The sequence below is a fragment of the Lynx rufus genome, unplaced genomic scaffold (genome assembly GCF_022079265.1).
Source record: "Lynx rufus isolate CCGP_SWC_20201006 ecotype Redwood Valley unplaced genomic scaffold, mLynRuf1.p SCAF_27, whole genome shotgun sequence".
NCBI lineage: Eukaryota > Metazoa > Chordata > Mammalia > Carnivora > Felidae > Lynx > Lynx rufus.
Genome location: NW_025814842.1, coordinates 7,074,277 through 7,203,268, shown reverse-complemented (window position 1 = coordinate 7,203,268; position 128,992 = coordinate 7,074,277). Strand labels below are relative to the sequence as shown.

General features: G+C 46.7%; 8 protein-coding genes and 1 long non-coding RNA gene across 13 annotated transcripts; 4 read left to right on the top strand and 5 right to left on the bottom strand.

Moving 5' to 3' along the window:
* Positions 1–8,615: 8,615 nt before the first annotated feature.
* On the top strand, positions 8,616–60,105 carry LOC124519394 (NXPE family member 3-like). Its single transcript, XM_047089588.1, has 7 exons — positions 8,616–8,653; positions 13,845–14,035; positions 38,561–38,675; positions 51,055–51,779; positions 56,888–56,961; positions 57,068–57,280; positions 59,249–60,105. Exons 3-7 carry the CDS (start codon positions 38,580–38,582, stop codon positions 59,779–59,781), a joined length of 1,641 nt encoding a protein of 546 aa, XP_046945544.1. The 5' UTR covers positions 8,616–8,653; positions 13,845–14,035; positions 38,561–38,579; the 3' UTR covers positions 59,782–60,105.
* Positions 51,380–69,030, bottom strand: LOC124519413 (uncharacterized). The gene is made up of 5 exons (XR_006964094.1): positions 68,692–69,030; positions 57,152–57,312; positions 56,817–56,929; positions 52,307–52,414; positions 51,380–51,521 (listed from the first exon to the last, which is right to left on the bottom strand). It is a non-coding gene; the product is annotated as an uncharacterized LOC124519413 (long non-coding RNA).
* A 6,737-nt stretch (positions 69,031–75,767) lies between these two features.
* LOC124519408 (paired immunoglobulin-like type 2 receptor beta) lies at positions 75,768–88,050 on the top strand. The gene is made up of 4 exons (XM_047089611.1): positions 75,768–76,325; positions 76,648–77,037; positions 83,766–83,927; positions 87,709–88,050. Exons 1-4 carry the CDS (start codon positions 76,271–76,273, stop codon positions 87,711–87,713), a joined length of 612 nt encoding a protein of 203 aa, XP_046945567.1. The 5' UTR covers positions 75,768–76,270; the 3' UTR covers positions 87,714–88,050.
* A 3,985-nt stretch (positions 88,051–92,035) lies between these two features.
* On the bottom strand, positions 92,036–93,164 carry MBLAC1 (metallo-beta-lactamase domain containing 1). Its single transcript, XM_047089609.1, has one exon. The coding sequence runs from the start codon at positions 93,020–93,022 to the stop codon at positions 92,270–92,272; it is 753 nt and encodes a 250-aa protein (XP_046945565.1). The 5' UTR covers positions 93,023–93,164; the 3' UTR covers positions 92,036–92,269.
* A 545-nt stretch (positions 93,165–93,709) lies between these two features.
* Positions 93,710–98,020, bottom strand: CNPY4 (canopy FGF signaling regulator 4). Its single transcript, XM_047089610.1, has 6 exons — positions 97,816–98,020; positions 95,784–95,910; positions 95,589–95,685; positions 95,231–95,353; positions 94,595–94,712; positions 93,710–94,509 (listed from the first exon to the last, which is right to left on the bottom strand). The coding sequence occupies exons 1-6, from the start codon at positions 97,925–97,927 to the stop codon at positions 94,346–94,348; spliced, it is 741 nt and encodes a 246-aa protein (XP_046945566.1). The 5' UTR covers positions 97,928–98,020; the 3' UTR covers positions 93,710–94,345.
* A 186-nt stretch (positions 98,021–98,206) lies between these two features.
* Positions 98,207–107,187, top strand: TAF6 (TATA-box binding protein associated factor 6). 2 transcript variants are annotated; one of them, XM_047089572.1, is made up of 15 exons: positions 98,207–98,368; positions 102,159–102,374; positions 102,477–102,563; positions 102,719–102,872; positions 103,067–103,123; positions 103,233–103,352; positions 103,581–103,726; positions 103,840–103,917; positions 104,028–104,129; positions 104,235–104,417; positions 104,683–104,757; positions 104,884–105,009; positions 105,729–105,902; positions 106,164–106,361; positions 106,632–107,187. In XM_047089572.1, exons 2-15 carry the CDS (start codon positions 102,219–102,221, stop codon positions 107,010–107,012), a joined length of 2,037 nt encoding a protein of 678 aa, XP_046945528.1. In that variant the 5' UTR covers positions 98,207–98,368; positions 102,159–102,218; the 3' UTR covers positions 107,013–107,187. The 2 variants fall into 2 exon arrangements, with proteins under 2 accessions (XP_046945528.1, XP_046945527.1); XM_047089571.1 differs by having other exon boundaries at positions 98,329–98,347.
* AP4M1 (adaptor related protein complex 4 subunit mu 1) lies at positions 107,103–111,069 on the bottom strand. Its single transcript, XM_047089602.1, has 15 exons — positions 110,871–111,069; positions 110,680–110,768; positions 110,221–110,327; positions 110,045–110,141; positions 109,802–109,912; positions 109,642–109,722; positions 109,387–109,449; positions 109,211–109,277; positions 109,053–109,106; positions 108,800–108,906; positions 108,603–108,697; positions 108,287–108,331; positions 108,005–108,055; positions 107,759–107,870; positions 107,103–107,616 (listed from the first exon to the last, which is right to left on the bottom strand). Exons 1-15 carry the CDS (start codon positions 110,926–110,928, stop codon positions 107,392–107,394), a joined length of 1,362 nt encoding a protein of 453 aa, XP_046945558.1. The 5' UTR covers positions 110,929–111,069; the 3' UTR covers positions 107,103–107,391.
* A 194-nt stretch (positions 111,070–111,263) lies between these two features.
* Positions 111,264–118,582, top strand: MCM7 (minichromosome maintenance complex component 7). Of its 4 annotated transcripts, none has more exons than XM_047089292.1 (15): positions 111,264–111,367; positions 112,538–112,617; positions 112,889–113,053; positions 113,221–113,345; positions 113,421–113,601; positions 113,897–114,034; positions 114,343–114,492; positions 114,681–114,795; positions 114,883–115,014; positions 115,257–115,340; positions 115,615–116,008; positions 116,311–116,394; positions 117,006–117,174; positions 117,931–118,040; positions 118,212–118,582. In XM_047089292.1, the coding sequence occupies exons 1-15, from the start codon at positions 111,337–111,339 to the stop codon at positions 118,411–118,413; spliced, it is 2,160 nt and encodes a 719-aa protein (XP_046945248.1). In that variant the 5' UTR covers positions 111,264–111,336; the 3' UTR covers positions 118,414–118,582. The 4 variants fall into 4 exon arrangements, with proteins under 4 accessions (XP_046945248.1, XP_046945250.1, XP_046945251.1 ...); XM_047089294.1 differs by lacking the exon at positions 111,264–111,367 and adding an exon at positions 111,861–111,933; XM_047089295.1 differs by lacking the exon at positions 111,264–111,367 and adding an exon at positions 112,001–112,257.
* A 663-nt stretch (positions 118,583–119,245) lies between these two features.
* COPS6 (COP9 signalosome subunit 6) lies at positions 119,246–121,949 on the bottom strand. Its single transcript, XM_047089296.1, has 10 exons — positions 121,826–121,949; positions 121,471–121,596; positions 121,129–121,260; positions 120,717–120,805; positions 120,559–120,621; positions 120,175–120,222; positions 119,982–120,096; positions 119,797–119,889; positions 119,615–119,715; positions 119,246–119,503 (listed from the first exon to the last, which is right to left on the bottom strand). The coding sequence occupies exons 1-10, from the start codon at positions 121,947–121,949 to the stop codon at positions 119,363–119,365; spliced, it is 1,032 nt and encodes a 343-aa protein (XP_046945252.1). The 3' UTR covers positions 119,246–119,362.
* Positions 121,950–128,992: the final 7,043 nt, after the last annotated feature.

The window sequence follows — 128,992 nt, the reverse complement described above, 5'->3', positions numbered from 1 at the left end:
AGGCCCACCCGCATGGTGGCAGTTAATCTGTTTTGTTCAAAATTAAATATTCATCATATCTTAAAAAATGCTTTCACAGTGTAGGGGAGGCAGATTTTTACCTTTGCCCTCCTAGGGTCTTTGGCTGGGTCTGATGATTAAATTGACATAAGACGGGAGAAAAGTATACACATTTATTTAATGCAAGTTTTACATGATTCGGAAGCCTTCATAAGGAAACAGAGACTGAAAGAAGTGACAAAACCTTTTATACTAGGTTGAACAAAGGAAGACAGTTGTGGAAAACTAAACTGTGTGTGGGTGGTAAAGGAAGGTAAGAAGAATTATTTTAATAATGTCTGTTTTACAGAATTCTCTAGTCACAATTTCCTGTCCTTGATAATTAAGAATGTTACTTGCCCTCTGATACAGGGAGGACATCTAAGGGTCTTACCATCTGTTTCCAAGAAGAAAAGGGGGAGAGTCAGAGTGCCTTTCTTGTACCTGCTGTTTTATGTACCTTTAGCTCATAATAATTTTTATGTCACAGAGACATATTTTGGGGTGACATACTATAATTTCCTTCAACAGCAACATCTAGACTGATGTTTGACCAAACCGATGGGTACCATAGCCTAGGCAAGTTGACACATAAAGTGAACCATCACATCCACAAAAGCCCAAGAGGGTGGGTGCCCCTTTGCTGTGATGGTCTCTGTGGCAGCATTCATACCTGGGACTGCAGTTGTGGGTAATCCTTTCCCACTGGCTTTCCCTTGTCTCCACCCAGGAGTCTTATGGGATAACTGAGCAAAGGGGAAGGAATGTGCTTTGTAAGTACATATCTTGAGGAAGCACTGGTGAGCCAGAAGGGGAGGAGACACTTGAATGTCTGGAGCACTACAGCCTATGAGTGCTGGGAGCCCATATAAAGTTGGAGAGTCCACTTCCTTGGCTTTCTGTGGCCAAGAGACAACAAAGCCCATCTAATAATACACAGGCTCAAGCCACTTCGTTTCTCAAATTTAGTAGTATGTGAAAAAAACAAAAAGAAGCAAAAACAGGGTTCCAAAATTGTGCTATGACTGAAACGGTTGCACTTGACAAATGAATGCTTTTAACACAGAGATATTACAAAGCTTTATGATTTTGACAGTCATGCAATTGCCAGGTTTACAAAGTTAATCTGAGAAGCAGAATGCTATAAGACACCAGTTAAGTTGTAATCTGAAAGTCTCCTTCCTTTCTTGTGGGCATGTCTCTGACTGAATATATAACCAACACCCTTTAGAAGGAATGTTCAAAACCTACATTTGAGGCTTTCATGAATGTGAAGCCCAGGCAAAAAGTCCCTCTCAGCCTGGGCTAGGCTCCCGACAGCTTTAACATGCTTCAATTTCTTGTTATTTTTATGGCCTTAAGGAGGGGGTCCCAGACAGAATTAATAATGTGGTCATGAGTCACATCCTCAGCCCTGGCTTCATACTTTTTTTCCAGTTATAGATTTACCCTCAACTGAATTTATAATTACTTTTAGGACGTAAGTTTTTCCCCTAAGGCTAGAAAGGATTAATTCATTCATTACAGAGCTACTACTAGACATTGTTCTAGAGGTTGTGGGTAGAACAAAGCTGTCTATCGTCATGGAGCTGATACTCTAGTAGATGGAGACAGAAAATAAGCAATACATATAAAAGGAAAATTAAGTAGCGTGTTAGAAGATGATAAGTGGTATAGGAAAAAAATCATCAGGGTAAATGGGATCCAGAGTGTGGAGGTAAGAGGGGACCTGCTGCTCTATTAAATAGGGTGGTCCTGGTAGGTTTCACTGAGGAGACATTGAGAAGACTCCGGCAAAGACTGGAAGGAGGTGAGGGAGTCAGCCTGGAGGAAATGGGAAAGAGTATCCATGGAAGAGGTAACGAATACAAAGGCTCAGTGTGTGTGCATATGAATGCGCTTATCTGATATACTTGAGAATTAGCAAAGAAGCCAATGTGGTTGAAACTAAATGATCAAGTGGAGAGTAGTAGGAGTAGTAGGAGACAAGTTCAGGGAGGAAATAGAGGCCAGAACATGTATAGCTATATAGGAATTTGGTTTTTCTTCTGAGTTGTTGTCAACTTCCCCCCCCCCATTATTATGCCCTATAGGAGACTTTTTAGATTTTTATTTTCCTAATTGCTACCCTCTCATGAAATTTTAATACCATAGATATAGCTTCTACTTATCTATGTACTGTGGCCCTTTGGAGGGCTAGAAACCATTATAATATCCAAGATTTTTTCACCCCCTGCTCCCCCAAAAACAACTTTCATCCCCTTGGAGATGATATTGTTCCTGTTGAGAATGCATGCTGAGTGAAATAGGGACTCACCAGGGAGTTTAAACAGAGGAATGACATGATCTTACTATTAAAAGGATCATTCTGGATGTTCTGTTGAGAAAAGGCTATAGGAAAGTAAGTGCTGAAGCAAGAAGACCAATTAAGTAAGAGATTATGGTGACGTTGACCAGGGTAGTAGTAGTGGAGGTATTGAGAGGTAGTCAGATTATAAATATATCTTGAAGGTGAAACCAATAGGATTTCCTGAAGCATTGAGTGTAGGATGTGAGAAAAAATAAAGCAATAAGAATGATTTTAAGGTGTTTGGCCTGAGCCACTGTAAGGATGGCATTATCAACTTAGTGGGAAAAGATAAGGATAGAGTAGTTAATTTAGAGGGCAGTTGGTGGTGGAATCAGTTCATTTTTGCCCATATCTATCTGGTATGTATCCAAGTGGAGATTTTGAGTAGGCAGATAGAAGAGTCTGGAAATCAGGAAGGAGTTCTGTGCTAGAAATATAAATTTGGGAGCTATTGGTTAATAGATGGCCATGATATTGGATCAGCTAAACAAGGGAGTGAATGTAAATAGAGAAGAGAATCAAAGTCTGATCCCTGGGGCATGCCAACATCAAGAGATTGTGAGAAGAGGAGGAATCAGTGAAGGAGTCTGGGAAGGAACAATTTACCAATTGTTAGGTTAGAGGAAACCAGGAAAGTGAGGTGTCCTGGAAAACAAGTGAAGAGTATATATCAGGGGGGAGTGAGACAGGCTGGTGCAGACACTGCTGATAGGTGCTGAGAACCATCAGTAGGTGATTGATTGTTGGATTATGTGCTATGAAGATCATTGATAATTTCAAGAAGGACAGTTTCAGTGGAATGGTCAGAACAGAGTCTGATATAAGATTAAGAGAATGGGAGTGGAGAAATCAATTGCATTGAGTAAAGTCATATACTTTTAAGAGTTTTACTGCAAAGGAATCAAAGAAAAGGGGCAGTAGCTGGTAGAAGGATTAATCTGTGGATTAATCACTGGATTAATCAGTGATCAGAACAGACCTTGGTGATCAACGGGGTCAAGGGAAGGTTTTGTCAAATTGAGAGAATAAAAGCAGAGTTCTATGCTGTTAGGAATAACTCAGAAGCAGTGGGGGGCGGGGGCGGGTGGTGATGTAGGAGAGAGCAAAGAAAATTTCTGGGGCAATAGCCTTGTGAAATTGAGGGAGGATGGGGTCTAGTGAAGGATGGTCTTTAGATAAGAATATGGACGGTTCATTCATGGCAACTGATGGGCAGGCTGGTTATATGGACACAGATGCTGATAGTAGCTGGATAGAAATGCGGGTGGGGGAGTCTGAAATATTTTCAGAATTGGGGACTACAGCCATTGCCTAGGAGAGAGGGGGAGATGATGTATTTGGAGTTTGAGGACACAGGCCCAGGTGTGAAATGGTCATCCCAGAAAGAGTGACTAAGGAAGGTGGATGACAGCATCGTCGGTGGAGAGCAGCTCACGGAAGTGAAAGGCTGTGGTGTTGAAAGATTCACCCACATGGATTTTGAAATTGCTGAGTGTTAGGACAGGTAGGGAATTGGAGAGAGTGACACTGAGCCAGGAGCTGACATTGTTTAGAAATGAGGGAGGAGGGTTGTTGGCAGATAACAGGAGCAACTTGCGGTAGGATCTGAAAGGCCCTGAGCAGTTATGAGCTTGAGTCCCTTCCAGGTCAAGGCAGTGGAACTGGGAATGTGGCAGGTGAGGGTGGGCAAATGTGGCCTCAGAGGCGTGGCACAGTGAGCTGGAAAGCCAAGGCCCAGGGCCAGCCAGTCAGCAGCAAGTGACCAAGCCGACTGGGAGCTAGAGTAAGGAGGGGCTCTCCTGCCTTCATTAGAGGTGAGTGTGATTGGGGCAAGCATCTGTATTTAAACGATCCTGATAGTAAGATGGAGATGTGTAAATTCCCAGAGCTCCTGGTGCACATGATCCTATAGGGCCTGAATGGATGGGAGTCCAGTTGGCACCACTGTGGACTTGTTAAACAACAATTTCTTGCATTTGTGGAGTTACAGCCCTGTATTACTTGTATTTGAAAATATCAGCTCATCCTCATTCTCTATTCAGTCCCTCAAACCTCAGCTCAGGGCTGTCATTAGAATTTAGCCCCTTGCCTTGCAAACTAAGATTATGTTCATAAACTGGGGCTTTATTTTCTCAAAATTGGGCAAAACAAAATCAAATAAAATTCAGGTCCACAAATCCAGTATCATCTCTTTCCCAATTACCCCTCCCTCTCCATCATCCCCACCTCCCTTACCATAAAACCACCCACGAGAGGTAAGGAAGCCAAATTTGGTGACCCTTTCTTTTCTCTCCTCAAATAAATGACAATGTAGCCACTGCAGAAAGAATAAAGGCCTGGGCAAGTCTTGGCAGATACTCCAAAGAGAGGAAGGGTGGGAGACCAGAAAGGGGCTGAGATGGAGGTGGGATGGTAATATGAACCCAGAGGGGTGTATGCTAGATCATGGGGTTCAACCAAGTTCTGAATCATCTCAGGGACAGAGGGGGTTGGGCCCATCAAGGAGAACTTTCCTGGGTTGGACATGGGAGAGAGTCCTTTCTGATTCTGACTTTTCCCTTGAAAACTCTTCCCAAGTTGATTAGATTCTAATGAAGGTATGAGTTAATATTATTTCATGATTCTTTAACGTTTTCATCACCAATGACCCCCTTTGTTATGGACTAAATGTCTCCCCTCACTCCCTTTTATATGTTGCAATCCTAACCCCAAATGTGATGGTAGTAGGTGGGGCCTTTGGGAGGTGATGAGGTCCTGAGGGTGGAGTCCTGTGAGTGGGATTAAGGCCACAATAAGAAGAGACTGGGGAGAGCTTCCTTCTTGTCTCTTTTCTCTACCACATGAGGATAAAACTAGAAGTCAGCAGTCTCAACTCAAAAGAGGGCTTTCACCAGAACCTGACCATCCTGGCACTCCGATCTTGGACTTCCAGGCTCCAGAACTAAATTTCTGTTGTATCTGAGCCACCCAGGCTATGGTATTTTGGTACAGCAGCCAGGACTGAGACACCCTATTTTTAGTCTCTTTTTACAACATTATAATATGTTGTAACCTTTCCCCCATTTTTGTTTCAAATTTATTAAAATTTTTCATTTCTATTTCCAGTATCATTGGATACCTTCAACATCCATTTCTACTAAGTATTTTATTAAAATTTTTTTAATGTTTATTTTTTGAGAGAGAGAGAGAGAGACGGAGTGCAAAAGGGGAGGGCAGAGAGAGAGGTAGACACAGAATCTGAAGCAGGCTCCAGGCTCCGAGCTGTCAGCACAGAGCCTGATGTGGGGCTCAAACTCACAAACCATGAGATCATGACCTGAGCCAAAATCAGTTGCTTAACCGACTGAGCCACCCAAGTGCCCTTCTACTAAATATTTTAAATACTTCAGATAGTTCACAGACCCCACTGTGGGACCCCGACTGCCTAATTTCCTTTGTGACTGTCATTTACTCTACTGCCTGGGTCGGTTCCTGTGTGTTGTCAGTCCTGTCCATATTACTATTGCTTTTCATCAGAGCTGACTTCATGGGTGCTCAAACTGTACAGTCACACAAGGTCCCGTGCTCAGAAGGGCCTGTGCTGGGTTTAATGCTGTGCTGTCCCCATCTTGAAATTTGTAATAATTTTTGAACAAAGGGCCCCACATTTTCATTTTGTACAGGGCCCCCACATGTTGTAGTTGGTCCTGCCAGTCACGACTAGGAGAGGTCCTGGGGCTGGTTGGGGGCATAGCCCTGAATTACTCTGACAGGCTGCTCAAGACTCTGGCAGGAGGGAGGGAGACTTCCACTTTCTCACAATCCATATCTCAGACCCGCTTTGTTTCCTTGAGTTAAAAAATTATAAACATGAAATCACTGCTTCACTATATACTAACTAATTTGGATGTAAATCTTAAAAAATAAAAAATAAAGTTAAATTATAAAAAAAAAAGTGACACGGAATGGCTTAAGGACAGATTTACATTTACAGATTTGTGGCTATATTTCTAAAAATCATAAAATGTCTAATGTCACTTTATTGTAATAAGGATTTTTTTAAGTAAAAAAAAATTTTTATAAACATGAGGGGTGCCTGCGTGGCTCAGTCAGTTAAGCATCCAACTCTTGATTTCAGCTCAGGTCACGATTGCAGGGTCATGGGATCTAACCCCTGTCAGACCCTGTCAGAACCGGCTTAGGATTCTCTCTCTTTCCCTCTCTCTCTGCCCCTTCCCTGCTCATGCTCAATCTGTCTTTCTCTCTTTCTCTCCCCCTCTCTAAATAAACTTAAAAAAAAATTGTAAACATGGACACAGATTCCCTCTTGCCTCTTTATTTGGAAAACCCTGCCACAAATTCTGTGCCTGTTGCTTTCATTTTTGTTTCCTTGTGCTTTATTTTATTTCCTCCCAACCAAGTGTGTACGTGGTGCAAACAGCCAAGAGTTGTTCTTGGTGGGGACCCCGTTCACCACCTCCCATGCCCCTTTTTGCCCCCACCAGGCAGGCAGCCATGCACTCCTGCACAATTCCTGCTTCTGTCTTTGAACTTCCTGCCTCCACATGCACTGAGGGCCCAGAGTGGTAAAGGGTAGAAGGGAAAGGAGATCGAAGGAGAAGGAATGGAGAGGAGGAGAGCCTGGGGGGGGGGGGGGGTAGGAAATGAAAGGAAGAGAGAAACAAAGGGCGAGTAGCTGAGGGTTGGGAAGTGCTTGGGATGAGACCCCTTTAAACTTATTTTATTTTTTAGAGAGAGAGAAAGAGAACAAGTCAGGGAGAGGGGCAGAGGGAGAGAGAGAATCCAAAGCAGGCTCCACGTATATATACGTGTATATATATATAGAGAGAGAGAGGGAGACAGAGAGAGAGGGAGACAGAGGGAGAGAGAGAGAGATTGTGCATACTATTTGATTTTTTGGCCTACCGATAATTCAACTACGTACATACATACATTCAACTACCCATTTAAAAGAGCTACCTAGGGGGTACCTGGGTGGCTTAGTTGGTTGGCTGTCTGACTCTTGATCTCAGCTCAGGTCTTGATCTCAGGGTCATGAGTTTGGGCTCCATGCTGGGCATGAAGCTTACTAAAATAATAAAATAGAGTAGAATAGAATAGAATAAAAAAATAAAACTACCTAATATTCAGTCATTTAATTTATGTAATTTAATAATTTCCTATTGTACACCTGGTTATTTAAATTGTTTTCAATTTTCATGTTTAAACAGTATGGACTGAAAATTCTTGGCATATCCAGGATATGCACTTTCTAGATAGGATAACTTTCTAGAAGGAGCATTTTAAAGGATGGCAGTCCACAGTGTAGAGTAGTGGCAAAAGCATGTATTAAAAACACTTATATGCTCTGTAATTTAGTTACATCATTTAGTCCCTCTGTAACTCTGTTTTCTGCATCTATAAAATGAAGGTGATAGCATACTGCTTCATGGGCAGCTGTGAGGATTGAAAGAACTAATAACACACTTAGCCTAGTGTCTGGAACATGATAAGAGCTCAATAAATGTGAACTATTATTACTGCCAGACAGCTCTTTCAAAAAGTTGCACAAATTACACAGCACCCTATATTAGGATATACTCTCACTTGAATTAATGTTAGATATTATCCCCCTTTTAAATTAGTGATTCTCAACTTTGACTATACATAGGAATCATGTGGGGAACCTTAAAAAATACTGATACCCTGGTCCCACTCCCAAATATTCTGATTTAATTGGTCTGGGATGTGACCTTCGGCATTGGAATTTTTGAGGCTTCCCAGGTGATTCTGATATACCGATATGTGAGTTATCACTGCTTTATTTTCTCTTTGGTGGAAAAATATATATATTGATGGTGCTAGCAGCTGGGAGGAGGGGGGTGAGGAGTAACTGCTTAATGGGCACTAGCTTTCCTTTTGGGGTGAAGAAAATGTTTTGGAACTAGATGGATGTGGTAGTTACATAACACTGTGAAAGTACTAAATGCCACTGAATTGCTCACTTTAAAATGATTAATTTTGTGTTATGTGAATTTCACTTCAATAAAAAAACAAAAATATTATGTCTTTTTTTAATATCCTTTAAAAATTTTTTAAATGTTTATTTATTTTCAGAGACAGAGATGGAGTAGGGGTAGGAGCATAGAGAGAGAGAGGAGAGAGAATCCCAAGCAGATTCCATGCTGTCACCAAAGAGCCTGATGTGGGCCTCCATCCCATGAACTGTGAGATCGTGACCTGAACCAAAACCAGGAGTTGAACGCTTAACTGATTGAGACTCAGGTGCCCCTATTTTAATTTCTTTTACAATTATGATTGAGGGTTTAATTATATGTTTAGTAACCATTAGGATGATTTTTCTTTTACTCTTTTTCTTAAGCCTGTCTATTGCTCACTTTTCTGCTAAGATGTTCATTTTACTGTTTGTAGGAGCTGTTAGAATGTTAACCTTTGTCTGACTCGGGTTTCAGATGTTTTTTTCAGTTTGCTTTTTGTCTTTTATTCCTGTGGTTTTTTTTAAATTTTTTAAACATTTATTTATTTTTGAGAGACAGAGTGAGACAGAGCATGAGCAGGGAAGGGGCAGAGAGAGAGGGAGACACAGAATCTGAAGCAGGTTCCAGGTTCCAGGCTATCAGCACAGAGCCTGATGTGGGGCTCGAACTCGCAAACCACGAGATCATGACCTGAGCCGAAGTCGGAAGCTTAACCGACTGAGCCACCCAGGCGCCCCAATTCCTGTGTTTTTTGACGTACAAGTTAAGTTTTTTTTCTTGTAATTAAACTTTCAAGTGTTTTATGATTTTGCCCTTCAGTGTCAGGCTTAGAAAGTACCCCCCCAACCACCCCCCACCACACACACTAGAAAAAGAGCAAACTAAACCTAAAGAGAACAGAAGGAAGGATATAATAAACATTAGAGTGGAGATAGAGAATACAAAATAAAGTAGTAGAGAATTCAAAATAATAGGGAAAATCCATTAAACCAAAAGTTGGTTCCTTAAAAAGATCAACAAAATCAACAAATTTTTAGCCCAACTGACTATGAAACAAGACTCAAATAAAATCAGAAATGAGTTTCAGATAACATTACTATTGACCTTACAGGAAAAAGAAAAAGATTGTAAGAATATTCTGAATAGTTGCCAACAAATTAAATAATCTAGATGAAATGGACAAATTCTTAGAAACACACAATGTACCAAAACTGATTCAAGAGGAAATAAAAAATCTGAATAGACCTATAACAAGTTAGGAGATTGAATCAGTAATCAAAGACTTTCACAAAAGGAAAAGTCCAGGACCAGAGGGCTTTACTGGTATTATCCAGTGAAAAATTCTACCAAACATTTAAAGAAGTATGAATACCAGGGCGCCTGGGTGGCTCAGTCGGTTAGGCGGCCGACTTGGGCTCAGATCATGATCTCGCGGTCCGTGAGTTCGAGCCCTGCGTCAGGCTCTGTGCTGACAGCTCGGAGCCCAGAGCCTGTTTCAGATTCTGTGTCTCCCTCTCTCTCTCTGACCCTCCCCTGTTCATGCTCTGTCTCTCTCTGTCTCAAAAATAAATAAACATTAAAAAAATTAAAAAAAAAAAGAAGTATGAATACCAATTCTTCTCAACCTCCTTCAAAAAATAGGAGAGGAAGAAACACTTCCTAATTTATTCTGTTAGTCCAGCATTACCCTTATAACAAAGCTATAAGAATACATTGCAAGGAAAGAAAACTGCAAACCAATATTCTTTATGAACATAGATGCAAAAATCTTCAACAAAGTATTAGTGAACTAAATCCAGCAACATATTGAAAGGATTATATACTGTGATAAAGTGGGATTTAACCCAGGAATGCAAAGATGGTTCAACTTACAAAAATCAATCACTGTAATACACCACAATAGGAGAAAGAAGGAAAAAAAAATTCCCACATGATCATCTCAATTGATGCAAAAAAAGCATTTGACAAAATCCAACACTTTCATGATAACAAGAAAAGGATGCCTGCTTTTACCATGTCTATTCAGCGTTGAATTAGAAGTTCTAGCCAGAGCAACTAGGCAAGAAAAATAAAACACATCTAAATTGTAAATGAAATAAAACTATATTTATTTGCAGATAACATGGTTATATGTGTGTGTGTATATATATTTTTCTCTCTCTCTGTATATATGTGTGTGTGTGTGTGTGTGTGTATGTGTGTGTGTGTGTGTATTTATAAAATCCCAAAGAATCCATGAAAACACTATTAGAGCTAATAAACCAATTCAGCAAAGTTGCAGGACACAAAATCGACACACAAAAATCAGTTGTATTTATATTCATTAGCAATTAATCTAAAAAGGACATTAAATAGCAATACCATTTATAATACATAAAAAGAATAATATACTTAGAAATAAAGTTAACCAAGGAGGTGTGAGACTTGTATAAGGAAAATTACAAAAAAAAATTGCTGAAAGAAATTAAAGAAGATCTAAATAAATGGAAAGACATCCATATTCATGGGTTGTTAAAAGACTAATATGGTTAAGATGGCCATACTGTCTATCATACTGCAAAGTGATCTACAGGTTCAGTGCAATCCTTATAAAAATCCCAATGGCCTTTTTGCAGAAAGGGAAATCACTCCTAAAATCCATAAATCAAGAGAATTGAAAACATATGTCTACCACAGAAAAACGTACACAAATGGTTGTAGCAGTACTATCCACAATAGCTGAAAGGTGGAAACAACTCAAATGTCCATCAACTGATGAATGACAAACAAAAACTAATATATCTATATACAACGGAATATCATTCAGCTGTTAAAAGTGATGAAGTCCTGATTCACGCTGAAACATGAATGAGTTTGGAAATGAAAGAAGCCAAAAACAAAAGGCTACTTATCATGTTTCTATTTATATGAAGTGTGTAGAATGGGCAAATCCATACAGACAGAAAGTTAGTGGTTGCCAGAGGGAAGGAGGGGGGAATGGGGAGTGAATGCTTAATGGATATGGGGTTTTCTTTGGCGTGATTAAAAGATCTGGAAGTAGTGGGAATGGTTGCACAATATTGTGAATGTACTTAATGTCACTGAATTGTACACTTTAAAATGTTAAAATGATGAACTTCATGTTATGTATTTTGTACTACAATAAAAAGTCCTTTCCAATGCAAGATCAAGTAAATTTTTACTTCCAAAAATAATAGGTTTTTTGTTTTACTATCAAAATTTTTACTCTTTAATTAAAATTTTTTACCCAAGTTATCACAATACCATTTATTGAATAATGTCTTTATTCTGCGCTGGTGTGAAATGCTGCCTTTATCATATGGTCTGAGGCCAGGCTTTCTCTCCAGCATGTGGTTGGATTTTGCAGTATTATTAGCCTCTCTAGTCTGTTTTCAGTATAACATGTTTTTTTATCTATTGTAGTTTAGAGCACATTTTAGTTTAGTACACATTTTAATATCAGAGTACCTCATTATTTAAGCATTTTCTTGGTGATTTTTTAACATTTTTCTCCCAGATGAGCCCAATGATTATTTTGTTAGATTAAAACTACCCCTTTGGGGGCACCTGGCTGGCTCAGTTGGTGGAGTGTGCGACTCTTGATCTTGGGGTTGTGAGTTCGAGCCCCATGTTGGGTATAGATATTACTTAAAAATAAAATCTTAAAAAAAATACCCCTTTTGAATTTTAATCATAATTGCATTTAAGTTGAACACATTTACAATACTGTGTATTCCTGTCCAAGAACATATGTCTATTTATTTAACTCTTCTTCCATGTCATTTAGTAAAGTTTTGAAGTTGAATTTATATACATATTATACTTTTATCACTTCATTTCTAGAAAATTAAAAGTTGTTTCTGTTGAAACTTTGGTGACTGATCATTGGTAGTATGCAGGAAAGTATAAGGGAAAGCTATTAGTTTTTGTTTAAATATTTTATAACTAGCCATGTTACTGAGTTATAATTGACTCTAACAATTTTCAGGTGCTTCCTTGGGTTTTTAGGTAATGATATCATACATGAATAACAGAAATTTTGTTTATGCCTTACCGTGTAATCTTGGGCATAGTTCCATCATAGGATTTAACTACCAAATGTAAAATTCTTGCAATATTGGCTGGTACACAGTAAGCATTTTATAATCCTAGTATTATAATAATGATACCATATTCTCTAACAGAAAAATTGGGGGGGGGGGATGGTACCTGGCTGGCTCATCAGTTGATAGAACATGTGACTCTTGATTTTGGGATTGTGAATTCGAGCCCCATGTTGGGTGTAGAGATTACTTAAAAACCTTAAAAAAAAATGTTTGGTGTTTTATCCTTTATCTTTGATATTAGTTGTTGGTTTGAGATAGATTTAAAATATTTTTTCATGATATAGAAGTATTTGCTTCTACTTTTCTAGCGCTTTTGTTTGTTAAGATAAATGTTGTCTGTTTAATTTCACAGAATACTGATTTGCATCTATTTGAATTGTCCTTTCTCCTTTTTATACAATAAACTATATTAATAGATTTTCTAATGTTTAGCTAGTCCTATGCTATAATAAATCCAAATTGGTCGCAGTATCATTAAAATGTTGAATCTGATTTGCTTATTTTTTTTATAATCATTATATCTATACTTTTAAATGAGATTAATGTAAGGTTTTGTATTTTTTTCTATGTTGTGTGTGTTAGCCAGGAGTTGGTGTCCAGGTTTCTGTTAGCTTCATAAAATGACTTGGGAAATACTCCACTTTCCCCAATGTTCTGCAGCAGTTTTTACAGTATAGAAATGATTTATTTCTAGAACATTTGAAAGAATTTACCCTCAAAGCCAATTAGATCTGACATCTTTCTTAGAAGTATATTGTTGTAAACCTTAAAAAAATCTCATTTGTGATTTGTGATAAGTTCAGGATTTTAACTTCTTATATCAATTTTGAAAATTTCCTAGAAAATCACCCATTTCATCAATATTTTAAAATGTTTTAGCCTAGAGTTGTATAAGCAGTCAATTCTGCAATAACACAACATAAGCATTCCTAAAAATTACTAAAATCACACAGTGAAAACCACAGGGTTTAGGGGGAAAATGGGATTAGGGGTATAATCTTCAAAAACTTTGTCAATGACACATTCAAAAAAGATACGAACGTAATAAAACCGTAGCACACTACAATAAACATGGCCTTATATATTGAAAAAGACCTGAAATTTGCTTGTGGAAGTGGGCACTGGAAAAGTTGCAGCTTGAGAATATTTTGAAGTGGCCAAGGAGGAAATCTAAAATTGGTCCAAGGTGTAACACTAGATCTGGGTGGGTGTGGCTCCTAACACATCCAGGTTGCTGAGGTAACTGGCAAATGCTTTAGATGAGTGCTCTGTGGGTTTCCTACAGAGCTGGGTGCAGTTTTTTGCGTTCACGTGGGGTTCCCCCTGAAGGTCTCTCAGTAGCACCCTAAAGTACTGATTTATTTCCAGCAGGTTCCAGAGGGTAGATTTACAGCAAGTTCTGCTGCTGTGACTCCACAGTGACTTCTCTGCCATTCAGTGGGCCGTGACCTGAGTCATCTCCAAAAGATCTGGATCTCAGCCCTAGGAGAAGTAGCTGCCTCTTATCTCTGCTATTCTTATGAATCGTTGTTCTTGGGAAGAATCCACTCTGACTCTCTCAGGTAGATACCCTCTTCCTATAGTGGGAATTTGTCATGCCAAAGTCCTCCCATTATGGAGTCACAATATATCAATAAAACAACTACAGTGAACACCAAATACATTTTGTGAAAATTTACAAATGAATGACAAAATGTAGATTCTCTCACGGATGGTGAGATTGTTTCGGATATGATGAATTATTATCTAAAACCGTGGCGAAAAAGGTAATTCCTCAGATGTGTAAGCCAAGCTTTGTGCAAAGACCCAGAGTGGGAGTGGGGGATTGGTTTTTGGCACACCAGAATGAAATCTGCCTGTTTACAGGAAGTTGTATTGGTTTCAAAGGACAGAAAGTGAGACTCCAGGATTCAGGGGATGGGGGGTGGGAGTGGATGAGGAACTAGGACTTAGAAAGGTAGAAAAGAGAGACACAGGGCTTGGAAGAATTGGCAGTATCAGGCAGAACATGCATATATGCCATATAACAATTTCCATGCCTTCTCTCAGGAAGTTACCAGAGTGAACTCACTCTTTAATGCTGCAAAGGCCTATTAAGCTTTTATTGTTTTATGCTGTACCTGGGTCCATGGTTCATGCTGAGTATTTAAGAGAAACGTCTAGGCTGTCGTGGATCCATTCACGGAGTGTAAGATTCTGACTGTCAGGTTGGTGTTTCTGGCTCCGGGGAGTACCTCCCTTGCCTCCACTGCCTCTCATCACTGGCTCCTGTGTTTTCTTCCTGTGCAACTGAGGGAAGCTCTCCATCTCCTTACCTGTGCCTCCTGTGACTCCAGGGGCAGCCATTACAGGGTGAAACATCATTCTTAGGAGGAGGGTGAATTGTTAGGTGTTAGGGTCTGTTAGGGAATCCAAAACACAAACCCAGAAGAGATCATTTCAGGGAAATTCCTGTGGAGAACAAAAATAAGCAATTCCCCATGGTTCTTAGCTCTCCTCACCCTTCAAAAGTGTTTCCTTTCTTGGGGGCACCTGTGTGGCTCAGTCGGTTAACTGGCTGACTTCTGCCCAGGTCACGATCTTGCAGTTGGTGAGTTTAAGCCTCGTGTCAGGCTTTGTGCTGACAGCTCAGAGACTGGAGCTTGCTTCAGATTCTGTGTCTCCCTCTCCCTCTCTCTGCCCCTTCCCAACTCGTGCTAAGCCTCTCTCTGTCTCTCAAAAAATAACTAAATGTTAAAATTTTTTTCAAAAAAAAGTGTTTACTTTCTATCCCACTGTAAGAGAAAGAGATGGAAATCTATGGTGTTGTCTCTGCTTTTTACGAGAGCGGGGACGGGGGGGGGGGGGGGGGGGGGAAGGCAGGAATTCGGTGGGGGCAGGGGGGGTGGGAATCCCTTTCTGAAAAGAGAGTGGGTAATTGGCTGGAGTGACTTTTGCTGTGTCTTTTGGAAATATGAGTATGGTAAGAAGCTAAGAATATCTCCTAGAGAAGGCATTTCTCTGTTTGCCCGTAAGTCAAAAGTGGAGATCTGGGGCTTAATATAGCTACAGATACATTTTGTTTGGACTGTTTAAACAATGCTGAATGGGTTGTTGATAGTTAAACAGTAGGGGCTTTCAAATGAAAATACGGATTTCTGGTTTCACTTAAGTGGTTGATCTGGCAAGATTGGTCTTTATTCTAAAAGTATGAAAGAGTTTGGCAGGGAAACCCTAATTCCTTAATAATCTGTTCCAAGGAAAGTGTTGATTTCATTTCCAGAGTAACCTTTCACTGTGAGAAAGAGTGAGACTTCTTGGAGCTAAAACTTTCCACCTTTTAAAAAAGCTGAACCGTAACATACATGAAAATATATAAATCATAAGTGCTCAATGAAATAAAAGATAACACACCTGTGGAATCATCACTCAAGTCAAGTAGACATTACTAGTATCCTTAGAAACTTTCTCTCATGCCTTCATTCCCATCACTACCACCCTCTCTTCTTTCCAGGTGTAAACATTATAGTTTATTTTTGCCTGATTTTACATTTTATAGAAGTGTAATCATACACTGTGTACTTTTTTGTGTCTTCTTTTTTTATCATTAAGAAGATGTGTCTTCATTCAATATATTTGGTGAGATTCATCTACATTGTAGCGTAAAGCTATTATTCATGTTCATCTCACGGTACTCCAGTATATGAAAATACAACACTTTCTTTATCATTGCAGTGGTTGATAGACAATTGGGTTGGTTTCAGTTTTTGACTATTTTAAGTATTGCTACTATAAATCTTCTTGTCCGTGTCTCTTAGTGTGCACATGCATGCCTTTCTGTTGGGTATATACCAACAAGCTAAATTGCTTGGTCCCAAGGTATACGTATGTTCAACTTTGGTACTTACTGCCAGTTTTCCAAAGTGGCTTTCCCAATTTATACCCTCACCAAAACAGTATGAGGGATTCAATCGCTTCACATCCTCACGAGCATTGGTATTGTTTCTTAGTTTTAGCCTTTCTTTGAATATGTGGATGTATTGTGGTTTTCATTTTCATTCTTTTCTTACTTATTCTGTTGAGCATCTGTTCATATATTTATTGGTCATTTGAATTTCCTCTACTGCGAAATGCCTGTTAAGGTATCTTCTGTCCATTTCTAATTGGGTCATCTGTCTTTTTCCTATGAATTGGGAGGAATTCTTTATAGGTTTTGGATACAGCCCCTTCATTTGTTGTGTGTGTGTTACAAATATCTTCTCCAGCCCTGTGTTATGACTATCTTTCACACTAATTGTGTCTTTTGATGAAAATGAATAATTTTTTTATTTCAAAATTTTATTGTGATAAGAACCTGCTTAACAATTTTTAAAATATACAACATGGTATTATAGGTAAAATGTTGTACAGCAGATGTTCAGAACTTATTTATCTTGCTTAACTAAAACTTTATGCTCATTGATTAGTAACTCTCCATTTCCCCCATCCCTAGCTCTTAGCAAACACATTTCCATTTTTCAAGTCTGTAAATTTGACTATTTTTGATACTTCATATAAGCAGAATCATGCAATATTTGTCTTTCTGTGACTGGTTTCTCACACCTAGCATAATATCTTCAAGGCTCATCCATGCTGTCTCTTGTTACAGAATTTCCTTCCATTCCATTGTATGTACATACCATGCTTTATCTTTTCGTCTGCCGATGGATGTTTTCACATCTTGGCTATCGTGACTAGTGCTGCAATGATCATGGGAATGTTAACATCTCTTCAAGATCTTGATTTCAATTCTTTCGGATAAATACTCAGAAGTAGGATTGCTAGATCCTGTTTTTAATTTGGAGGGGGGAACATACATTCTGTATTCCACAGCAGCTGCACCATTTTACATTCTCACCAACAGTGTGCAAGGGTTCCAATTGCCCCACATCCTTGACAATTTTGTTGTTGTTATTGTTGTTGTTGTTTGATAATAGTCATCCTGACAAGTGTGAGGTGATACTGTGATTTCCATTCTCCTGATGATTAGTGATGTTGAGCATCTTTTCATATACCTGTTGGCCATTTGTGTGTCTTCTTTGGAGAAAGGTCTGCTCAAGTCCTTAGCCCATTTATAACTGGGTATTAGGTTTTTTTGTTAATGAATTGTTGGACCTATATATTTTGGAGCTTAAGTCCATATCAATTATATGGTTTGCAGACACTCTGTAGGTTGCCTTTTCACTCTGTTGATTGTTTCCTTTGCTGTACAGAAACTTTTTAGTTTGATGCAGTCACACATGTCTATTTGTGTTTTTGCCTGTGCTTTTGGTGTCATATCCAAAAAAATAATTGCCAAGAGCAATGTTAAAAAGTTATTTCCCTAAATTTTCTTCTAGTAGTTTCATGATTTAAGGTCTTACATTTAAGTCTTTTATCCATTTTGTATTACGTTTATATATGTATAGTACCTCAGTGTCCCTTTTGTAATGGAGATAAGAATAGTACTTCATAGATTTTGTAAAAAGTAAATGAAGTGATATATATAAAGCACATAAAAGAGTGCCTGGCATTTTCTAAGTTATAACTGTTAGCCCTGTACTGTGTTTCATTTTCCTTATAGCCCTGTCCCCATAGCCCCCATTCTGCCCTGGGATTCCAGGCCCAAACCCCTCTGGCTTCTACCACTGAGATGTGTGGCAGTCCCTGTCCTGCTCTGGCCACTCCTCCACTGTTGACAGCATCCTGGGTTGCTGGCTGGCCATATCCACATGATGGGGACTCCACACTTCTGCATTGGTGGGAGTACCTGAGAGACAACATGCGCTGTGAGTGTCTATGCGGGGAGAGAGCAGGACACTTGGAGCTTCATGAAGGAAAGGTGAACAAGGAGAGGGCTTTGAGAAACAAGACTCCTGTGTTTTCAGTAGAGAGGTGGGGCAGGATGCTGGGACTTTTCCAAGGGCATGTAAGTGAAAGAGTCAGAGCTACATGAATGTAATTAGTACCATTGAGCTGCCTTTCCAGTTTAGGTAACCAGATGTTATGTAATGAGTCAAATGACAGAATTAAAAAAAAAACCTTTCAAATAATACAGTTTCTGATATACAAAAGCACCCCCCAATTAGTTAATAAATAAAATCCCCATTTATTCTCTTAAGTAAAATTAACTTGTAAATGACATAAAATTCAAACTTTTGTCCCACATTCCACCTCAATTTCTTTTGCTTTCTTTTTCTTTTCTTTTCTTTTCTTTTCTTTTCTTTTCTTTTCTTTTCTTTTTTCTTTTCTTTTCTTTTCTTTTCTTTCCCTTATTGAACAGCGAGTAGGCTGTGGTCCTTTTAGAACCTAAATCCTGAATGACTTCTTGCTCAATGCATGTAGTTTCCTCAGCTCCTCCAAAGTTAAATTAATCCAAACCCCATATCTTCCATGTGTGCCAGTTTCTAATAGTCAAGATTAATGGAAAACAGAAAACTGTCACAGGACCTGTGAGTTACCTTCCATTTAGAAAAGAAAAACATTTTAACATCTCTAGTGGTTATATAGAATAAAAGTATGTCCTAAGAAACAGTGCCTTGTGCAAAGATATTACAAATCTCAAAGACTTCTGGAGAGGAGGAAAGTAGAATAGAAAAGCTAGCCATATGTTCAATGGATCACACTCTCTGTGAACTCAGTTGTAAAGTTAGCAACAAGCTAATTGTAGCTCTTGCGTACCATGTTTTTGAGGAATGTTCATCTAAGCATATCCTCTCTGATCTGAAATGGGAAACTCAGATACATTCCTATCTTGCTGCAAAGTTTAGAAATTTGCTATATCGTCACCCTCAGTTACTAGACTAATTTGAGGTTCCCCTTTATTTTAATTTTAATTTTAAATTTTTTTTTTGAGGGGAGGAAGGGCAGCAGGAAAGGGAGAGAGAATCTTATGTAGGCTCCCAGCACAGAGCTTGACGGAGGGCTAGACTCACAACTGTGAGAGCATGACCTGAAAGAGCTGAAATCAAGAGTCAGACACTTAGCCCACTGAGCCACCAGGTTCCCCGAGGCTCCCCTTTATTTTTAAACAGTGTATTGAGGTGTAATTGACAAACCATAAACACATATTTAAAGTATGCAGTTTCATAAGTTATAACATATATGTACACCTGGAAAACAATCTTCGCAAAGAAGATAATTAACATACTCAACACCCAGGAAAGTTTCCTCATGGCCCTTCCTAATCCTTCTCATGCCCACCTCCCACTCCCTCCCCAGGAAACCACACATCTTCTTTCTGTCTTTTTATCTTAGTTTGCATTTGCTAGAACTTTACACAAATGTGGCCATACAATACGTACTCTTTTTTCTGTGTGGCTTCTTTCACTCAACATAATTATTTTGACATTCATCAACATTTCTGCGTGTGACAATAGCTCATTCCCCATTTACTGCTGTGTAGTTTTCCACTGTATGTATATACCATTACTTGACTATCCATTCATCTGTCAGTGGACGTTTGGGTTCTTTCCAATTTTTAGCTATCACGAATAAAGCTGCTATGGATATTTGCGCACAAGTCTTTGTATGGGGATATGCTTTCATTTCTCTTGAATAAATATCTTAAAGTGCAATGGCTAGATCATATAGTAGGTATATGCTTAACTTTTTTTTTTTTTAATGTTTTATTTATTTTTGAGAGAGAGAGAGAAAGCGGGAGAGAGGCAGATAGAGACAGGGACAGAGGATCTGAAGTGGGCTCCATGTTGACAGGCTGATAACAGCAAACCCGATTTGGGGCTCAGACCCATAAACTGTGAGATTGTGACCTGAACTAAAGTTGGTGCTCAATTGACTGAGCAACTTAACTTTTTAAGAAACTGACAAAATATTCTCCAAACTAGTTGTACCATTTTGTATTCCTACCATCATTGGTTAGGAATTCCAGTTGCTCCATATCCTTGTCAGCACTTGGAAGTGTCAATCTTTTAAATTGTATCTATACTAATGGATATGTAGTGTTCATATGGCCCATTCAAGCATTTTTTATGATGGCTGTTTTAAAAATCCTTATCAGATAATTCCAACATCTGAGTGCTCTTTTTTTTAAGTTTATTTATTTATTTTGAGAGAGAGAAAGAGAGAGAAAGCACAAGTGGGAGAGGGACAGGGAGAGAGAGGGAGAGAGGGAGAGAGAGAGAGAGAGAGAGAGAGAGAGAAAATCTGAAGCAGGCTCCACACTGCCAATGCAGAGCCTGATGCAGGACTCGAACTCACGAACTGACAGATCATGACCTGAGCCAAAGTCAGACCCGTGCACCCCAATATCTGAGTTCTCTTGATATTGGCACCTGATGATGATCTTTTCTCATTCCAGTTGTGATTATCCTGGTTGTTGGTATTGATTAATGATTTTCTATTGTTTACTGGACGCTCTGGGTGTTATGTCATGAGACTGTGCATCTTACTTGACCTTTCTTCTTTTTAGAAGGCAGTCACCTTGTTTAGGTGTAGCAAGCAGGTCCAGATGGGATGTATGTTCAGCTCTCTTGGGAGCCTGCTGATGCCAGCCTGGTGACAATGGAGCACCAACTCTCGTTGTCTCATTTCCACTGGACAAAGGTGGAAGTTCAGGTTCACACTTTGCCTTACTGACACCAGGGGCAGTGGACACAGTGCAGACTAGCATTCTTCATCCCACCTTGTTCTGTCATGTTGCTTCCAGGTGGGAGTGGAAGCTCAGATCCCTCCTGGAAGTCAATTTTATCTTAATCTATGTATATGTTACTTTGAATTCTTTACATACTACAAAGAACCAAGTGGATATCTTACAAATGGAAATATTCTTTAAAAACACTCAGCAGCTGGGGCGCCTGGATGGCTCAGTCAGTTAAGCGTCTGACTTCAGCTCAGGTCATGATCTTGCGGTTCGTGAGTTTGAGCCCCACGTTGGGCTCTGTGCTGACAGCTCAGAGCCTGGGGCCTGCTTCGGATTCTGTGTCTCCCTCTCTCTCTGCCCCTCCTCTGCTCACACTCTGTCTCTCAAAAATAAATAAATGTTAAAATTTTTTTAAGTTTTTTTACTTTCACCTTTTTCTTTTGCAAAATAAAAACAGCCCTGGAATTTCAATGACTTGACACCAAAGTTTATTCTGAACTCCCCTGAAGTCCAGTCAGCGATTGGGAACAGCCTTCATACTGCTGTCCTTTAAGCTCTGACTCCAGAATCAAGGTCCCTTTTATCCTAAGTCCCCAGTGTCCCTCAGGGCCTCCCCAGGGTCACTACTGGATCCTCTGCATCTGGCCCATTGGTTGAGAGATTGAGAGAATAGAGGATTATGTGGGGTGTTTTATGTCCAGGCATGGAAGTGGTATACATCTTAGCTGCCCAGATTCCAACATCCACAACCCACTCGTGGCCCAAACAGGGAATTTGGGAAACAAAGTCTTCGGGAAAGAAAATAGGGTAGTGAGCAACTAGCTAGACTCCCATTTGCCCAGTGGATTGACATTAGTTTTAGATATATCAATGAACTGTGTTTATATTTTTGTAATTAGGTAAGTTTTTCCTTCTTCATATTCAAAACTAATACTATGGCTTAGTGTCTTATGTAGTAATTTGTTTTTCCTTGTCTCGCTCTCCCCCTTCCCTTCCTTTTTCTTTCTTTCTTTCTTTCTTTCTTTCTTTCTTTCTTTCTTTCTTTCTTTCTTTCTTATTTTTCATCAATAAATATTTATTGAGCCGACCTCTGGACCCCTCTGATGTCCAAGCACTCTTCAGGTTCTAGGAACATAGCAGTGAACAAAACAAGAAATCAAGATTACTGTTTTCTTGTGCATAAACTCTAGTGGAAAGGCTCAGAAACAAGGAGCAAAACAAATATAGGTAAAGCTCCAGACAGTGGAAAGTTCTGTGAGAGAAAACAACGTGAAAGTTTTGAGATGGTGAAGAGGAAGAAGATGGTTGGATTAAAAGGTCAGTGATGGTGCTTTTGAGCATTTTCATTTGAGCCGAGTCCAGAATGACAAGAAGGAACCAGCTGTTTGATGATCTTGGTGATAATCTCTGGCTCTGGTACATTCAACCCTCTGCCTCTTTTGCAAGTACACCTGTGCCGCAGAACACATCTGGAGAGGAACGTTCAACAATGCTGACAATTCTCACTTGAAACACTGGCCCGGGGGCGCCTGGGTGGCGCAGTCGGTTAAGCGTCCGACTTCAGCCAGGTCACGATCTCGCGGTCCGTGAGTTCGAGCCCCGCGTCGGGCTCTGGGCTGATGGCTCAGAGCCTGGAGCCTGTTTCCGATTCTGTGTCTCCCTCTCTCTCTGCCCCTCCCCCGTTCATGCTCTGTCTCTCTCTGTCCCAAAAATAAATAAACGTTGAAAAAAAAAAATTTAAAAAAAAAAAAAAAAAAAAAAAAAAGAAACACTGGCCCGCACACCTTAAGGGGGCCCTAATGCTGCACAATAATCACAGTGGCTCTCAAAATGTGGTCCCCAGATGGGCTGACTCACCTGGGGGCTTGTTAGAAATGTAGCTTCTCAGTCCCAGCCCCAGGTCCACCCAGTCATTAACTCTGGGGAGGAGCCCGGTGTTTGTTTCAACAAGCCTTGTAGGTGCTGCTGATGTGCACGAAGCCAAAGAGCCACTGCCCTAGTCCCACTGGGTGCTCCTGGGTGACTGCTTCCCAGCATCTCCTCTCTCCTGAAGCCCTCCTCAACCTCACCCTCGGCGGATGACCTAACATACCTTCTTGAACAAACAAAGCAACCGGAAGTGAAATCGCACAGACTCCCACTACCATATTTCCTCACCTTCTGGCATCTGTACTAGAATTTTCTATCTTCTCACCTGTTTTTGTAAAGGAAACTCCGTGCTCTTATCTATCACTGGTCCTTCTACTCAGCTCTGGTTCTCATCCCCTCTTGCCTATTCAAGGACATTGCAACTTAAATAACAGTGTTATTTCCATTACATTCTGGTGGCATATACCTGTCCCTTTTTACTTTATTTTCATATGCTTTAAGTATTTGAGGCAATTACAGAATCATGACGTTCTACTCCCAAATAATTTGGTATAAAGATTTTAAAAACAATATTTATATAGAAAACCAAAAATATTATTATGAACAAAATGAGTAATAATTCCTTAAATCTAATATCCAGTTCATAATCAGATTTCCTCCATTGTCCTTCAAAAATCCATGCAACTGTTTTCTCAAAGCCAAGATGCATTCCAGGACCTGGTGGTTTCTTCCTTGATTTCTTTAACTCCAGGCTAGCCCTTCCTTTCCCTTATCCTTTTTAATGGAAAAGTCAGGGCTAGTTGTCCTGTCAAATAAATGTCCCACCTTCTGGACATTTCTGATTGCTCCCTGACGGTGACATTTAGTTCGTCCTCTATTTCTTGTATTCCCTATAAAAACAGATTTAGAGTTAAAGACTTGATAGATTTAACTTAAGCATTTGCAGAGGGATGTTGTGATGAGCACTAGGTGATGTAAGGAATTGTTGAGTCACTATATTAAATGTATATGTATTCATGCATATATATAATGGATGTATGTAATTTTACTTAAAATTTTATTATATACCAAAACAGAAAATGCATGAAACAGTTCAACAAATTGTTATAAAATGATCACTCATATAACTCCCACCCTAAATAAGAGAAAAAGACCTTTACTCCAGAAGCCCCTGATACCATGTCCCTCCCAAGTTATATCCCTCCCTTTCTCCTATTATTCTAGATGTACTCATTATTCTAACTTTTATAATATTTTTGCCCTGGTCTTTCTTTATGGTTTTACCAACTTATAAGGCATTCCCAAACAATATATGTGCATTTTACCCGATTTTCAACTTCATATAAATGACAACATACAGTATGAATCTGTTTTGTCTAGCTTCTTTTGCTCAATGAAGTATTTAAGATTCATCCATATTCTTTCATATAATTGCAGTTCATCCTTTTTCACTTATATTTCATTGTATGACTATATTACCCTATATGTTTACATTCTACTGTTGATGGGCTATTATGAAAAATGCTGCTGTGTTCTGGTGCATGTAACTCTACAGCCTGCATAAATAGGCATTTTTGCAGGGTGTCACCTGGTGGTGGTTTTGCTGATCAGAGAGTAGATTATCTTTCAACTTACTGGGTTCTGCCAGTATTTAAAAAGTGGTTTTACCTGTTTACTCTTTCACAAGCATTTCTTGTTCCACATTCTTGCCAGCATTTGATATTATCATTTAAAAATATTTGACAAAACTTGTGGGTGTGTAGTAGTGACTCATGTGGTTTTAATTTGAATTTCTCTGGATTACTTATGAAACAGCATTTTAAAAAAAAGTTTGGGGGGTGCCTGGTGGCTCAGTCGGTTAAGTGTCCCACTTCGGCTCGGGTCATGATTTCATGGTTCATGAGTTCAAGCCCCACATCAGGCTCTGTGCCGACAGCTCAGACCCTGGAGCCTGCTTCAGTTTTTGTGTCTCCCTCTCTTTCTGCCCCTCCCTTGCTCGTACTCTGTCTCTCTCTCTCTCTCTCCCTCAAAAATAAACATAAAAAGAAAAAAAGTTTTGGATGTTTGGATACCTGATTGACCTGACACGTTGACTGAGAAGTCCATCCATCCCCCATAGCTCTGCAGTACATCTTCCATCGCAAATCAGGTGTCAATGTATCGATTTGTTTGGGGCTGTCTATTCTGTACAGTGAGTCGATTTGTCTATATCTGCGCCAGTACCACCCAGTCTTCATTACTAAAGTTCCGTAATAATTCTGCATTTCTGGTAGACAAGACCTACATTTTTGTTCTTTTTTTTTTTTTTTCAACGTTTATTTATTTTTGGGACAGAGAGAGACAGAGCATGAACGGGGAAGGGGCAGAGAGAGAGGGAGACACAGAATCGGAAACAGGCTCCAGGCTCTGAGCCATCAGCCCAGAGCCCGACGCGGGGCTCGAACTCACGGACCGCGAGATCGTGACCTGGCTGAAGTCGGACGCTTAACCGACTGCGCCACCCGGGCGCCCCTATTTTTGTTCTTTAAAAGGGCCTTGGCATGGGGCGGCTGGGTGACTCAGTGAGTTGAGCGTCCAACTTCGGCTTGGGTCATGATCTCGCGGTTTGTGAGTTCGAGCCCCGCGTTGGGCTCTGTGCTGGCAGCTCACAGCCTGGAGCCTGCTTCGGATTCTGTGTCTCCGTCTCTCTCTGCCCCTCCCCCACTCGTGCTCTGTCTCTCTCTGTCTCAGAAATAAAGAAACATTAAAAAAATTTTTTTAAAATAAAAGGGCCTTGGCAGATTTTTTTTTTTTTTTTTTGGCCTTTTGAGCTTCCATAGAAATCTTTCACCAATTTGTGAAATTGAAAACAATTCCTGTTGGAATTTTTATGATTATATTGCATAATTGTGATTATACTGAATAACTGTTGTTATACTGAATTTTTAGTTCAGTGTGATTTCAACTGAGAGATAATAAATATCTTTCCATTAATACTATTTTTGTCATTGATTTCTCTTTTTTTTTTAATGTTTATTTTTTTGAGAACGAGAGAGAGACAGAGCATGAGTGGGAGAGGAGCAGAGAGAGAGGGAGCACAGAATCAGAAACAGGCTCCAAACTCCAAGCTGTCAGCACAGAGCCCCATGCGGAGCTCAGACTCACAAACCACAAGATCATGACCTGGGCTGAAGTCAGATGCTTAACCGACTGAGCCACTTAGGTGCCCCTTTGTCATTGATTTCTAATATAATTGCATTGTGACCAGAAAACATTTCATATGATTTAAATATTTTTAGATTTGATAAGCCTTGCTTTTTAGTCCAGGATACAATCAATTTTGTAAATATTCGCATGCATATTCTACAGTTGATAATTTATTGACTAAATAGGACTGTTTTTTAAAATCACGTTGCTCAGGGGTGCCTGGGTGGCTCAGTTGGTTGAGTGTCCGGCTTTGGCTCAGGTCATGATCTCACAGCTCTTGAGTTCAAGCCCTGTGTTGGTCTCTGTGCTGGCAGCTCAGAGCCTGGAGCCTGCTTTGGATTCTGTGTCTCCCTCTCTCTCTGCCCCGAACCCACTCGCATTCTGTCTCTCTCTCTCAAAAATAAATAAACATTAAAAAAAAATTAAAAAATTAAATCATGTTGTTCAAATCTTTTACATCATTACTAATCTTTTGTATGGTTATTTTACCAATTACTGATAGGTACGTATAAAAATCTCCTTTATTTACTTGATGCCATTTTTTTAAGATTTTATTTTTAAGTAATCTCTACACCCAACATGGGGCCTGAATTCACAACCCCAAGATCAAGAGTCGCACACTGCATCAACTGAGGCAGCCAGGTGCCCTTGATGCCATATTATTAGATGCATAGCTGTTTAGAATTATTATATATTACTGGCAAATTGAGCTTTTTATCATTATGAGAAAACCTTTCCTATTTGTAGAAATGATGTTTGTCTTAATGTCTGTACCAACTTTCTTTGGTTGCTATTTATATGGTGGATCTTTTTCTATTACATTTGTTTGAATCAGGATTCAGACAAGGTACACATACTGCGTTTGGTTATATGCTTACATTTTTCTTAATAGTTATAGCACTATTCAAAGTAACTGTTACATATTAGGTGAGTTTAATAGTTTGTGCTTTTTAGTGAATTGATCCATTTCATCTACAATGTCAAATTTATGTGTGTAAAGTTGTTTGCAGTATTCCCTTATACTTCTGATGTCTGCAGAGTCTTTAGTGATAGTCTTTATTTCATTCTCAGCATTGATCACTTTTTGTCTTCTCTTATTTTTCATTGGATTTTTCTGTATTTTCAGTCAAATGTTATTTAATGTGGATTTTCCAAAAAATTCTTTGACTTTGTTGGGATCTTTGAAACAGTAGATTGATGCCCTTCATTACATCTTTAATTGGGGAAATTCTCAGCCATTGTCTCTTCAAATATTAACTTTTTCCATTCTTTTCTTCTTTCCTCCAGGACTGCAAATTAATTATGTTCTATTTTTCGCACTGTATTCTCCTGGCTTGTTTTGTCTTGCTTCACCATATGTCTTGTGATACTTGATTGTTTCCTGGACATTTTATTTGAAAAGATACTTTTATGTATAATGTAAGACCTTAGGCAATGTTATCATATTCTGAAGAAGACTTTTCATTCCAGCGACATCTGAGAGTGTTTATAGTTCAGGAACAAAGTTTGAAGTTTTGTGAGCCATCTTTATAGTCTCTGAGAATATAGTACACACCAACATCCAGAGTAAAGTTCAGTTTCTAGCCCAGTACAGGGAACATAACACTAGGGCTCTCCCTTTGTAGGTGCTAAGTTCCAACCCCCACTGCTCCACCAAAAATACATCTCCACCTTTCAGGGAACTTTCGTGGATTGGTAAATAATCCCAGGTGTTTTGGGGGTCTCAGCCAAAAGCAAAACATATTTCACTAAAGTCTTCCTCCTTGATTGCCAAAGGACTTGACCTATGTTCACTTGACCTCTTAAGAATGGCAGAAGCAGGGGCGCCTGGGTGGCGCAGTCGGTTAAGCGTCCGACTTCAGCCAGGTCACGATCTCACGGTCCGTGAGTTCGAGCCCCGCGTCAGGCTCTGGGCTGATGGCTCAGAGCCTGAAGCCTGTTTCCGATTCTGTCTCCCTCTCTCTCTGCCCCTCCCCCGTTCATGCTCTGTCTCTCTCTGTCCCAAAAATAAATAAACGTTGAAAAAAAAAATTAAAAAAAAAAAAAAAAAGAATGGCAGAAGCAGAGCTTTGTATGTCTGCTTTCTCTATTCACAAATACCCCTCGTTTAGAACCAGCCTTATTTTATCTCTGAGCTCTAATCCTTTCCCTTTTCTCTCTCCTGATAATTTTTTAAAACTTTCTTTTAATTACTTTTTTTCAGTTGTCTTCATCAGGGTAGTTGGACCAAATCCCACAACACACCATTAGCAAAAGGTAACATATAGCATAGACTATTCTGTACCTTTTTTTCTTACTTAATATATTTGGGATAGATAGTACAATATCACAACTGGGATATTAACATTGATACAATCTACCAGTCTTATTCAGATCTCCCTATTTTTATTATAGTCATTTGCACACATATGTATTTAGTTTTACACAACTTCATCATGTGTATTGGTGATATGTCTAATATTGGTGATAATTTTAATTCTTTAGCATCTGTTTTGTAGCCTTGGAAAGGAAAGACAAGGTCTAAGTGCCCAGTCTAATAGAAGAGCCCTAGACAAACTGTGATCTCAAAGGACTCTACCCTTAGGCTAAGGGTAATATAGAGATATAACTCCAGACCCAAGGAGCACAAGGAAAACTACTTTGGGCACATCTGATGAGTAGAACTGCAGGGGAAAGTGTCCACTAATACTTTATAGCCATAAGCCAGTCCTCATGCTGATTTTCAACCAAAATTGGCATCACTTGGGTGGCTTCAGAAATCTCTAGATCAACATTAATTTAAGTGCTTCTAGATTCATGTTGCCTCCGGGCATCTTACAGAAGAAAATACATATGGTTTCTGGAGAAACCTACATTTATTTCGGATCTCACAGAATTTTCCACAGATAATACTACCAAGGACATACTTCCTTTGAATTGATTCTTAAATTACTCCAGATTTGGCCAGTGAGAACGCCTTCAAGCTGCAGTGCTATTGTTATTGAAAGAGGGGTCTCCCCAACTTCATTTCCTCCCTTTCACATCTCACCCTGCTTTCCCTTCCAGTCAACCAAAACTGCTCTTATTAAGGTAAACCCCTTTTAGGGTATATCCAATGAACACTATCCAGTCCTTACCTTTTGATTTTTTTCTACATCATGGACCACGCCTTCCTTTATGAAACTCTCCTATTCTTGGCTTCCATAATATCACATCCTTCAATTCAGACATGAGTGACCTGAAAAATGAGGTCCACGCAGAATCCATTTTGCTGGTAAGGGTGGTATCAGTGGTGGTAGTTTCAAGGTCAGGCTCCTGGCACAAAAAATGGCATCCTTGGTGTAAACAACAGCAGATATTTCTCCCAGTGATTGTCAGGCAGCAGCACTGGTGGTGGGCGCCTCAGCAGGCATGTTCAGAGCATGGTGTAAGGGTTCCTTAGACCCTTAATTAAGGTCTGAGTGTTTCTTAGACCCTCTAGTTCCTACAAGCTTACTTAGCATTCAAGCTTGCTTTTCCAGTCTCCCAACAGTACAGGGAGTACACGGAATCCTCTTATTAATACCTCTTATTCTTTAATCAGCCAGAATTAGCTTCCATCTCTGGAAAGTAAGAATTCTGATTAATCAGAGTCAGTTATTATGCTGCCCCTGGTAACTGGCAGTTGCAATTTCATACAGTAAGTGTTATAACAGAGGTGAGCTATGGAGAGTAACAGGATAGGCATGTGACCCAGCCTCTGGGGCCTAGGGAAGAATTTCACAAAGGGGAGATACCTGAGCTGAGTTCTGAAAGAGGATTGTGAATTAGCCAGACACAGAGCATTCTAGGACATTGTAGACAGAAGGACATTCCAGGCTGGGAAACAGAGATGCCCAGGAAGGATATAAATCACATGGCAACATTTTTTGAGATGGGAACAGGGTGAGGGAAGAGGTGAGGTAGCAGAATTAAGCGAGAAGATCTCTGAGGATTTGTATATCATACCCAAAGTGGTTTCCTGGACTAGTAGCAGGGCTTGAGCCCTTGCCTTGCAATGTATATCCCAGGGAAAAGGTAAATGCTTGACACTTCCTGGATATGGTTTTAGGTGATTACTTGTTTTGTATTCAGCTCTCAGCCTTGCCTGAAAACTCAGGAAACAGCTAGTTGAAAGTGACAGTAGCCCATGATGGAAATTCTGACCCAGAAAGAAACCAGCATGCTGGACCCTCACATTGCAAACCCCTGAGCACGGCTCCTCTCCCTTAGTCCTTGTAACTATGATCCAACTCAGCCAAACTCCATTCCCTTAGAGACCTTGTTATCTCAAGTTCTCCCCCAGACAACCCTCCTCCCTTCACTGTGTCTTCTACAATTTAGTTAACAGAGTGCTTTTCTCCAAAGCTGTATCTTGCTTTACTAGGAAAGAAAAAATTTTATAAACTTTAGTGTTGGCCTTATTGCTAGAAAACCTATAGCTAAGCTGATTGCTTACGTGGAGCAACTTATTTTTTTTTAATTATTACTACCTCTGTTTTAGAGAGAGCGTGCATGAGCAGGGGAGAGGGGCAGAGGGAGAGAGGGGGAATGTTAAGCAGGCTCCACAGTCAGCCCGGACCCTGATGGGGGGCTCTATCCCATGACCCTGGGCTCGTGACCTGAGCCAAAATCAAGTCAGAGGCTCAACTGACTGAGCCACCCAGGCACCTCTCACATGGAACAACTTCTAGGCAACAAGTTTAATTACTGTTTTGTCTGCCTCTGCTGTTAGATATGCTATTGTCTCTCAGTTCCAAACTTACCCTTCTATGCTTTACTTTGTGAGTCTGGGGCTGGGACTCCGCAAACATTGCTGCTCTACCTGCTGGTTGCCTGTTAGGCTCTTCCAATAGAGGATGCCAGAAGTAGAGGGCAAGGCTGCAGGAAAGAGAGGACTTGCAAAGAGACAGGATTTGCTATTCCTGTCTGCTTCTTATGGGATTGCTGCTTGTGTCCTTCCAGCGAGTCAGATACCCTCCTCACACTGGTGGCACCTATTGCTTCCAGGAGCAGAACCTGATCAAGTTTGTGGTTTTTTCAACACTTTCAGAACCAATTGGGCAGCGCCACTCCGCAGAGGTCTGAGTACTATCTCCATGGACTCCTACGTTTCTAAGTGTTTATCGTTCTAACAACTTGGCTAGACTCCCTCAGTCCCAAGAGTAGTGGCTGCTTCCGGCAGTTGGAACCTACCCAACACCATAGTGTTCTCCTGCTTTTCCAGTTACCTATGCACAGCTCTTTATACCTGGTTAACGATTCTTGATATTAAATTCTCTCTGCTCAATCTAGTGGTATTTCTGTCTCCTTACCAGACTCTGGCCAGAATACTTCCCTCTCTGCTTTCTGAGTTTTCCTTTTTGTGAATCAGTCTTTCTTATTTTGTCTGATCAAATAATTTGTATTATCTATTTTGGAAATAGAATCAAAATAATGTTTTCCTGTGTAAACTCGGATTTCAAAGTTTGTCTTTTTCCCCTAACCTCTCATGCATTTCCTACAGCCATGACACTGGGAATCCTCCCGGCCCCCAACTTGGGTCCCTTTTCACTTCTTAGTGCTTGAATGCTACACAGAAGACAATGAAAATTCTGACTCAGGAAAAAAGCACTCAATCTTCAAGCAAGGATATCATCCTGCACATTCCCTGCATCTTCCTAGGTATTAGCTTCAAGTCTAGTTTCTTTTTAGAAAGGAGATGTACATGGCCCTCTCGCCAGTATTTGCTTTGTTCAACAATCAGTAGAAAAGGCTTTCTGGTGAGTGGGAAGAGGAAGCCGTTATTCTCTGGGGGTTTGGACCATAGTGTTTTACAGTGATTAAGCTCCTCTTGCCTGCAGACTTATTCCCCTGCAGGGAATAAGAAGGAATAAGGAATAAGAAGACATTTCTTCTTTGCTGTTGTGTTTTCAGCCTCTAACTTTATTCTGCTAAGAAGCGTGGCTCTCTTTCCTACTACAGGTGCCTTCTCTCCACATTTGACTTCATTCTGGGTGGTGACTGGCCATGTCATCCTCACGTTTGGAGATGCCATACTTGGGCAATATTTGAGCCATTGGCAGGATGTTACCCTGTGAGTTGCTATGAAAAGAGGAAACAAAACTTTGGGGACTTTACAGAGGAAAGATAGAAAGAACAAGAAGAGCTGAGAGGTATCCTGAGATGAGGTAAGCAGGCTGAGGCTTCAGAAAGGAAATGTGAGCAGAGAAAGTGGACACATGGGCAGACTCAAGTTGGGGAACAGGGTATTTGGTCTACTTGTCAAGCAACCAGCATGAATTAAAATCATCATCTGGGCAAATTACTGTCCTTATTGTTGTGTGGAATACAAAGAAGGGCACAGGATATGGCACCTGGTTTTCGGAAAGTGGTATGTACAAACAGAACATTGGGTAATGTCCACAGAAGGGGGTATGAGGCAGTGCCCAAGTGATTAAGAAAACAGGAGACTTGGGTAAAGCTTCAGGGTGGAGAAAGTGGTCAACAGTGTCAAATATTGCTGGGAACTTGAGAAAGCTAATGGAGAAAAAGACCTCAGAGATGGCAACCTTGTTAGCACTGGCAACCTTGTGCAGAACTGGGAGCAGGTTCGTGGTTGGGAGGAGGGTGAGATGTGGAGTATCTCTAGGTTAGAATATTAGGTGTCCACCCCTGCAAGGCAGTAGCCAGCATCCAACTGTGCAGAGCCAAGGATGATGACCAAGGTATTTTAGAGTGTGGTGCTACACAAGTAAGCCCATAGCTGACCCTGTGGTTCTGTAGCCTACCTCATGGTTTCCCTGCATGCTCATTCTCACTCAAGAACTGGAGGAAAAGGAAAAGGGAGGTGGCATTGGGTGGTGGCAAAGGGGTCTCCTTCGTTCCTACTTCCCTTTTTGCTCCTATTGACCATTGCCTGATGCATAGCAGTCGTCTAGGTGATCCTGAATACAGTGCTGGCTGGGGAACCTGCTGATTGCCACCCAAATTGCAACAGTATGTTCAAGTGTATATTACAGTAGTGACTTATTCATTAGCTGAATAAGCCTCTCTGACATGGTTTTGCTGTCGTCCCTCTAGTGTTTGAGTTATGATGTCAACTTGACTCTGCCCTGGGTGGCACTTCTAATTAGGTAGATTGGTTCCTCTTCTTGGTCTGCCCTAGCTGAATGTGTCTGCCTAGGTCTCAGAGCTGTGTTGGGGAGAATATGGAGCCTGCAACCTTGTCTCAGGAGTGAAAAGGAGCAATTGAGTGGTAGGATGTCTGGAATTTCTAAAGAAGGATGGTCTGGATTCCCAGGTCTTCCAACAGCCACAAGAAGTGCAGAGGAAAGGGGCGCCTGGGTGGCTCAGTCGGTTAAGCGTCCGGCTTCGGCTCAGGTCATGATCTCGCGGTCCGTGAGTTCGAGCCCCGCGTGGGGCTCTGTGCTGACAGCTCAGAGCCTGGAGCCTGTTTCGGATTCTGTGTCTCCCTCTCTCTCTGCCCCTCCCCTATTCACGCTCTGTCTCTCTCTGTCTCAAAAATAAATAAACATAAAAAAAAAAAAAAAAAGAAGTGCAGAGGAAGACATAAGCCCTCCCTCTTAAAGGAGGAGCTGGAGGGAGAGGAATTAAAGAATAGGTTGCAGCTGCTTTATGAAGTCAGGGAAGAGATCCCTGGCTCTATCCCAAGTGAAATTCTCTTATTAGTATTTGCCTTAGATTTGATAAGATGTTGAATAAACCTGATGTGGTAATAATCTGGAAGCAGATGCCTGACAGTGTAGGATGACTGGATTTATTAGAGCAGTGCCAGTAGCTTTTAGATTTTAAGGAAGTCTGTCCAATATTACAAGTACAAAGAAGCAGGGGTGGAGTTTCTAGGTGCTTGATAGAGTGAAAAAGTGACTAGGTGAGTGGAATTGGGGGCCAAGTCCTCATATTTCAAGAAAAGAGATGGAAGGGGAATGTTTCTGGAGTTTGCTAATAGCTACTGGGGGACTGAATCTCTTTCATACACTTCTCCTGCCTTCCATCTTCATTTGGGCAGAAGCTAAAAATCTGCCCAGGTGGCTGTGTTACTGCTAATTGCTTCATGTTTTTAATGGGGCCTCATAATTTTAATTGCATTTGGATATTTTATATTCACTCAGTCTCCACATGGGCACTGTTGGAGACAATAATACAGAAAATTATAATGACATTGGTGATACCACTCACTTGGCCCAGGGCTCTTTGCTGCTCTGGGTTAGAGAACAGGCAGAAAGTAATGCAGAAGGTCAAGAGGAGTCTCAGTTTATCCTCAGCTTGATGGTCTCCCATCCTACCCAAGAACCAGGTTGCCACTGAGTCTGGCAGCATTAGCTCTTTGCCAGTCCCAGGATTCACGCTGGATAGTGGAAGGCCTGGTTTTCAAGCTCCAGGCCAGGTTTCCAGTGAATGCATCTCTCTTTCTGGCTCTAGACAACTTGAAAGAGGCCCCATGCCCATGTGCCCTTTATAAGTAGTCCTTTGGACTCCTACTTAAACATGTTCCTCTCCTACTTAAATATGTCATCGGCCACCAAGGCAGTAGTACTTAGGGATATGCCCGTCTTTGCCCCACCTAATCCTGTCCTTTATTGGAATCCAGCCTCAGTGGAGGAGGAAGAGAATTCCTCCATAAAAGTACACTTTTTATTTCCGTAATTAAAGTGTGATCATATAAATAACACACGCTTTTTACTTGAATTTGAATAACACATGGAAATATAAAGAGAAAAATAGAAGACACCTGAAATCTCATTACCTTGAGATAACAGTTTGGTGACCATCCTTTCAAGAACCCCTTTATGCATTCAGACACACATGTGTATAGTTTTACATGAATGGGATGATATTACACATACTGTGTGTGTGTGTGTGTGTGTGTGTGTGTATTTTAAAATCATGAATTTTTTCTTTCTTCCTATCTCTTCTTCCTAAATGAACACTTATCTCCCTATTTCTGTCCTACATATGTTACTATCTGCTGTATACCCTTCTATATTTTTCTCCATACTCAATTACTGTCATACAGAGATATGTGTGTGTCTGTGTATCTATGCTTATATAATATACATATACTTTATAAGCAAATAGATTTTTTTCTTGGTTTTGAAATGTGATATACTTCAATCCATACTTTTATCACCTTGCTTTTCTTATTTAGTAATACCTTATGTTCACACTTCCAAGTTACCTAGTATAACTCTATCCCATATCAACATTTCATTGCATAACATGGTAGAATTCCCCTATTAATATACATATGCTTGGTTTCCAGTCTGGACCACTGTGAGCAGTGCTGCAATAAATATCCCATTCCTTTCAAATAGGTTCTTTTATTTCTCTAGGATAGCTATCTAGGAGCCAGAATTGCTGGTTTAAAGAGTATTTGCATTTTAAATATTCATATATGTGGCCAGATTGCCTTCCAAAAAGGCTTGAACAGGGATGCCTGGGCGACTCAGTCAGTTAAGCATTGACTCTGAATTTTGGCTCAGGTCACAAGTCATAATCTCACAGTTCGTGAGTTCAAGCCCTGCAGTGGGTTCCACGCTGTGAATGTGGAGCCTGTTTGAGATTCTCTGTCTCCCTCTCTCTGCCCCTCCCCAGCTCTTTCTCTCTCATAGTAAATAAATAAACTTAAAACAACAACAAAAAGCTTTAAACACTTCAAAGTTTCACGAGCATAATTTATTTTCCTCCTTTCTTTTCTTCCACGTTTTAGGCAGAAATAGGGAATTATATCTCATTGTTGTTTTCATTTATAGTTTTCTGGCTTTTAGTGAATTTGAGCACCTATTCCTAAGGCTGGCTATTTGACAAACCTAACTATTTGTGACATTTGCCCATTTGTCCATGATATTATCTTTTTCTAATCAATTGGTAAGAGTTCTTTGTATATTACAGAGGTCGTGGTAGAGAAAACACTTATCCCTCACTTCTGATGTTTCCATCTAGCAGGGGCAGCCATTAATGTAATGTTTCTGTCAGCTCTTGAACTCTTCATTCACTTCCTTTCTGTGGTAGAGAGATTGAATCTGGTGAGTTTGGGAGGAGAGGTTGGAATGTAGTTAAGCCTATATCCTTTTTTTGTGTGTTTTCTTGTGGTGAGAGGTCTACTAAGAGCGTATGTTCTTGATTGCACTCCACTGTCTTTTAATTGGTGAGTTTAACCTATTTACATTTATTTCAATGACTGTATAAATTATGACTTGTTTCTTCTAATGTATTTCAAATTTCCCATTTATTGTACTTTCTTTTTTTCTCCTTCCCTACTTTCCTTTTTTTTTTTAAAGAAATAGCCTTTTAAAAAAATATTTATTTTTGAGAGAAAGAGAGAGAGCACGAGTGGGGAGGGGCAGAGAGAGAGGGGGACACAGAATCCAAAGCAGGTTCCAGGCTCTGAACTGTCAGCACAGAGCCCTATGCGGGGCTCAAACTCACAAACCACAAGATTGTGACATGAACTGAAGTCAGCCGCTAAACTGACTGAGCCACCCAGGTGCCGCTGTCCTTCCCTGCTTTTCAATGGATGAATCAAATATTTTTCCTGATGGTTTAAACATTGTACATTCTATTTTTAGTCTTATATTTGTTACTTGTGCTTATGTTTACTTACCTCTATTGATTACTGTTTTTATTTTTAAAATTTTTAATGTTTTTATTTATTTTTGAGAGAGAGAGACAAGATATGAGTGGGGTAGGTACACAGAGAGAGAGAGAGAGACACAGAATCTGAAACAGGCTCCAGACTCTGAGCTGTCAGCACAGAGCCCAATGTGGGGCTTGAACTCATGAACTGCAAGATCATGACCTGAGCCAAAGCCCCACACTTAAGCAACTGAGCCACCCAGGCACCCCACCTCTATTGATTTCTTATTTTACTTACCCCTTATTGATTTTAATATTGTACCAGAGGTAGTGAGAGAAACCAAGTATGAAAATGAAATAAAAAGCATATAGATTTGGGGGCGCCTGGGTGGCTCAGTGGGTTAAGCATCTGACTTCAGCTCAGGTCATGATCTCACAGTCTGTGAGTTCGAGCCCCGCGTTGGGCTCTGTGCTGACTGCTCAGAGCCTGGAGCCTGCTTTGGATTCTGTGTCTCCTTCTCTCTCTGCCCCTCCCCTGCTCATGCTCTGTCTCTCTCTGTCTCAAAACTAAATAAAAACATTAAAAAAGTGTTTAAAAAAAGCATATAGATTTGAAAGGAAGAAGTGAAATTCCCTCTATTTTCCAGATGACATGATCTTGTATAAATAAAATTCTACGGAATGCGCTGAAAACTTTTAGAGCTAACAAACAAGTTCAGCAAGGTTGCGAGGATTAATATGCCAAAAAAATATATATATATTCCTAAACACTATGAGTGAACAATCCAAAAATAAAAAAATTTCATTTGGGGTACCTAAGTGGCTCAGTTGGTTAAGCATCTGACTCGATTTTGGTCGGGTCATGCTGTCACAGTTCCTGAGTTCAAGCCCTGCACTGAGCTTTGCACTGACAGTGTGGAGCCTGCTTGGGTCTCTCTCCCCACCCCCGTCTCTGTCTCTCTCTGTCTCTCTCAAAATAAATAAACTTAAAAAAAATACAAACAGTTTCATTCATAATAGTATCAAAAAGAAGTATATCATCATCTGTATATTCCCCCTTGAATGATACAAATACTTAGTGTACTCTCATATCCCTTAATCTTACCCCATGCACCATCTCCACCATGCTGATAGTGTGTAAAATTTAGTTATGAATTATATAAGTATACATGCTTATCTTTTCTTCTCTTTATTGAGATATAGTTTTCATATAGTCAAATGCACAGATCTGTCTATAACTAATTTGGACAAATGTATATAATATATAAAAAACATCACCCAATTCAAGATAAAGGACATTTCCAGAACCCCATAAGGTTCCTTCATGCCCCCTTTAGTCAACCCCTTCTACCAGAGCCAACTGTTATTCTGAGTTCTATCACCATAGATTAGTTTGCCTCTTCTAGAACTTCTTATTAAAAGAATCATGTAATATATACCTTTTGGGTTTTGCTTTTTTCACTCAACCTGATATTTTTTGAAAGTCATTCATGTTATTGCATTTATTTGTAGTTGTTTTCTTTTTATTGCTAGTTGTTATTCAATTGTATGAACATACCAAAACTTGCTTATCTATTCTTCCATTGGTGGATATTTGTGTTTTCTTTTTCAATTTGGGTATACTATGAATAAAACATTCTCATATAAGTTTTTTGTGTACATGAATAGAATTGCTGGATCATAATTGCTCTAAGGGTGTGTTGAAACTTCTCCACTGGACACTTGAACTTCTACAAAAGTCATCTCATCCATGGTGATTGTCATTATCCATCTTCTTTATGGGGGAGACAGTAGAAAACTCATATTGCACCATGTTTATAATGACACTGCTTCTGATTTGACACTTTTATCTATTTAGGGTCTTGATCACACACCAGATGTCTAGTAAACAACTCCAGGCTTCCACAGACCTATTCATCAGACCGTTCAGGTGGCACATGATTGTGATTGTGGGATCAGTCATTGCAATTTGTGTAAGTATATTTCTTTCCACTTGTCTCTCTCTATCCATAGAGCTTGAACCAATTGCTTCCATCCAGGAGAAGGAGGCTGAAGGAGGCTCTCCATTTCATCATTCCATTTTCCTGTTTCTAATCCAGAAACAGAAGTGTCCAAGAGGGACAAGCTCTTAGAAAAAGAATGAGCAAATTATAGCAGGTAGGGGTAACTGTAAGGGAGTCCAAAACACTAGCCTGAAAAACTGAGGGGAAGAAGGAAACCTGAGCTCTCCATGCTTTCTTTCCCCCAAGGTGCTATATTTCTGCTCCAGCCCACCTGGCTCCTTTCTAGATCTTAAAATTGAGATAGCCCTCATACCTGTCTCTAAGGATGCCCTGCTGTCCCTCTCTACCTCTGCATATATGTAAGAGTTTCCTTTTCCCCTTGGTTCCACTAAGGAAAAAAAAAAAAGTTGAACTATTCAAAAAGAAGCTCTATCAGGAATAGGGGCGCCTGGGTAGCTCAGTTGGTTAAGCGTCCAACTCAGCTCAGGTCATGATCTCATGGTTTGTGAGTTCAAACCCCACGTTGGGCTCTGTGCTGATAGCTCAGAGCCTGGAGCCTGCTTTGGATTCTATGTCTCTCCCTTTTTCTTTCTCTCTCTGCCCCTCCCTGCTGTGTTCTGTCTCTCTCTCTCAAAAATAAGTAAACATTAAAAAAATTTAACAAAAGAAAACATTTAAAAAATTTAAGGGAAAAAATAAAAGAAACCTTAAAGATAGAAATCTATGTATGTACAAAGGACAAATCATTTATGTTAAGCTAAATAGCAGTTGTCTTCAAACTGAGTTGCTTCTATAGCTCCGTTTTCTGGGCGTTAGTTCAAACTTTTTGCCATTTAGCCTGAGATAAGTTTATTTTTGTTGTTGCTCTGACTAGTTCTGGTGAAACTGAGAATCTTTTCTTGAACATATTTTCTTGTTTTGAGTTCTTTATCAGAGAACAGGAAATGAGAATTTAGTAGAAAAGTGCTATCTCAAGATAGAGTATGTATCTTAGGGATATGATCCTAGCAGAGGAAAAGATTACTTCAAGAGATGGCATTTCCTGATACCACTCTAGAGTGATAAGCCCTTGGGAATTATGGAGGAAGGCAGTCAAGAAAGGTGGCAGCTGGACAAGAGTAGGGAAATGTTGGGAAATTGGTTTCATACAGGGAAATCAGGCAAGTAAGTAAATGCATTCAGGATAATGAGAAACCAGTTTCCATTATTGAAGGACTTACAAATACGGAAAGGGAAGACTGGAATAGACCCTGAGGTGTTGGACTGGAATTGAAGCTATAAAGGGAAATATTTCATAACGTTAAAAGGATCGATTCAGCAATCCGTCAAGAGGACATAACAGACCTGTTTATGCATCTAATAACAGAGTTTCAAAATATATGAAGCAAAAACTTACAGGACTTCAAATAAAAAATAGACAAATTCACAATTAGAGATTTCAATATCCCTTCATCTATAATTGACAGTATAAATTGACAGAAAATAAGTTAACATACAGAAGATGTGAACAACAGTACCAACTGACTTGACCCAATTATGTCATTTATAGAACACTCCGCACAACACAGAAGAATACACATTCTTTTCAAGTGCTTATGGAATGTTTACCAAAATAGATTGTATTCTGAATCATAAAACAAGTCTAAATAAATTTAAAATGTTTCAAATCATACAAAATTGTGTTCTCAGATCACATTGAAAATACATTAGAAATCAATAATGGAAAGATTTCGAGAAAACTCCCAAATATTTGGAAACTAGGCAACATCTAAATAGTTCATGGGTCAAAGGAAAATCTTAAAGGAAATTGTAAAGTATTTTGAACAAATGGAAAATGAAAACAGACCTATTAATTTTTGTAGGATACTCACAGGGAAATTTATAGCACTAAATGCCTTTGTCAGAAAAGAAGTAAGATCTCAGACAAATTCTTAGAAATATACAAACTACCAAAACTGAAACAGGAAGAAATAGATCATCTGAACAGACCCATAACCAGCAAAGAAATTGAATTAGTAATCAAAAATCTCCCAACAGGGGTGCCTGTGGCTCAGACGATTGAGCATCTAACTTCAGCTGAGGTCCTGATCTCAGGATTTTTGAGTTGGAGCCCTGCCTCAGGCTGTCTGCTGTCAGCACAGAGCCTGCTTTGAATCCTCTGTCTCCCTCTGTCTCTGCTCCTCCCCCCTCTCAAAAATGAATAAACATTAAAAAAAAAAAAACTCCCAACAAACAAAAGTCCAAGGCCAGATGGCTTCCCAAGGGAATTCTACCAGACATTTAAAGAAGAATTAATACTTCTTCTCAAACTGTTCCAAAAATAGAAATGGAAGGAAAACTTCCAAACTCATTTTATGAGGCCAGCATTACCTTGATTCCAAAACCAGACAAAGACCCTACTAAAAGGAAAATTACTAAAAGGTCAATATCCCTGATGACCTAGATGCAAAAATCCTCAACAAGAAACTAGCAAATCAAATCAAGAGTACATTAAAAGAATTATTCACCATGATCAAGTGGGAATTTATTCCTGGGCTGCAGGGGTGGTTCAATATTCGCAAGTCAATCAATGTGATACACAACATTAATAAAAGGAAAGATATATATGTTAACTAGCTTGGATTTGAATAAAATTTGAAAAAAAAATAAAAAAGAAGGATAAGAACCATATGATCCTCTCAATAGATGCAGAAAAAGCATTTGACAAAATACAGCAACCATTCTTGATAAAAACCCTCCAGAAAGTAGGGATAGATATACATACCTCAACATCATAAAGGCCATATACGAAAGACCCACACCTAATATTATCCTCAATGGGGAAAAACTGAGAGCTTTGACTCTGCAATCAGACAACAAAAAGAAATAAAAGGCATCCAGATCAGCAAGGAAGAAATCAAACTTTTGCTATTTGCAGACAACATGATACTCTATGTAGAAAACTTAAAAGACTCCACCAAAATATTGCTAGAACTAATATACAAATTAAGCAATGTTTCAGGATATAAAATCAATGTACAAAAATCTGTTGCATTTCTGTTTACCGATAATGAAGCAGCAGAAAAAGAAATCAAGGAATCAGTCTCATTTACAACTGCACCAAAAACCATAAGGTAAAAAGGAATAAACCTAACCAAAGAGGTAAAAATATCTGTACTCTGAAAACTATAGAACACTTATGAAAGAAATTGAAGAAGACACAAAAAAATGGAAAAACATTCCATGCTCATGGATTGGAAGAACAAACATTGTTGAAATGTCTATACTACCCAAAGCAATCTACACATTTAATTCAACCCAATCAAAATACTGCCAGCATTTTTTACAGAGCTAGAATAAACAATCCTAAAATTTTTATGGAACCACAAAAGATCCCGAATAGTCAAAGCAATCCTGAAAAAGAAAAGCAAAGCTGGAGGCATCAAAAACTGGACAGAATGGCTAAAATTAACAACACAAGAAACAAGTGTTGGCAAGGATGCAGAGAAAGGGGAACGCTCTTGCACTGTTGGTGGGGATGCAAACTGGTGCAGCCACTCTGGAAAACAGTATGGAGGTTCCTCAAAAAACTAAAAAGAGAACTACCCTACAATTCAGCAATTGCACTACTAGATATTTACCCTAAGGATACAGAAATACAGATTCGATGGGTTACATCACCCTGATGTTTATAGCAGCATTATCAACGATAGCCAAACTATGAAGAGAGCCAAATGTCCACTGACCAATGAATGGATAAAGATGTGGGGTGTGTGTGTGTGTGGGTGTGTGTGTGTGTGTGTGTGTATATATATATATATATATATATATATATATATATATATATATAATGGAATGTTACTCAGCCATCAAAAGGAATGAAATCTTCCATTTGCAATGATGCAGATGGAGCTAGAGTGTGTTATGCTAAAATGAAATAATTCAGGCAGAGAAAGATTAATATACGATTTCACTCATGTTGAATTTAAGAAACAAAACAGATGAACACATGGGAAGGGGGGAAAAAAGAAAGAGGAGGAAATGAACCATAAGAGACTCTTAAAGATAGAGAACAAACTGAGGGTTGATGAAGGGAGGTGGGTGGGGGGTTGGGCTAAATGGATTGTGGGTGTTAAGGAAGGCACTTGTGTTGAACACTGGGTGTTATATGTAAGTGATGAATCACTAAATTCTACTCTTCTACTCCTGAAAACAATATTACACTACATGTTAACTAACTAGAGTTTAAATAAAAATTTGGAAAAAGAAAGAAAAAAAAAGATCTCAAATCAATGAACTCAGTATCCACCTGAGTTCTGAGAAACTGATAAAGAAGAACCAATTAAGTCCTATGTAAGCAGAAAAATATATATATCAAAGCAGAAATAAATAAAATAGAAAACAGAAAAACAATATAGAAAATAAATTGAGGGGCACCTGGTTGGCGCAATTGGTTGAGTGTCCAACTCTTGATTTTGGCTCAGGTGATGATCTCATGGTTCATGGGATCATGCGCACGTTGGGCTCTGGGCTGACAGCAAGGAGCCTTCTTGGAATTCTCTCTCTCCCTCTCTCTCTGCCCTTCCCCCACTTCTCTCTCTCTCTCTCTTTCTCTCAATTTCTTTCTCAGAAGAAAAAAAGAAAAAATTGAAAGCTGGTTCTATGAGAACATCAATAAAACTTAAGCCTGAAGTGCAACTAATCAGGAAAAAAGAGTAAAGACAAAAATTTTCAATATTAGGAATGCAAGAGGTATGTCAGTAAATATTCTGCAGATACTAAATAGATGAATAGATTTAAGCAAGTAAATTTGATAACTTTGATGGTGACAAACTCCTTAAAAGTTTGTCAAATTCCTTAAAAGATACAAACAACAAAAGATGACTCAGAAAGAAATATATAACCTGAATAGCCTCATATCAATTATAGAAATGGAATTTGCAGTTAAAAAAAACCTTCCTAGGAGAACCATCATTGTCAAGTGGATTTTATCCCAAGTGTACGAAGCTGACTCAATATTCAAACATCACTAAATATAATTCACCATGTTAATGGCCTGAGGGAAAAATACATGACCATCTCAATAGATGCAGAAAAAGTATTTGATGAAATTCAACATCTATTCATGATTAAAAGCCTTAGCAAAGCAGGAATAAAAGAGAATTGAAGGCTGGGGGTGAGGTTTGGGAAGGGAGGAGAAGAGCTAAGCATTCAGCATATAATCATTCTACTCCCTGGGAAGGGCTCCCCACACATTGGTCCATGGTCCTTGGCTTCATCATCTGGGAAGTTCCTCCTTATCCATTATCCACCTTGGTCACATCTGAAGTGGACACCAAAGAGGTAATACTGAGTGTAGCAAAAGACTGTCAATTATCTGTTAAACACCTTTCTCTAAAAACAGAACCTCTAAACCAGGACTTTTTTGTCTTTCCGGAGAGTTGGTTTACTAGCATGCTACTTCAGAAATCCCTGAATTTCAGGGAAGATGAATCCTTACCCAAGCCTAAGCCCTCCAGGCTGAATTGTAATTGGTCTCAACCAATCATGATAATGTCATTCTCCTAGCTCTGGTGGTCAACTGACACTTGACAATGAAATATAAAGCCAAAGTCTTCTGGGTGGGGCTTTTGGAAAATGTTTTCTTTCCTAATTTAAAGGGGAAAATCCAAGCACAGTTTGCTATTTCCCATTTTACTTGCTAACACATGGACATAAGCACTGGATATACAGCCATCTTGCACCATGGAACAGCAAGTCAACATAATAAGGACAGCATATGGAGGCTGGATCCTTGATGACATTGTTGGAGCCACTAACCAGCCTTTCATGCCCTATTCCTGGACATCTCATTTTGTGAGAAAAATAAGACCATCATTCTTAAGCCACTGTGCTTTGGCTTTTCTGTAACCATTCCTAGCTCATATAACCAGTGTAGTTGAGCATCTTTTTCTGATGTTTATTTTCTTTTACAGTTCCCCTTTTGTAATATGCCTGTTCATGTGTTTTCCCCATTTTCCCACTGTACTATTTATTGTATTCATTTTGACTGTGGTCATTCTTCCTATATTCTGGGTATTAGTCCTTTATCTTTTATACATATTGTAAATATCATATTTCATCAATTCCAAGATGTGCATTTTTTCACATTTGAATATCTCTGAAATTGAGATGTCATATAAATTATGGTATTTCATATTGCAGTCAGCAGGGGGCAGAGTTGGCATTGCTGTTGCCATAACCTGAGGCATATTTGCCAAGAAGCCAATGAGGCTCAAAGTTCAGATTGTAGGGGTGTCTGGCTGGCTCAGTCAGTAGAGCATACAACTCTTGATCCCAGGGTCCTGAGTTCAAGCTGAACATTGAGCATGGAACCTAGTTAAAAAAAAAAAAAAAAAAAAAAACGTTCAGACTCTAACTAGCTTGGATCTCTACCAACGCCATGGGAGGGGCACTAGCAGTGTCATGTGGTTCTGTAAACTTTATAGTAGTAAAATATTTTAACCTCAATCTGTTAAGGTCATGTATCTTTCTATTACAACTTCCTCTATGTCAGGTGATGTGAGAGTGGTCACGGGCATTTTTTTTTTTTAAGCCTATTAAGAGAAATTGGAGTTGAGGAACATTTAGTTTTGATGTGATGTGGTTTCCAGACATTCTTGTGTATAGCTAAGTTGTAGTTAGTTGTCTCAGTACAGGAATGGCTTCCAGGAATACTCCTCCCCCACCCTGTGCCAACCCAGCATCACCACACAAAGAAACAGCCAGAGGCCCTACCATGATACCAGTGCTTCCTATGACACCCAGCACCAGAAAGAAGTATGTGGGTAGTGGAGAAGAAACAAAATTTGAAACGGCCTTTTCTTTCTTATTGCAAGATGGCTGACACACCTCCAGACACTGAATCCACATCTTAGGTGGAAATAAAATAGGGGCAGTCCCAGCTTTATTGGTCCTTTTTGTTTGGTGAGTGACAGCTGTCTCAGGTATCTGTTATCAGACCTCTCCTTGTATCTTAATAGCCAGAGCTGAGAAACTCTCAAAAAGATTGAGAAGGTGTAGAATGTGATGTCATGACTGGCTCAGACCAATAATAATATTCTACATGATAATATTGTATCACATTTGGCTATACAAAAATGGAATATGGATGGACAACCAACGGTGTCTGTCACAAACACCCTCCCCAAGTCTAGACCTAGGGAAACCTGCCTGCAGGACAGCCCAGATCTGCACAAGAGACACACTTATACAGGATCACTGTCTCACATACACAGGCCCTGAGAGTTTAGAATGAAGGAAGAAAGAGAATAAGGAAGAATGGCCTCCAAAGCCAACAGGACTCCCAGACTATCACAGCACTAGACCCATACCCACCCAAGTTAGAAAATGGTAGCAAATTCCCACCCCTCTGAGCAGTTAATCCAGGAAGCAATGTTCCCAGAGCCCAATATAATCCAGTCTCTGGTTTTGCCAAAGAAACAAGCTGAGCTTCAGAGGTAGCCAAAGGCAAGTCAATAGGCAAGGAAGAGAAAAGCTTCTTGGTTTCAGGATCACCATTTGGTCTACAGTGGTTGTCTGAAGTCCACAGCCTATGAACTTAAATTTTATTGGGACATTTCCCCCACTAAGGGTGATTGTGTCCTGTGCATACTATAGCAGTAGGAAAAATCCACCTCTGTGTGCTTCCTCCTCTTCCAGAGAATGGGGTGTGGGACATCCCCTTCTTTTTGAAAATTGTGGAAGTGTGCAGTAGGGAAAACTTCATCAGATCTTACTTAAAGGGCCCATCTTCCCCACATCATGTATGTTTGAAACATCTCAATTTCCTGTTCCCTTTTAGGTTCCATGGTCCTGATATCCAATTGCTGTATAAAGTGTGGGTTCTGTAAATGACACAACCTTGAGAAATATATCTGTCTATCAGTGTGTTGGCATCTTCCATGCTTTGCCCAAAGGCTGTGACCACAGCTTCTTGCACAGCCATTGCTTTGCCCCAAGAAACATGCCTCCCGAGGGCAGTTTCCCTGTTAGCCCCATGTTGGTTTCCCTCTCAACAGGTTCCTGAACAAAATCTGGTGACTCCAAGGCTTTTGCCTCATTTTAGAAATATTCTCCCATTCTTCTCTACTAACTCAAAGCTGGGTAATGAGCCCAGCAGGGAAAGGGGAGAAGACTTTATGTCCAGATTCCATCATAGGCAGGAGTAGTCAATGAAATATAAAAAAAAGTTGTTGGGTGGTACTTTTAAAGCTATCTTGATGCCCTGATTTTCCTCCTTTGTGTTGCCCAAAAATGAATGTGATGACTGGAGCTCCAGTAGCTTTATTGGGACCATGAGAGAAATGCAAAGAGAGACCTAGGTCTGACATCCTTAAGACCAAAGCTACCAATTGTCTACTTTCAGATACTCATTGAGAGAAAATTTAATTTTCTTGGCTTATGCCAATGAAATTAATGTCTGTTACTACCAGCCAAAAGTAATTCCTTACTAACACATTTGCCTTATTTCTGCTTTTGAATTTTCCAGTATGTGAATAACTTGTTATTTTAGTGTCAGCAAAAATATTTGTGTGTCACATCTTTCTTTGTAGAGGAGGGTTTGTTTCTGGTAATATATTTCTTTCCTTCATTCTCTCGTCATTTTGGAAAGCTTCAACTATGCTTTTAATATTTTTTTTTAATTTAATGCTTATTTTTGAGAGAGAGAGAGAGAGAAGGAGCAGGGGAGGAGCAGAAAGAGAAAGAAACAGAGAATCCGAAGCAGGCTCTGCGCTGTCCAGGCTGTCAGCCAAAAGCCCAATGTGAGCTCAAACCCACAAACCATGAGATCATGACCCGGGCCAAAGTTGGATGCTCAACCAACTGAGCCATCCAGCTGCCCCGATATTTTAACATGCTTTAAAAATTAGTCCATTTTCCTCTCCTTCATTATGGCCTTTATGTATCATCTTTTTCTTTGCATTCCTTTTTTAAAAAATGTCTATTTATTTAGTTTGAGAGAGAGAAAGAGCAGGGGAGATACAGAGAGAGGGAGAGAGAGAGAATCCCAAGCAGCCTCTGAGCTGTTAGTGCAGAGCCCAATGTGGGGCTCAAACCCATGAACTGTAGGATCATGACCTGAGCCAAAATGAAGAGTTGGACAATTAATTGACTGAGCCACCCAGACCCCCCTTTTGCAATCCTTTTAAACAAATCCTAATCCCCCCTAGACAGATGAACCCCCTGACTTGGGTGGAGATGATATACTCCAAAACACAAAACAAACAAAACTAGGGGCACCTAGCTAGCTCAGTCAGTAGAGCATGTGATTCTTTAAAAAAAAGTTTTTTTTAATGTTTATTTATTTTTGAGAGCAAGAGAGAGAGAGAGCACAAGTTGGGAAGGGGCAGAGAGAGGGAGACACAGAACCTGAAGCAAGCTCCAAGCTCTGAGCTGTCAGCACAGAGCCCAATGCAGAGCTTGAACCCACGAACTCCAAGATCATGACCTGAGCCAAAGTCGGTCGCTTGACCAACTGAGCCACCCAGGCACCCTGAGCATGTGATTCTTAATCTCAAGGTCGTGAGTTCAAGCCCTACATTGTGTGTGGAGCCTACTTAAAATTAAAAAACAAACAAACAAACAAACAAACAAACAAACAAACACCACAACTATATGCTCTCTCTCCTTGATAATCTAACCCCCTTTTTAGGAGCAGATTCTTAGATCAAAGTCAACAGCAGATACCCAGTTTTTGCCTACTGAAGTCCATGCAGTTAAAATGCAGGGGCAAGCCGCGCTTGGATGCCTCAGTTGGTTTAGCCTCCGACCTTGGCTCAAGTCACCATCTCACAGTTCATGAGCTCGAGCCCAACATCGGGCCCTGAGCTGACAGTGCAGAGCCTGCTTCGAATCCTCTGTCCCCCTCTCTCTGCCCCTTCCATGCTCATGCTCTCTCAAAAAATAAACACTAAAAAAATAAATAAAAATAAAAAAATAAAATCCAGGGGCAAGACTACAGCCATCAACCGCAATGAGGGTCATCACAGCCTGCAGAGACCAAAGGCCCATGCTTACTAGAGAGTTTACAACCAGTTTAGGGAGAACCTCGTTGGAATATAAATTTGAAACAATTTTAATTCTTCCAGTTGTTGCTATGCAATGTGTCTGTTCAGTGCTATCCTTCCCCTTAACCACATCTCTGTCTTATTCCATAACTTAAAAAAAAATTTTTTTTATTGTTTATTTATTTTTGAGAGAGACAGAGTGTGAGTGGGGGAGGGGCAGAGAGAGAGGGAGACAGAATCTGAAGCAGGCTCCAGGCTCCAAGCTGTGAGCACACAGCCCGATGCGGGGCTCCAATCCATGAACCGTGAGATCATGATCTGAGCTGAAGTCGGACATTTAACCGACTGAGCCACACAGGCACCCCTAATTCCATAACTTTTAAGTCAATTTCAGTTGTGAAATTCAGTCGATCTCGTGTCTCTAAGACTCAGCTCTATTCATTTTAAACTTCACCTTCATATCCAGTTCAAAATTCTCCTCTGCTCCATTCTTTCTCCCTCTGTCCCCTCTTGCCAGGTTCGGCCAAGGTTCTGGCTGATACGAGTCTGTGGGAGGCATGCTCTGCTCACACATATCTCCCTCATTCCTCCGCCCTCTATTTCTCCTCTGATATGGGAAGGGAAACCAAGAGAAGGAGAAGTAGCCTCCATCCTGTCACTAACCTGACAAAGTGGCCATCCCTTCTTGTTGACTGATCAAAGTTGCTGACCAGCTCATTAACTATTGGCTTGATGACAGGGTGGTGGCTCCAACAGGCCCTGAAGATAAAGGACTCACTGTCAAGCCACTCCCAGAGCCACTGGCAGACTCTGGTCTCATTCCCCAGTTGCATGGGTGCCTGATAAGACTGTGGCCTCCCCAGTTCTCAGTCCCAAACTATGCCAACAACTCATACTATACAGAAAAATTGGAATTCCAGGGGTTTAAGTAAGTGCCTCTGGGGCAGGTCCCAGTGATCTGCATGAAGGAAATAGCTCCTCCTTTCTCTCCCCGTGTGCTGCAGTCCTTTCTTCCTGATGTAGGCCCCAAATCTTTCTTCCTGCTCATGTTGATTTTATCTAGGAGATACATAAGGAGGGGCCTTGGGCATCCCCTGTGCCCTGGCCCTGGTGAAACATGGGAATATCACATGGCCAGAGTGTGTATGTGTCACCTAATGTCTGTGCTGAGGAAAGGCTGAGCAAAGGGGTCCAGATCCCTGACCCTAAAGTGTAGTCAGAGAAGGGTAAATCAGAAGCAGGGTAAATAAATGCTAGAGACTACCAAATACTGATGGGCCGTCAAACTGGATTTACTTCCTTCCCTGGGAGGAATTGCTGAGCATTGTACTGTGATTTTGAGCCATGTGGATGTCCCCCTGAGGCAAGGCCAATTTAGGCTTGTGGTTACCTGAGACTTGGATTTTGGTTGGGGGCTAGAGATAGCTGGAGCCACAGCCCACTCCCTCCCCACTGCTCCCTTCTATCTGCACATCTCTCCTTTTTGCCTCCTATGCAGGGAAACCCCACGACCCCATGAGTCTGATTCCATTGACTACTCCCCAAGGTGGACCTCTAGCTCATTCCTCTGTGTGTGAAGGAAACCCTCCTTCTCAAATCCAGGATGGAGATTATAAACGTTGGGTTGTAGAAAGAGGAAATACAAAGGGGAAGGAGAATTTATCCTGGGTTTTGGAGTCCAGAGAGAGAAGGACGTGTAATGGGTGAGGAGAGCTGGAAAGTGGGGGGGCGGGGCCAGGTCCAAGCCTGGACCCCCCCTCAGCTGGCAGTTAGAGTGTATGCATCCCAAGTGAGCAGGTGATGGGGCAGAAGCCAGTGGGGACTGGGAGATAGAGATGGTATTTATTCTCCGAGAGATTTAGCAAAACCCACAGACATATGGGGTTTTTTTTTTTAAGTTTATTTATTTAGAGAGTGAGTGTGTGTGTGTGTATGCACATGAGCGGGGGTGGGGCAGAGAGAGAGGGAGAGAGAATCCCAAGCAAACTCTGTGCTGTCAGTACAGAGCCTGACTCGGGGCTCAATCCCATGAATGGTGAGATCATGACCTGAGTTGAAATCAAAAGTCAGACACTTAACCAACTGAGCCACCCAAGGCTCCCCGAGACATAGGGTTTTAAACATGAGATGATATCAGCACGTGTGTGTGGTGGTAGCTCACACACCAGCTTTGGATCAGAAGCGGCATGACATAGGGCTGGTAGGATTCCTGCCTGAGACCCACCAGGCAGAGGAGGACTATGTCTGTTGAACTGATACCTTCCCAGAAGAAAGGTGAAGAGACACAAACCACTGACAGTTTCTTCTTTCTCTGTCCACAGATCTTGTACATCAGAGTTTCCTGGCCTAACAGCATGGTCCCTCTGCCCCCACAGCCCCGCCCCGCCTGCAAGTCCTCTGGCTCTCTCCCCAAGGAGCTCTTGGACCTGACCCATCTTCTGCACTGGCCTCCCACCCCAGGAGATGCGGGGGACCTTTTGGCCTCCACCAGTCCCCAGACTTCCACCTACCACCTGAGGGATCGTTCCCAGGCCAGCTACACCCTGGGAGGCTCCCTAGAGGCCATCCTTGTCGCCAGAGACCACCAGGGCAGGCCCAAGACCTGTGGTGGAGATCTGTTTCGGGCACAGCTGCTGGGTCCCCACCTGAAGGCAGGAGTCCCTGGGGATATCCAGGATCTGGAGAATGGCACCTACCTGTTGTCCTTCCCTCTGCTGTGGGCTGGGCAGGCCCAGGTGCGAGTGCAGCTGATCCACTCCAGCGAGGCAGTTAGGGTCCTGCGGGGAATCTGGAGAGACCAATGGGCCACAGTTGATTTCATGGGCTATTTCCGAGGACCCACAGGATATGAAGAAATTGTGACTTGCAATGTTAACCCCCTGCTAACTGGGGAGGAAGAGTCTACCTGTCACTACAAGGATGAAGATTCTGGTGAGCTCTGGTTCTGTGCTCGACCCCCAACCCTGCCCTGCAACTCACTGGTAGGGCATTCAAGTGGACATTACTGGAATGTGACGACACCACATGAGGAGGCCCTGCTGGCATGGTAAGAAACCCAGCATTATCTGGGATGTCTGCCCTAACCCTTGAACCCCAGTCCCTGTGATATTCTGCCTGAACAACTACCCTTGTTCATCTATTCCCTTCTATTAGATGTGTTTCCTACTGCGTGTCAGGTCTCATACTAAGTACTGACTACTTCTGTGTAATGGTAGCATACCTGCCCTCTACAAGTTTTCAATGAGGAGATTCCTGACTTTTGTTTGGGTTTGTTTGTTTGCTTATATTTTTGTTTGTTTGTTTGTTTGTTTGTTTGGGGGGGGGAGAGAGAGAGAGAGAGAGAGGGAGAGAGAGAGAATCTTAGGCTCCACACTCAGTGTCGATTCTGACACGGGGCTCAATCCCACGACCCTGGGATCATGACCTGAGCCAAAATCAAGAGTCAGACACTCAACTGACTGAGCCACCCAGGTGCCCCTATGGAGATCCATGACTTTGGAAAACACAGTGTGATGAGTGCCTAAGCGCAGTATACATTGAGTGGTTTGGGGACATGGAGAAAGGGCAACCCACCTGCCTGTGATGATCGGGCAGGTGACAATTTAGCTAAGGCTTGAAGGAGAAACATGGACCTCTGGCAGAAGAGAAGCATTGCAGGCATCTTTGCTCTTCTGACTGCCCCTGTAAGGAGAGATGTAGGGTAGAAATTACCAGCATATGTGGTCGGAGAGTATGGAGGGTGGATGTGACCCCCGAGTGAGAGGGGAGCAGAGCCTGCAGCCCGGAAGCTGAGAAAGGCTGAGAACTGTCCTCAGTCTCAGGGCGGGGGTGGGGGCAAGCCTCCCTGGGTGGACATAAGATGGGAGTCATGGAGGGGAGATGGGCAAACAGCCTACTGTCCCTGAGATCTGTGGCAGGGTGGGGGTTAGAGAGACCCAAGGGAGAAGGGAGGCATTTTTAAGGTGGGAGACCTGCGCATCTGGTCTCCAGCAGGGAGAGTAGGGGATGGAGGTAAAAATGGGGTCCCAGAAGGTGGCAGGGTGGAGGCAGAGTAGGGGTGGAGGGACACCCCCACTGAGTGGGGGAAGAGAAGAGCCAGAGGTGTTTACAGAGCAGGTTGGCTGCTGCTGCACCACCCCAAGGAGCACAGAAGTTCTCACTGGCTGCCATGAGGACTGGAGGAGGTGAGCTGAGCCGGAGGCCCTGGCGGTGCTGAGGTGCCTGCTGGCCTCACCAGGTACCCATCTCTGGAGGCTATCGGTAGTTAGTGTCTGGGGAATTCCCACTAACATTTCCTTCCTGGCATGAGAATTTAGCACCAGGTAACCTTGGTCTTTCCAGACCAATTCTTATGCTCCCTTTGGTCAGAAAAGGAGAATCACATATCCTTTTTGCATTGGTCGATTAAAAATACATATAAGATTATGGGGTGCCTGGATGGCTCAGTCAGTTAGGCATCCGACTCTGATTTCGGCTCAGGTTAGGGTCTCGCAGTCATGAGATCAAGCGCCATGTCAGGCTCCATGCTGAGCATGGAGCCTGCTTGGGATTCTCTCTTTCTGCCCCCCCCCCACTTGCACTGTCTTTTGCTCTAGCTCTGTCTCTCAAAATAAATAAATAAACATTAAAAAATAAATCTAAGGGTAAAAACAGGAGCCATATCAGGATGTCACTTGGGGTACATCCCAGAAGTCTCTGGAGTGAGAGTACGTGGGTTCTGATCCTGGCTCTACCTGCTCGACTTGCCAGCTTCTATCCATGTGATCTCTGGCAAGTCACTTAACCTGTCTGAACCTCTGTTCTCTCATTCATAGAGGGGGATAATAATAGTACTTCCCTCATAGACTTGGGGTGAAGAGAAAATATATTAATGTGTATAAAGTGCTTAGAACAGGGACAGCATATCCCAGCTCTCTTGGCTGTTACAATCTTGGCCCAAGTGTTTTGCTGCTATCGAGTGGCCCCTGCTCTGTCAGACATGGTCCAAAGTCGTAGAGGTCCTGGGGATGGGAGAGCAGGGCAGACGTGGCCCCATCCTGTGGGAGCTAACAGTGTATTGATAGAAGTTTGGTGTTAAACAGATAACCACACATGTGAGGAATGTATAACGGACATGAATTTGCAGCTCCAAGGTCAGGTGTTTTCTGTATATCAACTTTAATCCCATCTGAGGACCTCTGCAGCCAGGCTGGTGGGAAGAGCTCCCTTCACCGAGGGTCCTGCAAAGATACTGACGCCTTGGCCATCTGGGATCCTCCCGTAGTCCTCCCCAAAGTGCCCGCTGTTCAAGCTTGTGTAATCTTGGGGTCTGCTGGGAGGGCAGGCGTCTTCCACCTGGGTCCAGAGTCCTTAAGATCATCCTTTACCTGCTTCCTGAAGCTGTCACCTCTAGGGGGCACTAGGGCCCTGACAGTCTCAGGGCAGGCCATACTCCTGCATTTTTCTAGCTTGTAGGAATATTCTCATCCCTTCTCCCTTCCAGAAGTAAGTTCCCCTCTCCTCCTCAGACACAGCCCCTTCAGTAAGTCCATTCCTTCATTCAGCAAATGCATGCTGACCACACTCTACATGCATGGCCCTGCTGGAACTGGGAATGCAAGCAGTGAAGATACAGCAAGGACCTTGCCTTGGTAAAGCTTATTTACAACAGGAGAGAGGATGATAAACAATAAACATAACAATAAGTAAATAGTATAGAATGCTAGAGGAGATGGGGCACCTGGGTGGCTCAGATAGTTAGACGTCCGACTCATGATTTCAGCTCAGGTCATGATCTCAAGGTTTGTGGGTTCGAGGCCCGCGTCGGGCTCTGATGCTGACAGCTCAGGGCCTCATTGGGATTCTCTCTCTCTCCTTCTCCCTCTCTTTCCCTCCCTCACTTTCCCTGTCTCTCTCCCCCTCTCTCTCAAAAATAAATAAACTTTTAAAAATCAAAAAAAAAAAAAAACGCTAGAAGGAGATTTGTGCTAGGGGAAATTGAAAACATACACAAGGTAAGGATTAGAAGTCCGATGGGGGCAGGTTGCGGTGTTAAATAGGGGGTCAGGATAGACCTCATTAAGAATTTGGCATTCCAAGCTCCATGCTGAGTGTGGAGCCTGCTTGGAATTCTCTCTCCCCCTTTCCCTCTTGCCCCTCCTCCACTCATGTGCATTCACTCTCGTGCTCTCTCGCTCTCTTTTTCTCTCTCAAAATAAATAAACTTACAAAAAAAGAAGAAGAAGCTGACATTCTTGCAAAGACTTAAAGGGAATGAGAGAGTTGGCCCAGGATGTACCGGAGACGAGAGAGTTCCAGGCAGAGGAAATGCCATAGTGTGCCTGAAACAGCAAAGGAAGCCAAATAGCTGGGATGGGGTGAGGGACGGAGAGGTGGGCAGGTGAAGACCAGCGGTGTTAAGCAAAGGATGCAGCATGACAGGAAGGGCTCTGTGAGTACACTGATTTTTTGCTGTAAGTGTAAAGGGAGTCATTGCAGGATTTTGAGCAGAAGATGGACACGATATGATTCACATCATTTACAGGGTCTCAGACCGTTGCATTGAGAATGGACTGCAGGTTAAGGGAAAATCAGGGAGACTGAAAGGTAGGAGGCCTCTGCTTCAGGTTGCAGTAGTAGAGGTGTCCACAGTGATTCATTTCTGGGTATATCCTGAAGGCAGTGCCCATAAAATGTCCTGAGAGAACACGGAATGTGCTAAAAAGCGAGAACTCACATGTGGCTGTGGGGCTTGGGGCCCGCTTCCCTGGAAGGACAGTTGCAGGTGGGGGGAAGGGTGGGGGTAGAGATCAGGAGTTTGGTCACATGCGTTAGACACCAAGTGGAGATGTTGAGCACATGGCTAGACTCACAAACCTGGAATCTGGCAGAGAAGTCTAGGCTCGAGATCTTGGCCTAGTGAGACCACCAAGGGAGTGAGTGTGATCCGGATAGAGGAGTGAAGGCTGAGCCTGGAGCATGGGAAGAAGGGGGCTCACACAAGGGGCTACCAGGGGAGCCCTGGTAGGGGAGTCCTGGCAACCAGGAGAAGAGCGAGTCCCAGGGATCAGGGAACAACTGCTGGTCTAATCGTGATTGGGGAGAATCCAGCAGGAGTGGGCCCAGTAGGACCAAGAAGAGAGTTAGCACTTCTTACAAAAGGCTCCAAGCCCCTTCCTGTATAAATCATGTTTATAATTCCCTGTATTTTTGTGATGCTTTGATGCCTTGGGGCCATGTGGACCCAGGGAGGGCCAGCCCCTCCCAGGGTTAGCTAGCTCTTAGAGAGGCCTTGAGCATACCACCCAATTTTAGTGCACCCCACCACCCTGCCTCCCTCTATCAGGCTCCTACAGTCTGGGCCAATGTCCTGGGCCTGAAATCACCCCAGAGCAAGTTACTGACAACCAGAATCTGCCTCTATAGCCCAGAGCCCACTGAAATCATTCAAATGCTCCAATCCCAAGCCTCCTCAGCTGCTTACCCTTCCTTGCCTATTCCTTCCTGTGAAAATCACTACAAAGGTTTGTGCCCTCTGTTTGCTCTTACTCCCTCTGCCCCCAACTGACCCTGGTGCATCCCCCTGTGGCCCCATGTGGTGCACTGTGCCCCTGCCTCTCAGGGACTCTGAGTAACCCCCTGTCTTTCTCATGGCCATCATCTCCTGATGTGTTGGCCTCCCCAAAAAGCCTGGGTACATAAAAAAAAAATTTTTTAATGTTTATTCATTTTTGAGAGACACAGAGTGAATGGGGGAAGGGCAGAGAGAGAGGGAGACACAGAACCTAAAGCAGGATCCAGGCTCTGAGCTGTTAGCACAGAGCCCGACGTGAGGCTTGAACTCACAAACCATGAGATCATGGCCTAAGCCAAAGTCGGACGCTTAACCAACTGGGCCACCCAGGCGCCGCATGCCTGGGTACATTTTAAAACAGCTCTGCTTCCTGCACTGATGGAATCCCCGAAGCAAAGAACCTGGATCCCTGAACTCCAACTTGCAATCCCTCTCCTGACCCCAAGCCTTCAGTATCTCCCAGGAGCCCTGACACTAGACAGATGCCCTTGATTTTGAGAACTTCCTTTCCTCCAAGAACCCCAGTCTCACCTCAGCCCAGGTGCCTTCCCATCATGCATTTCCATTAAGGGCTTCCCTCTTGCAAATTGGTTTCTCTTCAGGAACGTGACAGACAAGGTCCTCCCTCAGGGTATTTCTCCAATCTGGGTGGCCAAGGAGAGCAACAAGAGTCTGGGTAAGTGACACTGGGGCTTGCAGAAAAGGCAGCACATGTTCCATGCCTGTGGCTTTAGACTCTTCTGCACCCACGGATTGTTCTGCTCACAAATAATTGTTTACAGTTCTGTCCCCTCGACAACCATGCCACCCTGGGATCCCAGGCCCAAAGCCCTCTGGCTTCTACCACCAAGATGTGTGGCACTCACTGTCCTGCTCCGGACGCTCCTTCTCCACTGTTGACAGCATCCTGGGCTGCCTGGCTGGTCACGTCGTCCACATGATGGGGGACTCCACACTTCGGCAGTGGTGGGAGTACCTGCGCGACACTGTGCCCTGTGAGTGGCCGTGAGGGGAGAGGGCAGGGCTCCTAAGGCAAAAAGAGAAGATCCAGGGCTTTGAGAAGGCAGAAAACATTTCAGGAGAGTGCTGTGGAAGGACCAGATACTGGGTTTGGGGCAGAGGCAGGGATGGGGAACAGGTTGCCCAGATTGCGCATAATCTCAACAATTAGGTGGATGATCAGAGGCTCTAACAGTAGGGTGGATGTGTTTGAAGAACGATGAATAGATAACCTTACCTGGAAGTGAGGATTTGCCAAGGGATATTGCAGGAATAGAGTTGGAATTTAAGAAAAGTGCTGTAGGGAAATCAGGGGTTTCTCTTGTGACTTTGGGAAAACACTGAATGTTTTCATTTTGTTTGACTGATTGACTGAAAAATCACATTACAAAAACCAGTTATAAGACACTGGTAGGTCAGTATGCAGGCTGGTGAGAGACTAAATTGGGGTCAGCAGTAAAGGAAGCATTATACTGGGGGAACTGACAGCTTGTTGACTGATTGCTTCTAGAAAGAAGGGAGATGACCAGATAACTACAGATAACAGAAAACGGACTCAAAATGGAAATCACTGGGGTGCCTGACTGCGTGTGGGAGCAAGGGACAGCAGTGGTAGAAGATGGTGTACTTATTTTATATTCTTCATATCGGGTTGTGTGGGCGGGTCTTCTGGGGAGTCTGCATGAGGCATTTGAACACAGGGGACTGGAAGTGAATTGAGATGTCCAAGCTTCAGACAGAGTTTCATATTTATTTATTCCCTGGAGGATAAAAGTTAAAAGAGGTGAGAGCATCATGAAGGGTGAGTGCCATCTGAGCCTCCAACTTTTGTTGCACAGATTCCACAATATAATGTAACATGGGTTAAGGAATATGCTTTATCAGGGAGCGGGGGCAACGTGAGGGCCAAGGAAAGAAGGAACGTCAGCACTGAGCTGCCTCCCCTACCTGTCTCCTATGATCCCCAAGAGAAGTGTGCAGGGTGGGTCTGTGCTCTCCTGGAAGAGAACCCCCTCAGGCTCTCCCTTGTCACCTACAAGTGTGAGAGCAGCCATGTTGGGCTTCCCGGCACCAGAGGGATGTGGGCCGCCATTTGTTTACAGAAGTTCTAAAAGTACCAGCTGCCCCCACCTAGAGATCTTGAGGTCTGGGCTGTTGTGTACGCTCCTGCTTGAGGTATCAAAGCCCGCTGCCTCCCAGGAGGGTTAGTCTCGGTGCAGCCCCTTCCTTCAGGGAAAAAGAGAGCTCCAGTTCTAATTTGGTGTTTAGGCAATCTGAGGTGACCTCCCAGGGTCACTGCCCGTGGCAGTGGAGTAGGTGACTTTCCTACGCAAGAGGTGTATCTAGAGATGAATAGAAGTTCATGACAGAATGTTGGGAAAACCAGATCCTCTGCTAGCTGATTTGGCACCTTTCTGTGAAATAGAAAAAGGCGCCCCCTGTGCCCACAGAGCCCTGAAGCACAAGGTAGGGCAAGCAGGCAGAGACATCGTGCAAAGGAGGGGACTTTTATTGCAGATGTGTCTAGCTCTCTATCAGGGCATACAGTTGAGTGACCAGACCTGATTCCAGAAACCTCTGGCTCCCTCGGTTGGCCACCATTGTGCAAAGACACACTGGACAGCCTTCACTCTCTAGCCTGGGGCAAGTCTCCATCCAGGGGTGGCCAGAGGGGGCCAATGGATCAATCCAAGTTGAATCCTTTCTGCTAAGAAAGGAAGGAGCATCCAAAGGAACGTCAATGAGACAAAATGCTCCAGGGGCCAGGGAGGCTGAGGACTGAGAATAGGTTTTGGGGCTTGGTAACTACTGGCGATATCACAGATTAGGGAGAACATAACCAGGTGCCTGGGCCAGAGGATGCTTGTGTCCTAAGGGGAAACTGATGCTAGATCTTCTATGTAATTAAACGAGGAAGTACAGTCCCATATTAGCCTCTAAGCTTCCTCTTGTCCTCCCCACAGCCCTGAAGCCTATGGATCTACACACCACATATCAGACGGGGCCCCTGATGGCGGTGGAGACCGCTCGGGGCATAGTGCTGCACTGGCGGGCCCACAGCTGGCCCCTGCGCTCCCTGCACACACCAGTGGCCTCCCTGCACTCTGTGGTCCGGGAACTGGGGGGCCTGGCCGGGGGCCCCCACACAGTGGTGGTGCTGGGCCTGGGCGCCCACTTCACCACCTTTCCCCCATCTGTCTTTGTGCAACGACTCGCAGGGATCAGGGCAGCCGTGGCTGCGCTGCTGGCCCGCGAGCCCCGCACTCTCGTGGTCATCAAGCTGGCCAACACCGGCTACAAGTCTGTGTATGGCAGTGACTGGTTCACCCTCCAGGTGAACCGGCTTCTCCGAGCCGCCTTTGCTGACCTCCGTGTGGCCTTTGTGGATGCCTGGGAAATGACCTCCAGTCTGGCTCTGCCCGACAGGATCCACCCAGGGCGGCTTATTGTCCGCAATGAGGTCAACTTCCTCCTGTCCTTCATTTGCCCCATTTGAGCGCTTCTGCGGGTCCTGGGCTGTGTGGATGGAGGCGCTGGTGTGAGGATCAAGCCTGGAAGCCCTTCTCCTCAGCTGTCTGTACCTCTTCTCTTAACTTTTTGTTTGTTTGTTTGTTTGTTTGTTTGTTTGTTTGTTTGTTTTGGATGAGGGAAAAAAAGATTTTTTATTGTATTTTAATTCAAACTTATTGGGTTCCTGGTGAGTTTTAAATTTAAAATACTTTATTAGCCAATTCTCAGCATTGGTTCTATGAATTGTTCATCTCATTTAACTATTTTTCTCCTAGTTCTTTAGTGTTTTGGGTTTTTTTTATAATTTAACTTTATTTTTTATTTTTAAAAATTTACATCCAAATTAGTTAGCATATAGTGCAACAATGATTTCAGGAGTAGATTCCTTAATGCCCCTTACCCATTTAGCCCATCCCCCCTCCCACAACCCCTCCAGTAACTCTCAGTTTGTTCTCCATATTTATGAGTCTCTTCTGTTTTGTCCCCCTCCCTGTTTTTATATTATTTTTATTTCCCTTCCCTTATGTTCATCTGTTTTGTCTCTTAAAGTCCTCATATGAGTGAAGTCATATGATTTTTGTCTTTCTCTGATTGACTAATTTCACTTAGCATAATACCCTCCAGTTCTATCCACGTAGTTGCAGATGGCAAGATTTCATTCTTTTTGATTGCCGAGTAATACCCCATTGTGTATATAGACCACATCTTCTTTATCTATTCATCTGTCAGTGGACATTTGGGGTCTTTCCATCCTTTGGCTATTGTCGATAGTGCTGGTATAAACATGGGGGTGCATGTGTCCCTTCGAAACAACACACCAGTATCCTTTAGATAAATGCCTAGTAGTGCAATTGCTGGGTCGTGGGGTAGTTCTATTTTTAGTTTTTTGAGGAACCTCCATACTGTTTTCCAGAGTGGCTGCACCAGCTTGCATTCCCACCAACAATGCAAAAGAGATCCTCTTTCTCCGCATCCTCGCCAACATCTGTTGTTGCCTGAGTTGTTAATGTTAGCCATTCTGACAGGTGTAAGGTGGTATCTCATTGTGGTTTTGATTTGTATTTCCCTGATGATGAGTGACGTGGAGCATTTTTTCATGTGTCGGTTGTCCATTTGGATGTCTTCTTTGGAGAAGTGTCTATTCATGTCTTTTGCCCGTTTCTTCACTGGATTATTTGTTCTTTGGGTGTTGAGTTTGATAAGTTCTTTGTAGATTTTAGATATTAACCCTTTATCTGATATGTCATTTGCAAATATCTTCTCCCATTCTGTCAGTTGCCTTTTAGTTTTGCTGATTGTTTCCTTCGCTGTGCAGAAGCTGTTTATTTTGATGAGGTCCTAGTAGTTCATTTTTGCTTTTGTTTCCCTTGCCTCCGGAGATGTGTTGAGCAAGAAATTGCTGCAGGCGAGATCAAAGAGGTTTTTGCCTGCTTTCTCCTCAAGGATATTGATGGCTTCCTGTCTTACATTGAGGTCTTTCATCCATTTTGAGTTTATTTTTGTGTCTGGTGTAAGAAAGTGGTCCAGGTTCATTCTTCTGCATGTCGCTGTCCAGTTTTCCCAGGACCACTTGCTGAAGAGACTGTCTTGATTCCATTGGATATTCTTTCCTGCTTTGTCAAAGATTAGTTGGCCATACGTTTGTGGGTCCATTTCTGAGTTCTCTAGTCTGTTTCATTGATCTGAGTGTCTGTTCTTGTGCCAGTACCATACTGTCTTGATGATTACAGCTTTGTAGTACAGCTTGAAGTCTGGGATTGTGATGCCTCCTGCTTTGGTTTTCTTTTTCAAGATTGCTTTGGCTATTTGGGGTCTTTTCTGGTTCCATACAAATTTTAGGATTATTTGTTCTAGCTCTGTGAAGAATGCCGGTGTTACTTTGATAGAGATTGCGTTGAATATGTAGATTGCTTTGGGTAGTATCGACATTTTAACAGTATTTGTTCTTCCTTGGAAGAACATGGAATCTTTTTCCATTTCTCTGTCTTCTTCAATTTCTTTCACAAGCTTTCTATAGCTTCCAGTGTATAGATTTTTCACCTCTTTGGTTAGATTTATTCCTAGGTATTTTATGGTTTTTCTTCTCTTAACTTTTCTAATGCGCAGACAATAAATCCACCAGTGAGAATTGGGATGTGGGGGGTGGGAGTGGCAGGTGAGGGAAACCTGGCAGTGCTGAAGGGATGAGGCAGAGCCACAGCCAGGAACATCTATCATATCTGTGCATATAAGGATTGTCATTTTATGTGCTGGAGTCTCCATTTAGAATGCCAGCGAGCCTTGAAAAGATATAAGAGAGGGATTCCATTTCAGTTCATCAGAGCCACCCTCGTGGAGAGCCCAACTATATATATAAAGACTTTTCAGGGTTGATTTGTAAAATAAAGTATTTCTCCTCATTGTAAAAGTAATGCAGTGCTTTTTGTAGAAAACTTGAAAAGGTACCAAAAAAATAACAATGAAAATAAAAATCACCTAGAATCCCATGGCTGGGAGAAAATCACTGTTGAAATACATATATTCCCAACAATTTCTCAATGCATAAAAACAAAATTCTATACCTCTTCCTTTTATTATTATTTTTATTTACTCAAGATATGTCTGATGGGTTTATTCTGAGATTCTAATGGACATTAATTTGGTGTGTGTGCCCCTTGGTCAGTTCAGGTCCTACATGAAGCAGGTGTCAAGATAGGATTAGAAGTGCAAATATGTTTAGTGGAAACACCTATGAGAGATAATGCGGAGGAAGCCAGGTAAGGCTGGGAGAGCCTTCAGACCTGATGCAAGGTTGACCTGGAGTAAAGGATGGAGGGAAGGAAGGTTGGGTAGAAGCATGCTAGACCATCGTGCAGTCTAAGGAAATTTTGGCAAGACCAGTGAGAAGTTCTTGAATCACAGTTGACCATCAGAGGAGTCCTGTATCTCCCAGGAAGGGGCCAGCCTCAGTATCCCTGCCGTGCTCAGCTGTTGGCTGGCAGCAGCCCCATGGGAAGAGTGGCCTCACTGTGAGGGATGTCAGAGGATAACAGCTGGGGCCCTTGGTCAAGTACAAGCCCTGCAGTCCACTAGGAAGTCAACAAACATTTCAATTATTCGGGAAATACAGTTGATTTTCTAAAAGAATGACAAAAGTCAAACTTCAGTCAAAGAAGACATTACTGATATGATCCAGCAATTCTACTTCTGGATATTTATCTGAAGGAAAGGAAAGCACTAACTCAAAAATGTATCTGTACCCCCACGTTCACTGAGTACAGCATTATTTATAATAACCAAGATATGGAAGCAACCTAAGTGTCCACCAATGGATGGATGGATAAAGAAAATGCGGTATTTATGAAACAGTCAAGGATTGGAACAAGCACCTGGACACCCAGGGCACTCCCTCTGGGCTCATATCCCTTTCCCTGAAGGGCAGAGCAAGAATCAAGAAGGAAACCCAGACTGGTTCCAACTGATCCCAGATGGGATGGTCACCAAAATTGACCTTTCACCAACTTTTCTCATCTTAATGCTAAAAAACATGCCCAGAGGTAGAGACTTAACATGCAAATGAAACGTCCTGTGCATGAAGAAGCATGTTCTGTCAAATGTACCTGTGCCCCCACTTTCCTGGGCTTCCCCACCCCTACTTGCTTAAGCAACATTCCTTTTTCCCACCTCGGCCCCTTTAAAACTCCCTGGCTGGGGCGTCTGGCTGGCGCAGTCGGTTAAGCGTCCGACTTCAGCCAGGTCACGATCTCGCGGTCCGGGAGTTCGAGCCCCGCGTCGGGCTCTGGGCTGATGGCTCAGAGCTTGGAGCCTGTTTCCGATTCTGTGTCTCCCTCTCTCTCTGCCCCTCTCCCGTTCATGCTCTGTCTCTCTCTGTCCCAAAAATAAATAAACGTTGAAAAAAAAATAAAAAATAAAATAAATAAATAAAACTCCCTGGCTATTGTCTGGAGAGCCAGTATGACACCTTAGTCATGACTTTGTCTCCCTTCTCCTGCAGCTATTGCCCCAATAAAGCCTTGTCTGTACCTTTAAATTTGGGGTCCATCCTCATTTCTACCATACCTGGGTCCAAGGACCCAAGTGTGGCACCATATACACAATGGAATATTAGCCAAAAAAAGAAAGAAATCCTGCCATTTCTTTGGGCGGATCCAACAATATGGTTGGATTTTGAAGGCATCATGCTTAGTGAAATATGTCAGATAGAGAAAGATAAATGCCAAATGATCTTCCTTATATATGGAATCTGAAATAAACAAAGAAACTCCTAGGTAGGGAGAACAGAGTGGTGGTTGCCAGAGGTGGGCAGGGGGGCAAAATGGGTGAAGGGGGTCAAAAGGCACGAACTTCCAGCTAGAAAATAAATAAATCCTGGGATATAATGTACAGCATGGTGACTACAGTTAATAATACTGTATTGTATATATGAATGCTGCTAAGAGTAGCTCTTAAAACTTCTTATGGCAAGAAACAAAATTTTGTAGCTATGTTGGTGACGGGTGTCAACTAGACCTATTGCGGTAATCATTTCAATAATACAAATAACAAGTCATTATGTTGTATACCTGAAGCTAATACAATGCTAACATCAGTTATATTTCAATTAAAAAATTAAAAAGGGTGTTTCTTGGTTTAGTCGTCTAATAGACTTTCCCAATGACATTTCTGTTCGTAGACAAAGATATGTTGTCTAATTTGGCATCGCTGCTGATAGAAAATAAATTATCTGGAAATATTGATTATAACGTATTTAGCGATTTTACTGAAAGAAAAAATAAATTTCAATAAATTTCAATATACAAAATAAATTTCAATAAATACACAATACAAATATATATAATACAGAATTCCACGTGTCTTTAAAAGTTCTGCAAGTATCGCCAAGCCAAAATAGAACATGCAGGCTCCTGTAATAACGATCAATTCAGTTGTCTTTGTTTTGCTAACTTTCATCTGTATAAAAACACATTTCTCAGTTTTGTATTATGAAGGTATACTTCTCAGGGCAGAGAGACAATAATTTGGCAGATTATGATAACTTAAATATTTGGACATGAGGAACAGTGCTCTGGCTGTGCTCTGGCCGGGGTCTCACAAGTGATAGAAGCAAACCCACCATCCAAAAGTAAGGAAGCCAGCCCACAGTGAACCTGGCCACAGCCCTGTGGGGTGCACCCTTGATGCCCCCCAGGACTGGAGACGCACCCACGTGACCTCACTCTCCTCCCTCCCCGGATCAGGATCCTGCCCCTGCTCCCATGTCAATCCATCACTCCGGGAAGAGCAGGGAGTGACCAGTGTTCCGTCCAGGGAGGGCAGGGGGCAGGGGGCAGGGGGGACGGGCCCCTCGGTCCTACAGGAGGGCTTGTGCCCGGCTTTGCTACAGGAAGCCTAACTCTAAGTAACATCGCCTGATTTTGGTGTCTTCCCCGCCCAAAATTGGCTTTATGAAGCAAGTCATGAATCAGACAGCATCTTATCCAGCAAGTAGAGAGATGCTCCCCCTTCTCTGCCTTTGGAAACAAAATCCACCAGTTTGTATGGAGAAACATTGCCTCTTGCTGGCCCTGAATAATTATGTTTCTACAGAGACCACAGGTTAATAAAGGCCAGTGGCAGGCTGTGTGCCTGGAAACCCAGATTGCAGCTATCACCCCTGGACTCTGGAGAAGCCTCTTCCACCTGGGGTCCTTATGGGGGTCACCACCCACACTCACTCTTCTCAGATGCAAACTCCCTCTCTCGGGTCTCCTGGGTCTCACCCTCATCCCAGCTTGTGTTGTCCAAGATGCACTAGTAACCACTTTATCACAGTAATTATGCTCCAGTGAAAGACCAGGGCCACAAGGGCCAGCAGCCACTCTGCATCTGAACAGGGAATATAGGGAAGCCAATCGTCACGCTGGAAGGCAGACATGGGAGGGAGAGACTGCGTGGTGCCTCAACGGGCCCAGGACCCCGAAGCCTGCTTTGAGCTCCAGAAACTGGGAGAGGCGGGAAGGATCCTTCCCTAGAGCCTTCAGAGGGGGCACAACCCGTCCACACCTTGACTTTGGACTTCTGGCCTCCAGAGTTGTGAGGGAATAAATGTCTGCTCTTTCAAACCAAAACCACATCAGTACCAGGGGCCAGTGACACGCAGTGAATGACATGAAGTTTGAGGCCGACATGAACCAAAGTGTCGCCTCAGCTGAGATCCGTTGGCCAGTTCAGGCCTTGTAAGAATGTGCTCAGCTCAGGCCACTGAAAACATATTTCAAATAAAGGAAGGAAAAAAAAGAGGAGGACTATGTGTCCATCATAATTCATCTTAAATTTGAATTCTGTGAAATGCACATCAACAAAAGCATTTCCTAGCTTTTTCTTCTGAATTTGCTAAGCCGCCTGACGACCATGGATAAAGGGGATCCCACAGAGGGAAACGTACTGGAGCTGATTGTTAATTTGGGGGAATGTTGTGAGCCCTTTCTCAACACAGCCACTATTAAATATTAAATATGTGTACAACAATATAAATGTACCTAATGCCACTGAACTGTATACTTAAAAATGGCTAAAATGGTAAGTATTTGTTAAGTATGCATTAACACAATAAAACATTTTTAATCAAGGGGTGCCTGGGTGGCTCAGTCACTTAAGCCGCCAACTTTGGCCCAGGTCATGATCTCACGGTTCATGAGTTTGAGCCCTGAGTCAGGCTCTGTGCTAACAGCTCAGAGCCTGGAGCCTGCTTCGGATTCTGTGTCCCCCCCCCCCTCTGCCCCTCTTCCACTCGTGCTCGCTCTCTCTCTCAAAAATAAACATTTAAAAATGTTTTCTTAATTTTTAATCAAGAAAAAAATATAACCTGGGGCACCTGAGTAGCTCAATCAGTTATGCCTCCAACTCATGGTTTCTGCTCAGGTCATGATCTCAAAATTCATGAGTTTGAGCCCCGTATGGGGTTCCACACTGCTAACTGTGTGGAGCCTAATGAGATTCTCTCTCTCTCCCTCTCTCTCTGCCCCTCCCCCCAGCACTGTAAATAAATAAATACATACATACATAAACCTAAAAAAAAAGAAAAATATAACGTTACAATAAATTATATTAAAAAGGAAGAAAGCTCGTCTCTGCCTACATAGTTTACCACGTATTACTATTATCTATGCTCTTGACGTTATTTATGCTGTTGCATCTGCATGGTGGGAGTAACGTAGAAGCACCTGCCGCTGTGCATTTCTTCTTGGCTCAAATTCAGTGACTTCACATCGGGAGTCGTATTAGTCTGTTCGGGCTGCCATAATGAAATGCCACAGACCGGGTGACTTAAATAGCAGGAATTTCTCTCAGTTCTGGAGTGCGGGAAGTCCAAGATCAAGGTTTGGCAGGGTAGGTTGTGTCCTGAGGTCACCGCCTGTAGCTTGTAGGCGGCGCCATCTTGCTATGTGTTCACAAGGCCTTCCCTCAGCAGGTGCGTGTGGAGACAGAGACAGCAGCACTCTGACGCCACTTTCTGTAAGGACACTAGTCCTATAGGATCAGCCCTCCACCCCCATGACTCATTAACCTTGGTTATTTCCTTAGGGGCCCCACCTCTGAATACAGCCCTACTGGTGCTTAGGGCTTCAACATGTGAATTTGGGGGGTCCAGTGGGGATGCAAACATTTGGTCCACACAGAGGTAGCTAACTCCATACTGTGGGAGTTCTTGCACCATGGAAACTGGCAAATGCTATGAATCGGGGCTTCTGGAGAGCTGTTTGTGACACAGAGGGGAAGGGCGACAAGGGTCACCTCTGAGAGTATCCTTCCTCCTCCCTCAAGCTGGGAGCACAGCAAGGTCAGGAGTCAGCCGGTGCCTCCCAGTCCTCAGCCCTCTGCTGTCACCTCTGAGAGGCTCTGTTGGCATTTGTCACATTGATCAGGAGCTGGAATGCAGCCAGCGGCCATGAGGAGGAGGCTGACAGGTGAGGAAGTCTCGGTCACATGACAAATGAAACTTGTGAATGTGACAGTGGCAGACTCCACAGAAGGCAGCCCCTGGGTCAGACTGCTGGGCAAATGCCTTCCCTTCCCCGAGCCTCAGTCTTCTCATCTGTAAAGTGGGGATAACAGCTACCTCCCTTAGAGGGTCTGAGAGAGGACAGAATGAGGTAAGACAGAAAACACTGCACACTGACTGGAAAGCTACATGGATCGTCATCACCTGACACCCACCTCTGTGTTCTTTCCATTCACACCAGTCGGCACTGACTGCCCCGTGCACTATGCCAGGTGCCAGTGACCCAAAACTCCATGCCCCGGTCAGTCCTCAAGCATCTCGCTGTGTAGCAGGAAGACAACACAGAAAAGGGAACCCTTGGGTGCTGATGTGGCCCAGAGGACTGTTGACGGTTGTCACTGCATGGGGAAGTGGGGGGAGCAGAGGCACAGACCCAACACCACAGCAGGTATTCAGTGGCAATGTGACCTTAAGTGATGTTCACAACCTTACTCAGGACCTCAGTTTCCTCTTGTAAAATGAGGACCATAACAGACCCTGCCTACGGGGAGAGTTAACTCCTACTTTAAAATGTAATTTTAGGGGCATCTGGGTGGCTCAGATGGTTAAGCTGCCAACTTCAGCTCAGATCATGATCTCGCGGTTCCTGAGTTCAAGCCCTGCTTCCGGCTCTGTGCTGACAGCTCAGAGCCTGGAGCCTGCTTCAGATTCTTTGTCTCCCTCTCTCTCTGCCCCTCCCCTGCTGGCCCTCTCTCTCCCTCTTTCAAAAATAAACATTTAACATATATATATATATATATATATATACACACACATATACATATATATATAATTTTACTTGGATTTGTTTGAATCAGATATGGTAAGACACAAAGACACAGAAATTACTGTCATGAGGTAAGAATTTATACTCACTGATCCCTAGATCCCAGAGGCATGGAATCTCATGCAGGGCTGCATCGGGAGACACCAAGGTCGGTCAGGAAGCAAAGGAAGTGAAGGGAAAACATGGGCAGGAGCCTTTATCTAGTGTCTGTGGAAAAGACAAGGCAAAGCAGGTTAAGCTGGTTTAAGATTGGCCAGTGGGAATAATTTCAGCGGATTCTGCAGATTAGGGGCTGCCCTGGGGAGAATGGGGTAGAGGAATATTGCCCTCCTGGAGCAGAAGAGCCAGATGGAAGAGGTGGTTTGGAGTACGGGCTCTGGACTGGGCTCTGGACTGGTTGGTTTGCATATGAAAGGTGTGCTCCTGGGCAAGTCTTTGCCATGTCTAGGAACTGGCCAGCACTGAGAGGGGCAGTCTCTCCCTGGTCAGTGAGGCTCCACCTGTCAAAGCATCAAGAACACAGCAAAGAAGCAAAACACCCAGCACCCAGTAAGTGGGAGATGTCATCCCCACCTGTTTCAGCATTGACTTTGTGTTCTCCCTCTCCTTGCTTCACACGGGTGAGTCTTCCCTTCCCAGCTGGGTCCTAATTCCTGGAGGGCTCACTGCATGCCTGCCCCCAACCAGGGCAGGAGAAACCCTCTCTGGGCCCTGTCCTCTGGATAGAAAACAGGAGGAAGTAAATAAACACAGTGCTGTTGTCAGCAGTGGCACCAGGCAGTTCATGGGGAAGGGTAGAGACTGTGCCCTGTTCTCCTTCAGAGAACTATTGTCATCTTCCTGCCTCACCTCATGCTCACATCCCGTTGCCTTTGTTTGCCCAGACCTTGACAAGTGGCCTGATGAATGAAGCGCTAATGAAGCTCTAGGAAGGGCTGTGGGAGGAAAGGAGGCAATAATTTGGGAAGCACCAAGCTTACAAGGTGCACAAACCTGAGAGTGGTCCAAACTACTCCAGACCTGCCCAGTGAAGGGAACTAGAGTGAGGTGACCCCTCTGAGCTGTAGTTTCGTCCTCTGTCGGGTAGAATACAATTCCTCTGTCTCACAGGATTGCTATGAAAAGTAAAAGTAACACACAGGGGGAGTCCTCAAAGTCAGTGTCCTTGCCCCACGGCAGCAGTTCTCAAACTTCAGCAGGTAGAGTGGGGCCTGAGAATTAGCATTTCCACAAGTTCCTAGGTGAGGCTGATGCAACTGGTCAACACTGTGATACCTATGAGGGGTATGGCTCGGATATACAGTAGGCGTATGGTTAGCATTTTAAAGAATGGCCAAAATAGTTGTACTGTTTTAAATTCTCATCAGTAGTATGAGAGTTCCAGCTGCTCCACATCCTTGCCAACCGCTAGTATGGTTGGTCTTTCAATTTTGGCCATTTTGCGGGTATATGATGGTATGCCATTGTGGTTTTCATTTCCATTTCCCTAATGACTAATGATGTCACACATCTCTTCATGTGCTGCTATCTGTATATCTCCTTCAATGAAGAATCCATCTAATCCAGTCTTCAGCTCACCTTTAAAATCGAGATTTTGGGGGCATCTGGGTGGCTCAGTCAGTTAAGCGTCCGACATCAGCTCAGGTCATGATATTGCAGTCTGTGAGTTCGAGCCCCGCATTGGGCTCTGTGCTGACAGCTCAGACCCTGGAGCCTGTTTCAAATTCTGTGTCTCCCTCTCTCTCTTCCCCTCCCCTGCTCATGGTCTGTCTCTCTGTCTCTGAGAAATGAACAAACCTTAAAAAAAATTTTTTAATTGAGATTTTGTTTCATCAAATTGAAGGTTTTCTGTCAGTTATGTGATTTGAAAATATTTTGTCCCAGTCCATAGCTTTTATTTGTCATTTTCTTGATAGTATCTCTTGAAGAACAGAATTTTTAGTTTTGATAAACTGCAATTTATTAGTATATTCTTTTATGGATCATGCTTTTGGTGTTGAATCTAAGCAATCTTTGCCTAGCCCAAGGTCACATTTACTCCTGTGTTTTTTCTAGAGTTATATAATTTTAGGCCTTATATTTTTTAGTTTATTTATTTATTTTGAGAGAGAGCATGCATGCATGAGCAGGGGTGGGGCAGAGAGAGAGGGGGAGAGAAAGAATCCCAAGCAGGCTCCATGCTGTCAGTGCATGGAGACTTGGGCTCAGTCTCACGAACTGTGAGATCATGACCTGAGCCAATATCAACAGTCTGATGCTTAACAGAATGTGCCACCCAGGCACCCCGTAGGTCTTAAATTTAAACCTATCATTCGTTTTCAGTTAATTTTTGTATTTTTTGTATTTGTATTTTTGTATATTTTGTATTTCAGTTATTTTTGTAAATTTTTTGTATTTGTATTTTTGTATATTTTATATTTCAGTTATTTTTGTAAATTTTGTCAGTGCAGAGCCCAACATGGGGCTCAATCTCACGAACTGTGAGATCATGACCTGAGCCAATATCAACAGTCTGACTCTTAACGGAATGTGCCACCCAGGCACCCCATAGGTCTTAAATTTAAACCTATCATTCATTTTCAGTTAATTTTTGTATAATGGATCAAGGTATGGTGTTTTGTGTGTTGTTGTGGGCTTTTGTGGGTTTTTTTCTGTTTGTTTTGTTTGGTTTGTTTTTGCATATGGAGGTCTAGTAGTTTTAGTACATTTGTTTAAAAGACTATCATTTCATGGGGTGCCTGGGTGGCTCAGTCAGTTGAGTGACTGACTTCGGCTCAGGTCATGACCTTGCAGTTCATGAGTTTGGGCCCGCGTCAGGCTCTGTGCTGATGGCTCAGAGCCTAGAGCCTGCCTTGGATTCTGTGTCTCCCTCTCTCTGCCCCTTCCCCACTCATGCTGGGTCTCTCTCTGTCTCTCAAAAATGAATAAACGTTTAAAAAAAATTTTTTTTAAGGACTATCACATTTCCACTGAATTACCTTTGCACCTTTGTGGGGAATTAATTGACCATATATGTCTACGTCTATTTCTGTATTCTGTTCTTTCCATTTATCTAGTCCATCTCGATTACAATTGCTTTAAAATAAGTCCTGATGTCGAATAGCAGAAATCTTCCACTTTGTTTTCATTTTCAAAGTTGTTTTGGTTGGCCTCGGTCCTTGAACTGCTTTGGGAAATTTTTTTTAATGTTTGTTTGTTTGTTTGTTTTATTTTTTAAATTTGAGAGAGAGAGAGAGAGAGATGTGGGAGGGGCAGAGAGAGGGGGGGAGAGAGAGAATCCCAAGCAGGCTCTGCACCGTCAGTGCAGAGCCCTTTGTGGGGCTCGAACTCGTGAACCCTGAGATCATGACCTGAGCTGAAACCAAAAGTCGGATGCTTAACCAACTGAGCCACCCAGGCACACCTATTTATTCATTGAGGGAGAGAAAAAGACAGAGCGCGTGCACAAGCAAGGGAGAGGCAGAGAAAGAGAGGGAGAGAGAGAATCCTAAATAGGCTCCACACTGTCAGTGCAGAGCCCAAAGCAGGGCTTGATTCCATGAAGCCTGCGAGCATGACCTAAGCCAAGATCAAGAGTCAGACGCTTAACTGACTGAGCCACCCAGGCGCCCCACTTTAGGAATTTCAGAATTGACTTGTTAGTTTTGGCAAAAAAGCCTACTGGGATTTTGGTTAAGATTGTGTTAAAGCTACAGATTAATTTGGGGAAACTTGACATCTTAATAGTATTGAGTCCTCTCATAGAAGAATTTATTAGTCTTCTTCAATTTCTCTCAGCAAATTTTGTGGTTATCAATGTACAGATCTTGCCATATTTACTCCTAAGTATTTCATACTGGTGATGTTATTATAAATGTTTTTTTTCAATTTCCAATTCTTTGTTATTAGCATATAAAACACAATAATATTTCTGTATATTGCTCTTGTATCCTGCAAACTTGCTTAAATCACTTGTAACTCTATTAGCTCTTTTGATTTTTTTTTAAATGTTTTTATTTATTTTTGAGACAGAGAGAGACAGAGCATGAGCAGGGGAGGGGCAGAAAGAGAGGAAGACACAGAATCCCAGGCAGGCTCCAGGCTCTGAGCTGTCAGCACAGAGCCCGACACAGGGCTCGAACTCATGGACTGTGAGATCACAACCTGAGCTGAAGTCGGATGCTTAACCGACTGAGCCACCCAGGTGCCCTCTATTAGCTCTTTTGTAGATTCCACTGGATTTTCTACATAACCAGTCAAGTTGTCTATAAATAAGGACAGTTCTTACTTCTTCCTTTTCAATCTGGATGCATTTTGTATTGATTGTTGTACATGCAAGATTTTAATTGTAGAGGTGACTGAGTGATGACACAGAGCTAATGCCATTGAAGGAAATTTTCTATAATTTTTATTTCCTAAGAGAAGGGAAAACACCATGTCATTAGAGGGCCACCTGGGGAAACACTAGAGGAGGTAGAGGCAAGAACAAGCGGAAAGCATAGACCACAGACTTAATCGTGTTTTCACCAGGCAAGACATGGCAAAGAAGGGGAAACAGCTTAGGATTGGTGGGCTTTGGGCTACAACTGCTATCGCTAGTTACCTGAAATCCAGCACAGGGTTGACTCAGGGCAGAAGAAATATTGGCCTGGTGTGTGAAAGTTAGATAAAGGAAGTGGTTTAGAGTATGGGCCCCATCGGTTAGTTTGTATATGAGAGACATGCTCCTAGGAAAGCCCTTTGCAAGTTCTAAGAATAGGCTAGCCTTGGGAGGGGCCATCTCTCCCCAGACAGCAAGGCCACAAGTGCCAGAGCATCAAGAATGCAGACAATTAAAAAAAAAAAGTTAGGGGCGCCTGGGTGGCGCAGTCGGTTAAGCGTCCGACTTCAGCCAGGTCACGATCTCGCGGTCCGTGAGTTCGAGCCCCGCGTCAGGCTCTGGGCTAATGGCTCAGAGCCTGGAGCCTGTTTCCGATTCTGTGTCTCCCTCTCTCTCTGCCCCTCCCCCATTCATGCTCTGTCTCTCTCTGTCCCAAAAACAAATAAACGTTGAAAAAAAAATTTTTTTTAATTTAAAAAAAAAAAGTTAATACAATTGCCATGTGATGAATGAATGCCAAATACATAAATACAGATTCTCAGAAAACACAGAACAATTTTACCTATTTGTCTTGCCTTATTGCATGAGCTAGAATGTCCATCACAATGAATGGGGGGCAGTGAGAGCAGACCTCTTTGCCTTACTCCTGATCTTGGGGGGAAAAGAGGAGCAGAGTGAGGTGCCATGGATGGGGAAGGGACTGGAACAGTGACAGATGTGGCCAATGAAGAAGGGAGAACAGAAACTTAGTAGAACTTGGAGGAAGATCTAAGGCCGTATTCTCAAATTGTGATCCACAGCTCATAGTCCTCACTCTGTCCCTGCTTCTGATCACACTCCTGACCCCTCCCCCACAGCCACCCCCTGGGCTAAAAAGCTGCATTTAGGCTCTGCCCATCCAGGACAGGGAGGATGCTACCTGGACAGGGAGGATGAACAAACACAAAGACCACACACCATCTGTGAGCAGAAATCATGTCTCCTAATTTCAAGTCTCATAGGGATCCCACTGGGGCCAGGGGCTTGAACACGGCATGGAATGTGCAGCTTGCATCTAGGGAGATCGTATATGGGAGAGGCAGGGCCTGAGGCACCCGGGCGACAGGTCCTCTGCCAAAGTGACCCAGAGCCTGTTGAGTAAACATGGCACGCTGCCCAACAGAAGGGGCTGGGGCACCCCCTAGTGGGGTCCAGCCCCCTCCTTGGGTGACCTGGCAAAGAAGAGACTGTCCAGCCAGGTTCCACAGCCAGGGAGGTAAGGTGGGGATAAAATTCAGGTGTCACCCCTCAGACAGGGCAGGCCACCCTCTAGAGGAACTGCCAAAAAGGCAGTCGGTCCTTTGTCCTCTCTTCTGTCCACCTTTCCAGCTGTCACCATTCACCTAAACGTCTTTCACAGCCCAGTGGACTCCATGACATTAAGGCTGCTTCCTGATGGTGCCTCAGTTTCCTATGGTGAAAATAGAAAAACAACAAATCCACCACCCAATGTTGTAGGGCTGAAAATGAGGCAATGGATGTTTAGGGCCTGGCTCAGAGAAGGGGATTCCATGAAAATGCAGAACCTGTCTCCTGGGGCCTGGGAGGAGGTATAAGAAATGCAGACACAGGGACAGGGCAGGGGCTGCCTGGAAGGCCCTGGGAGAAGCGTGGGGGAAAATTAGGACTGAGGAAGCAACTGAGAAAGGAAGCTGGTCTTCTTGCTTCGGCCTCCAGAAGATGGGGCCACTTCCTGTGATGAAATCATGTTCTCCAATCCCCACCATCTACTGAGTAAGCCAATGCCAACCTCATTCTGGGGAGGGAGGGAGCTGAGCCTCCTAAAACCAGCACAGAGTGTCACCAATGGTCTCAGCCCCAGTATCTCATCCCCACCCACCAGCAGTCACAGGCTGGCAGTGCCCTCGATTGGAGACGGTCCAGGGACCGTCCGGAGGGTGACTCATTACTGTTCTGGGCCTTATTTCCCCCCTGCTCAAGGAAGGCTCCCAATTAGCCAGGGCTCTCACAGCTGTGGAGGGAATGACCTAAGGAGCATTATAAAAATACAGCCTCCTGGGGCTTACCCCCCAGAAGGGAGCCGAGGCCCAAGGTTGTGTGGTGCAACTTGGTGGGAGCATCCAGAAGGAGCAGAAGGCTCTGTGGACTCAGCGAGACTGGAGTTTGAGTCCTGGACCTGCCTCAAGGGTCACATGACCTGAGGCAGGGCTTCTCTGAGCCCTTGGTCTCCTCATCTGTGGAGTGGAGGACAGAGGGGCCTGCTGATCAAGTCTTGCCTCCTGTGGGTCGAGGCATGGGCTCCAGAAGGCCCACCCTCACCTCTTAACCCCAGGGATGGTGTGAGACTGCACAAAAGAAGCTGACCAGGGGAGGGAAGGAGCCTGGTAGGCCTGGGTCCTGGGCAGGGGAGCCCCTGCTGGGAGGGAGAGCGGCCAGGTGCAAGTTGGGTGTCCTTGCTGCCTGGTGCTGGGGTCGAGGCCATTTGATCACCAGTGGGTCCCTCCTCCTTCCTCTGGGGAGGCGTTAGCTGGGCAGAGACTCATGGCTGCCTGTCCTCTGGCTGGAAGAGCCCAACTGGTCCTGCTGCAGCCCCTTCACCTGGATGACACAAAGAGGCCAGGAGATGCCGAGAGCCAGTGAGAAGGAGAGGTGGAGAGACAGAGACTGACTCCTGAGGAGAGGTGGCCAGGAGCTGAGATGGAAGAGGAGAGGCCACAGATGGCCAAGGTGTGGGGTGGCCATGTGAAGAAAGAACCATGAACCATGGCCATGTGAAGAAAGGCCATGAACTATGGCCCTCCATGTGAAGAAAGAAGTTGGGGGCCTTTCTCACGGCTCTCTGTGCACTGACCACAAGGGAGGCGCTTTTGCAATGTAGAAAAAGAAGAAACCAGATTGATAAAGGAAGTGCTGGGTACTCCGGGGGCCCGTGAGTTTGGGGAAGCTCACCCTCCCTTGCTCTTCCGAAGGAACCTGATCCACGCTTTCCACGTTCCTCTGGACTCCCCGAGGAGGCACCTCTGTAGGGCCTGCCCTCTGGCCTTGACAGAGCTGCTTGGCTTCTCCTCTCCTGGGAGGAGAGTGAGACCATGGGTCCGTCCCTGCTGCTGTCCCTGCTGCTGCTGCCGGCATCTCTGCAGGCTGGTGAGTGTCCAGGACACCCTGGCTCTGCCCCGAGGGCCAGGAGTCCCCAGGAAGGGCTGTGGCTGGGCAGCTGGAGAAGGGGTCTGCTGGGGTAGCCGGCCAGGCCTCCCAGCTCCAGCGGGCTGGTCCCATGGTGCCAGGTCCTCCCCAACCCTTCACCCTCCTCCCTACCCCAAGCCCGGCAAGGGGGACACCCAAGCCAGAGGGCCAGTCCTGCCATCTGTCACACTTGGTATGCTCTGTGAGCAAGGGTGCCAGAAGGTCTGGGGTTATCGTCCTCATCTCTCCCAGTGGCTCAAAGTCTCTCCTCTCTCTGCTCCAGGCAGCTCAAAAGAATGCAATCCAAACACTGACTTTGGGATCAACCAACCAGCGTCTCTCTCAGCCCCCGAGGGTGGTTCCACCTGCATCTCTTTCTCCTACTTCCACTGCTGGGAGTTAGCCAAGGATCCCAGACTGAGTATAGCCGTCAGACGGAGAGACTTCCATGGAGAGGTCATCTACAACAGTACCCAGCATTTTATCCATAAGGATTACAAGAACCGGATCTCCCTGGACTTGAGAGAGGGTCAGAACTCCGGCACCCTGTGTATATGGAACCTGCGGAAAGAAGATGAGAATAGGTACTTTTGCCAGGTCCGAGTGGAAACGCTAAGAGACGGCAAACAGGTGTGGCAGTCCATCCCAGGGACCAAACTCACCATTACCGACGGTGAGTCCAGCTGCCCGGCAGCCACCACACCCACCCTGCATGGTGCCCTCATCCCCCAGGCCTGGCCCAAGCCCCAATCTTCCTGCTTACCCCTTCTCTCAAGCTCCTCTCCCCACCCCTCTCCCCTCCCCAGGCCTCTGCCAACTTTACTCTTTCTCCTGGATCTCCCCAAACCTGGGCTGCCTTCCTTGCCCATCCCCCTCACTGCCCCCTCCGGAGCCAGTCCCCACCCCGCGCCCCCAGCCTCAGCACCTTCCAGGCTGCCCAGGAATCCTCCCTTCTTGCTTCAAGCTGGGCCTCCAGTCTTGCCTCCCTCCCCTCACCCCACGCTGTCCAGGTGGACTTGACTTCTTCAGGGCGTGGTCTGCCTTCCCTTTGTCCTGTGTCCCTGTGAGTAGCCCCTGCCAGCCCCCAGTCTTGTGTCTCCCCACAGTCGCGGGCTCAACCCAGCACACACAGCAGGTACCCAATCATGACCCAAGACCCCTGTCCCCTGGCCACGCCCCATTACCTCTTTTCCCAGTCCCCCCTGTGTCCTTCTCCTGCTCTGCTCCTCGGAACCTGGCCCACGATGCTCCCTGCCCCAGCCCCTTCCCTCCTCTCCTTTCCCATCCCCCTCTTCCCCTGCCTCCATCCTCTTTACCCTCCTTGCCTCCCCCCACCCCTGGTCCCCACCTCTGCCTGCACCGTCCCCACTGTCCACTCCGATCTTGCTCCTCCATCCTGGCCTTTGAGACATGCCATCTACAGCAGAAATATGGCGGCTGCCGCTTACCATGCACTGTGTCAGGTTGAACAACTAGGCGTACGTCACCCTGGTTAACAACCTTCCCTGCGACCCCACAGTAACAGTAGGCACTGCTCTTATCTTCCTGTTACAGGTAGGGAAACTGAGGCTCAAAGAGCCTAAACGCCTGCCCAGAGCCACACTCATGGTGCAGGCAGGACTTGAACCCCGTTTCACCCCAGAGCCTCCACTCTTAACCTAGTAGCTGCTCAGCTTCACAGCTGACCTGATCCTATTGTTGTCTTCACCTATTTTAACCCAGGAACGGGATGTGTTACAGCAGCAGATCTTCCCATGTTACCCAGCAGGCCTTGGGAACTTGAACCTAGGTTTGTTGGTCTCCAGAGCAGTTGGGGAGGGAGCCCTTCCCAGGAGCAGGCACTAGGGGATGCACTGTCTGTAGAATATTATCTGTAGAAATATTCCTTAAAAACTAAAAACCCCAGGTCTGCGCTTTATAATCACTTGCACTGACGATTCTAACAACGTATCACTGCTCCTGGGTGGAAGGACACTCTCCGTGCCCCCACCCTTGGTAAACCACTGTCCCATCTGGCCACCGTGCTGGTTTCAGAGCAAATAGAAAGTGGCTCACAACCTGAATTTAGCAAGACAGCGTTGGATTTCTATTTCTGGCACCTCCTCCATATTCCCTTAAATGGCCTTTTTTGAGAGGTTTCCCTCTCCCCAGACCCCTCGTCCTCCTTCCCTGATCCTCCTAACTTTCCTCATTTCTCAGTTCGGTCACATTTACTATGAATTTTTCATCAATAAATTAATTTTTCTTTAAAAAAAATTTTTTTTTAATGTTTATTTCGTTTTGAGAGAGAGAGAGAGAGCGTAAGCAGGGGAGGGGCAGAGAGAGAGGGAAACACAGAATCTGAAGCAGGCTGCAGGCTGTGAGCTGTCAGCACAGAGCCTCATATGGGGCTCGAACTCATGAACCGTGAGATCATGACCTGAACCAAAGTCGGAAGGTTAACCGACTGAGCCACCCAGGCACCCCAATAAATTAATTTTTCAATTAATACAATTAATTGGATATTCATGCTCATATTAAAAAATATAGGAAAGTAATAAAAAGAAATGTGTTTTTAATGTTTATTTATTTATTTTGAGATAAAGAGTGTGAGCGGGGAAGGGGCGGAGAGAAGGAGAAAGAGAACCCTGAGCAAGTTCCACACTCAGGATGGAGTCCGACATGGCGCTTGATCTCAGGACCGACCATGACATCCTGACCTGAGCTGAAATTAAGAGTGTGAGGCTTAAGTGACTGAGTCACCCAATGCCCCCAGTTATGCCTTTTTAAAAAAGGCTGCAGGGCGTCCCCTTGCAGTAATGTATCAAAATGTACTTATTCAGTTTCCTATTTAAAGACATTTAGGTTGGGGGCGCCTGCGTGGCTCAGTTGGTTAAGCGGCCGGCTTCAGGTCAGGTCACGATCTTGCGGTCCGTGAGTTCGAGCCCCGCATCGGGCTCTGGGCTGATGGCTCAGAGCCTGGAGGCTGTTTCCGATTCTGTGTCTCCCTCTCTCTCTGCCCCTCCCCCGTTCATGCTCTGTCTCTCTCTGTCTCAAAAATAAATAAACGTTTAAAAAAATTAAAAAAAAAAAAAAAGACATTTAGGTTGGGGGTGCCTGGGTGGCTCAGCCAGGTGAGGGCCCAACTTCGGATCAGGCCATGATCTCAGGGTTCGTGGGTTTGAGCCCTGTGTCAGGCTGTGTTCTGACAGTGTGGAGCCTGTTTGGGATTCTCTCTTCCTCTCCCTCACTCTCTGCCCCTCCCCCACTCACACCTTTTCTCTCTCTCTCTCAAAAATAAATAAAGTTTAAAAAAAAAAGACATTTAGGTTGTTCACACAACACAAAGCTGCAAAGAACACCCTTAAACACAGGCCTTTGAAGACTTGTCCAGTATTTCCACAGGATAAATTCCTAGCACTGAAATTACTGGGTCAAAGGGCATGCCTGGGCATTTTGCATTTTGCATATTCCCAAATGCAATGCCAACCTATCCATTTTCCTGTAGTGCCAATACTGGGTGGGTCCCTCTACTTGGATCAGTAAAAACAAGCAAGTAAACAACACCCCCAATGGCTTATTTTAATCTGCATTTTTAAAAATTATTGAGAATAGGGGCGCTTGGGTGGCTCAGTCGGTTAAGCGTCCGACTTCAGCTCAGGTCACGATCTCGCGGTCCGTGGGTTCGAACCCCGCGTCGGGCTCTGGGCTGATGGCTCAGAGCCTGGAGCCTGCTTCCGATTCTGTGTCTCCCTCTCTCTCTGCCCCTCCCCCGTTCATGCTCTGTCTCTCTCTGTCTCAAAAATAAATAAACGTTAAAAAAAAATAAATTAAAAAAAATTATTGAGAATAACCTCAGCATTCTCAGATTACAAGATTTAGATTTGCAAAGTCACATAGGATTGCAAAATTTGGGGCACCAGGGTGGCTCAGCTGGTTGAGCTTCCAAATTTTGATTTGGACTTAGGTCACGATCCCAGGGTCTTGGGATCTAGCCCTGCGTTGAGCCCCATATCAGGCTTCATGCTGAGTGTGGAACCTGCTTAAGAGTTTCTCTCTCTCTCTCTCTCTTTCTCTCTCTCTCTCTCAAATAAAAAAATTTGTGGGGGGCCAGGGTGGCTCAATGGGGTAAGCATCTGACTCTTGGTTTCGGCTCAAGTCATGATCTCACGGTTTCCTGAGTTCAAGCCCCACATCAGGTTCTGTGCTGACAGTGTGGAGCCTCCATGGGATTTTCTCTCTCTCTTCCTCTCCCTCTGCCCCTCCCCCACTCACCCTGTCTTTGTCTGTCTCAAAATAAATAAACTTAAAATATTTTTTTTTAATTTAAAAAATTTTTAGGGGCGCCTGGGTGGCGCAGTCGGTTAAGCGTCTGACATCAGCCAGGTCACGATCTCGCGGTCCGTGAGTTCGAGCCCCGCGTCGGGCTCTGGGCTGATGGCTCGGAGCCTGGAGCCTGTTTCCGATTCTGTGTCTCCCTCTCTCTCTGCCCCTCCCCCGTTCATGCTCTGTCTCTCTCTATCCCAAAAATAAATAAAAAACGTTGAAAAAAAAATTAAAAAAAAAATTTTTAAAAAGAGTTTCAAAGTTTTCCATTTCTCTGTGTTCTGAAACCTTCTGTTTAGGAATTATCTGTTATTTGACTTTTTCCAAGAGTTTACCCATAAAACTTCCTGAGCTTAGAATCTTTATAAAAGGGAATTAATAGTGTTCTTAATTTCATCTCTGACTAGTCATGAGTTAAAGTTTTTATGCTATTTCTTAAACGTATCTTTTTAACATTTATTTATTTATTTTATTTATTTATTTTTGAGAGACAGAGCATGAGCAGGGGAGGGCAGACAGAGAGGGAGATATAGGATCCGAAGCAGCTCCAGGCTCTGAGCTGTCAGCACAGAGCCCGACATGGGACTCACACTCACAAACCGCAAGATCATGACCTGAGCCAAAGTCAGACGCTTAACCAACTAAGTCACCCAGGCACCCCCCCCCATCTTAAACATATTTTTTAAATGTTTTGTTTGTTTTATAAAATCATCCACTTCCGAGAGGTTTTTAGATTTATCAGTCTATAGTGGAGCATACACTAACTCATAGTTTAAACACTTTTTTGTTGTTAGGTTTGGAAAAATTCCATCTGTTTGCCTGTTTGTTTTTTCCCTAAATAACCACTGCCCACATTTATTACACCTAATGCTGTCCTGTTTCCCATAAATTTACTCCTACATAGCTTCTCATTACATTCTTCCTCTGTTTCCTTCTCAGAGAAGGAAAGCTTCTCTCTGTTTTTGGTATTTTTTCTTTGGGAACTATTTCATTCATTTAAAAAATGTCTCCATATTTAAAATAACGGAAGGGGCGCCTGGGTGGCTCAGTCGGTTGAGCGTCCGACTTCGGCTCAGGTCACGATCTTGCGGTCCGTGAGTTTGAGCCCCGCGCCGGGCTCTGGGCTGATGGCTCAGAGCCTGGAGCCTGCTTCCGATTCTGTGTCTCCATCTCTCTCTGCCCCTCCCCCGTTCATGCTCTGTCTCTCTCTGTCTCAAAAATAAATAAAATGTTAAAAAAAATTTTTTTTAATAAAATAACGGAAGTATTTAATGCTATAAATTTAACTTTGAGTGTAGCTTTAGCGTTTATATGCATTAATATTGTTTTTATATTATCTAGCATGGCCATTTCTTTGATTAAGTAATTATGTTATCTTCTATATGTTTCTTTGATTAAGTAATTTTTAATTTTTTTAATGTTTATTTTTGAGAGAGAGAGAGAGAGAGAGAGAGAATGAGTGGGGGAGAGACAGAGGGAGAGGGAGACACAGAATCCGAAGCAGGCTCCAGGCTCTGAGCTGTCAGCACAAAGCCCAATGCCGGGCTCGAACCCACGAACCGTGAGATCATGACCTGAGCTGAAGTCAGACGCTTAACCAACTGAGCCACCCAGGCACCCCTGATTAAGAAATTTTTAAATTTTTAAATTCTCAACTGAGGAATGGTATTTTACCCTTTTACTCTTCATTTCTAATAAGAGTGAATAGTGAATTTGGTCCACACTAACCTGAAGATTTTATTCAAATGGGATTTTTTTCCTTTGGATTTGATCAATTTTTTAATGGTCCATTAAAAGAAGGTACAATCTGTTTGTAAGTCTTAAATATTAATTTAGCCTTAAAAATACATTCCAGGAGCGCCTGGGTGGCTCAGTCGGTTAAGTGTCTGACTTTGGCGCAGGTCATGATTTCATGGCTCGTGAGTTTCAGCCCCGTGTCGGGCTCTGTGCTGACAGCTCAGAGCCTGGAGACTTCCTTGGATTCTGTTTTTCCCTCTCTCTGACCCTCCCTTCCTCGTACTCTGTCTCTCTCTCTCTCCCTCAAAAATAAATAAACCGTTAAAAAAAATTTTAATACATTCCAATATAAATTAGAGGTGCTTTACAGATGTTTTCTCATTGATTAGAACAATCCTGAAAAAGGACAAATACTGTTTGATTTCACTTGTAAGAGGTCGGTCCCTAGAGCAGTCAAAATCATAGACAGACTAAAACATGGTGTCTCTTTGATCAGATGGGGGCTCCCAAATGTGGGGGGGGGGGGTGATCAGTGGAAGTATGTGGCCCAGGCAAGTGAAAGGATTCACCCAAGGCAGAACAAAGGTGACAGAAGTTTTATTGACTACAGTGAAAGGGAGCAGCAGGCAGGATAGAAGAAGGAAAGTTGTCTGCAGCAAGGCAACAGGTAGGAGCTGTTTTAAAAGCGGGGAAGGTGAGGAGGTGTGATGATACATGGAATTTTCCCTTTTTTTGGTCATTGTGCCTGGTTGTATGTAGCCCATTGGTCAGTTAGGGCCTATGGATGTTTTGAGGTCACCTGATGGGTCTGTCTGGATTCAGCCAGGGAGTCCATGTGGGTCATTTTGCCTTGATCGGTTTCCATTTATCAAGCCTGTTGTCTAAAAGCAGCATCTACAGAACAGTGGATGCCAGTGGTGGGGCCAGGGGGTAAGGAGTGTCTAACGGATACACAGAGTTTCATTTTGGGAAAATTAAAAACTTCTGGAGAAGGATAGCAGTGATAGTTGTACAAGAACATGAAGAAATTTAATGCCACTTAACTGTACACTTACATATGGCTAAAATGGTAAGTCTTGTTATGTATATTTTACAATAAAAAGTATTTTTTGTTCCTGTGGATTTAGTGATCCCTGTTTGTCAGGGATGAAATGAGGTTCTGAGGTCACACCACTGATCAGAGGTAGAGTCAGGATTTAAACTGAGTGATGTGGATTCATCACCCCCATCCTGTGTGAGAGCTTCAGAGAGTTGCTCCCCACCCCCAATATTCCCCACACTAGGGAACAAGATTTAAGTTTCATCCAGATACCTCCAGGCCTCTGAGGGGGAATCTGCTAAATTCTCATGTCTTCTCAGCTGCCCAGATGACCACAATCACCAAGGACCCTACCACCACTGTCACCACCACCACAAGGGACACGAATATGGAAACCATGGTCAAGGTCGCACTGCCCATTGCTGTGTTCAAAACTGCAATTTTGGGACTGGTTGTCTACCTCTGGTGGAAGAGAAGCAAAGGTAAGTTTTTCTGGGCCATGCTCCCCACCAACCTTCCCAACTGGAGTGATTCTCAGAACCCACGCGCCTCAGAATGACCGCAGGTGCAGGTTAGAAAATGCAGATCCCTGCAGGTATCTAGGTCTGGGTTTGGGAATCTGCATTTCTCAAGGTCTTATCAAGTGGTGTCCATGTGTGATCCAGTTTGAGAACCACTGCTCCAGACCAATCCCTCCCCACAAATCTGATCATTTTATAGTTTTTGTCTCTTAACTTAATCATTTCCCATCAATTCTTACCTTTTGGTTCATGGGGAAGGGAGGGTCAGCCTTGGGAAGAGTAAGAAGAGAGCAGAAGGGAAAGGAAGTTGGTTCAGCTCAGCAAGCGTTGGTTGAAGGCCTATCTTCCAGGGTCTGGCTTATAATTTTTTTTAATACTCATTTAATTTTGAGAGAGAAACAGCACAAGTGGGGAAGGGGCAGAGAGAGAGGGAGACACAGAATCCAAAGCAGGCTCCAGGCTCCAAGCTGTCAGCACAGAGGCCGATGCAGGGCTTGAACTCACAAACCATGAGATCATAACCTGAGCCAAAGTCAGATGCTTAACCAACTGAGCCACCCAGGCACCCCCAGGGTCTGGCTTACAATTGGAGACACAAATGTAAATAAAGGGTAGGTCCTGCTTTCAAGGAACTCAGTGGAAGAGGGAGAGGAAAGGGGGTGACTACCTCATTTGGAAAGAACTGTGGTAGTCTAGGACGTTGGAGGGGAATCACAGAGAGCTTCCCATAGGAAGTGACACTACAAAAAGTCTCAAAGAGTATAAGAGAATTAGCCAGGCAAGTGGTGAGGGTGGTGAAGACATCACTGTCCACGCAGGTACGGGAAAGCAGTGGGGGAACTCTAAGCAGTTCCGTGCTGTGGAGGAGGCTGGAGATGGGAGAAGAGAACCTCGTAAATCACACCCAAGAGCCTCTGCTCCCAGAGGCAACATGAAACAGTTCACCATGCAGATACATAAGTATGGGGTAGAGGTGCCAGAGGTGGGCCAAGCCAATCTAATGCAGTGGCAGTGTGGGTGGAGGGATAGAGCCAGACCCTGGAAGAGTTCAAGAGAGAAAACCAGTAAGACTTGGTGATCAGGCTGGTGTAGGGGCAAGGGAGTGGGAAGAACTTGGGTGAAACCACCAAGCAAATTAGAGAACACAGGAGTTCAAAGACCATGTTGTGGGGAGAACAATGCTTCTTTAGCTTGAGACATGTTAGACATACCTGTGTGGCATCTGAGCAGAGATGTTCATCAGAAATTTGAGTGTATGCATTTACACCTAAAAGGACAGGGCTAGGGGTACCTGGGTGGCTCAATCAGCTGATCGTCCCACTCTTGGTTTCAGCTTAGGTCATGGTCTCGGGGTTGTGGGTTCAAGCCCTGTGTTGGGTTCTGCACTGAGCATGGAGGCTGCTTAAGATTCTCTCTCTCTCTCTCTCTCTCTCTCTCTCTCTCTCTCTTTCTCTCTCTCTCTTTCTCTCTCTCTCCCTCTGCCCCTCCCACCCCTAAAATAAAAAAACTTTTAATTAAAAAAAAGAGGACAGGGCTAGAGGCATTAATTATTTACACCCCAATACCCTCCAATACTGATTTGAAATTCCTCTAGAGAAAGATTTCAGTGAGAGGAGATTAGTCCTATCAGATATTAAAGCACAGAGGTGAGCAGCATAGAATCTAGACTGCCTGCACTCAAATCCTGGCTGGGGAAACTCTAGTGCAATGGTTGTATTACTCTGTGCCTCAACTTACTCATCAGTAAAATGAGAATAATAATAGTACTCACCCTGGGGGTTGTCATGACAATTAAATGTAATTCATTGAGAACAGATCTTGGCACAGAATAAGGACTATGTGAGCACTAGCACTTGTAATTATTAAGCTGCAATAATTAAAATGATTCGATGTTGTCATATTCATATACAGATAAACCAATGTATTAAAAGAGAAAAGCCCAAATATAGGCAGGACAAAATAGGTCAAAATATATTCAGGAATTTAGTAGGTTAAAAACTGGCATTTCTAATCAATGGGGAAAGATGAGTAATTCAATACATGGTGAGGGAACAATTGAGCAGCCATGTGAGGAAATGTTATCTCATAATTTGCACCAAAATAAATTCCATGGAGATCAATCAAAGAGTTAAATGGGGGGTGGATGGCATGGGGGGGGAGGGGAAGAACCCTAGCATCAGAATAAAGCACGTGAGACTATTTTACAACCATGGAGTAGAGGTGATCTCCCTAAATATAACATAAAACCTAAGAGCCGTGAATAAAAATATTGATAAACTCAAATATATACAAATTGTTTTTAATTCTGCAGAGGAAAAATCACAGTGGTTGTCTCTAGAGTGAGGATGAGGGTTGGAGATGAAGAAAAACATGACATAGTCACTGAGGATATAGAAGACAGTATTTAAGGATTCAACTCAGATGAGAAGCCATAAACTCTGTAAAGGCATCGCCTCATGTTTTTCCTCATGCAGGTTAGAACCCTCTGGGACTTGTTCATTAGGAGTTACGTTCACCTGCTGGCACCAGAGACCAAAAGTAACAGGGCTTAAATAAGACTGAGTTTATTGTTTTCCCTCATATAAAAGGATGAGGAAGCAGATAGCAGAGGACACTGTCCTTAGGCACTCAGACTTCTATTTTCCTGCTCACTGTTACGGCTACTGGCTTTTATCCTGAAGGTTGCCTCATGATCCAAGATGGCTGCTCAGACTCCAGCCATTATTTTTGAATCCAGACAGGAAACAGGAGGAAGGAAGGGAAAAAAGACTATGCCACAGCTGTCTGTCCTCCTTTTAAAGAGGCTTCCTGAAAATCTTACCTCCAACTTCCCTTTGAATCTTACTGGCTAGGATGTACTCCTGTGTCCCACATCTATCAGTAGGGCAGCATACTGCCACCCCAAATAAAATCAAGGTTCTGTAACTAAGTAAGAAGAAATGAATGGCGGGGCACCTGGTTGGCTCAGTCACTAAAGCATGTGACTCTTGATCTCGGGGTTGTGAGTTTGAGCCCCACGTTGGGTATAGAGATTACTTAAAAATAAAATCTTTTTTAAAAAGTAAGAAATGAATGGATATCAGGTAAGCAAATAGCATTCTCTGCCATCAGCCACATCCAGAATTAGAGCTGTGTCACCTAAGTGTGGCATAAGGATAGGGGAACACAGGCAGTCAAGGAGCTAGTGAAAGGGCAGGAGTAGAGAGTAGAGGATGAGCAGGGAGCTTGGACAGCTCAAAAGAAAGTGGATTATCAGAGGGTCAAAACAAAGATATACCAAACAGGTTGATGGTAAAAGAGAGCTGGAAGGAAAGAAAGTTGTAGTATAAAAATGATGCTGGCATTTAATATTTCAGAGTTCTCAATCCCAGGGATAAAAAGGAGTCCAGGGTATGGCTGAGTGGAGTGGAGGTCACTAGAGTTGGGGGGACATAGGAGTCCCATGTGTTCAGAGGGCTGTCCCTGTCGATGATGGGACCTCCCAGGATAGTGTTGGGTGGTGGAGGGGATGTCTGTGAACCAGGGGCTGATCCTTGGGAAGCGCTGTAGACAGACTCAGAAGGACAGGAGGGGAGATGGTGGCAGGGGGACAGCAGAGGTTTCAGTGGCAGAGGGTGAAGAGAAACTGGCTGCAGCGCAGACACAGATTCCAGCCCTGAGGTTCGGCAGGGGGAGGGAGGGAGGGGAAACAGCCGCCACTCCCCTTCCGCTGTCTACTGCCTTTTCCTTCTTTCTCCCCCAGGATGAAGTGCAGGATGACAGCAGCATCCTCTATGCCTCCTTCACCCTCTCCAGCTCCTCCCTGCACCCCTCCCAAGGAGAGCCCGCAGGAGACCTTGTACTCTATCGGAAAGGCCCAGTGAGCAGGACTGAATGGGGACTCCCTGAGACTAAGCTGCACAGAAGGTCACAGCTTCTAGTAATAACCCTGGCCAGACACAGACAAAAGCCAGTGGGTGTGGAAGGCCACCAAGGACCAGAGAGAAACAGAGCCATCTGCTTCCATTCCCTCTTCAACTGCCCAGCCCTTGCCCACAAAAATAAAAGTACTAGTAGAATTTGCCTTAAGGCACCTAAGGAGAAACTGATGGCATCTTCTGTCTTTTCCTTCTCACCAAAAATGAGCTGTAAAAGTAGCTCACACCCAAGATCCCTCCTCCAGGGCTGGTGTTCAGTGACTGCCTTCAGGCCAGGTGGGGGACACCAAACACTGGCAGCCAGCCCAGAGCCCAGACTCTGCCCCCTTATCTAACCATTCTACTTCTGCTACCATAACATGTACCGCGTTAAGCGCATCACTCATGTAAGCATCACCAACAACCTTATACAGTCCTGGATGCACTCACCGGAGGCGTGAAGAGAAGACCCAGAATGGTTAGTGCTTTTCTCAAGGCCACACACCTAGTAAGTGGCTGAGCCAGGTCTGAACCCAGACCTGCCCTTCTCGACGGCCTCCTCCCAGGACTTGGGTCTCACTGCCTTCCCAGATCCCTGTACTGTGCCGGCCTCCCACCAGAAACAGGGACATGCCACAGGGACCGGGGGGCGGGGGGGGGCGGGGAGAGAAGCCAAGGGAAGCATGTGGTTAGAGACGAATGGAACCACTTAAGCCGGTAACCTGTTTTATTAACACATAAACTGCAGAGCCGTGACTTTAGCCAATTGGCCTGTAGCCGAGGAACAAACCCCACACTTAGTAGCTTCTCAGGGACCCTCTGAGGGGCTCTCTCTGCTGCTCCTGTGGAAGCGGGTGAGGCAGGAGCACACAGCTATTCCTCAAAGAAGGTCGTGGTGAACTCCCCAGGGTCATCTCCACACTGTGGCTCCTCCAGCTGCTCCGGGTCTTCTCCAACATCTTCCAGGAGTTGCTCCAGGTCCAGGTCACTGGAGGCTTCTTTGTCATGGGGGACACTTCCAGCCTCCTGAGAACACTTTGAGCCTTCTTTCCCCACCATGGGACAGGCCCCAAGATGGGCTGGTGGGGGCAGGCCCTTTGGCTGCATCCTGGCTTATTTGTCCTCAGACAGGCTGGTTCCTGCAGCCTTGCTTTGGGGAGCTTCCCGTTATTTAGTTTGTTCTGTTTTTCTCCCTCCTACAGCTTTGATCCATCAACTCCCATACCACCCTGGGATCCCGGCCCCAAAGCCCTCTGGCAAGACACCTGGAGCTTCATATAGGAAGAGGTGAACAGGAGGGCTCTGAGTGGCACCCCTTTGTTCACAGAGTGCACAGGATACTGGAACTTCTCCAGAGAATGGGCAGAGACAGACCCTGAAGTCCTGGGCAAGGAGTCAGAGCTGAGAAAAATAGCATGTGTCTATTACATGGCATTTGTAGACATAACACAAGCTCTGGAGCATTCAGAGAAGTTTTTTGTTTTTTTGTTTTTTCCTTAGTTTCTGCTCTCAAAGGGCACAATGAGGAGAGGACATTTCCAGAGAAAATTATCAACACTGGGTATATCTAATGTTAAGTGAATAATACAGAGAATGCACTGCAAGAGTTTAAAGAAGAGCTGGAAAAATCAGGGGAGGTTTTTCTGTAGATGAGCTGAGTTGAGCCTGGATCGATGGATGGTACAGAACAGAGGGAGGCCAGCAGGAATAGAGCAGGATCAAAGGCCTGCAGGAGAGAAGGAGAAGAGGAGTCTGGAAGGAAGCAGGCAGTCCTGCCAAACTGGAGCAGGGAAAGTTTGTCTCAGAGATGACTGGACGAGAAAGTGTGCGATGTGGAGCCACTGAATATTTGCAAGTACAAGTATCTAATCATATGGGTCAAGTTTTCCTAAGAATTTACACAAGAAGGAAGCTAAAAGAAACTTCTAAGAGTACAGTCACTCTGGGCCCCACCTCGAATGCTGCTTTCCCACCATTTCCGAGGCCTCTCTTAATGGGTCATTTCCACCTGTGTTTGTATCCACCCAGGACTCCTCTTGTTGTGACTGAAAACACAGTCAAAGCCTTTCAGGCAGCAAAGGGGTTGATTAGCCCTGGTGACTCAAGAGTTCAGCAGCGGATCTGGCTTGAATTCAGCACTCCCCGGGGTCTATTTCTCATAACTGCTCATTTCTGCCCCCTATAGTTCAGCTTCATTCTCAGCCTCCACTTGGCCCCAGAGCCGTGGGCTCTTCCCACAGAGCGGCAAATGACCTATCCTCTCAGGTCAGTGTGGTGTTTTTCTTTTTTGTTTTTTAAGTTTTTGTTTAAATTCCAGTTAGTGAACATACAGTGTAGCATTAGCTTACATTATAGCATTCATATAGTGATGTATGTAAATATAGTGATTCCACACTTCCATACATCTCCCATGTCAGTCTTTCAGGAAAGAACTTGACTTTTCTTTTCCACTAGCTCCAGCAAAACCCCTAAGATGACCAAGCCTGGACTAGCTTAGGTGACCTGTCCATTGTGGAGACAGTCAGTGTGGCCAAAGAGGTGTGTTGGCTCTAGATGACCAGACCAGAATCATGGGCAAGAGTACCATGTTATGGAAAGTAAGTCGGGATTGGAATTTTTATTTGTACAAGTTGAAAGTGCGTAGTTCTCTATAACCCCCATGCCCTCCTTTTCATCCCCCTCATAGCCCTGAAGCTATTGGATCTACACTCCACATATCAGATGGGGCCATGGAGATCACTCAGGGCACAGTGCTGCATTGGTGAGCACACAGCTGGCCCCTACACTCCCTCCGCACGCCAGTGGCCTCCCCGCACTCTGTGGCCCAGAAGGTGGGGAACCTGGCCAGGGGCCCCCACACCATGATAGTTCTGAGGCTGGGTGCCCACATCGCCATCTTCACTTCATTTATCTTTATCTGATGACTGGCAGGGATCTGGGCAGCTGTGGCTGCACCGTTGGCCTGGGAACTGTGCACTCTTGTGGTCATCAAACTGGTCAACACCAACTACGAGCCTATGTATGGCAGGTACTGGTTCACCCTCTAGGTTAACCAGCTCCTCTGAGCTGCCTTTGGTGACCTCCACCTGGCCTTTGTGGATGCCTGGAAAATAACCCTCAGTCTGGCCCTGCCGTCACAGCATCCACCCAGGGTGTCTCATCATCCGCAACAAGGTAGACTTGCTCCTCTCCTTCATCTGCGCCACCCCGAGTGTTTCTGTGGGTTCTGACACTGTGTGGATGGAGGGCCTGGGGCACAGCTGTAAAGAGGGCCACAGCCAGAACAGCATTTCTGGGAGAAGAGCAAGTGCCACTAACTTCTCTTGCCCGAAAGACTACAGTAGTTTCCTAACCAGTCCAGCTGATTCTATTCTTGCCCTACTCTGACCACTTCTCCACTCAGAGTAGAACTTTAGAATTAGTAGAACAAGAGTAGTTACTTTAAAACATAAATGAGGCCAACTCATTAGCCTGCTCAAAAGCCAAAGGCTTCTCTCTCAGTATAAATCCAAACCCTTAACCATGGTCCATGATGGCCTGGCCTAATTCTTTGTCCTCATTTGTTGCCACTCTTCCTTGGCACTCTACATTCTAACCCCATAGTCTTGCTACTCAAGCAGGTCAAGCTGTCCTGCCTCAGGACCTTTATACCTGCTGTTCCTGTGCCTGGAATGCACAACTGCCAGATCCTCATATGGTTGGCTTTCTTCTCATTTGGTTCCCTGATCAAACATCATCTCCTCAGAGGCTCTTCCTGACGACCTTAAATAAAAGAGGTCATTTTCCCATCTTGGCACTCCATCCCCTTTGCCCTCCTTTTCTTTCATGTCACTATTCACAATCTGTAATTATTTGGTTTACTATTATTGTTGTTTACTTGTCTTTGTGTCTAGAATGTAATCTCCATAAGGGACAGGGAGTTTGTCTAGCTTGCTCACTGTTGCATCCCCATGACCTAGGGCAGTGTTTGAAACATTGCAGGTTGTTAAATATTCCTTGAACAGATGGATGATAATCACATGACTAAGGTGTTACTTATATGCCCTGCACCTTCACAGCAAATCTCTATCTTATGAGAAATAAGCAATTGGCCAAAGTGTCCCCCTGCTGCAGCTGCTAACTACCAAATTTCAGGATTGTCATTATTAATGATTCGCATTTACATGAGGGCCGTACGATTTTCCATACAGTTTTCTATTTTTATTTTGGACGACTCTCCCAAGAACACTCTCCCATTTTACGGAGGCCCAAAGAGGTGGCACACGGCTGAGTCAGTGCTTGGTCCTAGTTTGGTTGCAGTGATATCGGTGACTGTCCTTGCTGGAAAACCAGCTTCTTGCGACAGCTGGAAGCCATCACCCCTGATTCCTCCGACTCAGCCGACTGGGTCCTCTGTTCTCCTGGACGTCAGTTCGGTGGTTGAGGGGCTTCCCTGACCACCCTAAAGGGGGCTCCGTGACCAGGCACAACCACGTCCGCTGTGCCTAGGACCCTCTTCCGGCTCCGCTCCTGGGCCACCGGGTCTTCGCTCAGCGCTTGCCACGAGTCTTCGTCTCCACTGCGTTCAAACACATCGCCCGCCACCACCACGGTGCCCAAGACCGTGCCCGCCACCACTACGCTCACGTCCCGCTGGCCCCCATGGCCCGGCGTGGCCCACACCTCGAGCCCCGGCCCCAGCCGCAGGGGCCGCTCCTCACCTAGCCCGTGGGGGAAGTAGCGGCCCCCGGGGAGGCAGAAGTCGTGAGAGACCAGCAGAGCCGCCCCGGGAAACAGCCCCAAGTTCCCGATGTGATCCGAGTGTCCATGGGTGCCCACCACCAGAGTCACGTCTCCGGGGGCCACGCCCTGCCGCGCCAGGGCCCCCAGGAGTGTGTCCCGGGCCCAAGGGCCCCCGGTGTCTACGAGGATGGGACCACGGGCCGCCTCCTCCAGGGCGGTCTTCGCCCCGCCGCCCTCGGGCGGGGACTCTCGGTGGCTGGAAGCCGGGCCCCAGGCCTGAGGCAGCACCAACGTCACGGAGCCGTCGGCGCGCACCGCGTCGCCCACCCCCTCGGGCTCCGCATAGCCCTGCAGAAGGACCACCACCGAGTAGGGGTCGCCGCGCACCAGCAGAGGCGGCTCCCCGAGCAGCGGCTCGGTCTGCACTAGACCGCTCATGGCAGAAGGACGGCTGGGGAAGGAAAGTGGGGCTATAGGGGACTGCCCAGTCCCTTCGGGTTCCCACACGCGCCTGCCTCCGCCGCGTGGCACCTTCCAAGTCTCAGTTCTTTGCCACCCCCCCCGCACCCTTAAGGTGGTATCGCCCCAACCCCCTCCCGTAGATGGTATCGTCCAATCATCCCTTAGGGTGAGCTCGCCTGCCAGTCCCTCAGTGTCTTCGGCCGTCGCCACGCTCCTATGCGGTAGGTCCCCACCCATCACTCCCCTAAGGATATCCTCTTGATTCCCCTCATTCTAACCGGAGCCGTTCCCTGTCTTGGACTTAGTTTCACCGCTTCTCTTAATTCTTGCCTCTCCGTGTGGACACTGGCCCTCGGAAAAGCGTGAGGGATTTTGTCCCCAGCGAGCTCCCGTAAGCCCAGAGTATGGTGGCCGACGCGCGCTCCCGCACGCTGATTTTGAATTCCAGGGTATCCTCCCGCAGGCGCCGAGAGGGGCCGCACAGATCCTAGCCTAGGTAGTTATCAGCCGGGGACCCCTGCTAGTCTCCCTGAACTGCAAATTACAAAACACTACTAGCTTCTAACAGACGGCGACCAACGAACGGCTTATTCTGTGGGCGCTGCCATATCGGCTAGCTATGTTGTTTGCAGGTCAGTTGTTTGAAACTATAGGCTCAGCTGGTATTTTTAAAAAATTTACTAGCGATATAGAAAATTTGGCACCTGTGAAATCCCATGGTGGGCCCTCGGTGAAATTAATATGAAGTAGACCAAATATCTACCCCACTTATCAACATCACCCCATCCTGTTACAGTGTCCCCGTCGTGTTAAATTTGTTGGCTTGTAGCCTCCTAGATGTGTATAGGTCGTAGAGAATGTTCGCGCTGGCTTCTTCCTCGGAAGGGTCTAAAAACAGACCCCCGAGGGGCGAAGTGACTTTCCTAAGGCTCACAGCTCCAATGCCTTCATTGACCTCTGGGTGGGGTGGGGAGTAGGAGAGATATTTAAAGGGGAAAGCCTTCAATACTGTCCCTCCACACACCTGACAGTTAAGGGGCTAGATGGCAGGCAGAGGGCTGATCTGTTGGGGCAGGCCTTCCACCTACTGCTCCCACCTTTGTCCCCGTAGCCATGCCATGCTGCACCACCAGGATCCTGCCTGAGACCAGATAGGAGAGAACAGTTACAAGCCTTGGGGTGGGATCCCTCGCACATACACACAAACCCTTATGTGGGGCAGGGAAGGGATTGCTCAGACTTCAGAGGGTTCTTCTCCAGGACCCCTGCCCCTCCTGAGGACTCAAACAAAAGCAGGGGTCAAAGATCCTCTGGGTCACGCTTGGGGTGCCCTGGTGTGTTAGTCATCCCTTCCTCTTCCTCCTGATCTTGCTCCTCCTCCTCATCTTGCTCCTCCTCCTCTTCTGTCTTCTCTTGCCCATCTGTGATCTTTTCCTTTCCAGTCCAAGTTTCCTGTAGACACGCTAGGTTAGGTGATAGAAAACAATGTAGGTATTAGTCCTGGGAGGTTGTGGTCTGGCAGGAAGGGGGCCAGTCCCACACACTTACCAGTTTCAGCAGCAGGGAGCACATGATCTTCACAGAGAAAATGCTGTAGGGGCTGCTCCTGATGGTGGAAGTACCAGTCTCCCACAACATCTTCAAACTCCTCCAGCATTGTCTCACACTGATCAAATGGAAGGGTCAGAAGGAACTATGCTCTGCTGGGCTTTGGAAACCCTCCTCTCTACTCTTCACTCCCTTTCTGCCCATCCTACCTTGAAGAGGCAGGTAGCCAGGAGGCTAAACTCTGCTTACTAGCTGTGTGGTCCTCATTCATTCATCAAACATTTACTAGTACCTGTTCTACCAAGTAGACTATTAAACTCTATGTCTCAGGCTTCTTGCCTATAAAATGGGAAATGGTAATAGTACCTACCGTGTGAGGGTGCTTTGAGAGGAAAATGAGGCAGCAGCTGGAAAGTATGGGAGCCTGAATCTGACACATAGTAGGTGCTCAGTAAGTGGTAGTAGATATTATTAGCCTCTACTATTACTCCTTGATATGCTCCTGGGCCCACTTCAATCAATGATAGAGTCCTCACTCTGCCCCCTTCTCTCTGCTCAGAGGTAGACCTCCCTAGGATCTAGCTCTCCCCTCAGGCTCCCTTCTCATTGCCCTGGCAGTGCATTACCCCATCCTACCTGCTTCTTGAGGAATGTGACTTCCACGCTGGGCTCGTCCCACAGCTCCAGAGGGATCCCCAGATCCACCTTCACCCCCTTCTGCACCAGACCTTTCAGTGTTGCCATGGTCTGACTCTGACCCTGAAAGATAGGAATCTAGAATCAGCCGAGCCCCCTGCCCCACCTCTTTTTTCCCCTTTCTGCCATATCAGCACTGTCAATTACTGGAGACCCAGGGGTGAGCTCCATTGAGGGTGAGATGAGGGAGTCTAACAATGGGGTGGTGACACTCTCCAGAGCTGGAGGGAGATGGGTCCCAGGGGATATCCATTGTTGTTTCTGAAAAGTGGAATACTGCCCTAGGGAAGGGTCTGACCTTGGCATATCTCAGTGAGCCCTTGCGCTCAGCATGAACACTGTAATCCAGGATCCGCTCACACAAATTCTCCAAGGCCTCTTCCAGCCTTGTCTCTCTGTGGGAAGAGGGGAAACAAAGACTCCTTGGATGCTGTAGGCACTCCCAGAGCTCCCTCAGGGGTTGGAAGGTAAGGGAGCACCAAAAAGAACTCACGAAACACTGTAAGGGACATGTCTCTTCCTCTTGCCCGTGTCCAGCACCTGCCCCAGCTCCAGCACCTCTCGAGATCGGCCAGTGCGACTCAGCTCTTCCTGTAGCTCCAGGCTTAGCAGCTTACACACTAGATGTCCAAAAGGATGTGAAAGACAAACAAACATACCAGCAACTCATTCTGTAGATGAGCAAAAGCAGCAGAACGTGACGGTTACAAGTGCAGACCGTGGAGCCAGACTGGCATGGTTAGAATAGTGACTCAGCCACTTAATAGCTATGTGACAATTCCACTGTGCCCTGGCTTCTTCATCTCTAAAATGGAGGTAATAATATAATAGGACCTCCTGTGGAGGGGGGTTGTGAGGATTAAATAGATCAATCTACATAAAGCCCCTAGGATAGTGCCTGGCATATAGTGAGCACTGTATGTGTTTGCTTTTATTCTGCAGTTATTTATTGAGCTCCTATATGTACAACAGCAACATAGCAATAAGACCCATGACCCCATCCACAAGACATTGCTGATGCAGTTGGGGACAAATAAAATGATGACAGTGTGCTGTGATGGGCCCTGCACTAGAGGTTAACAGATTTAATCTCATTAGGAAATGCAAAATTCATGAAATTGTCATGTGTTGACTTCCTACCGGCTTGTGATTTCCTTAAGGATGAGCGTTGTGTATGTTCCACCACTGTCTTCCAGCAAATAGCACCTGGCCTGGCATGAGGTGGGTCCCAAAAAAAGGGAGTGGCCTATACAGAAGTGCCACGCAAACTAAACACAGGGCAGGTAACAAAAGTGCCTAAAATGTTCCAGAGACTACGCTAGGACCTCAGAGACAGGTACTCTCCTTTCCTCCACGGGCTTAACAATATAGTGGGAGGTGACAAAAGGAAGAAGGTTTCCAAAGGAATTGACATCTGAACTGGGCCTTGAAGAACCAAATGCAGAAGGGAGAGGGTTATTCCAGGCAAAAGGAAAAACAGTGTGCTAAGGCACAGAGGTGCAAGAGGATAAGGCAGGCTCGGTGACAGGTGAGAAGTTCAGCGAGGCTGAAGCATGGGCACTTTGAGGAAGGGAGTTGAGGTACCGAAATGTAAGAGAGGTGGGGACCATACAACAGAGACTGTGTCAAAAATGGCTGTATTCCGACCACAGCAGGAGGCCTGCAGAGATGTTACAGCAAGGACTGACATGACCAGGTCTGTGTGTAGAAAAATGACAGGCGTGGGGAGAAAAGCAGGGACACAAATGAAGGAGAGGTTAGGTCCAGGTCATGCAGAATACTGATAATGAAATTCACTGTGGAATGAGGTGAAGGGAAAAAGAATCCAGGAAAGAAATTAAAGTCAGGAAAGCAACATACTAGGGAACCACGGCACTCAATGGCCCAGCTCTTAAGTGTCTCTTCTCAGCTGCACACGTCCCCCACCGCTGTGGTGCAGCCATATAAGATGCTGTTCACACCAAAATCCATAAGTATACATCCTCTGCAAACCCTTACACCTACGGGGAACCTCCTCCACTTATGTGGCCTCCTCTCTCCTTTATGAGCTTCAAGGGCTTATTTCCTTACCTCCAAACCTGCCCCAGGAGAGCGTGGGGCCTGTAATTTGAGAGCGTCTCTGAAAGGGTGGAGCAGAGGATGGCCAAAAGGTATGAGCCTCATACCCAGCTCCTGCAGGTTCCCCAGACTTAGGTTTAGTGACATGGCGGAAACACACACTTCAGATGCTCAGTAAAGTGGGCGATCCTGGGCACGATCTCTGAACTACAATTCCCACAAATCACTGGGGCTACGCTACTAAGAAAAAGCGGGCTCCCTCTGGATGTCCTATGGGAATTGTAGTGCCACAGTTGTGGGGTAGCGCTCTACGCTCCCTCCTTTGACCCCCTTCAAATTCAGCCAGAGTCTCCCTGAGGTCTTCAAAGAGATCTAGTGACCCACCCATCATGGTCCATTTGGTTCGGCCCAGACTAAAGAGATGGGCAGAGGGATGCGAATAGGGGCTAGCTACTCCCTTCAGATACCTTCGCATTTGCTGGGCAAGCGTTCTGTGTCATCGTCCTCCTTCGACGTCCCAACCCAAGCGCCGTACGCAGCCAAAATGAAAAGCAACATTCCCAACCGCACAGGTCCCATGACAAAGTGCTCTCCAAACCAACAACCCCTTGCCTTCAAACCAACTTCGTGAAGGCAGCGGGCCCTTTAAATTTCGAGGCGGTGCCGGCGGGAACTTCTAGCCAGCCTGGCTTGCGAGGCGCACGCGCAGTCCCGGCCGGAAAGGAGGTGGAGCCTCATAGCGCTCCTGGCTGTCCCGCCTCGGTTTTGTGGCGCCTCTTGGGGTCCTGGCCGCCGGGTAGTGAAGGAATAAACTGAAGTTAATTGCAGCAGGAGTATGTGCTCCTTACACGTAGACAGAGAAACCCGTTTTTTATACCACTTCAGGCCGTGAGCCTAGGAGACTCATTCCGGCTCGGGGAAGGGGCAGTGACTTGCTCTCCGTCTCTACCAGGACCTGCTCCCGGGAGGGGGCGGGGCGAACATGGCGCCGAGCGCCGGGTGAGCGGTGCTTTGGCGGCGGTGAGAGACTTTTAATGCGTGGGGCGTTCGGCTGGCGGGGAAGGGTCTGAGTGCTACCCGGGACTAGGCCCTTTGAAGGGCCCATGTGGGAACCGGGAGGAGGGCGGTGGGTTGTGTGTCCGTGCGCGAGGGGACTCCGTACGTGTATGTTTGCATTGGGGGATGTTGGGGGGATGAGGTGGGCTCTCAGCGCCTTCTTTCGCGCTGTACCCGTTGCCTGGGGACCTTCGACTCGCTTCCTTGCCGGGGAGGCCACTACCGAAGTCTAGCTCATGTTAACCATCTTCTGTGAAGCTTTCCTGCCGACTCCACTGACCTGAGGGGCTCCTGAGGCCGTAGCGTGTTTCGTGAGCTGTTTACTGGCAGAGGGTACGGAGGGTATTGAAGGATTAGTAAGAGTTCGCCATTGACCTGGGACACGACAGCGTCTTGTTTACCCAGTGCCGGGCACAGAGTATGTGTTGAATAAATGTTTTCCGTGAACGTACGACTTAAAACAGTGGAGGCGGAGACCAAATTCTCTTTGGCCCCCGTGCTCACCCCTCCAGAACGCCCCCATCAGTGCCTCACCGTCAGTCCTAAACACTTTGACCTTAGTCTTCCTAATGCTAACTCCAAGCGAGCCACTCTCCTTTTGGCCACAAAGCAGGTTCCAAACTTGGACCTATATCTTGTTCATCAAGAGAATAGTGGTGCCATGAATTCACTGAGCCCCTACATCTCTAAGCCCTACACTTCATTAATTTATTCAGCAAGTATTTACTGAGTACCGTGTCTCGGGCATCAGTCCGGGGTCTTGGAATACATCAGTGAACACAAAGGGAAGGTAGTGGTGGTGATAAACAATTAGAAATGATACAGTGTATATTAGCAGATGTTAAATTTTTCCGTGGGGGAAAAAAGAGCAGAGTGGCGTTGGAGTGTGGTATTAAATAAGGTGATGAGACTAGGCAGCCAAGCTAACATCTGGGGAAGAGCATTCAAGGCAGAAGGAAAAGAGCAAAGGCCAAAAAGCAAGAGCTTGCCTGTGAGGTTTGAACAGCAGGAGGAGAATGAGGCTGGATCAAGATGGAAGAAGGAAGGAAAACAGATCAGAGATGTGATTGGAGTGAGGGCAAATTATGAAGGGCCTTATAGACTATAATTAGGATTTTGGATTTTACTATAGGGTAAATGTGGAGCCATTCCAGGGTTTTGAACAAAAAAATGACCCAGTCTGATTTATGTTTTGACAGAATCAGTCTGGCTGCTGTGTTAGGAAGAGATGTGGGGAGCAAGGGTGGAAGCAGGAAGACCTTGTCAGGAGACTATTGGAATTAGCCAGGCGAGATATGGTGGTGACTTGGGCATGCCGTTGGGAGTGGAGGAGTCAGGTTGGATCACCCAACTGATTTGATGTGAGGGCTCACATAAAGAGTGAGTGCCTGGATAGATGGCATTGCCATGAAGATGAAGAAAACAGGCTGGAGCTGGTGGGGGGCGAGAGATCAGGAGTTCAGCTGTAGAAGAGATTTAAGTCGACAGTTTGATATACAACACTGGGGTTAGGAAGACCGCCCTGGGCTGGGGATAGAAATTTGGCCATCATCCGCCTGTAAGCAATACTGAAAATTGAGGGTAGTTGACATTACCAAAGAAATTAAGTGTAGCTACAGAAGAAGACCAAAGACTGAGCCCAGGACACTCCAGCATTAGGCAGTTTTATTTATGTATTTTTTTAAGATGAGAAGAGGAAGAACTTGTCAAGGAAACCGAGGGGGGTGGGGTGGCCAGTGAGATAGGAGGAAGCCGGGAGAAGGTAGTGTGCAGTGAAGAGTGTCTTCAGGAGGGAGTAGTCTAGCTATACTAGATGCTGCCAGCAGGTCAAGTCTGATGATGACAGAGAGTGGACCTTGGATTCCACAGTGTGGAGTCATCGGCGACCTTGATGAGCTGTTTCAGGGACCTGGTGGGGTCAAAAGCTTGATTGGAGTAGGTGCAAGAAAGGAAAGGAAGTAGAAACAGGATAATTCTTTCAGGGAGTTTGGTTGCAAGGAGGAGCCGAAACATGGGGCTCTTCTAGAGAAAGTGGAATGAAAAGTAACATTTTTTTTTTAATTTTTAAAATGTTTTTGTTTTTGAGAGACAATGAGAGCGTGAGCAGGAGAGGGGCAGAAAGAGAGGGAGACACAGAATCCAAAGCAGGCTCCAGGCTCTGAGCTGTCAGCACAGAGCCTGATGGGGGGCTCGAACTTGAGAACTGTGAGGTCATGACCTGAGCCAAAGTTGGATGCTTAACCACCACCCAGGCACCCCAAATTAACATTTAAAATTTTTAATTGTGGTGAAATACACATAACATAAAGCTCACCATCTGAAACGATTTCAAGTGTACACTTTAGCGGGATTAAATACATTCATGATGTTCTACAACCGTCACACCATCCATCTCCAGAACTCTTCATGTTGTAAAACCGAAGCTCTGTCATTATACACTAACTCCCCATTCTTCCCTCCCCTAGCCACAGCAACCCCATTCTGCTGAGTCTATGAATTTGACTCCACTAAGAACCTCATAAGAGTGGAATCATAACACTGTTTGCCCTTTTCTGGCTCCCTTATTTCACTCTGCATGGTGTCCTCAAGGTTCACCCATGTCGTAGCATGTGTCAGAATCACCTTCCTTTTTCAGGCTCGATACTAGTCTGTTGTGTGGATAGACCACTGTCTTGTTTTCTTGAGAAGGGAGAAATAAGTGCATTTAGGAGGCTGATGGGAACCATCGACCAAGTAGGTTGAAAACGCGGTGGTGATGCAGGGAGATGGAAGCAGTGTTGGAGTTGGCAAGGGGCACGAATGGCTTCTCTACGGTAACAGGCAGGAAGGCAGAAGATGTGGGCGCCAGTGCTGTTAGGTTGGTGGATGCAGTGGGAGTCTACGGGGGTCTCTTCTAATGGCGTAAAGTGCGGAGGAGAGGTGGTATGTAGGGCAGGGGAACTGAGTGCACTGAGGTGTGGTATGATTGTCAGGCAGTTTGCGATCATTGGGGCGCTGGGTGGCTCAGTTGGTTAAGCATCTGACTCTTTTTTTGTTTTTGTTTTTTTTGAAAGAGGGAGAGAGAGAGAGAATCCCAAGCAGGCTCCACACTGTCAGAACAGAGCCCTACACAGGGCTTGAACCCACAAGCCATGAGGTCATAACCTGAGCCAAAATCAAGAGTCAGACACTACCGACCAAGACACCCAGGCGCCCCAAGTGTCTGACTCTTGATCTCAGCTCAGGTCGTCATCTTCTTCTTCTTTTTTTTTTTTTTTTTTGATTATTCATTTTGAGAGAGAGAGAGAGAAAGAGGTGGGACAGGCAGAGGGAGGGAGAGAGAGAATTTTAAGCATGCTCCACACCCAGCATGGAGCCTGACACGGGGCTTAATCTCATAAACTAAGAGATCATGACCTGAGTGGAAATCAAGAGTCATATGCTCAACTGACTAGCCACCCAGGCACCCCTCATCTCAGGTCTTGATCTCAGGGCCGTGAGTTCAAGCCCTGCATTGGGAAGAAACCCAAAGCTGGGAGGATGTAAGTAACTTGCCCAAATAACCCAGCTAAGTAATCTAGGGCCAGGATTTAAATGGAAGACACGTCTGTTCTCGTATATTTCACTTGCATGGCACCTGGCACAGAATCAGAGCTCAGTACATTTTGTTGAACCGGGTCAGATCACTACCTGCTTCTCTTACACCCAATACTAATTACACGGAGATGGACACGTTTATTTTTTATCTTTTCTGCCCACCCCATACCCCTGCCAGGTCTCCCATCTTTCCACCCCGGGGTATCACTCTTTGGGGGAGGGAGAGAGAGGCTCCAGAATGGCTGAGGAGAAGAAGCTGAAGCTCAGCAATACCGTGCTGCCCTCGGAGTCGATGAAAGTGGTGGCCGAGTCCATGGGCATCGCTCAGATCCAGGAGGAGACCTGCCAGCTGCTGACAGACGAGGTCAGCTACCGCATCAAGGAGATTGCACAGGTACCGCAACCGCTCCACCCAGCCCTTCGTTGTGTTAAGAATGCTGCCCAGGCCCCCTTCTTCCTCAGGCTCTTGAGTTGATGTTTGTTCTCCCACCCCCAGGATGCCTTGAAGTTCATGCACATGGGGAAGCGGCAGAAGCTAACCACCAGTGACATCGATTACGCGCTGAAGCTAAAGAATGTCGAGGTGATTGGGACACGTGGGACTGAGGTTGGCAGGGTTGGTGGGGGGCAAGATGGTGAGACCCATCCTCCCTGACACTGCATTTGCCTTCAGTCATGCCTCCTTGGGCTCCCTTCTCATCTCAATGTCTCTTTCTCTCTCTCTCTCTCCTGATCCAGCCACTCTATGGCTTCCACGCCCAGGAGTTCATTCCTTTTCGTTTCGCCTCTGGTGGGGGCCGGGAGCTTTACTTCTACGAGGAGAAGGAGGTTGATCTGAGCGACATCATCAATACCCCTCTGCCCCGGGTGCCCCTGGATGTCTGCCTCAAAGGTTGGGGCGGGGATTGCAGGGTGGCGGGGAGGAGGAAAAGGGGTTGAGGAGGCTCACAAGTGAAGAAGCCCTCAGCGTGAGATCGCTAGGGAGTTGCAGGAAGTGGGGACAGGACGGAAAGCACATTCCTGGTATGGAGTGACTCCCTAGTGTCCATGTCCAGCCATTCAACTTGACACCTTCTTTCCTCACAGCTCATTGGCTGAGCATTGAAGGCTGCCAGCCAGCTATACCTGAGAACCCACCCCCAGGTAACCTCATCTGTGCCCAAGACCCACCCCTCTCTATCTCATGTCCCCTCTCCTTCCTTTATATCCCCTGCCACTCTCGTCACTCCTGCTGTGACGGCTTTCCCACCAGCTCCCAAAGAGCAGCAGAAGGCTGAGGCCACAGAACCCCTGAAGTCAGCAAAGCCAGGCCAGGAGGAAGATGGACCCTTGAAAGGCAAAGGTCAAGGGGCTGCTCCAGCCGACGGCAAAGGTCAGTATTGCTAGGCTGGGCTCCTCGGTGCTCCTGCCAGATGGTGATTTGTGAGGTGGCTGAGGGCAGGACAAGGGGTGACACCTATGGCTGGAGAGCCCTGGAAAGGATCAGGAAACCTGAGAGGAGCCAGGTCCTGGGTCTCACTGGGCAGGGAGCAAAGGTTTGTCCGGCTCTAGGCCTCTTCTGGAGCCTTCGTGTTCAAACCTGTCTTGGCAATTCACACAGGGAAAGAGAAGAAGGCACCACCCCTGCTGGAGGGGGCCCCTTTGCGACTGAAGCCCCGAAGTATCCACGAGCTGTCCGTGGAGCAGCAGCTGTACTACAAGGAGATCACTGAAGCGTGTGTCGGCTCCTGTGAGGCCAAGAGAGCGGTGAGGCCCTGCCGACCTGCTTCTCCCCGCCTGGGGCATTCCTTCTCTCTGGAGTCTCAGGAATCCCTCCCCATCTCTGCCCCCCCGCGTCACTTGCTCCCTCCCCACTGCAGGAGGCGCTGCAGAGCATTGCAACGGACCCAGGGCTCTATCAGATGCTGCCGAGATTCAGCACCTTCATCTCAGAGGGGGTGAGAAGAGGCAGAAGGCCAGGACCCAGGATGAGGTTCCGGGCGGTGAGGAGGCAGCGGGGGGAGCTCATCAGAGGGTCTCACTGCCCTGTCACTTCCCCTTCCCGCAGGTCCGTGTGAATGTGGTGCAGAACAACCTGGCCCTGCTCATCTACCTGATGCGCATGGTGAAGGCACTGATGGACAACCCCACGCTGTATCTAGAAAAATACGTGAGCAGCCCTGCCCACCCACCTTTCAGCCTGGGGTCGGGGCACCTGGTTGCCACCAACAGGAAGCCATCCTCAGAATTGGCCAACTTGCCACTTCTCCCTTAGGTCCATGAGTTGATTCCAGCTGTGATGACGTGCATCGTAAGCAGACAGCTGTGCCTGCGGCCAGATGTGGACAATCACTGGGCACTCCGGGACTTTGCTGCCCGCCTCGTGGCCCAGATCTGCAAGCATTTCAGCACGACCACCAACAACATCCAGTCCCGGATCACCAAGACCTTCACCAAGGTGAGCAAAAATGAGGAGTGTAGACGATCTTGTATCTCCACCCGAGGGTGGTGACCAGGACAAAGAGCTTCACCCACACCAGAGGCGGTTCAGCGTGGCTAGGGGAAGTGACAGTGGAAAGATGCGGGAGACGGACAGGGACTGGCACCTGGGCCACATCTGTAGTGTCATAACAATCTACAACATAAGTGTGTTCGCGAGACTTATTCCTTAACAATTAGCCTCTCGGGCCCCTTTCCCCAGTATATCTTCCTTCCCCTTGCAGAGCTGGGTGGACGAGAAGACTCCATGGACTACGCGGTATGGCTCCATCGCAGGCCTGGCAGAGCTCGGACACGATGTGAGGCCCCCGGCGCGGGGAACACTGCAAGAAAGGAGGCATCGTGGGTCCTAGTGGGCAAGGGCCCCACCTGCAAGGCCCTGTGGTGACCCGAGGGCCCTGGCTTGTCCCCTTCCTTTCCAACAGGTGATTAAGACTCTGATTCTGCCACGGCTGCAGCAGGAAGGGGAGCGGATCCGCGGTGTCCTGGACGGCCCCGTGCTGAGCAACATTGACCGCATTGGAGCTGACCATGTGCAGAGCCTCCTCCTGGTGACTAGAACCCCTGTCCCTGCCCTCCCCCCAATCCTTCCCCCCGCCACTCCCCCCCACACACACACAGGCACGACAATCAGTAAACAGCTGTTGTCTTTTTTTTTTTTTTTTTTTGGGACAGACAGAGACAGAGCATGAACGGGGGAGGGGCAGAGAGAGAGGGAGACACAGAATCGGAAACAGGCTCCAGGCTCCGAGCCATCAGCCCAGAGCCTGACGCGGGGCTCGAACTCACGGACCGTGAGATCGTGACCTGGCTGAAGTCGGACGCTTAACCGACTGCGCCACCCAGGCGCCCCCAGCTGTTGTCTTTTATTCACTCATCGAATTTGCCTCATGTGTTCTGAGCCCAATACTGTTGTGCAGATGGAGAGACAAAGGCAAGAGGTTAAGTAAGAAATAAGAGACCTTAACTGTCAGCCTGTGACCCTGCCTAGACTGGACCGCCCCCGAGGCTTCCCCATCACTGTGCTGCATTCCAAGCAGGGCATCCCCCTGTGGACCAGCCACCCCTTAGAAATCACAAGTGTTTTCAGCAAGTTTCCCCATCCACACTGGTGCTGCCTGGGGTTCCTCACACACACTGCCAGGCCAGCAGCCTGGCCTGCAACACAACGCACTGGAGTAATGGGCAGTTTCCTTTCTCACCCCTTCCTTGTCACTTCCTGAGCGTCCCAGCTTTCCACCTACCTTGTTTTTCTTGGCTTTCTCTGCAGAAACACTGTGCCCCTGTTCTGGCAAAGCTGCGCCTACCACCTGACAATCAAGACGCCTATCGGGCAGAATTTGGGTCCCTCGGGCCCCTCCTCTGCTCTCATGTTGTCAAGGCCCGGGCCCAGGCTGCTCTGCAGGCTCAGCAGGTCAACAGGACCACTCTGACCATCACTCAGGTCAGGGACTGGGGGGAAGAGGGGTCTGATGAGGAAACATGTGGGAAGGGGGCAAGCAGGGGGGACAGGGCCATGGTTCCCTTCAGGGTGGGGGACTCACAGACGCACGCTTGCTTTTGTAAAACACAGGGCCCTCTGAGTGAGACTTGGGGGGTCTGAGTCCCCTTAGCGGATGATTTTTCAACCCAAGGGAGACCCTCTGAGGAGCAGCAATAAGTGCCCCTCCTTTTCACATTTCCTTCCTGCCTCTTCTTTGTGCAGCCCCGGCCCACGCTGACCCTCTCCCAGGCCCCTCAGCCTGGCCCTCGGACCCCTGGCTTGCTGAAGGTCCCTGGCTCCATTGCACTGCCTGTGCAGACCTTGGTGTCTGCGCGAGCTGCCGCCCCGCCTCAGCCTTCCCCTCCTCCAACCAAGTTTATTGTCATGTCCTCATCCTCCAGCGCCTCATCCACTCAACAGGTACTGGGACCCAGGTGGGACTGGGGAAGGTGCGGAGCACGACCAGGGTTACCTCCAAGTACCCTGGGGGCCCCAGAGTAGAGCCCAGTCCCCCCTGGGCCTAAAGACAGGAGCAGGAAGGAGCACTTCACGGAGGCCATAAGGCATAGCTGCTCATCCTGAGCTCGGGTCTCAGGCCTACAGGCACCTGAGCAGGTGAATGAATCATCAGCTCTTCTGCCGGAACAGGTGAATTCTCCCCCAGGCAGTGCCTCTCCTTTCTCCCCCCAGGTCCTGTCCCTCAGCACCTCAGCCCCTGGCTCAGGCTCCACCACTACCTCTCCCGTCACCACCACGGTCCCCAGCGTGCAGCCCATCGTCAAGCTGGTCTCTACTGCCACCACCGCACCCCCTAGCACTGCTCCCTCTGGTCCGGGCAGCGTCCAGAAGTACATCGTGGTCTCTCTTCCTCCTACAGGGGAGGGCAAAGGAGGCCCCACCTCCCATCCTTCTCCAGCTCCTGCCCCATCCTCAGCCCCCTCCCCGCTTGGGGGCAGTGCCCTTTGTGGGGGGAAACAGGAAGCTGGGGATAGCCCCCCTCCAGCTCCAGGGACTCCAAAAACTAATGGCTCCCAGCCCCCTGGCTCTGGCTCCCCTCAGCCTGCGCCTTAATGCTGTCACACATCTGCCAACCTTCTTCTCTCCCCGATTCCCTCTCTTTCTCTCTCTCTCACACACACACACACACACACACACGCTAGGTGGAAGGAAGTAATGGTTTGCTTCTTCCATGTTACTTTTAGATATTGTACAGCCAGTTCCTCAGAATAAAAGTTTGATTTGTAAATTCTGATCCACCCCGGCCTTTCCTGTGTCAGGTACCACAGGAAGGTCAAATATGTCAACTAGGACTCGTCTCCTGGACTCTCAGGACTCAGGACATTTCATCCAGGTCCATGACCATGGTCTGGAAGGGTGGAAAAGACAGTATCGTCCTTCTCTGGTTCCACAGACTACTGCCTTTGCTGCCCGCATCCTCGTCTGGGGAGCCTCAGATCCGAATGACGTAGGCATCACTGTGGCTCAGATGTCGCACCCACTTGTGGGGGTTGGCATTGCCGCAGGGTCTGAACGCCAGCCTGAGGAAGCGCACCTGGAGGCCAGAGCACGTGTGCCGGGGAAGTTCAAAAGAGAGGCTGGCGGGGCCCAGCCCCAGCGGAGGGGCCGTGGTGGAGGGTCCTTGGCCAGAAGGCCCAGGGAGACCTGGAACATCCATCTGTGAGGGACAGAGGCCAGGGAAGGGTGCTGAAGGCATAGAGGAGGGAGGGCATGGGGCTCCGGTCCAGTGCATGAGGAGGGGTGGTTGGGGCTAAACATGCAGCTGGAAGAGAGGGTCTCAGGGAGTCGGCAGCTCGTACCTGGAAAAGGCCTGACAGCTGGGAGCCGCCTTGCACCCGAGGCAGGTCCCAGTGGAGGGCTCCGTCCCCGAGCTCTGCCTTCTGTTCAGGGCCGCTCAGCTCCTGAGACAGGCTGGAGTTTGGGGATGACAGGCGCTGCGCTCAGCCTACCTTCCTGGGACAGGCTGGTCCCACCCTCCCTGCCACCACCCTGTTACCCTGGGGAAGCTGGCAAAACCTCCCGGGCCCTGTGGCTGCAACACTAACCTAATCACCCCTCGCGGCAGGGGAAGGTGCAGCCTGACGTTGAGAGCTTGGCTGCCAAGAAGAGAGGAACAGAGTCAGTCCCGGGAAGGCAGTGACTCGTCCCCCCTCTTCATTAACGCCACTAGCGCAGGTGTTACACCCACCCCCCTCCCCAGCCTTCCTGTCTAACTGAATGGGATTCCGAAGCTGACGGACGCATCCGAAGGGGGAAGCAACAGGTATTTGGGCCCTGTGTCCTGCCCCATGATACTGAACGAGGCCTGGCTAACCCCCCACTCGTACCTCTTCGGGGGCAGGTCGCATCGTAACTTCAGGTAAACCTGGAGCCTGGGTGAAAGGGACGGTTCTGTTACTCACTGGCCTCTCACCATCCCCACCCGGGACCCCCATGCAGGGCTGCTGCGTAGGTCGGTCATGCCCCAAGCAGGAGAGAGAAGGGATGATATCCAGCCCAACTCCACTAAGGGCTGAGTCTGCATAGGGGGGAGGGTGCCTTTTTCTTGTACCTATTATCATCCCTCCTCCACAATGCGCTTTGGGAACATATATGCATTAGCTTGGACTTCGGGAAAGTTCTAGAAGAGAAAAATGGTCTTACCTGCCTGAGCCTCGGTCCCACTGCACAGAGGGAAAGAGCCGGAAGGGGAGTGGGGAGGGGAGGTCGTCTGAGAGTTGGTACCGCATCACAGTCAGCTGAGACCAGACAGGAATGGAGGTCAGTTTGGTCTCCTCACACCTGAACTTGCCTCCCTTCCCAACGGAGGATGGAAAGTGCTAGGCCAGCCCAATCCTGACCTCGCCCTGAGGGGGCTGCAAGCGGAGGATTCGATGAGACTCAAACTCCTCAAGGAGCACTGAGCTGTGAAATGAGACCTCATCCACCCGGATTCCTGGGCCGTAACCTGGAGGGAAAGAAAGTGTCCTCTCCTAACCCACGTTGTGGGTGAGAAGAGCAGCAAGGTGGTAGCTGGGGGAAAACCCATCTCTGTTCCATGAAACTTTTGGTGGCAACCTGTACCTAGGAGAGAAGGACCCCTTTTCTTCTCACCTCTCAGTTCTGACTTCCCCACACAAAACTCTTCTGTCAGGCCAATGCGCATCTCTGTCACAGAAAAGAACAGAAAAGGCCACCAGATACCAACATTCACATACCACCGAGAAGCCCGTTCCAAACCCGACCCTGGGCTAAGCCTGCAGACTTCTCACCAGAGCCACTGGGAAGAAAGCTCTTGAGCCGGATCTCTCCCTGCACGTCTACCTTCAGCAGCGAGCCCTAAGAAGAACGGAGAGATCAATGTCCCGAGGTGACACCCCGCCCCCGACCCCATACATTTCCCAAAAGCCGTCTATCCTCTGCTCTAGGGCTGGGGGCCCAAACTCACGTTAGATGCTATCAGTACAGACAGCCTCTCGACCACATCCAAAAACACTTCATTCTTTTGGCTCTGAAGAAGAGAGGGGATTTGGAGGCTGAGTGACCTGTGTTGTGAAGTGCACAGGCAGAAAGGACAGGCCAGTGGAAGCTAGGGCCCTGGGGTGGGGACATGGGGAAGGGAAGGGATCATCCACGTCTGGGAACACCAGGATCTCGTTCTCTGGTGTTCCAGGAAAAACTCAGAGGGTCTGATGCATCTCACCTGGTCAGAGCGGCTGGACAGGACAGGGCGGCTGGCTGCACTGCTGGGGGCCACTTTGCTCTGCTGCGTCTCAGCCCCAAACTGTAAAGCACCCAAAGCGAGCAATCTTCAGGTTTGACACTACCCACCACCCCTCCTCCTCCTCTTTCCCTCAACTGACCAAGCCAACACTGCTGAGGTCAAAGAGACTGAAGGGCTTGCTGACCACAGCCTCTGTCTGGATGAAGTTTCTCAGCATCTCTGTGGATGTGGTCTGCACGTAGCCATAGTCCTGTGGGCAGAGGAAGGACAGCCTGTGGGAGGTCAGTGGAGAGAAGGGGTGGAAGTGAATGGACTTAGCCTCCCACCCACAGTGCATATCTGCAAGGAATGGGGTGCAGTGAGGGAAATGCTTGGCCCTCACCAGCACTTCATCCAGGAGCTCATAGACAAGAGCCACGTTGCGGGAGATGGTCCCCTCGCCCAAGGAGCCACAGTAATCGCCCAGGAGAGTGGCCAACCTGAGAAAACGAGTCGGAGTGTGCATATGCCCCTCCTGTCAGATCCCCGCGCCCAGGTGCCCAGCCCTGCCCTCCTCACCGGGAGAGCAGCTCTAGGAGGCTGAAGGGAGAAATGTTCTCTGAAGTCGTGGCCACCAAATAGAGGCCGCTGTGTCTGATGTGAATAAAATGACGGTCATCGTGGTGCTGAGGCAGAGGTGGGGAAGAAGCATTAGGAAGAGAGCTGTGATTAAGGGCCCGTGAGACTTCCTAGCAGTGTGCCTTGAGAACCCTGGGCATCCCCCCTGGGGTCCAGCTCCCAGACATGTCTGGGGAGGTAACCAATAGTACCCACCCCGGAGTTGCGGGGGGATTGGGACGTGAGAGGAGCCTGTGCCTGGTGCATTGTTAGCTCTTGATAAACTTGAATTCACATTATTTGGCGTAACGTACCCCCCAAGCGGAAGCTCTCAGGGAAACAGCCCTGGGAGGAAGGAGGCGCCCTCCCCACCCGCCCCCTGCCCGCCAGGCGCATCCCCGACTCCCCGCCACTGGTTACCATGACAACCGGGGACTCATCTCCGGGCAGTCCCGTCAGCTTCCGGTAGAAGAGCTCGGCCACATCCCGACCACCACTGTCCCCGCGGACTGACCGGGTGGAAGAACAGCTAAGGAGCCAGCGATACAGTCTGGCCCTGGGGCACCACTCCCACCCAGGGCCCCCACTCCTGCCCCGTAGGTCAAGGATACAATCCTTGTAGATGAGCGGGTCCCCTTTGGAGGAAAGAATGAAGAACTGGGAGATCATGGCGGCTCTGGAGAGTAGGCAGGGAGACAACGAAAGTTGGGCCTGCCCCGCCCTGCGGCCCCGGAACAAAAGGACGAGCGTACGCTGGCCCTTTAAGAGCAATTGTCCTCCCGCGCCACCTCAGACCGCGGGAAACCGGCGTCCGCCCCGCCTTTCCGTCCCGGTGCAGGAGCCTCTTCCCTGTCACTCAGCCCAGGCTCTCCGGGTGATTGGCCGAGGCTGGGGCCGGCGGTGAGTGGGAGGGGCAAAGAGCCTCCTCTTTGATAGGCCCGCACGCGGCGGCGCCGGTCACGTGAGGGGCGACGTTTCGCGCCAATTTCGGTTGGTCCGCAGCAGCCCGCCGCGCGTACGTTTTCTGCTGTCCCGGGAGTGAGATCTTTGAACCTGCCAACTGCTGCCGCACGGGCGATGGCAGTTAAGGACTATGTGCTCGAGAAAGGTGAGGGTATGCCAGTCTGGGAGGAGCGTCCTACGCGGAAAGCCTCCTGGCCAACACCTGTTTGTGTGGGCTGGAGTCCTGGGGGGCTGGGCTTGGCGCGCGAGGCCAAAGGCAGGTTCGGGAGGCGGCGGGGCCAAGGCAGAAGGTGCCTGGGAGGCGCGCGAGCCTCCTAGTTCGAAGAGCCGGTTATCGTGTCTGGGGAAGGAGTGGGGGTCGTGGGGCCGGGGGCGACAGACAGCCCGACTCGGGGCTCCATAGGGGGAGAGTCGCGCCCAGGAGAGACCGGGACCTCAGGAGACTCTGTGCAGGGGCCTTTCGCCGCAGGGACGGACACCCGGGTCCGCTTCCGTCTGCGTCCTTAGGCATTCGGAGTGCCCGCGTTCTCGGGAGACGCGCCGAAGCCCCGAGGGCGGGCAGGCCCGAGCCGCTAAGCGCCGCTATTGGCCATTTCAGGCCAACCTCCAAGCGGAAGTGAAGGCGGGCGGAAGTTGCGCGACGTTGCTGGAGGGAGTGTCGTGTGTAAACAGTGTCCTTCCGCGCGGCGGCCTTGGAGAGAGCTGCTCAGGGTGGGGGCGTGCCTGGAATCGGGGGGTTTAGCGGGAGGCCAAGAGAGGAGGTGGTGGGGTGGGACGGAGTGGCCCGGAACAGGCAGGCCAGTTGCCGGACGGGATCCCGCCTTGGCGGAAGAATCCCGGGCTGTGAGGCGGCTGCATCTGGGCCCATGTGCTTCTTTGTTTACTAAGAGCGGAAGCAGTGGCGGGAGAGGGGGTGGGGTGGAGGACGGGCTTGGTGGAGATATTTAGGAGGCCGAAAGGAAAGGGAGAATCGTGCGCATGGAAGAGAAGTGGGGAACCTTGAGATCTGAGTGTGTGGGAAGCTTTTGGAAAAGGGTACTGAGATTTTTTTAAGGCAGAAACTGGAATTCCCCTCGGGGGAGGTTTTTGGGTAATGTTCTTAACTGCCAGGGGCCCCTTCTTCCCTAGGTGAAAACAGACTTGTTAAAAGGAGTTCTGCCCTACTCCGGAAGAATTAAGTAGGCTTACTTAGATTTTTAGGTAAACTGACAAATTCACATATTTTGTAAAGAGAGTGAGTTCTTTAGATCCACATCGAGGGAGCTTGGGTAAGGTATCTGAGACAGATTATCATGATTTTACATTTTCCTTACAGAAAAGGTTAAAAAGTTCCTGCAAGAGTTTTACCAGGATGATGAGTTTGGCAAGAAGCAATTCAAGTACGGCAACCAATTGGTGAGTCTAAGATGAAGTGGAGGAAATGGGTGGTGGCTCAAGGAGCTTTTAAGAGGGGGCCTGGTTTGTTTCAGCAAGCATAGATGTGAGTGACACATTTAGCACTCTATCTAATGTCTGGTAAGTGAATTTAAGTCTACGTGCACGATGATTAAGATGTTTTAGAAGTTTGGAGGCTAAGAAGTAAGTGTTGCTTTGTTCCTCTCTCCTGTGGGTGGTGGGCACTGCTGAGCATGGTAAACATGGCTCTGTTGTCTCTTCCTTACCCCAGGTTCGACTGGCTCATCGGGAACAAGTGGCAATGTACGTAGACCTAGATGATGTAGCAGAGGACGACCCTGAGTTGGTGGACTCCATTTGTGAGAATGCCAGGCGCTACGCAAGGCTCTTTGCTGATGCTGTGCAAGAGCTGCTTCCTCAGTACAAGGAGAGAGAGGTGAGTGGTTGCAGGAAAATGCAAAGCGAGAAACGGGTTGCTTTTGGGAAGCTTCTCAGATACTGGTGTTTTTTGAGCTGGCAGAAATAGGGCAGTTAATTTCTGCCTGGTGCCCTTCGCGATCTTTCCTTTTCCTCGTTCTGCCATTCATTTTTTTCTGTCCTTAGGTGACTAATAAAGACGTCCTGGATGTTTACATTGAACATCGGTTGATGATGGAGCAGCGGAGCCGGGACCCTGGGGCAGCCCGAAGCCCGCAGAACCAGTACCCTCCTGAGCTCATGCGCAGATTGTGAGTGGTCTCGGTGGGGAAGGGTGTGGGAATTTGTTCTCTGGGACTTGAATAACTTCTGTTTTCTTCTCCTAGTGAGCTGTACTTTCAAGGGCCAAGCAGTAACAAGCCTCGCGTGATACGGGAAGTACGGGCTGACTCTGTGGGGAAATTGGTAACTGTGCGTGGAATCGTCACTCGTGTCTCCGAAGTCAAACCCAGAATGGTGGTGGCCACTTATACTTGTGACCAGTGTGGGGCAGAGACCTACCAGCCGGTATGTGTGGAGAAAAGAATAGGAACACACTTATTGTTAGCGGTTTCCCTAAGAACTCATTTTGTCTATCGGTGTTAACCTGTCATCGCGTCGGTTGTGAGACACGACTGCATATTCATCTTTAATTCTCTTTTTGGTACCCAGTGGTCTTTCCATCCGTTTTGTGTTCTTGGTGCCTATGGTTACTGACTTGGGATAGGTCAAGGCACTCTGAGCAGTTTGTGGTACGTGCCACGAAGAGGAAGTGTGATTCATGTGACTGGTTTCCTTTGGTGTTTCCTTTCTCATATCCCAGATCCAGTCCCCTACTTTCATGCCCCTGATCATGTGTCCCAGCCAGGAGTGCCAGACCAACCGCTCAGGAGGACGGCTATATCTGCAGACACGTGGCTCCAAATTCATCAAATTCCAGGAGATAAAGATGCAGGAACATGTGAGTTTGGGGTATGTGGCCCAGGGAAGGTGGAGACTGGGTGTCCACTCGAATTCTGCAGTCACGTACAGAGTGAAAGAAAGCAAGAAAAACAAAAGAGGCTGAAACCGAGAAGTTCCTTAGAGCAGGAGGGAGGTTTAACTGGAACTTTCTGGTGGAGTAAAGAAGGGGTAAAGACGATCTCTGACTCTCTTTTCTTGTTGGCGCATCTGAGGCTGAGAAGCAGGAGGTGGGAGGCCTGGGCAGGGAAGGTGAGGTCCTCATCGACTGTGTCCCTTTCTCCCGCCTGTGCGCCTTCTCCCTTGTAGAGTGACCAAGTGCCTGTGGGGAACATTCCCCGTAGCATCACAGTGCTGGTAGAAGGAGAGAACACGAGGATCGCCCAGCCTGGGGACCATGTCAGTGTCACTGGCATCTTCTTGCCGATCCTGCGCTCTGGGTTCCGACAGGTGGTGCAGGTAAGTGAGGGGTTTGAAAGGAGGAGGAAACTTCCTCTTTCCTTCTCGTCCCCTCCCTCCTCACTGCTCCGCAGGGAGAACAGTCAACAGCAAAGTAGCACAGGGTTTTGTCAGGAACTCCTGAGGGAGTCACGTGGACAGGCAAGTTCAAGGGCCTTCATCCATACCCTGGCATTCTCCTCCCCAAGGGTCTCCTCTCAGAAACTTACCTGGAAGCTCATCGGGTCGTGAAGATGAGCAAGAGTGAGGATGACGAGTCTGCGGCCGGAGAGCTGAGCAGGGAGGAGCTGAGGCGAATTGCAGGTGAGGGGCCTGACGAAGCCTGGGAACAGAGGTTCCTTCCCAGCACCCCCATCCCGCTCCCAATGTTCTGTATAAACTTCTGTGCAGAGGAAGATTTCTATGAGAAGCTGGCTGCCTCCATCGCCCCGGAGATCTATGGGCATGAAGACGTGAAGAAGGCCCTGCTGCTCCTGCTGGTGGGAGGGGTGGACCAGTCTCCTCGGGGCATGAAGATCAGGGGTAAGCGGGGAAACAAGGGGGGCGGCCAGGAGGGAGGAAGGATGTCAGCCGCTGTCCCATGACACAGATCAGATCTGTGACCTCTGTGTCACAGAGTAAGAGTCTGTAGCTTGGTCTCCTGGGCGCAGGGAGGGAGGAGGGAGGGAAGGGATGCTGGGTGTCGGGGCAGATTTCAAAGGTACGGGTCTCTGTCGTGGGGCAGCTTGCACTCAAGCCTCACCCGGGGCTTTCCTCCCTGCCAGGCAACATCAACATCTGCCTGATGGGGGATCCAGGTGTGGCCAAGTCTCAGCTTCTGTCTTACATCGATCGCCTGGCGCCCCGTAGTGAGTATTGGGCCCTAGGAGAAGTACCCGTACCAGCTGGGGTGGAGGGGGGACCACCACACTGCTTCTCCTTGGTGGGGGGGCGGGGGGGCTGGAGGTGGGTGGGTGTGGAGCTGGTGCTGCACGGATCTTCAGCCGCCTTGGGAAGGTCTGGACCCGGCAGGTAGGTGGAGCGGTCCCGGCGCAGGCCTCGTTTCTGCCCTGTTCTTGCTGCTTTCGTTGTTCTTTTTCTCTGCTTCAGTGTGTCTGTTTTTTTCCTGTTTCTGCCATTTAGGCCAGTACACAACGGGCCGGGGCTCCTCAGGAGTGGGGCTCACGGCGGCTGTGCTGAGGGACTCCGTGACTGGAGAGCTGACCTTGGAGGGGGGGGCCCTCGTGCTGGCTGACCAGGGGGTGTGCTGTATCGACGAGTTTGACAAAATGGCTGAGGCCGACCGCACGGCCATCCACGAGGTCATGGAGCAGCAGACCATCTCCATTGCCAAAGCCGGCATTCTCACCACGCTCAATGCCCGCTGTTCCATCCTGGCTGCCGCCAATCCTGCCTATGGGCGCTACAACCCTCGCCGCAGCCTGGAGCAGAACATACAGCTTCCTGCTGCACTGCTCTCCCGATTCGACCTTCTCTGGCTGATCCAGGACCGGCCTGACCGAGACAATGACCTACGGTGAGTGAATCCAACATTCAAGGACACGTATGCCCTAATGATCTGAAGGGAGAGAGAAGACATCGGAAACCCCCTCCGGTTCCCTGCTTGTGGAAACTCCAGAGCCTTCCTCTCTTACTGCAGGAACTAGTCCACAGTTCTTTAGGAAAATGGAGGGGTGGGACTGAAACACTGGTGATTTCCTGGGAGAGCCTCCCTCCTGCACTGTGAAGACGGCGGAGCTAAGGCACACAGGTCAAGAGACAGGGCGTGGGATGTGTAGCCCCGAGAGGAACGTTTCTAGCTGCCTCCACTCTTCCCAGGTTGGCCCAGCACATCACGTATGTGCACCAGCACAGCCGCCAGCCGCCAGCCCAGTTTGAACCTCTGGACATGAAGCTGATGAGGTAGGAGAGCTGCGGAAAGGCCAGTGTGCTTGACCCATAGCCATGTGTGGCAGCATCTTGGGCTGATCTGTGTCTCCTGGAGAGCTTTCCATTCTGGCTCATTTTTCACTGCCACTCGCTCTGCTCTGTGGGGTCTGCGAGCAGGGGGTCCAGGCACCCCAGGTCTGGCTTCACAAGAAGAACCAGCATCAGAACCTTTCACACCCACCACCTGCCCGTCTCGGGGTTGAGGCAGGTTCAGATCAGAGGTGGATGCTGCTCCGTGGACTTGATGTTGTCATTTTCTCCACAGGGTGGATCTCCTGGTGATCCCCCAACCTCTCCTTCGCTTTCCCTTTTTTTCTCTTGAAGCAAATGAAATGTATCTCTGCTCCCTTTAGTCACGTCTTAGGTTCAGGGGAAGTACTTTACCATCTTTTATAAGTGGATCTGTCTTACTGGTATAAAGATCCTTTTTCCGGAAAATTAGAAATAACTTGGAACGTGCCATTGACAGAAACCCATCCGTGACATTCAAGTTAATTTGTTCTTCCTGCTTAAAACTGCTCCCCACCCCAGAGTATTTTCTTAAATGCCAAACTCTCCTCTCCCGCGAACCTTCTCTCCCGTAGGCGCTACATAGCCATGTGCCGGGAGAAGCAGCCCACAGTGCCAGAGTCTCTGGCGGACTACATCACAGCCGCATACGTGGAGATGAGGCGGGAAGCTTGGGCCAGCAAGGACGCCACCTACACCTCCGCCCGGACGCTACTGGCGATCCTGCGGCTGTCCACTGCTCTGGTGAGTGCGCGGTCCCACTCCGCCAGCGGCTGGTCCGCTCGGACTGCCCAGGCACCCCGTGCAGCACGCTCCTCCCGCGGCCGCCTCCCTCCCACTCAGGCCCTGCTGGTGCTAAAGTGCTGACAGTGCAGATAGCGGTCCTGCGTGCTACCGCACTGTGGGTACTTGCTGCTCCAGCAGGGCACGCACGGCGTCCCTGGAGGGAAAGGCCTTCTCCCCGCTCTTCCGGCCCCCCTGCAGGGCGGGCAGGGTTCACTTCACTGCCTGTGTCCTGGATCCTTGCTAGAAACCCGCACTTCTGTCCGTACACCTTGGACCTTAGTCCTGGGGGCTCCAAAGTGCTGTTCGTGCAGGTAGTGTGATTACCCGACCTACTGCTGAGCTAGCACTTCCCGAGCCCCGGGGACGCAACCTCTCTGCCATTGCCTTCTTGGCCGAGCTCCCCGTGCTCTGTCAGCACTGTCGTGGTAGGGAGCCCGGGGGCGCTCAGCGGGGTCTGGTCTCCCGCACAGGACAGCTGAACCCGGGACTGGCCAGCGTTGAGAGGCGGAGACTTGGGCAATTGCTGGACGCTGCCCGCGCATTGCACTTGTCTCGGTCTGACAGTGCCGGCCCCGTGCTGCGGACGCTGGGGGGGGGGGGGGGGGGGGCCTCTGCTCGCGCCCTGTGGGCTGCCTGCTGAAAGCTAGAGCGAGGGGGTCCCCTGACCCGAGTTCCATCCCCTCCCGTTTCCATCTCTCCCCCCCTTTCCCGCAGGCACGGCTGCGGATGGTGGACATGGTAGAGAAGGAAGATGTGAACGAAGCCATACGGCTAATGGAGATGTCCAAGGACTCGCTTCTGGGTGACAAGGGCCAAACGGCGAGGTGAGTGGTTTAAACAACGAAATCAGGAGTCACCTTGACCGTCTCATCCTTATGGCTTCTGCATCCACACGTACGTGACGTTGGCTTTGGAGTTGTACCACTGGCCTGTGTTCCCGACGTGCTGCCTGTTGTTTGTACTCTGACCTTACACAGCCATGCTGTTCCCTTCAGGACCCAGAGACCGGCAGATGTGATATTTGCCACGGTCCGGGAGTTGGTCTCAGAGGGCCGAAGTGTCCGGTTTTCAGAAGCGGAGCAGCGCTGCATCTCCCGTGGCTTCACACCTGCCCAGTTCCAGGCGGCTCTAGATGAGTATGAGGAGTTAAACGTCTGGCAGGTTAATACTGCCCGGACACGGATCACTTTTGTTTGATTCCAACCAGCTGGAGACCCTGGGGTCCACTCTGCGTCCCGTGTGCCGACCCACCCCTTCCTGGAACGGTCTGATGATGCCTTTGCAGGGAGAGGAGGGACCTGCTCTTTTCTCCTGAGCTGCACTTGTTTTATTCTTTTTGCTAATAAAGCATGTGTAGGTTGCTGTATTCTGTTCATACGAGGTATCATGAGTTTCCTAGATTCCTATCTTGTTCACTCTGAATTTACTGTGTAAAGCACCCATTACACCTGCCCACACTGATGTTTCTTGCTGCTTCCCAGACTGTAAATTCTGGGGGTTATAGACAGGGACGTGCCAAGGTTGAGAAAGTGTGTGAAGTATGGGCACTGGAACCTCTGCCTCTTAGGGTTGAGGTACTACAGGTCAGGTGTAGACATCTGTGTGATCAGCATTCAGTAAACGGCAGTGAGAAACCTCTCCCTCTCAGCAGTAAACTGTGTCCATGGGGTCAAAGCTTTCAGGTTGTCCCTCCTAGAACCTGCTCAATATCCCTGCTCCTTTGTGAAAAAGACTTAAATTCACTTAGCTTTGGGGAGCAGTCATTGGTCAAGTTTAGAGGTTGGTCTACATGCATTGCTGTCCCAGAGAAACCTTAAAGAGAACACAGATGGCTGAAGTGGGAGCAGGCAGCCTTTGGCTCAGTATAGATGTGATCCACCCGACTGGACGAGGGGTCACCTCAAGTGGCAGTGAGCTCCCAATCCCCGCAGGAGGTCCTGCCCGAGCAAGGCTGGAACTAAGGGCCTCCTTTTAAGATCCAAGTTGAGAAACCAGCGTGGGGCCCAACAGAGAGGACAGAGCCATCGGAAGGGGTGCTGAGGGGCTGCTCCCCTTTTATTATTGACAGAGGTTTCTCTAAAGGGAGTGTAACACCCCTCCCCTGTGGGACCACTGTCCAACCTGTGCATCGTCCCTTCAAGCACCCTCAGAAGAAGAGCCCCCGCATCCGCCTGCCGATGCCTTGTCGATCATAGAGGACGTTGAACTTGTTCACAAACTGGTTCATGGTGTTGCACGTTTTGGTGATGGTGCCAAGGTAGGCCATGAGCCCCACGTCGTTACATTGCTGGGAGGAACAGAAAACTGGTTGCCCAGGGAACGGCTGAGCTCACTTCCCACGTGCAGAAGTTACATCCATCAGCCCCACCTCCCCACCCACCCTCGGTTTTATACTCACATCGTAGAAGTCTGTCTTGAACTTGTCTGTGCTGAGCACTGGAAGGCAGTGACACAGAGCATAGGCCTCCCGCAGGATCTCATGATTAAAGGGGACCTCCCCTAAAGGCACAGAAAGACTGCATTAATGTGGATGCGGTCACTTCCCCGAGAGGGAGAGGAAAAGCGGTTCACCTGTCCTACCTGCTTCAGAGGCCTTGACGTATTCCAAGATGAGCTTGACCCGGCTGTGCAGCATCTTGATGGCACTGTGTTGCGCTATCAGGTGTTCAGCCACTGCAGGAAGACGGGGAGAGGCCAAGGTTGAAAAAGCACATGGCAGCAGTTTCCACCCCAACTGCTGAAGGAGCTCCTCCAGCCTTCATTACCAGTGGAGTTCTCCCCGCTGCCTGTGGCTGTCATTCGGGCTACGTGGTCTACACCGATGCGTTCAGCTTCCTCTGTGGCCAGAGTGTAGGTCAGCTCAGCAAACAGCATTGTGGCCTGTGGAGTGCCAAGGGACAGTGAGAAGCAGAAAAAGGCCAGGAGCAATGTCTTGAGGGTTAAAGGGTCGGGCATTACCTCTCCATTGATTATATCGATGACAGACTCAAAAACACTGACGGGAAGCTGTAAGGAAGCAATGGAGAACAGCTCTTATCGACATCAAGCACACCCGAGCTTCCACTATATGCCAAAAGCCAGGCCGAGCTCTTCCACGGATGTTCTCATCTAATCTTCCCGAGGACCCACTGATGTAGGGATTATCCTCATCTTCCACGTGAGGCAAAAAAACAGTTGCGGTTAAAAGACTAACCCAAAGTCACACAGCTGGTAAGCGGGAGAGTTCACCCCAAGTGAAGACTTAACCCAACAGATGTACAGAGAACAGGGGAGGAGGATAAAAAAAATAGGCACAGTGATCGACAAGCACGACACCGGGAGCTCGGGATCAGTATTACTCACATCTGTGTGTTTGGTCATAGGGTTCAACTTAAGAAAGAGAGGGCTCTCGATTATCTCGCACACCTGGAAGAGGGGGCAGTGGACACACGTGTTAAACGCCCATCTTTCTTCCCCTCACCCTCATGCTCTGCCCCAGCACGCGCGCGTGAGCATGTTACCTGCTTATGGACGTGGATGTCAGAGGGGTCAGGCGGCCCCCCGGTGGTATACCAACCCAGAAACTCCAGCTCCTTGAACACCTGTTTGACTGGGAAGAGCCAGGGCACAGTGTATTTCCTTAAACCACCCTTCTAATTGGAAGCTCCTGGTATATTCTTCATCAGCTTCTCCCCTCCCTGCTCAAATCCTGGCTCAATTCACAAGAAAATTCACAATAATTAACCCCTTCTATCTTCTCTCATCCTTTACTTTGGGGGAATACCTAAATGTGTTCTTCTTCTGAGATCTTTTCAGCTACTCTCCTTACTCCCCCCTCCCCCCCCCCCCACTTCTTCCCAACGCATTCTATCTTCCCCACTCGCCTGCGTCTCTTACTCCCACTGCTCTCCCCCAGGTCTATTCCCCTCTCACACTGCTCCTCCTTGGTGTAGTAATACTCCTTGTCAATGATAATCTTCTCTTCCACGGTGTGGGACAGCAGCTCAAAGGAGTTCATCACCTCGATATTTCGGCCCTCCTGTTTCCCGATCAGAGCCCCAATCACTGGGGGAGGGAACGACACGTAAGAGGTGAGGGTTAGGAATCCGTCCCTAATCATTACAGCCCAAGGGTCGAGGTCAGTGTAAGCCAGATGCTGGGGACACGGTGACTTGGGGGAGGGGGAACCGGCCCCAGCAAAGGAAGGGGCAAAGACCCCTATTTGGGGGGAGGTGACCAAGGAAAGGAGGTTGGAGAATTACGTCCAAGACGCACCCTGCATAGGCCGCCCCTCCTGGGAGCGCATACGAATCCAATGGTCTGAAATGTTGAGAATGACGAGGGGATGAAGAGCGACTGAGACGCTCCCCGTCACGCCGGAGGCCATCACGCTGGGGACTACTGAGGGTGGAGGAAAAGGAAAGCAAATGAGAGTCCGGGCCGCACGTTCTGCCTCAGAGCTGGGAGCGGGAGACGGCAGAGCCGGAGCCATACATCCCTCCCGCAGGTTAGCAGCCCAGGGATAGGTATCGCCGTCCCGCCCCCTGACTCCTCCATGGAGTACGGGGGGCGGGGGGCTTGTCGCTCCCCGAGAGGCGTCACCAGAGGCCGCCCCAGCGAGGCCCGTTACCTGCTGCATCCACCTCCATCCCGCTGCTCCCTCCAGTCCCGTTCGCCGCCGCCGCCATTTTCCCCGCGCCCGCCCGCCTCGGCCCCGCCCCCTCCCTCCCGGCTTCCGTAGGCCAGCGGCGCATGCTCAGTGGGCGCAGGGCCTCGACGGGCGGGGCGGGACTGGCGGCCCTCGGGACCGGAAAAACCCAAGCCCACGGGACTTTCAATGACCCTGGTCTGGCCTCTCCCGTGCAGCTGCGGCAGAGTTTTGAGCAAATTACCTAAACCTGTCCCCTTCCAACCTTACCTTCCTCGTCAGTAAAATTGGGATAAAACGTCCTAGTTCCTAAGGCTGTTGCAGAATGAATGAAAAATCATGTTACTGCCCTCAGAGTAAAATCCAAGCCCCTAACCACTGTATGCAAGGCCCTGCATGATCCGGTCCCTGCCTTCCAGACGGCACTGTCCTCTACTTTGCCACTTGGGCCCCGTGCTTCAGCCACATTGGCTGTCACGTCAGTTCCCTTCACTCGCCCACACATTCCCACATAAGGACCTCTGTCGCATTCCTCACTGTAACCTCTGTGACCAACATAGTGCCTGACACAGGCACCTAAACAGTTTTTCCAGTGAATGAATAATTTGAGGTGGAGCCTGTTTGAGAGTGGCTTCATCTGTATGTCCAATCTTTTCTCCTTCCACATACCATATTACCTACCATGCTAGGAACATTCCCAGCATTTTTTAAAAGTTTTATGTGTTTAAGTAATCTCTACACCCAACATGGGGCTCGAACTCACAAGACCCTGAGATCAAGAGTCCTGCGCTCTTCGGAATGAGGCAACCAGGTGCCCCCATTCCCGGCATTTTCTAACCCTTCCCAACAGCCTTTCAAAACTCACCTCTGGCAAACCTAGCCGTTTCCAGGCCTGTCCCCACTCCTCCACTCAAGCAAGGTGTGTACACTGCATTTACCCCTCTTGCTGCCCCACAATCTGGCTGGCTGGCTCTCTGGGGGAAGTGTCTGTATCACACCCAAAGTGCAAGCTCTCAGAAAGCAGGTGGAGACCACTGCCTTGACCCTGCAGAGCCCACTCCAGTGCCCATGACCAGTGGTACCAGGAAATGTGTTCTGGTTTATCACCTTCCTCATCTTCAAGTCCAGGGTTCTAGCAGCATCTTAAATCCTTCTTTGTGTTTCCACTGTCACATTGCCTTCTGTAGTCAAATCCCTCCCTGCTTCCCTCTTATAAAGACACCTGGGATTACACGTAGTGCCCACTGGGATAACCCAGGATAATCTCCCCATCTGAAGATCCTTAACTTAATCCTAAAGCCATGATAATCTCTCTGCTGAAGATCCTTAACTTAATCAGATCTTCAAAATCTCTTTTTCCCTGTAAAGTAACATTCACAGGTTCCAAGCATTAGGACCTGGCTGTCTTTGGGGACTATTGTTCAGCCTGCCACAGCACATGTGGGCCACTGTGGGGGAACTGGAGAGCAATGCCCTCAGTTGAATGGTCATTGTCTTTGTGATCTAGAATTATGTCAGTCCATGAAGAGAATCCTGGTGGCTGAACCAGAATTAAGTTGGAATTCCCTAGGCTCCCTTTTGGCTGGGCTGTATCCAAAGGGTCTACCAACCAGGATGGCCTGGGGTAGCCATGGGAGGCCGGGGGAAGAACTGTCATACTCAGGAATGGTCAGGGCAGAATCTTTAATTTTTAAAACAAGTCTACAAAGCTCCCTTTCATCCTGATCATTACCCAAGAGATGGTGGCCAACCAAGAGGAGATGAACACTTTCAGGGGGCAGCCACATTTAGCGACCATGACACCTTACTAGGGTCTGTGGATCGGGAGGAGGTGAGGGAGGTAGGGATAATTTGGAGGAGGCCATTCCAGCCCTTGGCACTCAGATGCTGTGGACGGTAGGGAGTGTGGAATGTCCATCCAACACCTTGACTGTTGGCCCATTGTTGGTTAGATCTGGGGACAAAAGGTGCACCAAATGTCAGACTGTAGATGGTCTACAAAGCCTAAAACATGACACAGCTTAGTTTCAAGGGCCATAACGATGTGGTCTAAGTTCCATCAGAATGGACCAGGGACACTGGCACCAAGAAAGCCCCTAAAAAGTGTTGAAAGTTTGGTGGAATCGATTTAGGAGGAGTGGGAGGGAGCTTCTAGGCAGTGTAGGCTTGATCAGCATTTTATATATCTTTCTTTCTTTGTTTCTTTCTTTCTTTCTTTCTTCCTTTTTGTATTCTTTATTATTATTATTTTTTTTTAATTTTTTTTTTCAACGTTTATTTATTTTTGGGACAGAGAGAGACAGAGCATGAACAGGGGAGGGGCAGAGAGAGAGGGAGACACAGAATCGGAAACAGGCTCCAGGCTCTGAGCCATCAGCCCAGAGCCTGACGCGGGGCTCGAACTCACGGACCGCGAGATCGTGACCTGGCTGAAGTCGGACGCTCAACCGACTGCGCCACCCAGGCGCCCCTATTATTATTATTTTAGAGAGAGAGAGTACACAAGGAGGGGAGAGGGGAAGAGGGAGAGAGAGAGAATCCCAAGCAAGCTCCACACTCAGCACGGAGCCGGACGCAGGGCTCAATCCCACGACCCTGGGATCATGACCTGAGCCGAAACCAAGAATCAGATACTCAACTGACAGCCATGCAGATGCCCCTTGATCAGCATCTTAAAAGTGCCAGCCTTTGAGACCAGGTCCCAACCTTGGGCACGCACATGAGTGACTCAGCTGTCAGAGCCAAGGTGTGTTTCCAAAGTGCATTGCCCCAAAGGGCATGCCTTTAATTGTCTCTGTCATCTTCAAGTGGCAAACCAAGCAGCCAGGCCATTGACTAACAGCCCAAGTCAGTAAAAGCTCAGTGGAATGCTGGCCAGATTAATGATGAGAACAGCTTCGAGTTCTCCCTGCTGAGCAGAGCCGTGACATTGGCTTTCAGTTTTGCGTCGCCGGCCCTGAAGGTGGGCAGCGTCAGCCACCCAGTGGACCCCATCAGGTTTCATCTAGGCTGGGCCATCAGTGAACAAAACCCAGGCGTTTAGGGGAACTCTGAGACCTGAAGTTCCCACTGCCCCATGTCTTTTTTTCAGGTGTTTGCTTCCAAAGCAGTGGTGCCATTTCTTCATGTAAAACCTCTCGGACTCTTAAATATACCATCTCTGTCTTACTAGGGAGACATTTTAGGCTACTCCCATCTTGTTAATCATCAGCTTTGACTTGATTTACCCCAAAATGGGGGTATGAGGCTGGAGAGTTACAAAGCCTCCGGAGTCTGGAGTTCTTCGGGAGCAGGTGCGCCTGATGGCTGTGTCCCACAGGTGGCACTGTCACCCTGAGAAATGGCTTCCCTGGGAACACTGGCCCCGTTTTTTGAGTAAAGCTGGGATTTCCCTTTCTCCTTCGCTTGGCAATCTGCACGTCCCACTGTCACCGTCTACCTACGTCTACCTACGTCTACCTACGGCAGTCCCTGAATGGGAAAATCCCCTCTAACACTTAAGGGACTGGAAAATTGCGAGCATATGACCCACCGCTTCCTACTTACATGTTTAGGTGTAGAAGCAGCAAAGACATCAGGCCCCACACAAGATCACTGCAGCTACATTTCTCCAATTGCAAACCTTGTCCAGACCCCATCTGCTGAATTCAGGCTCGTCTTCCCCTACAGAAACAAGGACCGAGGAATCTAACACGTTCTCAGTGGCTACAACGACAACCAGCCAACCAGTGACCAGGAGACCACACCAGTCCTTCAGACTGAGAGGGCAGGGTCTGGTGGAGGCAGAACAGGTGAAACAGAACCCTCAGCCTTCTTTTTTTCCCCTGGCATCAGACTCCAAGGTCAGCAGCCACTATTCAGTACTGCCTCCGCCGTCCTGGGGAGGGGTGGTACCTCCTGGCTTTCTGTGAAAAGCTCTGTCCCTGAGCTTAGTTTAGGAGAGCTGCCTTCCCTCAGAGACCTGCGGAGGATTGGGAAGCACCTTGGCTCTCGAAGTAGCTGCTGGAGCCGGTTACCAGCCTGCACACCCACACTCCAAGCATGGCTTATGGGGACAATATCTCTCCTGCAGTTGGTGTTTCCTTTGGGAGAGATTCGACCATGTTCCTGCAGCCCCAGCCCTACAGGACACCTGGCCCGGAAACTGTCCCATCTCTAGGCTTCAGGGCCATCTACACCCTGGGTGTAGGGGGTAAAACAGAGCTTTAACCCATCTGGCTGGATGCTGCCTTCGCTGAGTGACACCCTGTGGGGAGGGTAGCTGGCCTGTAAGAGCTGGGTCCTGAGGGCAAGGCGCTGTGCTTGTCCCAAGGCCAGGCCGGGAGCAAGGGACCTCTGCTCCAGCCTTGTGCTCAGGAACCCTCACCACGAGGCCAGTCTCCTCCCAGCACCCGGCCCCTCCTGTCCAACATCCCAGTGCAGGACCCAAGAGATGCCTCTAAACACTCGGGAAGCCTGGACACGTAGAGAGGGAGCAGGCTGAAGCTATGGGGAGGGACAGATGGGCCATCTGGACATCTCTCTGCTACGGCTCTATGGATGTGAGCATTGTGACCGGGGACCTGGATCCCGAACTGAATGAGGGTGATACTCGAGCTAGTTTGTAGTTGTTATTGGAAATGGATACATGATTCCATAGTTCTCTGTCACCTTTAAACCAAGTGCCCTGAGACTACACAGGGATGGTCTCTGCAAGTCGTGGAATAAGAGGGAGGCATCTTTTTTTTTTTTAATTTTTTAATCTTTATTTATTTTTGATTTGGTGGGGGGTGGGGGAGGGAGAGAGAGAGACAGCACAAGCCAACTCATGAACCATGAAATCATGACCTGATCTGAAGTTGGATGCTTAACTGACTGAGCCACCCAGGCACCCCAGAGGGAGGCCTCTTAAATCCTTACCTTCTGGTCGGAACTGCTGTGCTGATTCATTTGGATCATCGCTCTACCATGTACATGCCCATGGCAACAGCTGCTCTGGGGAGTCACGGTGTTAAGTGCTTCCTGCCGGTAGTCAGAGGTTCCTGGTCCAGGAGAGTGGTTAGTGCTATAATCCAAACTTTCATAAGTGCTTATCACTTAGCCTCTCCAGACTAAGTCCAGTGAAAAGTGGGGAAGGGAGGGTGATACGGGGCACAGAGAGATCGCAGAATCCAAAGGCAGGATCCAAGTCAGCATCGGGGCTCATGGGACTGCAAGAGACACGGCTGCTGTCTGTGGAAACTGGCCCCACTTTCTCCTGTGTGTCCAAACACGAGCCCCCTCTGCTCACTCATGAGCACCCACACAGGACCCAGGATCCTCTGGAGGCACCGTCAGGGGCTCAGCCACATCTTGTCTGTAAGGGGGCTTCACTAAGGCTGGAGGGACAGAGGAGATAGACTCATATCCAGGAGCGGTTCTCGGTGATGGCCGCAGGCCAGGGGGGCCTCAGCTGGGATACGGGGGGCTGGGTGGGGGCGGCTGGCAGGTGAGGTCACCTCACTTGACAGATAGTATTTTCAGCTGTGGCAAAAATTCATGTGGGTTTTGTGCAAATGAAGTTATTCACTTTTGGAGAAACAGCCACAGCCCCTGTGCCGGCATGCCCCGTGAGCGTCTGTGCGTACGGATGCGGCCAGGCTGGAGCCCAGAGCCTCGCTGCTGCTTTTCGGTGGACGGAGAGGCCCACCTACTCCCACAGGTCACCTCCCAGTGGCCGCCCCTGGCTGTGGCCCTTCCACGTCTCCGCTGCTGCTGCTGCTGCTGCTGCTGCTGCTGCTGCTTACCCCCCAGGCGTGCCGTCCAGTCTTGGCTGGTTCCTGCAGGCCGCTTCTCAGGGACTAGGGGTAAGCTTCTTCCTCCACAACTACAGGTAAGGAGATGGTGGGGATGTGCAGACCTTTTGAGTTAGGTGAGAGGTCAGGAAGTTGAGATAAGTCAGACCAGAGAGCCTTGATTTTCGGTGAAGCAGGAGGCCTGACGACGGTGAAGGTCAGGGTTGCAGAGGACAGGCTTCCCATTAGGGGCCCGGCCTGGGCTCCTGGCACGGGGTGTGGTGAGCAGAGCCGCTCTTGGCACCCGAGGGCCTAGTGGCGTCATGGTTGTAGGGGAGAGGAGGCAGCAATGGGAGGAGGAGGTTGCTATGGAGATCTCGTGGCGGTAGAAGCAAGAGCACCTGGCAAGCGATTAAATGCCCAGGACGAGGGCCACGGAGGATCAGAAGAGAGAATAAGTTGCCTCTCAGTACACGGGATGGGCTCAGTCTACTAGTTCCTGCAACTCCCGAACTGCTCACTTTTGTTTTCCAGACTGTAACTCCTAGGGTGGAGGCTCATGGACCAATTTCTCTTTGTAACTCCATGGAACCTTAATCAATTAGAAAGTTAACGATGCTTTCTTTACAGATTACACTCTTCTGGCCACTTCCAGGACTAAATGAAGAGTGAACACCTTATCCTCTCTCAGTCCATCCTCCCGGACAAGCTGAGCTGTGTGTGTGTGTGTGTGTGTGTGTGTGTGTGTGTGTGTGTGTGTGTGGTATTGGGACGTATGTGTGCGTGTGCGTGTGTGTACATGTGTGATCGTGGTTGTGATGGTTTGGGTGGAGAAAGTGCCTACACGATGTGGAATTGCCCACAGATGACCAGCTGGCTGCGGGTTACAGGAATGGGCTGGAGGCCAGCTCCTGAGACAGGGATTTTGTGACCTGCAGCCGACATGGAGCACTGCTGAAAGTGACTGACTCAGGAGGCCTGTCCAACCCAGCCTGGTAACAAGGCCACTTGTTTTCAATAATATGGGCCCAGGGGGGGCAGTCATGGGTGGCTCTGTGAGAGACATGGCTCCCTGTGCAAGGCAGGCAGGGGCATCTGGACAGTCGCCTTTGGCCAGTGCTGCAGAGAGCCAGTGGCCTGAGTGTCGTCTGGGCTGGGCTCACCACCCAGCTGCACTACCTGGTTCCTGATACAGCCCAGAGTGGCTGGCGATGAGGATGGGGTGCTGGGCACAGGGGAGGCCCAGGTGGGATGGACCGCAGGGTGAAATGCAGCAACATGCAACTGATTGAACACACTTCTAATAAATTGGGGAAAACTGCAGAAACCAAAGTACAGTTTTTAGATTAAATAATGACTTTTCCCAATTTAAAAATAGGAGAATTGAGTCAAACAA

Bases quoted from the DNA above. Each gene is read 5' to 3' on its own strand.
- LOC124519394 (XM_047089588.1), top strand. From the start codon at position 38,580: ATGTCTAGTAAACAACTCCAGGCTTCCACAGACCTATTCATCAGACCG. The intron at 38,676-51,054 runs GTAAGTATATTT...CTCTGTCCACAG, and splicing joins GATCAGTCATTGCAATTTGT to ATCTTGTACATCAGAGTTTC. The intron at 56,962-57,067 runs GTAAGTGACACT...AATTGTTTACAG, and splicing joins GGAGAGCAACAAGAGTCTGG to TTCTGTCCCCTCGACAACCA.
- LOC124519408 (XM_047089611.1), top strand. From the start codon at position 76,271: ATGGGTCCGTCCCTGCTGCTGTCCCTGCTGCTGCTGCCGGCATCTCTG. The intron at 76,326-76,647 runs GTGAGTGTCCAG...TCTCTGCTCCAG, and splicing joins GCCGGCATCTCTGCAGGCTG to GCAGCTCAAAAGAATGCAAT. The intron at 77,038-83,765 runs GTGAGTCCAGCT...ATGTCTTCTCAG, and splicing joins CAAACTCACCATTACCGACG to CTGCCCAGATGACCACAATC.
- MBLAC1 (XM_047089609.1), bottom strand. From the start codon at position 93,022: ATGAGCGGTCTAGTGCAGACCGAGCCGCTGCTCGGGGAGCCGCCTCTG.
- CNPY4 (XM_047089610.1), bottom strand. From the start codon at position 97,927: ATGGGACCTGTGCGGTTGGGAATGTTGCTTTTCATTTTGGCTGCGTAC. The intron at 94,713-95,230 runs GTAGGATGGGGT...CCATTTGATCAG, and splicing joins TCACATTCCTCAAGAAGCAG to TGTGAGACAATGCTGGAGGA. The intron at 94,510-94,594 runs GTAAGTGTGTGG...CACCTAACCTAG, and splicing joins GCTCCCTGCTGCTGAAACTG to CGTGTCTACAGGAAACTTGG.
- TAF6 (XM_047089572.1), top strand. From the start codon at position 102,219: ATGGCTGAGGAGAAGAAGCTGAAGCTCAGCAATACCGTGCTGCCCTCG. The intron at 102,564-102,718 runs GTGATTGGGACA...CTCCTGATCCAG, and splicing joins TGAAGCTAAAGAATGTCGAG to CCACTCTATGGCTTCCACGC. The intron at 106,362-106,631 runs GTACTGGGACCC...TTCTCCCCCCAG, and splicing joins GCGCCTCATCCACTCAACAG to GTCCTGTCCCTCAGCACCTC.
- AP4M1 (XM_047089602.1), bottom strand. From the start codon at position 110,928: ATGATCTCCCAGTTCTTCATTCTTTCCTCCAAAGGGGACCCGCTCATC. The intron at 109,450-109,641 runs GTGAGATGCATC...TCTCTTCTTCAG, and splicing joins TGTCCAGCCGCTCTGACCAG to AGCCAAAAGAATGAAGTGTT. The intron at 108,698-108,799 runs GTCAGGATTGGG...GTCTGGTCTCAG, and splicing joins TGCAGCCCCCTCAGGGCGAG to CTGACTGTGATGCGGTACCA.
- MCM7 (XM_047089292.1), top strand. From the start codon at position 111,337: ATGGCAGTTAAGGACTATGTGCTCGAGAAAG. The intron at 111,368-112,537 runs GTGAGGGTATGC...TTTTCCTTACAG, and splicing joins GGACTATGTGCTCGAGAAAG to AAAAGGTTAAAAAGTTCCTG. The intron at 116,009-116,310 runs GTGAGTGAATCC...CACTCTTCCCAG, and splicing joins GACCGAGACAATGACCTACG to GTTGGCCCAGCACATCACGT.
- COPS6 (XM_047089296.1), bottom strand. From the start codon at position 121,949: ATGCGCCGCTGGCCTACGGAAGCCGGGAGGGAGGGGGCGGGGCCGAGG. The intron at 120,622-120,716 runs GTAACATGCTCA...CCCCTCTTCCAG, and splicing joins ACATCCACGTCCATAAGCAG to GTGTGCGAGATAATCGAGAG. The intron at 119,890-119,981 runs GTAATGAAGGCT...GTCTTCCTGCAG, and splicing joins CAGCGGGGAGAACTCCACTG to TGGCTGAACACCTGATAGCG.